The sequence below is a fragment of the Akebia trifoliata genome, chromosome 3, assembly GCF_017979445.1.
Source record: "Akebia trifoliata isolate Shusen 1 chromosome 3, ASM1797944v1, whole genome shotgun sequence".
Taxonomy (NCBI): Eukaryota; Viridiplantae; Streptophyta; class Magnoliopsida; order Ranunculales; family Lardizabalaceae; genus Akebia; species Akebia trifoliata.
Window position 1 is genome coordinate 1,597,089 of NC_141377.1, and position 130,503 is coordinate 1,727,591.

At 33.8% G+C, this 130,503-nt stretch overlaps 15 protein-coding genes, 1 long non-coding RNA gene, 2 other non-coding genes and 1 pseudogene across 23 annotated transcripts in view; 9 read left to right on the top strand and 10 right to left on the bottom strand.

The window, feature by feature from the left end:
- YSL6 (YELLOW STRIPE like 6) overlaps nucleotides 1-5,775 on the bottom strand; it is a 9,290-nt gene extending 3,515 nt beyond the window's left edge. Inside the window, exons 1-4 of the mRNA XM_086433156.1 lie at nucleotides 5,260-5,775; nucleotides 2,350-2,522; nucleotides 1,218-1,315; nucleotides 403-540 (exon numbers count right to left, since the gene is read on the bottom strand). Of these exons, the coding sequence (XP_086289282.1) occupies nucleotides 403-540; nucleotides 1,218-1,315; nucleotides 2,350-2,522; nucleotides 5,260-5,626 (776 nt within the window). The 5' untranslated portion in view covers nucleotides 5,627-5,775. The remainder of the gene's footprint in view (nucleotides 1-402; nucleotides 541-1,217; nucleotides 1,316-2,349; nucleotides 2,523-5,259) is intronic.
- Nucleotides 5,776-24,586: 18,811 nt separating this feature from the next.
- LOC147405408 (HVA22-like protein e) lies at nucleotides 24,587-26,566 on the bottom strand. Its single transcript, XM_086432699.1, has 5 exons — nucleotides 26,407-26,566; nucleotides 26,296-26,322; nucleotides 26,075-26,197; nucleotides 25,768-25,960; nucleotides 24,587-24,789 (listed from the first exon to the last, which is right to left on the bottom strand). Exons 1-5 carry the CDS (start codon nucleotides 26,451-26,453, stop codon nucleotides 24,772-24,774), a joined length of 408 nt encoding a protein of 135 aa, XP_086288825.1. The 5' UTR covers nucleotides 26,454-26,566; the 3' UTR covers nucleotides 24,587-24,771.
- A 2,055-nt stretch (nucleotides 26,567-28,621) lies between these two features.
- LOC147405409 (uncharacterized) lies at nucleotides 28,622-33,626 on the bottom strand. The gene is made up of 4 exons (XM_086433157.1): nucleotides 32,931-33,626; nucleotides 32,116-32,356; nucleotides 30,370-30,487; nucleotides 28,622-29,098 (listed from the first exon to the last, which is right to left on the bottom strand). Exons 1-4 carry the CDS (start codon nucleotides 33,500-33,502, stop codon nucleotides 29,007-29,009), a joined length of 1,023 nt encoding a protein of 340 aa, XP_086289283.1. The 5' UTR covers nucleotides 33,503-33,626; the 3' UTR covers nucleotides 28,622-29,006.
- Nucleotides 33,627-44,038: 10,412 nt separating this feature from the next.
- Nucleotides 44,039-46,394, top strand: LOC147405410 (protein LAZY 1-like). The gene is made up of 4 exons (XM_086432926.1): nucleotides 44,039-44,166; nucleotides 44,613-44,942; nucleotides 45,109-45,397; nucleotides 46,375-46,394. The coding sequence occupies exons 2-4, from the start codon at nucleotides 44,715-44,717 to the stop codon at nucleotides 46,392-46,394; spliced, it is 537 nt and encodes a 178-aa protein (XP_086289052.1). The 5' UTR covers nucleotides 44,039-44,166; nucleotides 44,613-44,714.
- Nucleotides 46,395-55,407: 9,013 nt separating this feature from the next.
- On the top strand, nucleotides 55,408-55,779 carry LOC147405411 (uncharacterized). The gene has a single exon (XM_086432927.1). The coding sequence runs from the start codon at nucleotides 55,408-55,410 to the stop codon at nucleotides 55,777-55,779; it is 372 nt and encodes a 123-aa protein (XP_086289053.1).
- Nucleotides 55,780-62,312: 6,533 nt separating this feature from the next.
- Nucleotides 62,313-65,487, bottom strand: LOC147405412 (uncharacterized). Of its 2 annotated transcripts, none has more exons than XM_086433158.1 (2): nucleotides 65,331-65,487; nucleotides 62,313-63,078 (listed from the first exon to the last, which is right to left on the bottom strand). In XM_086433158.1, exon 2 carries the CDS (start codon nucleotides 63,043-63,045, stop codon nucleotides 62,845-62,847), a length of 201 nt encoding a protein of 66 aa, XP_086289284.1. In that variant the 5' UTR covers nucleotides 63,046-63,078; nucleotides 65,331-65,487; the 3' UTR covers nucleotides 62,313-62,844. The 2 variants fall into 2 exon arrangements, with proteins under 2 accessions (XP_086289284.1, XP_086289285.1); XM_086433159.1 differs by having other exon boundaries at nucleotides 62,313-63,072; nucleotides 65,331-65,472.
- A 5,503-nt stretch (nucleotides 65,488-70,990) lies between these two features.
- LOC147405413 (uncharacterized) lies at nucleotides 70,991-71,319 on the bottom strand. Its single transcript, XM_086433160.1, has one exon. The coding sequence runs from the start codon at nucleotides 71,317-71,319 to the stop codon at nucleotides 71,110-71,112; it is 210 nt and encodes a 69-aa protein (XP_086289286.1). The 3' UTR covers nucleotides 70,991-71,109.
- A 50-nt stretch (nucleotides 71,320-71,369) lies between these two features.
- Nucleotides 71,370-73,388, top strand: LOC147405414 (DUF3339-domain containing protein). Of its 2 annotated transcripts, none has more exons than XM_086433161.1 (2): nucleotides 71,370-71,508; nucleotides 72,994-73,388. In XM_086433161.1, the coding sequence occupies exon 2, from the start codon at nucleotides 73,069-73,071 to the stop codon at nucleotides 73,273-73,275; it is 207 nt and encodes a 68-aa protein (XP_086289287.1). In that variant the 5' UTR covers nucleotides 71,370-71,508; nucleotides 72,994-73,068; the 3' UTR covers nucleotides 73,276-73,388. The 2 variants fall into 2 exon arrangements, with proteins under 2 accessions (XP_086289287.1, XP_086289288.1); XM_086433162.1 differs by having other exon boundaries at nucleotides 73,030-73,388.
- A 3,833-nt stretch (nucleotides 73,389-77,221) lies between these two features.
- On the top strand, nucleotides 77,222-80,212 carry LOC147405415 (uncharacterized). 2 transcript variants are annotated; one of them, XM_086433164.1, is made up of 3 exons: nucleotides 77,222-77,466; nucleotides 79,156-79,594; nucleotides 79,769-80,212. In XM_086433164.1, exons 1-2 carry the CDS (start codon nucleotides 77,305-77,307, stop codon nucleotides 79,567-79,569), a joined length of 576 nt encoding a protein of 191 aa, XP_086289290.1. In that variant the 5' UTR covers nucleotides 77,222-77,304; the 3' UTR covers nucleotides 79,570-79,594; nucleotides 79,769-80,212. The 2 variants fall into 2 exon arrangements, with proteins under 2 accessions (XP_086289290.1, XP_086289289.1); XM_086433163.1 differs by lacking the exon at nucleotides 79,769-80,212 and having other exon boundaries at nucleotides 79,156-79,729.
- Nucleotides 80,213-88,176: 7,964 nt separating this feature from the next.
- Nucleotides 88,177-90,733, top strand: LOC147405416 (non-specific phospholipase C6-like). The gene is made up of 3 exons (XM_086433165.1): nucleotides 88,177-89,499; nucleotides 89,954-90,130; nucleotides 90,220-90,733. The coding sequence occupies exons 1-3, from the start codon at nucleotides 88,404-88,406 to the stop codon at nucleotides 90,516-90,518; spliced, it is 1,572 nt and encodes a 523-aa protein (XP_086289291.1). The 5' UTR covers nucleotides 88,177-88,403; the 3' UTR covers nucleotides 90,519-90,733.
- A 1,587-nt stretch (nucleotides 90,734-92,320) lies between these two features.
- LOC147405417 (mediator of RNA polymerase II transcription subunit 30-like) lies at nucleotides 92,321-97,563 on the bottom strand. The gene is made up of 3 exons (XM_086433166.1): nucleotides 96,988-97,563; nucleotides 93,554-93,658; nucleotides 92,321-92,702 (listed from the first exon to the last, which is right to left on the bottom strand). Exons 1-3 carry the CDS (start codon nucleotides 97,288-97,290, stop codon nucleotides 92,604-92,606), a joined length of 507 nt encoding a protein of 168 aa, XP_086289292.1. The 5' UTR covers nucleotides 97,291-97,563; the 3' UTR covers nucleotides 92,321-92,603.
- A 24-nt stretch (nucleotides 97,564-97,587) lies between these two features.
- Nucleotides 97,588-97,669, bottom strand: TRNAS-UGA (transfer RNA serine (anticodon UGA)). The gene has a single exon. It is a non-coding gene; the product is annotated as a tRNA-Ser (tRNA).
- Nucleotides 97,670-97,738: 69 nt separating this feature from the next.
- TRNAS-UGA (transfer RNA serine (anticodon UGA)) lies at nucleotides 97,739-97,820 on the bottom strand. The gene has a single exon. It is a non-coding gene; the product is annotated as a tRNA-Ser (tRNA).
- Nucleotides 97,821-99,975: 2,155 nt separating this feature from the next.
- On the top strand, nucleotides 99,976-100,914 carry LOC147405420 (nuclear transcription factor Y subunit C-1 pseudogene; annotated as a pseudogene).
- A 5,695-nt stretch (nucleotides 100,915-106,609) lies between these two features.
- On the top strand, nucleotides 106,610-110,715 carry LOC147405421 (protein transport protein Sec61 subunit gamma). 3 transcript variants are annotated; one of them, XM_086433169.1, is made up of 4 exons: nucleotides 106,610-106,748; nucleotides 106,978-107,129; nucleotides 107,256-107,371; nucleotides 110,471-110,715. In XM_086433169.1, the coding sequence occupies exons 2-3, from the start codon at nucleotides 107,036-107,038 to the stop codon at nucleotides 107,369-107,371; spliced, it is 210 nt and encodes a 69-aa protein (XP_086289295.1). In that variant the 5' UTR covers nucleotides 106,610-106,748; nucleotides 106,978-107,035; the 3' UTR covers nucleotides 110,471-110,715. The 3 variants fall into 3 exon arrangements, with proteins under 3 accessions (XP_086289295.1, XP_086289293.1, XP_086289294.1); XM_086433167.1 differs by having other exon boundaries at nucleotides 110,504-110,715; XM_086433168.1 differs by having other exon boundaries at nucleotides 106,636-106,773; nucleotides 110,504-110,715.
- Nucleotides 110,716-113,106: 2,391 nt separating this feature from the next.
- On the top strand, nucleotides 113,107-115,101 carry RPL27 (ribosomal protein large subunit 27). Its single transcript, XM_086433170.1, has 4 exons — nucleotides 113,107-113,268; nucleotides 113,384-113,681; nucleotides 114,558-114,659; nucleotides 114,755-115,101. The coding sequence occupies exons 2-4, from the start codon at nucleotides 113,388-113,390 to the stop codon at nucleotides 114,932-114,934; spliced, it is 576 nt and encodes a 191-aa protein (XP_086289296.1). The 5' UTR covers nucleotides 113,107-113,268; nucleotides 113,384-113,387; the 3' UTR covers nucleotides 114,935-115,101.
- Nucleotides 115,102-116,178: 1,077 nt separating this feature from the next.
- LOC147405423 (non-specific lipid transfer protein GPI-anchored 1-like) lies at nucleotides 116,179-120,087 on the bottom strand. The gene is made up of 3 exons (XM_086433171.1): nucleotides 119,667-120,087; nucleotides 116,775-116,837; nucleotides 116,179-116,488 (listed from the first exon to the last, which is right to left on the bottom strand). Exons 1-3 carry the CDS (start codon nucleotides 120,004-120,006, stop codon nucleotides 116,316-116,318), a joined length of 576 nt encoding a protein of 191 aa, XP_086289297.1. The 5' UTR covers nucleotides 120,007-120,087; the 3' UTR covers nucleotides 116,179-116,315.
- A 2,976-nt stretch (nucleotides 120,088-123,063) lies between these two features.
- On the top strand, nucleotides 123,064-128,925 carry LOC147405424 (uncharacterized). Its single transcript, XR_015175950.1, has 5 exons — nucleotides 123,064-123,150; nucleotides 124,705-124,762; nucleotides 124,849-124,969; nucleotides 127,449-127,584; nucleotides 128,660-128,925. It is a non-coding gene; the product is annotated as an uncharacterized LOC147405424 (long non-coding RNA).
- A 530-nt stretch (nucleotides 128,926-129,455) lies between these two features.
- Nucleotides 129,456-130,198, bottom strand: LOC147405425 (uncharacterized). The gene has a single exon (XM_086433172.1). It carries the CDS (start codon nucleotides 130,064-130,066, stop codon nucleotides 129,593-129,595), a length of 474 nt encoding a protein of 157 aa, XP_086289298.1. The 5' UTR covers nucleotides 130,067-130,198; the 3' UTR covers nucleotides 129,456-129,592.
- Nucleotides 130,199-130,503: the final 305 nt, after the last annotated feature.

The window sequence follows — 130,503 nt, forward strand, 5'->3', positions numbered from 1 at the left end:
ATTTATTAAACAATATTGAGCAAGGGTGTGACCCCATGTACTTGGTGGTTTATCGTGTTAAGATACGCATCTTATCATAAGTAATGGCAAAACTTCCTAGATACCCGGATGATGATGCTATCACCCAAGCATTTGAGGCTACCATATGACATGAGAATCAAGGAACCTGCCTTGGTAGGATCAAGATATCCCCACCCCTTGGCCAATTTCTTGGATTTAATATGCACTCCCAAGGCTATAACTCCAAATTATATTAATGAGAAAGTGAGAAAAGATGGGTGAAATAGAATGTCACAACATGACATAACCTAGAATGCTTATGTTGATTTAGACCAGAACAAAATCAAGGTTTAGGACGCATGATTAATGAATTTTTTTTTAAATCAAGGCGTAAAACCTTACGTGTTCTTGAATGCTAGCAGGCCAAGCGAAGGGAAATTATCAAAGCCACAAGAATCCCCAACACCACTAAAAAACCACTTAAAACAACTCCAACAGAAGCTTATGCTCAGATATTTCCCAAGGCAGCGTACTTGTTTCCTGCAAAAATGATTAAAGTTAAGGTGATATCAGAAGGGTAAAAATCAAGAAGGATGACATGCTCAAGATACTTTTTTAAGGGTCTATAAAGCAGATGAAATCATTAACTTAATAAAAAAATTATTTTTGGGTGAATTACTATTTCGTGAGCTGAAAATGAGTTATTTACGATTCCGGCCACTTTTCATTTTAATTACCAAAACATGAACAATCACGCTTTCGTTAAAAAAAATTCAGAACGAAGTGACTATTTCGCAGGTTCAAAGTGAAATTGTCACTTTAAGCCTGCGAAATAGTCACTTTAAAAACCTCTGAATTCGTTATCATTCACGTTTTGGTAATTAATATGAACAGTGAGCCAGTCGTAAATTCATCAAAAGTTGATAACTTTTCGTAAATATCTCATTGTTTTTTTTTATTTTCAGTAGCAGATCAAAACTTTTCCATTGAATATTATTAAAGAGGTGTTCCTCCGTCCAATAATTTAGTCACATATATCTGGGACTGGATCAAGGAATCCTAGAAATTCAGAAGGTGATCATTGAAGTGTTCAACATGCAGAACCAACAAAAGCTTCTGGGAGCCCAAGAGTTGGTGGTCTCTGACAAGAAATCAAATGGACTTTGTATATTTAACTTAAGAATAAAGGCATAACTTCATAACAAGATCTAGCTTACCCTGCAAGCTCAGCTCCTGTACTTGTATGAAAGCTATTAATCAACATAGCTGTGGCCGTTCCACTGGGGTACGTAAGCTTGTAATCCATGACCATTACCTGTAAATGAAGACACAGGCAGACATACAAATCGTAGACCACCCTTCCATTAGAATATTTCTATATAAAAAGCATAAAATTTAATAAACATATCCAGTCTTCAATGTGCGACAACTCCTAATTTTTCAATCAGTAATCTCCGATGCCATAACTCATAATGCTGAGTAATAATTCCAAAAATCCTTTAGGCCGTGGATCAGGATTTTCACATGTGGGTGTCTACCATAGGACACATGCCTCATTTTTAATTTTTCATATAAATGGAAAAACATAATAAGATCCCCATTTTGTAAACCACATAATTGAATCTATAAACGGCATAACCAAACACATGATCTATATTCTATACATAATACATAAATCCACCATTTGGCACACAACACGCATGTTATAATATCATAACCATTTCTTTTAGATGTCAAACCATCCCAACAAATAAAAATTGATACATAAAATGGTAGGTCCAACTTCATAGCATGCATCAAGTAAAGCTATGGTATTTAACGCCACATAGCCTACAAGGGAGGGACCACAGATCATCCACAAAACTATTCTTCTACAATTTTAACAAAATCACTTTTGCAGATCCCAAACACAACGATTAATAGTGTGCTATGACCGCCACTGCAAGAGACCTAAAAGTGGATAGGAACCACTCTCAAAATAGTTGGACAAGGTTGTGCAGTGAGACATCATTTATGGAAAGTGTCTTTGTTTCTGTTAGGTGAGAATCCTAGTTCAAGCTCGGGCATTTTTCATAGTGATGGAGAAAATTCTTGGGTAGAAGCATTAGAAAATCAACCATAAAAACCTTATCTTGAGGTGAAACGTCACAGCTCCCATGGCTAATAAAGGCATTGAAGATTGATTTCCATAAGGAGCTTTGGAACTTAATTTCTTTTTCACTTATAATATCTAAATTATCTTTTTGTAGGACTCACCAATCAGTAGTAGCTGCCACAAACCAAAATGAATTTATCTACCATCAGATTTTAAACATCACAAGATAACATCTCATATAAATAGATAAATACCTTGCGAAGCGGAACAAGGCTAAACAACCCAAGGAAGCTGACAACCACCATAAACCCGATCATCCACCCCAAAGATGGGTTCTTAACATCTTCAGCCCGATTACCGGGGTAATCAACCCCAATGAGTTTGTATGTCTTCTCATCCATAGAAATCAGATAAGATCCAAATCCCCCTGTCACAAGATAATATTCAATTCATCACTAAAAACTCTTTAAAGGAATTCTATCAAAAAACAAACTGCATTTAGTACACACTATCAGTGTCTTCTCATCCATAGAAATCAGATAAGATCCAAATCCCCATCCAAGATAATATTCAATTCATCACTAAAAACTCTTTAAAGGAATTCTTTTAAAAAACAAACTGCATTTAGTACACACTATCAGTGTTTTAAAAGTTGCTGTGGGGGAACTTGCCCCCGCAAGAATTTTCGAAGTCTATAGATTAGTGAGCTATTGTGACAGATTTTAGCGGTAGATAAAAAATCTGCCACTATTGCCCCCACAATTTTTTTTTCCACTTTACTTGCCCCACAACTATATTTTGTCTTTTAGTTGTCCTCACAAAAAATTTTCTACTCTTGGTTGCCCCCACATGTGCAAAATCTTGGCTCTGCCCCTGGGCAGCTTAAGCCTCAACAAAGATCAGTGAGGCTTACACCTCAGAGGTGTGAGGCGTACGCCCAATTCCTCAATCCTCAATAATAACTTAGGCTTACTCCTCAATATGTTCAACAGCCACCAAAGTCATGGGTAAAAAAATGATTTTTTTTCTTGCTTTATTTTACACAAATACCCCCCCCCCCCCCCATGTCTTTTATTTACTAAAGTCTACTAAATAGAAGTGTTTTTTGAAACCCTCATAAGCATGGGTTATCAAGAGATCGCTCAAAATCACTCTTTGAAACCCTAATCTCCCTACACCAAGTTTCTTCCTAGAGGCCTCAATACTCATCCGATTTTGAATCTATCGGTTCTTACAACTATCTTATTCTTATGAAGATTGTGGTCAAATAGAACCAACAAATAAAAGATTTTCTAAGGTTTTGAGGTGTGTGATTTTTCTATGTACATTCTTGAACTTTTTAACTATTGTTTTTTCAAAATCTCATATTTCTCTCTTGTTTTTGTATTTGAATATTTTGTTTTTTCTTTTATTCTACCTATTTATGATGGAGGCTGATAGAAATGCCTAGAGTAAGTCAATTTTTAGTTGTTTTAATTCTTTTCTAGTTTATAATAGGGCTTAAAACTTCATTCCTAGACCTAGAGTAGTTGTTTATTAGATGACATTGTTATTTTGCTACTATATTACATTGCTATTTCCCTACATTTTTATTATTTAATGTATATTTGATGTTAAAGGTTGTTTATTTGTTTTATATTTTTTTTAATTCATTATAATTTTATATAGTTTTTAGGATTTTTTTTAAAACTAATTGAGGCTTACGCCTCGTCTCAAGAACCCAAAACACCTCAACTACGCCTTAGGTACTTTAAAAAACTGCACACTATTATAAACACTTCTAACTAGCACCCAAGAATTGAATTGAGAAACAAGATTGGTTCAGCTGACCTAAATTTTTGGGATAAGGGTTTGAACATCGTGATGATAATTTTAACTAAAATCTAGCAAGACTCAACAAATCAAAGCCAAATAACACCCAGATCCTACAAGTTGCTAAACATTAAAAAGGCAATAACAAAGAGAAATGCGACAAGTAGACAGGATTAAAATGTATACTGGTCAAAACCCATATAGTGGTATCATTAGGGCCTGTATGATTGCACGGAATTCGTTTTCAAGGGAATATGAATTCCTTTAGAAAAAAGATCATTGGAAAATGAAATTTCCGTATGATTGCACCTATAATTTCAAAAAGAGAGTTGGTTTTTAGTTTACAGGATTAGGTAAGTATGAGAGAATAACATTTGGAGAGGGAAAAATCATTTTCGAGGGTGGACTGGGAAACCATTTTCCGGCCGAAGGTGGAAAATCCCATTGGGAGGGAAAATGCACGGTCATACACCCGAGAATCCAATTTTACCAATTCTCCATGTTCAATCATACATACCCAAAATTTAAATTATATAAAACACTCAGAACATATATCCCACAAATTGCTCAAAAATACCAAAATTTACAAGGGGGAAAAGAATGACAAACAGGTTACAAACTATTTTGACTCATAGCATACCATGGTTTTAAAATTGTTCAAGACTGCTAGACTCATCTTGGTATCATTCGTGAATCATCCTTCACATATACTCATCCAAGATCTGATATGACTCAGTCCGCAAAGGGCGGATTTACTGTGGGGGCATTTGCCCCCACAAGAATTTTCAAAGTCTATGTATTAGTGAGCTATTGCAACATATTTTAGCGGCGGATAAAAAAATCTGCCACTATTGCCCCCACACAAAAAAATTCACTTTTAGTTTTTTTTTTTTTTTTTTTCACCCTTAATTGTCCCCACAAAAAAATTTCTACTCTTGGTTGCCCCCACATAGGCAAAATCCTGGCTCCGCCTGTCAGTCCAATACAATAAACTTCCTTGTTGTTCTTTGTGAGGCTTTCTCGGCCTCCTTGTTTTTGGTTTTCCTCTTTGCAATATATTATACTTAAAAAAAAAAAAATACAATAAACTCAACCAAGCCAATTCAGTTTTTGTATTTTTGATAAAAATCATTATTATTGTTTAATAATTTAAATATTTGTATTTTCTAAAAAGAAATATGATCTTGTGCATAATCCATCTTATTTATAAGACAGACATAATTAATAAATAATTACAAACCAAGTTAAATGAACTAAATGTACTATATTAAGCTCAGAACCAAAACATTCATAAACTTATTAAAAAGGTACAAAATTTCGACAGAAAAAAAATCAAAAGATGAGGAATTTACCACTAAAAGCGAGGCCATAACAAGCAACAACACAAGTCTGGATCACAGTGTTCTCCTGTCGAGTAAAAGGAACAGCAGAAAAACCTAATTTAGAGAGAAAACTCGTCCACGATTTGACGAGGAAGAAACCAAGCAATCCAGCAGCTACGTTGAGAGAAGGGATGATTCCAACAGTGAGATTAAGCTTATGTGTGATGATACAGAACAAAGCCCCCAATACAGCGCTCGCTAAAAGCCCTCTGATTGTTATCTGATCCTTCCATTCTGGGATTTCTTGCGAAATTTCGAATTTAACGTCTCTGATGTTTTGAGGTTCGAGAAGCAATGGCTCTGAGATCTCCAATCGTGCTGAGTTTTCGGTCCCCATGTTCGATTTCTCTAAGTTTTTGAGAGATCGAAAGAAGGTTTCTCTCTTCTAGAGTTTCAGATTTGCAGAAATTTTAGGGTTTCTGCATCGGTGAGGTTTCCTGCCAAAGCAAGAAAACCAACCGAAACAAAACAAAACAAAGCTGAATGATCATTGTTGAAGATTTCTCGTTTCTTTAAAGAAGCGGAAGGAAATGGTTGATTCGGTGTATCGCGAGATACAATAGAATGGTAGATCCAAGGTGTGACAAAATTTTGTAGGGTATTTTTCTATAAACACTCATCAAGGTGTGACATGTCCCCTTGAACATAGTCTTCTGTTGAAGACTACTCAAAATGACTTAGATACCCTCATTTATAATCAAATTCTTGATTCTTCTTTTTCAACTTTAGATTGTATCTAACTCAACCTTCAAATTTTAAGGTAAGACTTTTTTTTTTGAAAAAGATAGAAAATAATATTATTTTGGATAGAAAATTCAAGATTTTTTTTACAAAACATGAAAACGATATATTGAAGATAATGTTTAATGGATGAAAATAAATTTATCTTAAAAATTAAATAACTTGAAAAAGATGGATTTTTAGAGAAAAATCAAATATTTCCTGATTATATATATTCAAGATGAGGGTATTTTGGTTTTTAGTTATTTGTCTATGTTAAAAGAACGAGGTCAGCTTACATAATCATTAGTTTGATAACATACGTTTAGCTCAAATAATCACAAACCGTTAAAAGGAGTATGTCTAAATCAGCTTTATTAAAGCGAGTGATGACTGATGACGTCAATCCGCTTTGAGTGATTGTGAAGTATGCTCTATTTGTCTCATTGGAACCTTCATAGTTTTAGGGAAAATGATTAAAACTATAATGTATTAATCAATAATAATAATTATTATTATTATATATAGGAAAACAAGTAATAAATTGGTTCGATCATCGATTTTCAAAAATCAGCGGTTGGAAAACCAATTTTTAGTGTTAAATATAGAAATTGATCAAAATATCCTTTTGACCATGAAATCCGCTGATTTGCATACCAACTTGCTCCCTAACTCTCAATCACTTATTTTTAACGAAAATCGATGGTTGGAACGTCGGTTTTCGTTATATACAAAGTGGCCCCACGGTCCCCCCACTCACTCACTCTCATCTCAACAAAAAATCCTCATTCACTCACTCTCAATCACATTCATTTTGATAAAATTGGGTAAGAAATGTGTTAATTATTTTATTTTATTTTATTTTATTTTTAAAATTTTGTTAAAATTATTAATAATTTAATAATTATAAAATAATAATAATTATAAAATAATAATAATTATTGTAATAATTTTCCCCTATTTTTTAGGAAAATAATGAAAAGAAATAATATAATAATTATAATTATTAAATATAAGATTTTTATTATTATTTATAAGTATTAATTAAAAAAATTAATATAAGAGTTATAATTATTAAAAATAACAAATAATATTTATTTCAAGAGGTACAGATAATAAAATATAACAAATAATATATGTAATTATCAATAGTAGTTATTTTTCAATATTATTTTTAAATATTAATTATAATTTTTATAATATAATAGTTATAATTATTAAAAAAATTAATATAAGAGTTATAATTATTAAAAATAACAAATAATATTTATTTCAAGAGGTACAGATAATAAAATATAACAATAATATATGTAATTATCAATAGTAGTTATTTTTCAATATTATTTTTAAGAATTAATTATAATTTTTTTAATATAATAGTTATAATTATTAATATAATAATAATAATCAATAATAATAAAATATAACAAATTATATATGTAATTATCAATATTATTTGTAAGTATAATAGTTACAAATAATAACCAATACATAGCAAATAATATTGATAACATATATAATTATAAATATTATTTATTTTTTAATATTATTTATAAATACTAATTATAATTTTTGATATAATAAATGATAATTTGTATGTAAAGATGCGTGAAATTGGAGAAAATTTCTCTTAAAAAGAACAAAGTGAAAGGTGAAAAATACATCGTCTACACTTGATCAATCACTTCAACACATTGAAGAAGAGAATGTAAGAATGCTTCTACGCAACATACAACATGATAAACTAAGTGTCTATCATGATCTTATAAATGAAGAACGAGAACGTACTTTAGATGATTGTAATATGTGTTCACCATATCATATAGCAAATGAATGTGATATCAGTGATACGGATTAGGTATCCTAGTGTTGGTGGTTTTGCTATTGCTCTATCTTGTTTAATTGTTGTCTTCTCTTATTGTTAGTCGCATTTCTTCTTGGTAATGTTATTTTCTATTAATATAATTAATAATATATTTTTAATGTAATCTTTCTTTTGAATCAAGAGGGAAAAATACAAAAAGAGAATCAATAATTTTTTTGTTTAAGAGTTGCATGCATTGATTCAATTTCAGTTATTCTGTATCTAGTTGCAGAGATCAAATTGATTTTAAATCTACTTTTGCATTGCTTTTAAGTTTGATTTTTAATTTGTTTTGATCGTTTTTTCAAAGAGAGAGTGAGAGAAAGACCTATCTAAATGGGTTGTAGAGAGTCGATATGATGGAGAGATTAAGAATTCTAATCAATGGAGAAGACTCCTAACATCGCTAGTAACTTAGGGTAATGCCATATTTTAGTTTTTTCGAATATAAAAGTATTAATAGAAAAAAAGGTTGTTTAATTTTATTTTTTGTTGAAATATGCACACACAAAACATAATTGAAGTATTTGGAAGAATAATACTTTTATTAAAAAAAATAAAAAATTCGCAAATAAAACAATAGATTGCTAATAAGGCTCAAGACCTCTTCTTTTTTCGAAAGAGGCCTTGACCACTATGCCCAACACTCCTTGATTAAAAAAATAATTAGTGATCACTAATCTTGTTTGTCAAAATTTATATAAGAAAAAATGAGAGAAAGAAAATATTTACTTTCTGATATGGAGGGTATCTTGTAGTTTTTCGAGCAAACTTAACAATTAAATAAGTCATGCTAGAGTGACATCAAGATTGAATCTCATATCACACATCTTAACATGAAAGTGGATAGAAACAATAAATGCTTTTTCACTCGTATCTCAAGAAAAACATCTATGGCTCCCATACACTCTCACGTTAAGGTGTGTGATATGAGGTCCAATCTTAAAGTCAATTCAGCATTATTCTAACTAAATTTATGATAAGTCGTAGTTTATTATTATAGATAAAGAATCGTAATAATATGACTCGTCAAGTGGCATACTCATTCAACTCCCTAATGTGACAAATTCGAGAATCATAAATCAGTATACCATGAGATACACAATTGCACTTCCCCATAAAAATAGTGTATCCCAAGATATATAAATCTATGGTTCCCAATTTATCCGTGTTAGGGAGTCAATTAAATATGCCACCTGGTGAGTCATATTGTCAAGACTCTTAGATAAATTTAGAAACGAAGTCATATCATTTGAAATTTTGTGATGGATAATCCATGGTGGCATAAATCATGACCCGTCATTATTGGGATAGTCAAAATGGTCGTAACAAAGGAAAATTCTTACCATACACGTGATCATGTGTGTGTGAGCTTTACTTGTGGTCTACGGAATCTAACTATATATCTTGTGAAAATGATCATGCATTTGATTTTGGCTCTATGTGCACCTTCAAGTGAATACAGTATGCATCGAGATATAAATAAAAAGCATCTATGGTTCTATGTGCACCTTCAAATCAACACAGTATGCAACACTGAATTGCACAATCACTCCAACACCACTCTATAATATTGTATGGTCACATTTACTATTTACTTTTATCTTCTTATGAAGGGTATATAAAGGTAAAGTTAGAAAAGTTTACCAAAAAATAAAACATGGTATAGTAGAAGAATATTCTCAAGTGTTATTCTAACACTGCAAGTCTGCCAAAGTCAAGAGTTGGTGTATTACTTTCTTACAATAATCTTAGTAGTGGAAGTCTATCATCATCAAAGTCTTATCGTAAAGATTTGAGGTCAGTTGAATGAATCATGCTTTCTTATTCACCAATTCCGTCTCAAGTTATCCCTTATATTAGTAAAGTGTGTTTTAAATATATATTTATTGTGTCTCCATCTATATTCTTTTAGGTCTTCTTTCTGTTCATTTAAAATTTTTATTTTCAATATTCTTATCACTTGGGTTGCAATTGACCTTTGTTGAACATACCTCAATCAATTATATTTTAGTATCTTGTACGCTACATGAAAAATTGGGTAAATTACACATTACATTATCAGCATTTGCATATATTTTGCATCATAAATGTTTTACAATGCAAAATTTAATGTTGCTTGATGGAAACCAACAAATCTCTTGCAAAATCATTTATGATTGATTGATTTTTTTTCCAATGAAAAAAATATAATTTGCAACGATTTTTTATTAAAAAAAATGTGAGAATTGATTTTTTAACTTATTGGACTTCATCTTCAACCTCTTGCCATTCATTCCTTATTTCTAATATAAAAAATCTACCATCTTTTTATTTGTGCTATCTTGTTCTTAAGGTAAGAAAGATTAAATGAGGTTAAAGATGAAAGTAAAAATATCTACCCTAGTGTGATGATCAAGGGTTTGGAAAGAAAATCAAGGTTAATTTTTTTTTGGGCAAAAAGATAAAGATGAAAGCATTTAAATTTTTTTTTTTTTTAGTTTCCAAGATAATACTATGATATATCTTGATAGGGTCCCGTTCAGCACCCTAAGCTTTACCACACACTTTAACAAACGTGTTTTGTCCTACATGGGTTAGAAGTTTTGGAATGGGATGATTTTTGGTGAGGATGATCTCTATGGTGAGGAGATCATCCTCACTAAAAATCAGCTCATTCCAAAACTTCTAACCCCATCAAAAATGGTTTACAAAAAATGGACGGTCCACAATTTTTCAACTTGTAAACATGGGGCTAAACATTTCGGAATGGGTTGATTTTTGGGGAGGATGATCTTCTAATCATAGAGATCATCCTCACCAAAAATCAGCCCATTCTAAAACTTCTAACCCATGTAGGACAAAAAACGTTTGTTAAAGTGTGTGGTAAAACTTAGGGTGCTGAACATTTCCCATCTTGATATGTTTGGGAATCCAACTCAAAATCAATTTATGTTGAGTAGAGAAGCCAGCGAGGTTATAAGGAGAGCGACAAGGCAATGTGACCAAACACAACACGCCCCCCCATGTGTGGGCGGACTGGGTCAAAACATGTAGGAATATGAACTAGGTGACATAGGAGAGAAAGACCTACTCTGATACCATGATAAATTTGGGGGTTTACCACAAAATCAATTAGCAATGAGTTGAGAGGCCCAAGAACTTATAAGGAGAGAAATAAGGCAATAGGTGTTTGATGAGGGACTAAACTCAACATGTCTAAATCAACAAAAAAAATTGATGATTTTATAATTGAAAAATGATGAATGCACACAGTGTTGATTGCGATTGGGTACATGGCTAACGTGGCAAGGGCACAAAACTACACATCTTTTTCTTGTGTATCCCGATGAAAAAGATCTATGATTCTATGCCCTTGCCACATCAGTCGCGTACCCAATTGCTTACCAACACAGCGTGCATTCATCACGACTTTTTATAATTTAATATGGTCATATTATTATTATGATCATGATCATCATCATCATCAAAGAGTTGGTTTGATGATTCTTCATTGTATATATGAATGCACCACCTTGGCATTCAATCGTAGCCATCCATTTGTCATACATCAATTTGATCATGGACCACTGCCACGCCTATATGATGAACCTGAGACTAAGACCAACATATCAAATTAGCTTTCCACAATTTTTTAACTTGGTTATTCCTTTGACATATATGAATGCCTTCGATGCTAAGGAAAGAGAATCAACGGTCATACTTTCATTTTAACTATAAAAAAAGAAAAAGTACAGAAAAGTCTCTATATTTACTTTAACTTTTCGACTCCAATCTTCTTTTTTAGACTCTCGTGCACAACTTTAATTTCTGTTCTTCTTCAATCAGGTCCACACGATGGAGAAAATTGGCCAACATGATGAGAACAAATTTTTTATTTTTATAAAAAGGAGAAAACTTGATGTTGGCCCCTAATACTTTTCCCTTGTATCCATGAATATCTTTGGTGAATCTAACCTCAAAACTAAGCTTCATAGGTGATTCCTAGCTATTAGATTTGAGCTTTTTTCATAATGAGTTAGGTTAACAATCCGATAAGCGAACACCATTGGATCAAACCACATGATTGGTTGATGTAGCTTGTAAAGCTGAATATTTTGTTAATAATATTCAAACTAATATAACACTAGGCCTTGTTTGCAATAGGGCTGCAATGGATCGGGTCTGGATCGGATCATGGGTGATTTTTCATCGATCTATTAACAATCGGATCCGATCCAAACTGGCCCCAACCCGATTTTCATTTTATAAACAAAATCTAAATAAACTTCATACGTCCCAACAAATATAGAATATAATTTATATACCTTCTAACATATTATTGGATCGGATCCTTATCGGATCGAGGCATGGTTGATCCAGATCTAATCTAGTAAGATACCAGATTGAAACCTGATAGAATTGGAATCCAAAACATCGATCAAGACCTGAAGTTATCAGATCATAACAAATCAAAGTTTGGGTTTGATCCGATCAATTGACAACCCTAGTTTGCAAACATGATGCATTCATTGAATCACTTCTATGAAAATAATTATTGCAAAATTGATTGTGTTTAGAAAGTGCTTTTTGGGATCTAGAGAAGTCGTAGGGTGTTCGGTGTCCGATTAACTGAACAATATTTTGATAATTATGTTAATTTTTTTTTGAATATTTTGGCTTTAATACCTTAGACACATGGTAATGGGTATTTTGATTATTAACAAAGAATAAAATAAAAAATGATGGTCTTATCGTCCAACAAATTTAAGTTTGGTCAGATTCTTGCAAATGTTGAAAACTAAGAATGAGTCTTTAACAGTTATTGAACTGAAGGTGATTAAATTTAAAGCCACATGTGATTTTGGCATCTAGAAGCCATGGTTTCAAAACTTGTCCAAGACCGACATGTATCGCCCGAGTCATCTCGGTATTAGGCATGGACGAGATGGCCAAGTCAAATTTTTGGACGAGATATAGAACCGACGTACAATTTTCATTTTTTTTTAACAAGACGTATCAAGTGTATCGGAAAACTCATCCGAGACGACTCGGTATCTGGCATGGACGAGATGAGACGTGAAACCGAGTTTTAAAACCATGCTAGAAGCACGTAGGGTGCGACCCCAAAAACATTCCTAATTTTGAGTTATCATGGAATCATGCGTATCCCATCCAAAGCAAATGATCATACATGAATGCAACCATATTTTATGTACAAATGCATGAATTGAAGAAGATAATTTATTGGTCTTAGAATAGATAAACAAGAAACTGTTTTATTTCTTAATACCCCCCACCCAGAAAAAAAAAAGAAGAAGAAAGAAAGAAAAATAATAATAAGAAGAAGCTGGTTTTCTTACAGAAATATTGTTCTTCTATCTCAAGGCATCTCTATGTATTCTAATAACATAGAAGAATTTAGTTTATAAGATTTTGTTAAATCTACGATTGATCTAATAAAAAGCTTATTTTCTAAACCTAAAGTTTTATTTAATGGTATTTTTTTTTTCTCATTCACTACTACAAACTAGTAGTCTAGCTTCAAGCCTCCTTTGTGTGTTCATCCTTGTAATGAAATCTTCAACCCTTTTGTTTAGCTCCTCAGCAGGCAATCCAAGCTCTTCTTCTCCCTCTAAATCCTCTTGATTTTCCTTATATTCTTTTTCTTCCTTTTCTTCCTCTCCTTCTTCTTCTTCTTCTTCTTCTTCTTCTTCTTCCTTTACTTCTTCTCCTTCTTTCTCTTCTTCTTTTACTTCTTTTTCTTTTTCTTCTTTAGTTTCCAACTCTTCTTTGACTTCCATCTTCTTCTCACTCTCTTCAATCAAGCACAACTCCTCTTTCTTCTCTTCTACATTTTGGAGCCTCTGAAGGCTTCCACTACTCTTCACATATTCTTCGTAAATTTCGGTGGATGACGACTTTGAACCCGCGAGCTTAGACTCTGCGATGAGGAAGACGATGATGATGTTACACACTATGAACAAGCACTTGGGGTTGAGGAAGTGAGAGCCAATTTTAGGGAGAGAGACAAAGAAAAAGATTTTAATGGAAGAACATAGGGTAGGAACCCAATATGGGCTATAACAAAAGAGAATAAATGTTAGAACTGTGAAAGAATGGAGGATGAAGTTGTTAAGAAACTGATTCTTCTGGTACTTGTTCATGGCTTGATGCTTCTCTATGGTGATGGAATCCATTTTAAAGATGTATTTGAAGGATGGAGAAGTTTTTTGAGGGAATTAAGAGGGATAGAAAAGCTTAAGGAAGATTTCCATCTGACTGAACATAGAGCAATGCAAGAGATGAGTTAAATAGTGGAGGGAAAGAGTGGGAATAATGGAGGGATTCATCACATGCTAACTTCCTTTTTGAAAAGCAGTGGAAGGATTGATTGGTGTTGATTTGCTTACTCTTTGGCGTTTCTCTACTTTCCACTATCTAAGTTTGATGGTTTTGAATTTTAATTTACTCTCAAAAGAAAATTACCCTAGTAAAAAAATTTGACTTTTTACAAAAGTCCACCCCCTCTTCTGCCCCAACTTATTTCCTTGCAAATCCCTCCCTCACCTCCATCAAATAGTGCAATTGCATTGCAAAGTTCCTTATCCTCTTTTTTGAAGGGGGGGGGGGGGGGGGGGGGGGTTAATTCATATTCATGGGATATACTGAACTTTTGTATTTGAAAACTGTTTCAGAAGGGATCTCTGAAGTAGATGGCGATTGATAGAGTAATCCTTGATCATAATTTCCAGTATGAGTACTGCGTCCAACATTAAACTTGTGATTGGTAGTAAAACATCGATTCTCCTGTTGAGACCTAATTCTATCTTCATCGATTTCTCGAGATACCTTCTTACGAAGTTTGGTTATAGCATCTATAACTGCCTCAGATTTAGACAACCCGAAAACTTGCAATTTGGTTAAAGTTTGCAATTGTTGATGCTATGACTTGGGTTCAATACTAACCTCCGTCTACTGATTACTATAACTAATCTCAATTGCCAAACCCAAAATATTGTAAAACTTTTTTTTGATCATTTTCTAAGAAGAACTATGGGTTATTGAGTTATGATAATATATATAAGATACTAAATTGCATTCAATCATATTTACCAGCATATAATTCTTTTGATCTTTTAAAAATATTATAACTTCAAATATATAAATTTGATCATGATGAAAGTATAAAATAGGTTGGACTTGACTAATTAAAAATCTGGAGTGATCCAAAAATCGATTTGAGTGAGTTTGGATCCTTCGAGTAAAAGATTTTGCTAATAAAACATATCAAATATGGCTTAATGTATCCTTCAATTAAAATATTTTGCTAATAAAATGGATTGAATATGGTTTAATGTCCCTTAACCCTGACTCGGATCCATCCCTTATCCCTAAAAAATTTTCAGATTTGAATAATATATTACTTTGAAAACTATATAAATTTTTAAGTTTCTTGAAATATCCTTTTTTACAACATGGATTGGTACAAAATGAAAGGATTACAAGGATAAAATAGAATAATATTATAATTATTAGCTAGCAAAGAAGTAAAATGGGTAAATAATTCAAAATAACTTGACTCAATCTGATTAATTAGAATCAAGCAATTTGGGTCTGTACCGGTTTAGTGAACATGAAATGGTTCGGGTATAATCTTAGTTAGTAGGAATGCTAAGTTGAATATGGATCCGATTCCATATTAAAAAAAATATATCGAATATGAAATATGAATATATTTAGATCCACCAATAATGACATCTACTAGTAAATATTTTATTTGATGTAAGTAAATAAAAAAAATTATTAGTTAAATTTTATTTGTAAGATATTTTCCTGCCTAACCAATAAAGAAAACTGCCTATTACTGCTTAAAAAAGGATTATACATCTCTTTTGGGTGTTGCCTAGAAAAGGAGTTTTGTTAGAAACGGAATTGCCATGCTTTTGGCTTTAAGTTGGTTTGCTTTTAACCTCATAATGGATAGTCGGTGGCACGTGTATACAGTAGAGCAAAAGCTTATAAAAAGATACAAGACCCCTATAATATAGGGTATTTCAGTTTAGGAATGCCACGTGGCACACTCTTGTGGGTACACGGATACCAGATGAAATCTTAAAGATCATCAGGTAAAACCCACACGGTCAGTGGAGCGTCACGTAGCATAAAACGACAAATTAAGCACGCAACAGTGTTGGACTGCTCTTCGTCCGACGCTACCAGATGGAGTTATTTAGTAGAGTCGTGATAATCTGACTAAGCAACTCTCCTTACGTGGCAAATTTGGGAACGATAGATCTATATGCCTCGGAATGCACTTTTTTGTGTGAAAGTGCAGTTGTGTATCCCGAGACATACAGATCTATGATTCTTGAACTTATCAAATTAGGAGAGTCGATTGAGTATGTTACACGGGGTAGTTAGATTATCACAATTCTATTTACCAAGTAAATTATTGGGATCGACTAAGAGTAGTGATTTTCTGACTCCCTCGCATGGTATGTTCAAAATACTCTCTTGACATGGCATGTTTAGTATCATAAATCTTTATTCTTCGGGGTACACAACTTCACATATTTATGAAAATATGTAGATGTGTATGTCAAAATAAATGAAAATAATAAAAAGAGATCAAGAAGAAATAAAAGTAAGTTATAACTATTTGATAATTATCTAATAAGTATAAAGTAATTTAATAAGTTACTGTCAATTAATAATATTATTTAAAACCATACCAAACTAAAAAATAATTTAAAATTTTATTATAAAATAAAATAAAATAATAATAATTTTATTTGAATCAACACTATAAAAATATTTATTTATTTTTAACAATATATCCCAAACATAAAATACATGCCACCTCAGAAGAGTATTTTGAATATGCCATGTGGGGAGTCAGATTATCACGACTCTCTATTCAATATGAGTCGTGATAATCGAATTATCTCATGTGGAATACTCAATCAACACCTAACGTGACAAGTTCAGGAATTGTAAATCTGTGCTCTTCGAGATATACGATTCCCTCGAGATACACTTTCTATGAGGAAGTGCATCTGTACATCCCGTGGAGAGCACATTTACAATTCTCAAACTTGTCACGTCAGGTTAGTCGATTGAATTTGCCACTTGGATTAGTCGAATTATCACAATTCATTCAATATTGATGAGAGCTCCTCGCATTCGCCAATGTGCCCACATTTAATAGTGGTGTGAATTTAATGTATTCCTTAACAGAAACAATTTATGTAATCTAATGTAACGTCTTTAGGAATAAATTCATGTGATGATTTTTCATGTTCAATTCTAACATCTATACATCACCAATCCTATTATTCTTTTACGAAAAATGCTAAAGTGACTTCTTCCATCACTAAATTCAACACTGTTGACGTGGAGGTATGCACAAAATAATAAATGATTTCTTCGACATACAAGTGAAAGCATATATGGTTCCGCGCACACCACTCTAAAACACTATGTAGGATGTAAATATAGAAAGCTTAATGGTCGTCCATCTTCAAACCTTTGATCATTTGATTTTTTTATTTTTTATTATTATAAATTTAATCAAGGCCATGAATCCAAGAAGACTGAGCTTTATTATGAATAGAAGGTGGCATGTGCAAAGACATATGTATTAAAAGAGTTTATTTGTAATTCAAAATATAGATTAGAGGATTTTTGAAGATTGCGTAATAAAATGATATTTTTGTAGTTTTGAAAAGTAATAAATTTGGATTGCAATTTTTTTAGTTTTTGACCAAAATGATTATGATTATATTAAATTTAAATATAAAAGTGGGGGCATTTATGATCACTTAGATTTTGGTGTTGAACCATTTTTACTTCGCCTTCTCTCATTCTTAATGATTATTTTTTTTTACCAAGCAAAGAATGGATTAGTGGTTAATGGTGGTGAAGTTGAGTTCAAGGGAATTTGAACTTAAATCTTGAGATCAACTCTCCTCAAGGTTATGGATTGCAATTTTCTGATTTTTTAGTTAAAATAACCTGATTATATTAAATTTAAATATAAAAGTGGGGGTATTTATGATCATTCAAATTTTGGTATTGAACTACTTTACTCCACCTTCTCTTGTTATAATAGTAAAGATGAAACAACAAATTTGTATCCATTTGATGTGCCACTTTATAAGCTTTTTACAACTTCTTTTTTTTTTGTATGTGGAACTTACATTTAACTCATTTTATACCGCATTCACTGATATACTCAAAGTTAAAAAAAAAAAAAGAGTCGTGATAATTTGATTCTTCCATGTGGCATACTCAAAATACTGTCCTGACATGCCATGTGCTAGAATTATAGATTTTATGCTTCGGGATACACAACTGCACATCCTCATAAATCTATGCAATTGTGTATTCCCGATGAAAAAAAATCTATGGTTCTAACACATCCCACGTTAGGAAAGTATTTTAAGTAGCCACAAAGGGGTGTTAGATTATCCTTACTCAAAAAAAAAAATGGTCCTCGTTCTAGGCTTCTTGTGGATGCACTTTAATTATTTTTATTTAAATTGTCAATTGGTTTATTTAATCCATTCCTCATGTGTGTTGACTGTCGACATGCATCCACGTTTGACAACAATAAGAACAAACTGGACATCTCTCCGATCTGCATGTGTGGGCTGCACTCGGTTATGGAAAATTTATTTTCTAAAAAAGTCATTTTTTTTTTGAAAAGAAATTATTTTTCATCTCTTGATGCTATTTTCTCACTATTAAAAGGGATGAACCTTGTAAATCTCTGTATTTGTTTTTGTGTTTTTTTTCTTTATATTTTATATTATATGCTTATTTTCTTATGAAATTTTGCAATTATAAATATGAAAATTCAGCTTTTCAAATCTTAAAAAAAAAAAAAAAATCAATTTTTAATGACCCTTTTACAAGAGTGATGGTGAGATAATCAATATAGTCCATAGTGGTGGGTTTGTGTGGATGTGACTTTGTAGATTCCTTTGAATTCGAATGCTCTTCCTTTTTGCTTTCAAGTTTGAAACTTCTCTTCAACCTCCTATTACAACTTATGGTTAACCAGATTAAATGAACGGGCCATCTCTGCTTTTTTAAAAGAGATTTCCCTCTAGAGGAATCCTTAATAATTTTTTTTACAACAAGAGAGAGAGAGAGAGAGAGAGCGCATAGATGACATATATGAGTTAAAATATATTAAATTTATAATTTTTTAAGCGACCAACTAGTTGTGCACCACCCATTGCACTCCAAAAATAAAAATATTGCACTCCTTTTTTTTTGTCTTTTTCCCTTCTTCTTCTTAATCATCCTCAACCTTCCCAGATAATTATTCTTTGTTCAATAATTTTTTGTGTAGTCTAGTATGTTTACAAGCATCACAAATCCTTGAAAGCACCTCCAGATAGATAAACCAAGGGAGGAATCTTGTTAACGATTTTAAAGTGAGGTTCAAAAAACTTGTTGGAATTCATATCGACACTTCAAAGTGATCAGAGATCATGGAATTCTAAGATAAACTAGTATCCTCAATTGGCGCCAAAGAGAACATAAGCCGGTGGAAGATAAATAAACCTAAAGCTTAGAGTTACTTTAATGAAGTGCAATAAGTAGATTTAAGTCGATGTTATAAAAAAGATGGCATTTTTTAATTTGGTGTGCAACTAGTCAGGCCTTTTTTTAAAACAATTTTAATATTTTAAAATAACAAATCTTTATTGTTATCTCCATAAGAATGTCAATTATATAGTTGAATAAATCACTTGAGTTTCAAACTTGTCTCGATGCATTTTTGAGTTGACTAATCCAACTCCAAGCTGCCAAGTTGATTCCCAATTTGATTCCATCTGAGTTTTGGGGTTAAGTCCATTGAAATCCAATAGAGTCGAATTGACTCAGACGAGATTTGAATCGAACAAATTTTAAAACTTGGCCATGTTAGGAGTTGCTTTGTGTCTTGTTTTGGGGAGTAAGAAACTTCATGGAAGTTCTGGTTAAAAAGCTGATATGAACAAGGAAATATTTTAGTCCTATAAGCTCAAATTATTAGTGTGCATTAGTTAAATAATATGTGGGTTTAGGTGCTTTAACCATATCTTTATTATAAATAAACAAATCACTTAGTGGGTGGCATGTGCATGATTTTAAAAAATTATTTGTAGAAGGAAAAAATTTCTCCTTTATTTTATATAAGATTAAAGATAAAAATGGCTCGAAAAAACATGCGTGATTGACATGGAAGGACACAGAATCATAGATCTTTTTCCTTGTGTATCTCGAAGAAAAAGATCTATGGTTCTGTGCACTTGCCACGTCAATCGTGTATAGATCACGTATGTTTTTTCGAGTTAGATTATCCCAACTCTTTGTATAAGAATAAAGTTGTTAAAATAGAAATGTTTCATTTAGCTTTCTCAAAAGAAAGATTCTCAACTTGGGGCCATTCAAACTTTGAGGTGAAACAAAAAATTATTTGAAGGTAATTTGGACATATCCCTCCATGTTCTGAGTATTTGAGATACCCCTTGACCTCACTCTTCTTTGAGAGACTAACAGACAATGACTTAAATACCTTTATCTTCAATCTCTAGTGATATCTTTAAATTTCTCATTAATAAATTGTAATCTTGGGGAATTTGTTAATCCCTTCTTCAATCTTAAAAATTCTTTACCTTCTGTACATTTAAATCTCAAGAACAAGATAAGATTTAGATAAAAAATTCAATAATTTTATGTGGTTTGAGGATGTGATTGAATAGGTTATTTTTTTTTTTTTTTGAGGTTTAAAGCATGAAAATAATGATTTTCGAAGAAAAATCTGCTGTTTTTGACTTGAGGATGAAGATTAGGGCATTTAGGCCATTTTATTGTTAGTTAAGGGGTATGTTATCAACTTGGAAACAAAGGGCTTCTCAACATTCAACAAACAATGGAGGGGTTTGTCTAAATAATATTTTATTAATTAAGTATTATTAGATGAAAAAAAGTAAGACATGACACTTTGTTACAAATCTTCACAGCAAGTCTTCCGTACGTCAGTACGAGCATTCATGCACATAACCCACGTGATGAAAAAGTAAAAGAGCAGAATTATCGTGATAAAAATGGACATTGGCACGCCTAACACATGATGATTAGCCCACATAATGGAAGATCTACTCAACAATTAATAATGTTTTTAGTACCTTTAAGCAATTGAGTTAATGGTTTCAAAACTTGTCTGGGACCAAGATGTATCGCTTGAGTCGTCTCAATATCGTTCAATAATGAGATAGACAAATCAATATATGGGACGAGATTTAAAACCCACATTCATTTTTCTCATTGTTGAAGGAGATGTTTAAAATGTATCGAAAAATTTGTTCGAAATGACTCAATCTCGTTCACGGATGAGATGTGATTCAAAAAGAGTTTTAAAACCATGGTTGAGTTTAAGAACTTTTCATAATGGATAAGTCCATAACTAAAGGGATTGGGACCCATGCACTTATGAAAATAAAGTCATAAAGTGGAGAAAAAAAAATCTAGATCGATGGTCAAAATTTATCTGAGGGATACTTGATATATTTTTAAGATACGTGTTTTATCTCTGATTGTAGAGATTGCATATTTCATTGTTAGATTTAAAAAAAATAAAATAAAATGTTTTCTTACAAGTCAATGGGTTTTAACGTTATTTGAAATTTCAAATTCATGATGAAAAATGGTCAAATAAATGATTATCATATATCAGGCTGATATTTTGTTGGGTGGTGGGGGGGGGGGGGGTGTATCAGTTTAATATTTAGGGTATGTTTGATTGCATGGAAAGTGACTTTTCATGGAATTTAAAATCCATGAAAAAATAGTTGTGGAAAATAGGTAGGGTTGGAAAATCAAATTCCATTGTTTGATTTAACTTGGATTAAATCATGAAAAAATATATGAGAAAAAAGAAGAAGAGGAGAAGGAGGGGGAGAGGAAGAAGAAGATGAGTAGGAAGAGGGAGGGGGGAGGATGTGACGGCAGTGGCAGTGGCGACGACGAGGGTGGCGATGGCGAAGGCTAAGGTGGCGGTGGTGGTGGTGGAGATAAGTGAGGAAGAAGAATGGAGAACGTGGTGGTGATGGTGGCAACAGTGGCGGTGGCGGAAGTAAGTGAGAAAGAAGATGATGAGGAAGATAGAGGGAGAACGTGGTAGTGGTGTGGCAGAGGAGAGAGAGAGAGAGAGAGAGAGAGAGAGAGAGAGAGAGAGGTGGTTGGATACGACGACGACGGAAACGGATACGACGACGACGACAAGGAGATTAGTGTAATGGTAGTGGTGGTGGTAAGGAAGAAGAAGATATGAGTGGAAAAAAATTGGGAATGAAAAATATGGGTAAATTTCACTTTCCCACCCATATGAGTGGGAAAGTGAAATCCATGTTTTGGTGGGCTTTTTGATTGGTGGAAAATGAATTTCCATTTTCATGTGCAATCAAACATTTGAAAAATGTCATTTTTCTTGAAAATTGATTTTCCACCCTATTTTCCATGTGCAATCAAACATACCCTTAGTGCAAATTCATATATTATTTCTCTAGGCAGTCTTAGTAAGATTTGAAGATTTTATAAGAAATATGAATATGCGTTTTTGAGTCATGATACATTGCTTGCGTTGAACATTGCGATCAACATTGAACTGATGTGGCTAGGGACAACCAATAGAAGAAATTTTCTTATAGGGGGCAACCAATAGAGAAAAAAAATTGTGGGGGGCAATAACAACGGATTTTCTTATCCGTCGTTGTTATATGTCGCAATAACTCATGTATAGTTATAGACTTCAAAAATTCTTTTGAGGGCAAATGCCCTCACTACTCCAATGTAAATCCGTTCCTGGACATGGCAGTGCACAGATGATCATAGATTTCTTTCCTTGAAATACAAGTTAAAAAATAAATGATTTGAGAGTCTAACACAGTATCCAAGGCAAACAGTCCTTCATTTTCTTACATTTATACAAAACTTCTACTCAAAGCACATGCTAGTATTAATTTTTAACCCAATGGTTATTATTACGTGTTAGTCTATCACCAAGGAGTCATCTATTTAAAATCGATTTAAATAACCTTTTTTATAAATATATATTTATATAATTATTCTTCCTATTAAAATTAGAGAGTTGTTATTGGCATCCCAACTTTTACTTACTACACCCTAATTAAAAATAAAGAAATAAGTGAATGATTGAGAATAAGTAAAAGTTTGGGTGCAAATAGATTTTTTTCGCTAGATTTTTTCTTTTGAGGTTAAGGATTTTATATGAGCCCAATCATACTTGTAAACAACTACTAAAATTATTTGAATGAGTTGTCATAATGTTTTTATTGAGATTATAATTTGAGCCAAACTTGGCCATGTTTGAAGAGTGTGTTTTAATCTTTAATTGGGTTGTGATAAATTATGAGAGCTTCTATTGCCACATCAACTTTTACTTACGGCACCCCAAGTGTGTGCTAGTGGTATTAGTAAAAGTTAGTGTGGCAATAGAATCTCTCTAAGTTATTTAAGAAATTAGAGTGTAGTAAGTAAAAGTTGGGGTGCCAATAATGACTTTCTAAAACTAAATTTGATTAATAGATATTCGATTATAAAATTTTATTTCATATAAGTTACTAGTATTTAAAGTATTAAAAATTAATTATTTTTTCTAATGAAAAAACATCAAAACCTCTGGCATGGTTGAGATTCTCTAAATATTCTATGAGTCATCTCATATCCTGGTCTTGAACAAGTTTTAAAACCATGCAAGGAACTCGACTAACATCGTAAATACCTATCAACTATTTGATTGGAAGATGACTCCTTGTATTCTAATCTTGGATTAATGAACGACTTCTCTATTTTAAATTCAAACAGAGAATTTATAATTTAAAACCACAATTTTTTGAGAAGCAAACCAACTAATAAATCTTAAAATGGAGGTCATTTGTTTCAAATAGAGTTCAACTTTTTTTCTCATTCAATGGATGTGTATGATGATATTTGGTTATGAGCCCATTGGCCTCACTAAGATAGCAAGGAAAAAAAAGGCCTTACTAAACCTTACCCCAGTGAAAAAAGACTTGAGATTCGTAACATACATTGAGGTCTTGTTTTATGAATCTCGAAGTCTTTTCAACGGTGGATGAGTCTTAAGTAAAGCCCTTTTCCATGTTATCTTAGTAAGGAAAGGGTTAAAGACAAATTAATTCAGTCCATTTGAAAATCAAGGGGTATCTTTAATTTTCACTAAAATCTTAAGGGTACCCCAAAATTTTCCTTAACATTTGGTGGAATTTACCATTTTAGTGTAATGTGTACAGTTTGTAAAATTGGAGGCCAACTCTGAGGCGGTCAGACCACTTCAAAATTTTGAAGGAACCCTCCTCGTTACCCTACGCATGGCATTTTGAATTTATTTCTCGCCCTTACATTTCTGCAAAAGTTTAGAATATCTCATTGAAAATACCATGTGTAATCCAATGAAGAGGATTCCTTTAAAATTTTGAAGTGGTTTGTCTGTTTTAAAGTTTTTTTTCCGTTAAATTAATACACTCAACTTCATGTGATTGATTGATTGATCGATCGATTAGGAATTCAATGAAATCCCATTATTGACTTTCTTGTGAGAATTTTTCTTCGAGCTATGGTAAACCATTCCATCAAAATAATTTTGATCATCGTTCAAGTCGAACACATCAGAATAAGATTTAAGAACACACAATGTACCATTTCTATCCATCTTTCGTTAAAAATTTAAATATATACATGTTCGACATCCTGACCATCAACGTTTCTCTCTCCCACAGATCGACGGCCCAAAGATGTGAAATAGGGGAAATTACAAAAGAAAACGCTTACATAGGACACAATTTTAAACAAACTACAAGAAAGAAAAAAGAGGAGGATCTTCATGACGCCTCATGTTCCTGCAATACATTCAATAAAAATCTCTCAAAGTTAGTATATCTTTCATTATAAGCCTTTATTAATGTTGGATATTATGTATGCCACCTCTCTGAATTCAAAATAAACAGAAATACCCCTTGATTTAAATTAAAACTTTGACACTTTTAAATGACAAAATTTTAAAGAGATTGGTTTGGAATAAAAATGCAAAAGCATGGAAGAATGGTTCATTTTGTTGTCAAAAAATGTAGGAGGAAAATATAATATTACTGAAAATATCAATTGAGGGAAGTAAAAAAAAAAAAAAAAAAAAACTTTTAAGAAAATAATTCTTCAAAAAATTATTAAAATTAAATTCATTGAATGGGTCGGGATCTGTGGACTCATGAAAAATGATTAAGAACCACTGTGCAATCATAGAACCCATGCGTGGGTAAGGATCATTGTACGTATCTTTTGCATATAACGTAATTTAGAAAAAAAAAAAAAAAAAATGGATGAGCAGTTTTTTTTATAATAAAAGTTAATTTTTATTATTTAGTAGAAAGTTAAGATTGTAATAAGTAATTAAGAATTTTACTAACTATCTCAAACTTGTCTAAGATATTCGATCTGCCTCGAGTCAGATCTTTATCTATCCTTCTTCATTTTTTTTATTATATAAGAAAAAGAACTCATAACAAATTAAACTATTTTATGATGGAACATGAAACATGATCTAGATTCCAAGTTGGGTACAAGAATTTTTTGTATTAAAGTTTTTGATCCTATTGTACTTAATATAGTATTATGTCTTTTGGATTAAAAAAAAAACATGAAAATTCTTAAATAGTCGCGATGAATCTGGATCACCTCATTTCTTGATTATGACCTTATACTTTATAGTGAACAAGAACCTAATAGGGTCCCATAATAACGATTTGTCGATGTGAAAGATAATTTTTGAATCATATTAAAAGAAAAAAAAATAAAAATAAAAATAAAAAACACAAACTCACTTTCTTAGGGGATATGAACTCGACAAACTTGTTCCTCCCCTTAGGGTTGGGAGAGTGATCTTTCCCCACCTTCCCACCATATTGTCTCAATTTCTCCCTCACAAATCTCTCATATATAAAAGCAGCCCCTTTGAATTGGGGAAGCACAAGCCATGCCACAAATGCTAGCTTTATATCATACCATATCGGTATCCTTCACCAAAATGGACACACAATACATGTTAGAAAAACCATTTGTAACCAAATCAAACATATATAAATAAGATGGGTAGGTCACCCCATCAAACTTTTTTATTTTCTTTCTTACCAAGTTAAAATAGGTTCCAAGACCATTTCCATGAGTGTAAGAAATGAGTACAAGATCCAATATGCCAACCATTGTTCATCATCAACCTTAGAAGTGCTTTCAAGTGCCACAACAGATGCATATCTGATCAAAATTCAAACAAATCAAACAACCCAATCTTATAATTTTCAAATTTAATTAAAAAAAAATATACAAAAATATAAAAAATGGGATCTACTTACAATGGGTACATGAGCATCACCACAGGCCTGCATGGAAAGGAAAATCCAAGAAATTTAAAAAAAAAAAAAAAAAAGATGAAAATTTGAAGAGAAATGGGTTCAAGAGATTACCCTGCAAGGGAATGAATTTGGGTTAGAAAAGTCCAAAACTGACCCATTTTTGGAGTTTTAAGCCTAAAAAGAAGAGAAAATAACACAGATATAATCTGTTACAAGTGAACAAGAATCCGAAAAGAAATGGTTTGGAAGTTTGCAAACAATGCGAGTAGAGGGGAGATGTGAAGTGGGTCTTATATAGGGAAGATGGGGACACGTGTCAAGATCAGAACAAAAGTATCAGATTTTACTTTCAATTATGACGATCTAGATTTATGACCGACCAGAACAGTGATCTAGACGAAAGTTTTATGAAAATTGTATCTCACTTCGATGTATCCGTCCCTCTGTATACTTTTCTTCAAGCTCAAGGCACGTGTCTCAGTTTTTTTTTTTAATGTAATAGAATCGGTGACACGTGTCACACTGGGATCGAGATGTGTTTAATGGGCTGAGCTTTAGTACAAGTACACTATACACAAAGTGGATGGGCCATAGCCATGATATTGCACGTGGCTTAAGATCATAACAATACCTCAGACCTTTATTTGTTTTAGAGTGATTTAGATATGCACCCCTATGTTTTGCTAAGTATTAGAGATACCCCCTGTGTTTTGAAAGTTTCTACACAGACTAAGGGGAAAAGACTTGAACACCCTCATCACCTTTAATAAATAAAAAAAACACAGATTTTCTTCTAAAAATCAATTCTCTTCGACTTCATAGGATAAAATGTTAACCCTCATCAAGTATCTTAAGATTTTATCTACTTCAACTCTTCAACCTTTAAATCTCAAGACAAGATAGAAATTTTGAAGAAGTATAAAATGATCAAATTTTGGATTGAAAAATCTAGAATTTTTTTACAAAGAAGACAATGTAGAAAATGATGGATCAAAATAAGATTAAATAGATTAAGAGTCGTGATTTTTTGACACACAGTCTCATACATCCCTTGACGGTGGCATCAAGATACCCATAATTGTACATCCCCATAAATATGTGTTATTTTGTCAGAGGACGTATAGGGTGTGTGTCAGACACACAGTCAGAAAATCATTATCGATAGAAAAAAGTTATCTTGGAAGTTAAAGAAGAGCTTGTAAGTGATTTGTTTTAGGAAGAAAAAAAAAATACGTTTTTTAATACACTAGTCCATGACTATTACATGTAACCAACAATTAAATAACTAAAGCTAAAATAGAAAATATCTTGATTATGGATTCCTATTTTAGAAACAAGAACTGAAAAACAAAAACTAATGCAAAGACAACTTCTCAAATTCTAATCGCTGAAAAAAAAAAAAAATGGAATTCGCTTGAAAATCTTGGATACGTTAATACTTTAGAGAGATTTTAGTGCCACGCCAACTTTTCATGTGTAAATCACCAAAGAATTAACACACATCTTGGGATGCTGTTAGTAAAAGTTGGTGTGACAATAGAAACTCTCATATTTATCTCTGGTGTTGCTTTGATTGTCATTAGGTGAATTTTTTATTTTAATTAAAATATCATTCAACTTCAATTATTGGGACCCCATTCATGAAAACCTGTGCTTCTTAGTCGCCTTTTGGCCAAAATCCATTATCTAAATGCCTTACCTTTGAAGAATCCTCGAAAAAATAGAAGCTAATTTTTTAGAGAAAAAGTCACTAGTGCATGATTTAACACTAAATCCATGCCATTAGTGATAATTTATGCTTTTAGGGAAAAAAATAAAATTCTTTTTTTACATGTGTTAATTTAATACTCTGCTCAATCAATGAAATCTGTTTATTACTGATAAATGCATTTAAGTGGTTGTCCCAGGTCCTAACGAGTCTCTTTGATTTAACAATGACAAATCTTCTAAAGAGCATCTATTGGCACTCCAACTTTTACTTATTACACCCTAATTTCTTAAATTATTTCACCCCCAATTAAACATTAACTCACCCTTCAAACATTACCTGGGTTTGGCTCAAATTATAATGTCAACATTAAAACACTCGTTTAAACACCTAGTCATTGTTTACAATTATGATTAGGCTCGTATACAAAATCCTACACCCAAAAAAGAGCAATCTAGAGGGGAAAAAAGAAAAAGAAAAAGAAAAAAGTAAGAGCTTTTATTGACACCCCAATTTTTACTCATATTCTCAACCATTCTCACTTATTTTATTTATTTTTATTTAGGGTGTAATAAGTAAAAGCTGGGGTGCCAAGAGCAGCTCTCTTCTACAACCATCAAACAGAAATTTTCACTTCCAACAATTAAATAACTCACCTCTATCAATTGATAGAGCAAATCTGGCAAAAGTTACAACAAATGGGTAGCAATCCAGAATGCTTCGATGATAAAATATGACAAGAAGATGAGCCCAAAAACCCAAAAAACAACAACTCATGAAACTCAACAACAGAAGCCGGCAGAACCATTACAAATATACCACTACTACAATTGATGGGTGACACCACCAAAACTGGTTAAAAATGGAAGTTGTGCTACGAAAATCCTACACGCATCCTAAAAAGAATCCCTAGAACTAGATTTCTGGCCAAAACATAAAAGGAGAAAGAACCCTAATAATTCTAGTCAATTCTAAGCCACAAAACTGCAGGACTAATGGATCCTCAAAGAACAATGGCAGCCTTTTCATGGGAAAGAAGGGGAGCAGAGTGGGCTATCAAGGGTTCGTAGTGATCAGCTCCGGCGCCACACCAACCTGTATGATGAAAGAGATTTTAAACCTAACTCGAGAGATAATAATGGAATTTGTAGTAAAATAGTTGCAATTAACAAAAAAACTATGTAACACTAACAATATATTACATATATTACAATATATTACAATTAACAAAAAAACTATGTAACACTAACAAAACATTCATACAAATATATTACAATATAATATGACGGTTGTTTTGAAGGAGTAAACCGTGAAATAATGACACAAGATATGTGTAGGTGTCCCCAACATATTTACAACTTGCTTGGCACACCACTTTCAATTAAGCCTACATTTCCATGACAATGTAACCTTTCAGTTACATGACAAGAATCTTTGAGTATAAGCTGTCTGCCCTTAGATTGGACATCAAGAGACAGGCCTTGACCACTATGTACAATACTTGTTGGTTGATGAAAATAACTTGAAAAACATAAAAATATAACTTACAAAGTAATATATCATCCAGATCTAGACGGATATAAAATGGATCCATATCCGACTCGGGTCAAGGGGCATCAACCCATATCTGACCCATTTTTTAATTTGGATATACTTGAAGGAACCAAACCCCGCTAAATTCAGATTCGGATCACTCGGATTTTGGATAAAATCTGACACATTTTCAGCCCTAAGTTGAGATTAACTACACTGTAAAGTTGTATATAAAGGGTAATATAAGTAGATTTGTGAGAGGGAAGACTATCACAACTGTAGTTGAGATTAACTACATTGTAAAGTTGTATATAGAAGGGTCGATGACACCAACAAAAACCATCCATTCAAAATAACATTTATATAAAGGAAATCATTAATATTAAATATGATACATCTGTATGTATCAATTTGTTTAGGTGGAAAATTAAATTGAATTTATGACCACAGCCATATCAACAATTGGGAAAAATAATTATTTATCTACTTTTTTGTTGGTATGTGGAAAATCACAACATATGGACGATGGCTTATAACCACAAGAAAAATGCTTTACTGCCTGCGTTGGACACTGGGTCCAACACTAAGTTGACCTGGCAGCGCATAGAGAACCATTGATTTTCTAACTTGTATCTCAAGGAAATAAATCTATGGTTATCTGCGTACTGACAGGTCAACTCAGTGTTGGTCCCAATGTCCAATGCAGGCAGTGTAGCACAACTCTAACCACGAAGGCCTGATGCACAACCCCAAAAGCAATCATATTGGTAAACATATTAGCAAGAGTAGTCAAAAAACAGTGGATATTCATTTGATGATAAATTGTCATTTACCTGTTCCTTTCATGAAGAGAAAAAAGGGAGCATCACAAATTTGATCCCTTGGACGATGTGGGAGGAAAAAAACACAATTTTCTTCATCGACCATTGCATCTGACCCATGAGCTTGAACCTGACAATAAATGGGTGGATATGAGAAAAAAGGGCAATGGATAAATACTTCTCCAGTGAATTTGCTTGCAAATCTTCAAGAAGTTCATTATAGAATAATAAACTTCAAATTTTCAAGAAAAAAAAAATCAAGGTTTAAGATACTTGTTGCACTGATTTCAAATATCATATAATATGCAAAAATTACCAATAAATTTCCAAAAACAAGGTGAAACATTGGAAAAAAAATCATAATGTGCAATGCTAGTACAAATATAATGCTAAAATAGTGAGATCAATATCAAGGTTGCAAACTATATACATTATTAAATCAACATATACACTCTACTCAAAGAAGGTTTTCTGGTGCTACACTCAAGACCTGTCAAGTGGCAAGATATTGAAGAGGTAAGACAGAGGATTCACCACCTCAGTTACTACATCGTAAATGATAGCCTACCACTTCTGAGAAGTGTCCTATAGTGTAGCTTCAGAAACATGGCACCTAATGTTATCATATAGGCAAAATTACTTAATGAACCCTGATGGAAGGATTTCTTTCTAAATACCTCCTAATTTTCTGTGTATCATGACAATCCAATTGGTAAACATAGGATTCACCACCTCAGTTACTACATCGTAAATAATAGCCTACCACTTCTAAGAAGTGTCCTATAGTGTAGCTTCAGAAACATGGCCCGTACTGTTATCATATAGGCAAAATTACTTAATGAACCCTGATGGAAGAATTTCTTTCTAAATACCCCCCTAATTTTCAGTGGTATCATGATAGTCCAGCTGGCAAACTTTTTTTTTTCTTAATGCTCCCCTCACCCCAGTTCAATCTTGAGATTGATGGTTCAAATTGTCAGGATCAACAATTCACATTATTGAGATTAACCTTTGCTCCAATCATTAAGATTGACCTTTTACAACTGTTGAGATCAATGAATGTAAATCGTCAATATTGAAATTTCAACATGAATTGTTGAGATTCACAATTTGAATTGTTTATCTTGACAACTTGAACGGTTTGAGTTTTCCATTTTATCCATGAGGGGGTATTAAGAAAGAAAGAATTTAGTAACTGGACTGTTAAGATACAGCCCAAAAACTCAGGTTGCATTTAGAAACGCATCCCAACTGCAGGTCTATTAAGCAATTTTCTCTATTACAATCAGTTTGCATCATTTCCAGTTCACCACATATTCCTTCAACACAACTTCCATATCTCAATTTTCTCCACATAAATTCTTCATCGATTGATCACCATTTATGTTAAATAAAGTTGTTATAGCATGTCAATATATATACCATATTACCACCCATTATATAAGCATGGTTTTAAATCTCGTTCGAGACCGAGACGACTCGTCCGATTCATCTCAGTATCTTCCACCAACGAGACAAATGAACAAGTCATCTCAAACAGTGAAACCATGCTCAAAAGTTCTTCATTGTCTCATTGTTGAACGAGATGACTCGGTCTCCTTCAAGGACGAAACAAGACGTCAAGATGAGTTTTAAAATCATGCATACAAGTATACCCATTTCATAGAAACACATACAAGGCTCAAACACATCATACAAATATGAAACAGAATAAAACACTAGCAATAAATACATTTCTACAGGAATTAAACATCTCACCACATATATCTCCCTCTTAAACTCTGTAGCGAGACTCTCGATCGCTATATCATCTCCAAAGGCAGCTGCATGGCCTTCTCTGTTCTCATCTACACTTAATAAGCCCTCTTCGGTATACTGCAACGTGATGATATCGTATTCGTCTTCAGGAGAACCAGAGATAGACATGTATTTAGCCCAACTTGCCGCATCATCCACAGCAGTACATCTTTCTTTATATATAGATTCCGCTGCGATTTCTCTTCAATTATACATATAAATACAACCAATCAGCCAAACAAACAACTAAATAACCCTAAATGCTAAAAGCCTCAATCAGATCTATAAATCAAGAAATTTTCCGAAGAAACCCCAAAAAATAAATAAAGAAAAGATCAAATCAACAGTCCAATACCTCTGTAACCCTAGCCAAACAAACAAATATATAACCCTAAATGCTTAAAACCCTCAATCAGGTCTATAAGACAAGAAATTTTCAAAGAAACCTTAAAAAAGCACAAACAAAATATCAAATCAAGGGTGAGTCGATCACCTCTGTAAGCCTAGCAAAACAAACAAATAAATGAACCTAAATGCTTAAAACACTTAATCAGGTCTATACAACAAGAAATTTTCAAAAAAATCTAAAAAAGCACGAACAAAAGATCAAATCAAGGATCGAATACCTCTGTAACCCTAGCCAAAGAAATAAGCCAAACTAACAAATAAATAACCCTAAATGCTTAGAACCCTCAATCAGATCTATAAAACAAGAAATTTTCAAAAGAAACCGTAAAAATAATCACAAAGAAAAGATAAAATCAAGAGTCCAATACCTCTGTAACCCTAGATTGACAAGCTCATTGATGGCAACATCCAAACCCTCACGATCCTTCTTCTTCGCCAACAGTTTCACCTCCTGAACAACATGAATCCCCCAACCAACTTTTAAATCAGGAGAATAAAGATGCTTAATCGCCGCATCGATCGACTCCCTCTCCAAACCTCCATTCTCAGATCCAAGATCCTCTAATAACCTCCTCACAGTCCTCCCTCGTAGATCTCTCGCACTGATCTCCGCTCCCATGGCTTTCTGCGAAGCCGTGAAGAGGCAATTCCCATCTGCCTCGACATCTCCGCCATGAGAAAGTAAGAAAATCGTCGATTTTGTAGGGTTTGATACGCAGTCGGGATGCTTCCATAAAACCCCCTTTGTATGTAATCTCTGTAAATACCTCTTTTGCTGGTCTTCTAAACCGCTAACGGTTTCCCAGGTAGTTTTATCTTCGATATCGGCGGTTTTGACGGGATCGAAAGAAGGTGCGCTCGGATCTCTCCATGGAAGAGCTGGTGATGAAGCTTGGAAGGTCTCAGCAATGGCTGTCGAATCACATAGTAGTTTTCCCATTTTTTCTCAAAATTTCCAAAAAAATAAGATAAAATTAACAAATTCTCTTCTCTCCTCTTCGATCGAATCGAGCCGCAGAAGAGAGAGAAACAGAGACAGACAGAGAGAGAGAGAATTTTCCAATGTTAGGGTTACAGTTAGATCGACAACATGGGAGTGAAATCACACGTGGCGAAATAATACTCGTTCATGTTTTCTAAAGATTATCGTTGATCGTCCATGTGGCGCTAAGTAGGACCATTAAGGAGATTTGGTAACGTGCGCCGTGTGCCAGTTGTCATCTTCGCTTTGAATGCGACATTTTCCGTTTCCGCTATTTTTGTCTGAATGTGCTAACTTACGCGGAAGCGAAAATTCATAAAATGCGCACTTGACCGTTGAGCTTTTTCGGGAAACGTGTTACTCACCTACCAATCAGGTTGTCTCGATATGAGAGATGTACAATCCTAACTGTTCATCTTATTGTCGTTGTATCTGTTCTTTTATCAGACGTACTGTATTGGATCACTTGATAAAGTAATAATCGTCACCACCAACTTTTTCGAATTTTGTTCGTCTATCCAATTATCTCTCCGTACAGGACATTTTTTAAAAAAAGAAAATTTTGCTTTTGAAAATAGCGATTTTTTTCCACACGTGCGCAACTTACGTCAAAATTTTCATTATAATTTCTAAAACATGTTTTTTAATTCGTCACCACTCGTAATCAACAAATTCATTCATACATCACCAACGACATAGCTGATAAGGCAAAATCGTTGATATTTTATTAATGTATTTATAAAGTATAAAAATAACAAATTCACAAAAAAAAACATATTTTGAGAATTTAAATTATTGAGATCGATTAAACTCTCTACAATTGTCATCTCAACGCTTGAACATGGATCGCAGATATGGTAGACTCGATGATTTAAATTGTTGAGATCGAAGATTTGGATGATTGATCTCAATGATTTGAATATTCAATCTCAACAATTTGAGTTTAATATTTTACAAGAGATAGGCTTGTATAGAAAGAAAGATTTTACTAATTGGATTGTTAAGATATCGTCCAAAAGTCAAGTTGCATTTACAAAGGAATCCCATCTGCTCAATGCCTAAGTAATGTTTTATTTTAGATAAGAGTAGCATTAACAAATAAATTAGGTATTATTTGACTCGACTTGTCTTTTAAGAGAAGTGTTTCTATGTAATCAGAGGGATGAGAGTACTTCTTCAAATAGATTTGAGATTGTTGAAATTATATTTGGATCCTTAAAATGAAGGGATTTCATAACAAAAAATATGTGGACATAACTAAATGATTCAGGTATAAATTTGCCTTAATTTGATCAAACATAGGTCCACCATTTTATGCTGGGCTAATTTTGTAATTCGTCTTGATCAACACTAAGATTTACAAGGTTGTCAATAGATCAGACCAATATCATCGATGAAGTTCAGAGTCAAGACATTATTGATGTCTTGACTCGATAACCTATCTGATCAACCAATTTGGTAACTCATATTAAATGTGTTTTTGCAAGCGTTTATCACATCAAGTTAATTTTTTCAACAAAAAAAAAAAAAAAATCACATGTATTTCATTTCCAACATATAAATTTTTAGAAGCATACAATACTTTATTTTTCATCTAATTTTATGATAGTTTTATTTATAATTCATCTTTTTCTTCTGAGTATTATATGATTCATTTCTTTACTAAGAGTTCATACTCAATGAACATAATAAGAACAAGTTTAGTAAGTGATGAGATATTGGAGAAAAGCTAAAGTTTGGATATCATCATTGGATTGGAAAAAAGAGGTAGGTTGGCTAGTTACATGTAGCATACCATGTTGGTAAATTTTCAATTTTTGGTAAAATTTTGATAAAATATTATTATTATTATTGAGTGTGAATAAATATATGACTTCACTCAAGTTCTTTTAGGTCTTTACGATGAGATATTCATGAACCATAGTTGATGCATCGGATGGACACTAAGTTGTTGATATTATACCTTCAGAACTAGAACTTCTTATTTTTGAATCCATCATCAACCTGAGTAATTCCTGTTGGAATAATAAATGATAAATTAGAGTTTGGGTTTGTCTCAAAATTTGGATTCATAGCAAGAGTCACATGGGTAGTTACAAAACTTATTCATGATAGTCATGTGTAGAGAAATTGTTAAGAGCTACAATACATTTTCCAAGAATTATGTACATATTCCAAGAGATGTATTAAATGTACATTTTTCAAGAGTTATACAACTTTTTAAATAAGTGTATTAAATGTATGTTTTTCAAGAGTTATGTACATCTTCAAAGAAGTGTATTAAATGTTAATAATTACAAAACCTTTTCAAAAAGTTATCTACTTTTCTAACAATCATGTCCCTCCATTAATAGGTGTTTAACTATCTTATTTCTTCTATTTATAGTTCATCATTCATTTCATTTTTTATAAAAATTTTCTTGATCATTTTTCATACTAGTTTCATAAAACAAGAGAATGTGCAAATCATAGTTGTTTTGTTGTTCTTGTAATTTGAAGTGCTACTATTACAAGAAGAAGATCGGTATATCTTGGGAGACAATCGTCAAAGATCGTGAGCACCAGTGTGGGGCGAATATTGTCTTAAGGACATATAGTCAAACTCTAATCTCAGTCTCACTCATTTTTTATTTCTGTTTTTTCAGATACATCACTATAAGTGTTTTTGAATTTTATTTTAATTTAATTTTCATTGGGTATTGTTTACTTGTTTCTTCAAGAGGAGGGTATACTGTCATATTCAATCAGAATAATAATTCCAACATAGGCATATTGGTCAAGAGGGATGCATAAATAGTACTTTATGCTCAAAATATCTATCTCGAATTTTTTAAAGTGGGTTGGAGTTTGATATGAAGTTCTTATGAATCCTGATATTTTCAAAATAGATATTTAGTGGGTTGGAGTTGATATGAAGTTCGTATGAGCCCTGATATTTTCAAAATAGATATTTGGTCTGCAAAGGAATGGGCACCACTTCCATACATCTCCCATGTTGACACTCCTTTGTTATTTCAAAGAGAAAGAGCCAAAAATAAGAAGTAGCCTTATACATATAATTGAGTGTAATTTGAACTCCATTGAATCTCCAAAGATTTACTTGGGTGGCACACAAGTAATACACTTCCATATTTTTTTATTCTTATTCCTCGTGATAAAGTATTTTGGCCGCTTTATATAAAAATACAAACGCACGTTAATGCTTAGAAATAACAATTTGTTTGTAGCTTATCCCATAACCAATGCCTTGTTTCAAGCATGTTAAAAATCATTAAAACCATTATGTTTAGTTCAGAAACGAATTTTAAGTCTTGGGATCTTTTTCTCATCCTTTCTTTACTCCGTTTCGAAGAGTAATTAGAATCAATTTAATCACATTTTCACGTGTCAATTGAACATTTTCCAATTTTTTTGGTATATCTAATGGTGTCGAAGGTGTAATATATGCTAAGGATGCAAGATTTACAAGTGACCAAGGGCGGAGCCGAGAAAGGATGATGTACATGTGGGCTCCGTTGAACTTTATTAAAAAAAAAAAATTGGTGATATATATAGACCCCATGTTTTGGTTAATATTAGAGAGATCCTACAAAGCCCCCACTGAACCTTTTGAAAATATATATATACACGGTTATTTATCCCCTCGTATTTTGACGATATTAGAAATACCCCTTGTGTTTTTCAAATTGGCCGATATACTAATGGGTTCCATTGAACTTTACAAAAGAATTTAACCTCCTCCCCCCTAATATTAGAAAGACCCTTGTGCTTTTCAAATTGATGCCCTTGGCCTCGATCTTTTGAGGTTCATATCAATGGAAAATGACTTAAGAGGAGCGGATCCTCTATAGCTTGATTTTCCTACAGCTTTCTGTAGCACTTTTTGAAATGTGCATAAAACACCATATTGAAAAGAAAATAATCATTTAGTCCTCTTGGATTCATCGAAAAAGAACAATTTTTTGTGTGTCTAATCAAGTGTTTAGACTTTAGAATGGATGGTCACTAAGTTCCTAAATTTGAGAAAAAACCAATGTCGTTCTCCAAATAATGTGGATCGCTCTCAACCGTTGGTTGGTGCGACATGTAACAAACGCTACAGAGGATTTGCTCCCTGACATAAGGCCTTCAACCTCTATTCTATATTTTGAAAGAAAAAAGAAAGAAAGAAAAAAAAAAAAAAATTTAACCCTCATTTTGATCGATATTAGTGAACCCTTGCATTTGTATCCCTTATAGCAATCCCATTGAACTTTAAAAAAAGAGTTGGTGATTTAGGCCTCCATGTTCTGATCGATATTAGATCCATTAACCTCATTTCCTAGACTAATAAAAATGACTTAGGGCCCTCATCTTTAATCATTATTCATTGTTCATATTTGGCAATTATCCGAAGGAGATTCAATTCGGGTACATTTGAAAGAGTTTCGTGAAAATAATCAGGAAAATATTTAAAAAAAATGATGTTTTTGAAATTATTTGACATGTAACTAATAATTTTGGAACCCATCATCTTCATTCCCTAAAAATCCTTTCTTACTTTTGAGATTTTATTGTTGAAGAAAATAAAATTTTGAAATATTAAGTCTAAGCTAAGTTTATTTTTTATTTTTTATTGATAAATCCTACCAACTTTGATTTTAGTGGGAATCTTTTGTTACTCTTACGAAGATTATTAGTCAATCATTGTTTATTTATTATTACAATGAAATCGACACTTGCGTAGAAATCAACATTATTGATCGACTATTGATATCACTTAGCTCCCACTGACTAAAAGTCCTAGCTCCACTCCTGCAAGCGATGAAGGTGATACTTCCAAAATGAGTATCAAATGGAGGTTAGATATGCACCATTCAGTGGGAATGGTAGAGGTTTGACCTCTATTCGAGAGTCATTACTCTGATGTCGCCATTACACCAAACCCTAATTTTCATCTTATAGTTCCTTCGAACAATCTTCTCCAATAAACTCTTTCTCAACAAAAAATAAATAAATAAATTCCATTCAAAGTGTATCACCCTAAGGATATGTATGATCACAGAGAAAATATTTTTGACGGCAAATGAGTGTCTTGGAACATTGATCATTGTGCTTCATTACATCTAGGAAAAAGTCAAAAAAAAAAAAAAAAAGAGTTGATTTCTTTTTTTTTTATTATAATTTTTTCGGGTGGAAGTAATCGTAAGAGAATAAGATGACATATGAAAATGTCATCATGATTTTTCATAAAAATCAGCAATCATACATCTTCCAATCATATTTATTTTCAGGAAATCATTTTGTCTACGATTTTTTTTCTTTAGAATTCCTTACCCATCTAACGTGGCAATTTCCCCATCCAACATTATACAATAATGCTTAGACGAAAAAGATGATTCACCTTCACAACATGACAAGCACGTGTCTATTCACCTTGCAAGATTAGGTGGTCCACATGCCAACAGTTTTTCTAAAGATTTAGTAAATATCTAGTATTTCGAAGTGGTTCTTATCTTTATATTTTTGAATAGGACCGACCAGTTGCACACCACCCGTTACCAATTACATTCATCATTTAAAAACTCCCCTTTACACTACATTTGAATGATTACACTCCAAAAATAATATTATAAAAAAAAATGTTGCAACCATGTTTACAAAGTTACGTTCTCTTGAAATATATAGGTTCAGATTAAATTCTAAATAAACATTAGAAAATCAATGTCTTAATTAAGTTAGAGACAAAGAGAAGACAAACAAAATCAGTCACAAAATACATTCAAAGTAGAGTATGAGTAAATAATACAAAACTACAAGTTAAAATAAAACTTAAATCTTAAAAGGTTAGGTATTATAAAAGATCTTTTAAGGTTGGTGTGCAACCAACAGTTAGTAGTACGCAACTAGTTGGTCCCTTTTTGAATTTGAATTGTAATTCTCTTCTCGGAAAGTTTCCACTAAGTTAAGAAACAAATCCCTGTAACACGATTGTAACATCTCATAAAGACTTCTTTAAATGGAATACTCCAGGGCTCTCTCACAGCTCACCTTGATTTGGAAACATCAACCAAATCTATATTGATTTTCAATCGTCTTTATTCCCAACTCAGAAATAGATATTTAGTGTGAAGAGGAATGGGCACCGTTTACGTACCTTTACCATTAAAAGTGTCAAAGAACACAAACGTACCTTCTCCTCCTTCTTTCCTTACTTCCAAAAGAAATAGCCAAAAAAAAGAACATTTGATGGAAAGTGGGCCTAATCTATGTAATGGAGTGTGATTTGGACTCAATTGAATCACATAAAGCCACCCAAGTAAAACATTTTCATATTGTTGGGTTCTTGTCCCTCGGAGATTATTGGTACGATGGATCCTTATACATATAAGTGATAAAGCATTTACAAATGTACATTAATGCTTAAACACAACACTTGTCTAAGACATTAAAAATCAGTAACACTCGTCTAAGTTCATTGAATCTTTTTCTTGCTTTAAAATCTCCTCCTTTTACCTTGTCCCAAAGAATAACTAAGATCAATTCAATCACGTTTTCATGTTCAAACTAAGAGTGTTGGAGCCTAGCCTTGATAAGCTCCTTAGAAAGGGTGGGTAGGTCAAGTGTTCGAAAACCCTCACGAAGCTCTGAATTCCTTGGGGCCACCCTCCAGGGTCCAATTGACCCTTGACTCGACCAGTTGCATGTGGGATTTTTCGAGGGGGTGGTACGTGTGACCGTTGGATTAGTCTCACCTGAAGGGTGGGGATACCTACGATAAGCCAAAAAACAAAAACAAAAACAAAAAATAAAAATAAATAAGAGTGTCGGAATATTATTTATCATGCATGCAAAATTTACGAGTAACAAAGGTGATAACTCGAGAATGAGTATCAAATGAAGGTTAGATCCCCATTTAATGAGAGTGTCAGAGGTCTAACCTCCATTTGACAACTATTAATTAGATGTCAACTCTACACCAAACCCTAATTTTCATCTTGTAGTTCCATTAGACAATCTTTTCCAAATAGGCCCTTTCTCATAGCAAATTTCCATTCCAAGTGTATTGTACTTATGTATGATTGTAGAGAAAATGTTTTCGAGAGAAAGTGAATATACTGGAAAATTGCTCTCATTGTACTTGATTACACTTTCGATAAATGTCAAAAAGAGAGTTGATTTTTAGTTTGGGGGGTGGAAGTAATTGTAAGAGAATGACATGAAATATGACAAATTATTTTCTTGAAGAATATTTGGGTTGAAAAATATTTTTCGCCAAGGAAAAAATCATTATCCTAGAAAAAAAATGTTTTTTTCCCCACAAAAATGAGCAAGCATACATCTATATATAATCATATTTTTTTTTCAGGAAATTATTTTCCGTACGATTTTTTTCCTTGTACTTATTCATACCCTAAGAATTATTCCTTACTCGAGATCTATTCTTTTAACTTACCAATTTCTCCATTTCCCCATCCATACATTCTACATTAATGCTTAGACCCAAAAAGTTCTCTGTAGCCCATCCTATGACCATTGCCTTGTCTAAAGCAAGTTAAAATGGGTCCAACATTGTACATTAATACCCAAACATAGGAGGTTCTTTTAGCTCATCCTATCACCATTCCCTTGTCTAAAGCAGTTTAAGAATCAACATCAATGTGGCTATTATAATTATTATCATCCTTATCTACTATTAAAAAAAATTAAATAACAATCTTTATCACAAGTGCCAACTAGCTTAGTTTGTAAAGTCCCTGGGTGATGAAACCATAGACCTGGGTTCAATTCTTGCTAGCATCGAATTATTGATCTTGTTAAAATCATGTTTACCAATTAAAATTATAAAATAAAAAGAATCTTTGTAAGTTTTCCTCCATTCCACTCTATCTAAAACAAGTATCATTGAAAGTGTGTTTATATCTACTTTCACTATCTCTATCTACTTTCTTTTAGTTTTCTTTTCTTTTCCTAGAACTTTCAACTTGAATATTTATTCTTATTGGGACTATGGTCAATTGTCGTTGAACATGGGGATAGCTTAAAAACATCAGAATCTCATTAAAATCATGTTTACCGATTAAAAAAAAAAAATCTTTGTTGGTGTTCCTCCATTTCACTCTATCTAGAACAATTATCATTGAAAGTGTGTTTATATCTGCTTTCACTATTTCCATCTACATCCTTTTAGTATTCCTCTTTATGTCTAGAACTTTCAACTTGAATAATTATTCTTATGGGAACTATTGTCAACTGTCATTGAAATATCTTGTACGCGTCGGCCCACGAAAGGGCGGGCCAAAAATAATGCGTGGCACTTCTGGGTCATGACAGCATTGCCCTTCCATGAATTATTAAAACACGCACTGTAAAGATGTGGGATTAGTCTCACCTGAAGGGTGGGGATACCCATGATAAGCTAAAAAATAAAAACAAAAACAAAAATATAAAAATAAATAAGAGTGTCGGAATATTATTTATCATGCATGCAAAATTTACGAGTAACAAAGGTGATACCTCGAGAATGAGTATCAAATGAAGGTTAGATCCCCATGTAGTGGGAGTGTCAGAGGTCTGATCCCCATTTGATAACTATTAATTACATCTCACCTCTATACCAAACCCTAATTTTCATCTTGTAGTTCCATTAGAAAATCTTTTCCAAATAGGCTCTTTCTCATAGCAAATTTACATTCCAAGTGTATCGCCCTAATGTATGATTGCAAAGAAAATGTTTTCGAGGGAAAATGAATATCCTGGAAAATTGCTCTCATTGTGCTTGATTACACTTTCGATAAATGTCAAAAAGAGAGTTGGTTTTTAGTTTGGGGGTGGAAGTAAATGTAATGAAAAGTTATTTTCTTGAAGAATATTTGGGTTGGAAAATATTTTTCGCCAAGGAAAAAATCATTATCTTAGAAAAAAAAATGTTTTTTTCCACACAAAAATGAGCAATCATACATCTATATATAATCATATATATATTTTTTTTTGTACGATATTTTTCCTTGTACTTATTCATACCCTAAGAATTATTCCTTACTTGAGATCTATTCTTTTAACCTACCAATTTCTCCATTTCCCCATCCATACATTCTACATTAATGCTTAGACACAAAAAGTTCTCTGTAGCCCATCCTATGACCATTGCCTTGTCTAAAGCAAGTTAAAATGGGTCCAACATTGTACATTAATTCCCAAACATAAGAGGTTCTTTTAGCTCATCCTATCATCATTCCCTTGTCTAAAGCAGTTTAAGAATCAACATCAATATGGCTATTATAATTATTATCATCCTTATCTACTACTAAAAAAATTAAGTACCAATTTTATAACAAGTGCCAGTTAGCTTAATTTGTAAAGTCCCTGGGAGATGAAACCATATACCTGGGTTCAATTCCATGTCAACATCGAATTATTGATCTCATTAAAATCATGTTTACCGATCAAAATTATAAAATAAAGATAATCTTTGTAAGTTTTCCTCCATTCCACTTTATCTAAAATAATTATCATTGAAAGTGTGTTTATATCTGCTTTCACTATCTCTATCTACTTTTTTTTAGTTTTTCTCTCTTTTCCTAGAACTTTCAACTTGAATATTTATTCTTATTGGGACTATGGTCAACTGTCATTGAACATGGGGATAGGTTAAAAACATTAGGATCTCATTAAAATCATGTTTACCGATCTAAATCATTAAAAAAAAATTCTTTGATGGTGTTCCTCCATTCCACTCTATCTAGAACAATTATCACCGAAAGTGTGTTTATATTTGTTTGCACTATCTCCATCTACGTTATTTTAGTATTCCTCTTTATTTCTACAACTTCCAACTTGAATAATTATTCTTGTGGGAACTATTGTCAACTGTCATTGAACAATGGGATAGGTTAAAAACATTAGTGATTCAACCCTCAATGGAATATCGCAGAAATTTCTTGTACGCGTCCGCCCACGAAAGGGCGGCCCAAAAATAATGCGTGGCACTTCTGGGTCATGACAGCACTGCCCTTCCATGAATTATTAAAACACGCACTGTAAAGATGTGTTTTCACGTCAGGAATGATATCGTAGCCTTTGTCTCTAAGCTTATAGCAATTTTTGTACTTCTGATCACTTCCTTTCATTTATAAAAGTTACAAGCTGTTGTAGCAAGCTTGTTTCTCAAGACCCTAGCAAACCTGTTTCTCAAGGCCCACCATGAAAAATATCATAGATGAAGATCATGATCACACATCCGCCACGTATGATAAATAGTAATATTTGTATTAATATGCATGCCGACAAGGATAAGCAGTGATATATTGGTATTAATTAATACATCTAGCACTAATGCATCGAATTGTGTCCCATCGATGACCTATAAAAAGCGTAGGGTATTCGATCTATTGATATTGCATCACTACCAAGAAATCGTTTCGGTTCAATAAAACAGTTCTCCGTGTCCAACGCAGAGGTGCCACAGTCGTGTTCCTTGCAAAGCTAGCCATTTGCAACACTCATAAAACACATAGACACAAGACACACAAGCAACATACAAAGACTCAAAAGGCAACTACTACGAGGAAATTCTTTGAAGGCAACTTGTATCAAAGATATTAAATACAATTTACAGGGCAACGTTCAATCACTTATACAAGGTAATTATCCTCAATCGCTTGCTAGGAACACTCAATTACAAGGCTAATTTTCTTATTATATGACATTATAGCACAATATGAGTGGTGTTGTGCACTAGAACACCACCATTGGGCATCTCCCTTGAAATCTTATTAATTAGCGAGTTAAATGTATTGTGGGGGGCCATTTTTGAAAGAAAATTTTGGTGTCAACAACCCTCTACTCCACCCGTTCTCTCATTATAATAATAAGAGCCATCAAACCACATAAATCCAATTCGAGAAACCGAAAGTACTTATTAGTGCCTATGATTGTATTGCATCTGTTCGGCTGATAATCTGTACTTTACTGGCTAGATTGCATGCATTTAGCTTTTCCATCTGATTTTGGCACGTATGATAACTAATTTTACGTCTTTTTGTCCCAAGATCATTTTCACCCAAGTCAAAATCCTTTCCTCTTTCAGGTTTTCAGGACATTCTTGTGTCTTTCAAGGCATCCATCCCCCAACGAACAACAAAACTACCCAAAGCCAAGCTACAACTTAAGACCATCGAGGCAGCCCAAAATGACAACAGTGGCAAAGGTGCACCGAACATCGCTTGGTGAGTTGTTTCAAAGGAGTCAAGTTGATGATAGTTCTCATATATGTGAGAAGGAGAAGAAAGCAGAGAAGCTTGATGTAAACCTCATTAAGAATATGTTGAAGAGAAGGATACTCAATGTTTCTTCCTCTAAGAGCTCTGATTCTGCTACCACTACCGATTACGTTTCAGCCGACACAAAACTCCATAAGGTGAGTTGGGCTACTTGTTTCTACAAATATGTCTACTTAATATAATTTCTATACAAGTTCATTGTATCTTAAGAATATGTTTCTATTGATACATAACTCTTGAAATTCTTTTACCATACAAGTTCTCATTTGAGTTCCTAACTTATTTGATGTTTGGGTTGTGCAGATGCTACATATGTTTCATAGAAAAGTTCATCCTGAAAGCTCTACAATTACCGAAAAGTCCAACGAGTCCTCCAAATATGAGATCAATAACATCATACCTGACGATGAAATATACAACAATGATGTTCAGATGCTCCAAGATGAAGATATCATTATGATACTTCCCCAGACAGCAGCCCCGAAGGAGGACTACGGGCACTACACAAGCCACTCCAACTCGTCCCCTTACACACTCGGTGGCAGCGATTCGAATCAGAGAAGAGAATACTGGATTAAAACAGATGCAGAATGTAAGTATACACACTATAGATTGGTAAAATTTATATTGTCCATCATTCAAAAATTGCACCCATCGGAGGATGATCGTAACCATTTCTATCACAATCAACTGGAACTATCAAGAAAAGAAAAGAAAAAAAAAAAGGTGTTTGATGTAGTCAAATAAAAGTTCTGGTCAAATTACATAATTAAATACATTTTAAAACGTACCTAGATAAATTTTTTCCATCTGTAAAAACTTTTGCAATGAATTTTTCTTTATAGTCCTTCGATTTTTTGAAAAAAATTTATATAACTACATATATTAAGATCAAATGATACAAAGGTAAATTCACTATAAAACGTTTTACAAGGACAGTAAAATTTATTTAGGAATGTAAATATTTCAAAATCATAATTTAATCAAATGTTTACTACGTTCCGATGTTTTCATAAAATACTATCCATCTAATGGGTTTGATTTTGCCTAGATTTCTTGGTTGGGTGGCCCCCTTTCAATGGTGCCCCTGGTCAAATTGATGTGCACCATATATATTACAATGCTTAAAGAAGACCATACATACATATACATATGAGATGAGGTTATATGGACCGAAGGACAGTCTATCTCTATGGACCACACGTTTATGTGGCACCCGAATGTATCATCGGGTACCACATGGATATAGAGCATGAAATTTTATGAATTCTCAAAAAAAGATATTTTTTCACGGTTGGATGGATTCAAGTTTTAAAACTAGGAGTTCAACGGTCGTCCATTTTTAAACCTAAGATCTGGCACGAAAAATTATTTCTTTTAGGGGCGGGGATGAAATTTTTTTTTTCAAAACCCAATCTAGACCACAAACAAGAGGGGTGAGTTGACATTTGGATCAATGGGGTAGTCCACGTGGCCCGAATGTGGACCTCGGTCCATGCACCATTTTCCCTATATATATAGAGTTTAAATCCAATAATATCTCTGACAGTTTCTCTCATTGAAATGTAGATCTGGTGCTGGAGCTTTAGAGGCCTGAAGAATTTATAATTCTTCCTGTAAGAAGTATTAATGTTTTTTATAAGATCTTTATTGGAGATTTCAGCAAGTTGTATGTGATTGCTTATGGGAGAAATAGAGGAATAAAGAGGCATTAATGCCTCTTTAATGGTGTAACACAAATTCTTATCATCTATTATGCTCCTTAAATGGTTAATAAGATTTTAATTATTTGAAATTGAGGAATTATTATTGATCTCAACTTAACTATGAGGCACCTCTAGTCCATGCAAGTTCACCATCCTAGGAACAACGTTGTTGATGCAAATTTCCAAGATTAAATTGGTATAGAGCCCTCCCTTCAAATCCCACATATTTCGATCCTCGAAGATTGATCTTGTTACAACAAAACCGTGGATTGAAGTATAAAATCAATAAGAATAAAAGTAAACACGAAGAACAATTACACAATTCACAAGATATACGTGGTTCGATCAGAATTAACCTACATCCACGGGTGAAAGCGGCAGTTTCATATAAACCAAAGAAGAATCCGAGCTACAATCTCCAACAATGCGACTCCTTTATCTTTTTCTAGGGAAACCCTGTGTATGTCTGCAATATAGTTCGAAGTCACCAATCAGGAATAGAAGACATAACTCAACAAATTCAAAAGCAATGATTACTCTATAAAATGTGATCACCCCACCACCATAAACAAAATAAAAACCAAATGTATAATACTGGTCGTATAGATTTCTGTCACAATTCAAATGATTGATACACAAAATGGGATTTTTTTTCAAATTGGAATCCCAAAAGATTTGGGAATCTAGGGAAACTATTAATAAGATAAAAACATATGCATTGTTAACATACTCACTAATCATGCTTTATCACACATTCTTTCAACAAATGACACATATGGTATTCTGAGACTCCATTATGACTACAACCAATCACTCTTTTGAAAAATGATAAAAATCCAATTGGTAATCCCCTAATCTCTGTCAAATTCTTCTAAAAACAAAAAATCAAGCTAATTCCTACTTAAAGCAACTCCAAGAGGAAAATCCATTTTGATATTCCATAATGGAGGATGTGAGCATTATGGATCACCATTTTAGATGTTCAAGGTGTTTACACTCCAATATTATCTTCCAAAATGGTGATTTATAAATATTTTAATATTTTTTTTTATTCAATCGAATATCAAAACCCTAGTCAATTGTCTAAAAATTTGGAGGAAAAAAAAATGGAATAGCTCTACTTGTCTTCTATGTTAGAGTTTAAAAAGCTAAAATTCTAAAATATAAGAAGTTTTGGAAGACTCGCGTTGGAGACCCTTCTAGTGGATTTCGCACTCCAAAATGACAATTACGGGAAATGGAAGAGATTTTGGAAGATGTGTTGGAGTTGCTCTCAATGGTCATGAAGAATTTTGTGGTTTGATTGGTAGATATTAGTGATATTTACTTCGTAGACCTATCTATTACAATTTTATTACAAAAACTCTCTTACTTTATCAAGTTTGTTACAGAACAAACCTTACCTTATGAATCATGCTAACATGACTAATTTAGTTAGATGTCAAATCTTACTAATGATCATTGGGCCCTCATGGATTATCAAATTGGCAATTCAACATCACAATATTCTAAATTTCATAAAATAAATAAATTAATTAATTAATTAAAAAAACATTCTTTTTGAGCTTGATTAAATTTTATGACGTGGATCATTACTCCAAGGTTTGTTGGGTTCCCTTGGAGTTATCAAAAACTCCAAAGGAATTTTTGTAATAAAAGTGCAATAGTTAGGTCTGTCGAGTAAATCTCTCTAGATTTTATTATAAATAACGTTAAAGTGACATCAAGAAGGATCTCATTTCTACTTTTCAGACGTTTAAGTGAGTTAGAACCAAGGTTACCAAATTCACTATTGAAGATCTGAACCACAAATCGATACAAACCGAACCAGTTCGTGGTACGGTTCTGAACCACAAACCGGTATGAACCGAACCATTTCGTGGTACAGTTCTCTCATGGTTCATGAAAAGTGACGAACCAAGTGAATTTTAAGTAAGGTGTTGTTTGTTAAACTGAAAAAAATAAGTGCTGAATAGCATTAAGCGCTGAATTTAAGTGCTGAAAAAGTTGTTTGTTTAGATGCTGAATCATGTTTGTTACACATTGCTGAAACTGATAAATTGTCTTTGTTACCCTTGCAATCATATTATACATTGTTTGCATGTTTTAAATGCTTATTTTTTATCAAACACAAAAAAATATATTATTTCTTATAAAATTAAAATATAATTTATTTTTAAATAATAAATAATACTCAAATCTTCAATTTATAAATAATAATTTCTATTTATAAAAGCCTACAAATTTCAAATTAAAAATAATAATGTCATACAAGTCACCAAAATTTGAAATCAACTTTAAAAAGAACTTAATTTTGGATGAATAATTTTCGATGGAAATGAAGGATGTGTAATTATAAAAACACCTATGAATTAATAAGGGCAACCCACACTATAGCCATTTTTTGTTTTGTTTTATATGGATTAAAGTTTTTGGAATGAGCAAATTTTTAGTGAGGATGGTTTATATGGTCTAGAGATCATCCTCACCAAAAATCAACTCATTCCAAAACTTTTAACCCATATAAAACAAAATAATTTAGCTATGGTGTGGGTTTATTAATTTGTGGGGTGTTTATATACTTATCCATGGGATATAAGAGGTAATATCCTTTTAAGAATAAGGGCATACTTGTCCATGCTCAAAAAAATAAAGGGCATACTTGTCCGTATTGAAAAAAGCGAAGTGCTTACCACTTCAGCACTTTTTTTCAGCATCAAAATAGTGCTGAATTTTTTTCACTTATTTTCAGCAATAAGCACGAGTAAACAAACGCGCTATTTTGACAAAAGTGCTGAATTTAATTTTTTTCAGCAATAAGCACTGAAAAATAGCGCAAACAAACACCGCCTAAGTTTTAACATGTTATCATATATTTTTCACCCCCTCCACATATTAATAATATTTGAGACACCCCCCTAAATTTTCCAATTCATAGCAGACTCTTTGACCTTAGTCTATACTAATAGACTGATGAAAATTGACCAAATACCCTCATCTTCAAGGGTATAAATTAAAAAAATCAGATTTTTTTTCTTCCTAGGATTTATCATGTTCAAAATCATTTGTACCATACTCATTATTTCAACCTTTAAATGTTTGTCTACAATTCTTTTAGGGGCACACAAGTGTTTGGAGAACACAATATAATGTTACATTCCCGACAAAGACAACAATAATTTTGAATCTTATAAGGGAATAACAAAAAGTGAAAGATCACAAAAATAAATAGAAATAAGGATAATATTTATTCTCCACTAAAGTATTAAAGATAATTACATAACTCGATCAAGCTTTTTATCCAACTTGGTACAATTTCAAGCTAACTTGACCAATTAGCTAATTTGAGCCAAGTGAAGGAGGTGAGTTGATGATTTCCGAAGTTGACACAACAAGTGGGTTAAATCGAGTTTTATGGATCAGACCGTCAAATTTGCTTGTCAATTTTATTTTATTTTATAGCCTAAGGCCATTAAATTCTCTTTAGCATCTGTAAGACCGTCGAATTTCATAAAATTTGACTAACAAAGGCATCAAAATTTTCATTGTCAACTATTTTTTCAACGGACCAAAATTATCAAATTAATGGAGGATTGGAGAAATTTGATAGTTCTAAATCATCTAATTGGGGAACATAAAAATTTTTCATGATCATAGGCTGTTGAAATTCGATTTCTAAAATTTGTGGGCTTTGGGCCCATCAAATTTTCTTGTCAAAATTTTCAGTTTTTACATATTGAGAGTCACCTTAAAATTTAACTGTGGTAAGTTTTAAAACCATGGTCAAAACAATCTTTTTTTTTTTTTTTTTTTTTTGTTATAAATATTTTGAATACTTTCATGGTCTTGTAAGTGAAGGTATCTCAAGGTCAATGATCTCCCCCACCTCAATAAAAGTTAGGCGTACTATTACACCCACTTGCTACATACATCCATTGTACTTGTGGATGTACGAAGCAAAAACTTGTTAGCTAGTTCACCCACCTATATATTTTAAAATTTAATTGTAACCTACCAAAAGTTTTAATAATTTTCGATTGACACATACCGAACATTTTCGAAAAGGTTCAGTAATAACCTGCCAAACGTTTCTCACATGGGTTCTCGTGGATGGAACTGTTTGGTACGTAACTGTCAATCTAAAATGATAAATTTGGTAAAAACATACCGAAAAAATGTTGTTATACGAGAGGTTCGTACCGAATAGCTCTTTACATGAGAATCTCATGTAAAAAAATGTGGTCAATATGTACCTAACGAAATAATGTTGATTAGTTTGGTCTTAACTTATCGAATGTACTAGGTATTTGAAAAACAAAAATTGATGCAAATGATAAAGATAAAATCGATTTTTAATATAGTTCATTTGCAAAACAATTCAAAACAATTCCAAGAATAAAAGATGATGAAAATAAATGAGAAAAACTCATTTCCATGTATCAAAATATTTAATTATACCAAATAATTTAATGATCAGATTTTAATAAATAATATCCTCACCAATGGATCAAAACATGATATTTTGATGAATTACTAAAGGAAAATCGGTTGATTATGTAGATTTGATTGAAATTTAATAGGAATTTTCAATAGGGATATTTCACTATGGTTTGACATGCTTCGAATTGATAAAAGGGAAAAGTTGCATTTGTTATTGTGAGTGTTAGGTGGGTATATGCAATCAAATAGTGGGTATATATATAGCATGTCCCTAAAAGTAAATGTCAACAATACTGCACCCACCATTTATCTGTACTTACTGCACGCACTTAAGTGGGTGTGTTAAGTATAAATGATGGGTGCAAATAGTTTAGACCCATAAATAAATGTAAACAATACTATACCCATCATTTATTTATGCTTACTGCACCAACTTATGTGGATGTATTGAGCATAAATGATGGGTGCAAATAGTTTACACCCATAAATAAATGTAAATAATACTATACCCATCATTTATTTGTGTTTATTGCACGCACTTAAGTGGGTGTACTAAGCATAATGATGGGTGCAAATAGCTTAGACCCATAAACAAATGTTAAATACCTACTCTTCAAAGTGAAGGTTCTGACAATTAGGCCAACCACTTCCCCAACATATTTATTTTAGCCATGAAGGTGTTATCTATATATCCTTTGAGAATCCAATGTCAACACCACATGATTGGTCTTAAAAATCACTTTTAGGGCCTCTATTTACTCATTTACCCTCAAATTTAGGAGTGACAATCTATCAAAAAAAATCTATTTTTGTTTGAAAGGGTATTTTAAATGAGACTTTTCAAATGTGGTCAAGGGTATTTTTGTTGAATAATCAAACCTAATTGTTTTGACTATAATTTTAAAAAGGACTTTTATAATAGCGAACATGAATGATTGTCAGATTAAATAATAAAAAATATTTTGGGAGAAAGTTTTTCAACTTTGTATAGTTGTCTAAAATCATTAAGAAATTAAAGTAATTGCCTTACTTTGTATATATATTAATAGCCTCCAAGGTATAATAATTGAGGATTTTTATTGCCACACCCACTTTTGTCTATATATGTTGTGACACTTTTCTCTTAATCAAACATTGTTCTCGATCGAACCCTTAGCTAGAATAAGATTTTTCATGAACACAGATTAGGGTTTCTATTCATTTTGAATTCAATTAATGTAAGATTTCCGCTCGTTTTTATAGATGAAAGAGTGAAAGAGTGAAAGAGTAGGGTTTTTTTTAAGTTTTGGATGAAGAGAAAAGGATTTCAATTAAATTTCAAGTCATATATGATTCTGAAATAGATTTTAAAAACAAGATTATTAAGGTCATTACATCACATATATATTTAAGATAAATGGTATTTGAGATATTTCACTTTCTATGTTAATCAATTAATTTGTCAATTTTAACGATTGGTCTCTCGTTCACTCAAATTTTCAGAATTTCAAAAAAATTAGAAGAATCTTGTTGAAATCATCCAAATAGACTACTCAACAACCTAACAAATCTCACCAATAAAGACAAGCATAGCAATAAAGAGATAAACGTGGGTGATATGGATGTTGAATAATGCTGAAGTGACCTCAGGCTAGAATCTTGTATCGTACTTCTTGACGTGAAAATGTATGAGAATCATAGATACTTTCATCGAGATACGAGTGAAAAGCATACATAGTTCTCATCCACTTTCACGTCAAGAAGTGCGATATGAGGTTCCAACAGCTTGACGTGAAAGTGTATAGGAACCAGAGATGCTTTTTATCGAGATATGAGTGAAAAAGCATTCATGATTCCTAACCACTTTCACGTCAAGATGTGCAATATGAGGTTCCAAGTTGAAGTTACTTGAGAATGACTCCTATACATAAACATCCATGAGTTGTGCTGAAGTGACCTCAAGTTGGAATCTCATATCGCACTTCTTGACATGAAAGTGGATAGGAATCATAGACACTTTTTCACTCGTAAATATTTAAAATGCTCATGTTTTCAAATTGATGACATGCCCCCCTTGAACTTGATCAGGTATGGAAGACTAATAAAAGTTGGCTTAAATGCCCCTCACAAGATCGGTTTAGAGGTCAAAGATGAAGACATACATTTTAGTCATTTTATATGATCTCTCAGAGAAGACTAATCTCAAATAAACATACCTTAAATCTAAATCCCCTTAACTTTCTTTCGAGGATACTTCACATTCTCATAAAGAATAATGCTAAATTGACTTCAAAATTGACCTCATTTCACATTTTGCTGATGTGGAGGTGTGTATGAAACATATATGCTTTTCATTGAGTGAAAAGCATATATGATTATGTGCGCTCCTCCACGACAGAAAAGTGCTAAATGAGGTCACTCCAACACTACTCTTTGGTAAATGTGGTAGGTTTTTTGTGACATGAGATATTCTTTATGAATAAGTTGGAATCTCATATAACACTTCTTGACGTGTAAGTGTATGAGAATCATAGATGCTTTTCATCGAGATACGAGTGAAAAAGCATATATGATTCCTATCCACTTTCACCTCAAGAAGTAAAATATGAGGTTCTAGCTTGAGGTTGTTCCAGCACGATTCATTCTTTATATTTTTAAAATTGATGACATCACCATTTGACCTTTGACTTTTCTCATAAATTAAGTAAAAGTGACTTCAATGTCGTCATCAAATCATAATCTAATTTAAAACGTTGGAGCTGTTTGGTTTCGAGTCTTGCTAGCAATCTTTAGTTAATTCTCGAAATATTCACGAATTTTTCATTTTTTTTCAACAAAAGTATTATTCTCCGAATTATTATGAATAATTCACGTATCTTTAGTTTAAAAGGAATAAAACACGTTTGTTTTTTTTATTATGAATTTTTATAAATCTTGATCGAAAAAAAATATCACAACAACAATGTGTAATACAAGTTCAATGTTGAAGCTGTCATGCTTCAACATTTAAGAAGAATCCGCCTTTTTACGTGACAAATGCCTTGTATTCCTTTCATCATTTAAAAAGGGTGATTTAGGCAATCCCCTATATTTTTTTGAATACTAGAGATACCTCCCTGTGTTTTGATATGATATCATGCATCCCTTGACCTTAGTCCTTTAAATAGACTAAGGGAAACAAGACTCAAATACCCTCATCTTTAATCTCTAGCAAAAATATATAGAATTTTCTTCTCCAAAAATCAGTCATCTTCAACCTTTTTGGATAAAAAATTTGAACATCATCATCTATATTAAGATCGTATCTTCTTCAAATCTTCAACATTCAAATCACAAAATAATATACAATTTTTAAGGAAGTATACAATGATGAAATTCTTGATAGAAAAATTTAAGATGTTTTACAAAAAAGGAGATAAGATAGACAATGACGGATGAAAATAAAGTTGAATAGATTAAAATTATCTTGAAGGTTTAAGAGCTTGAAGATGATTGATTTTGGAGAAGAAAAATTTAAGTTTTTGACTATAGATTAAAGTTGAGGGCATTTGAGTCTTTCCCTCTTAGTCTATTTAGAAGACTAAGGTCAAGGGATGCATGTCATCAGTTTCAAAACATAGGGGGGGCATGTCTAAATCACCCTTTAAAAAATAATAAAATGTCTCTCTACATTTATCCCTTAGCTTTAGTCTACTTTTATAAACTAATGAAACAATAACCTCAATGCCCTCGTTAATTGTCATCACTACCATCGTTATTACCATCACCATTATATCATCATCATCACTATTAACATCCCTATCATAGCACCAAATTTTTTATTTTCGGATTTTGAAAATGAGATAGATGGATAATACACATATAAAGCATATGTTGCATATTTTCTGTTTATCGAATTTTAGACCGGATTTTTGTAGCCCAAAATCAAATGGAACTCGAATTTCTTACGAATCAAATTTTTTCCGTATTCTGAATTGCTAACTAGGTTTTTTTGGGAAGAAAAATCAATGGTTTTTAGGTCATTTTTCATGAGCTTATAAGAAAAGACTTAGGTCAAGGGACATCTCAGCACTTTTAAAATATAAAGAGTATCTCGAATATTTAAAAAGCCCAAGGGCTCTTTTCACTTTAAAGTTTAAATACGCCTAACATTGGAGAGTTTTATCTCTAAAGTTTTGTATCCACCTCATTCTAGCTGACACGCGTTCCAATTCAAACATGGAAAGTGTCGTTGTCGGTAGAATAAAACAAGTGGGCCACGTGTAACTAGATGAAACGATGGATATCGACATTGATCTACTCTTCATAAATCGAAGTTTTTCTCTTCATAATGATCATAAGCGCCGCCGTGTTTTATCTATATCTTCTTCTTCTGCTTCCGTAGAACGCAAACCAAAGAAAAATAAAACAAAGACTATATGAAATTCTTCAAAATCATTCTCTTTATCTGAAATTTCTAGGGTTAGGGTTTTGAAAGATGAGAGATCAAGAACAACAATCGAGGCTTTTTTATGAGTTCTGCGCTCTGGTTCTTAACATCCTTGGATGGACTCCTTCTCCTTCCTCTGTTTCTTCTACTTCTTCTTCAAGGCGAACAGAATCAACGACTCAGATATCTCCAGCTGCGTTCGCTTCGTTGCTTCTCGGGATTTCTATGGCTTTGATGCTATGTGGATCTGTGACTTTCTTTATAGGATTCATGTTGATGCCTTGGGTTCTTGGATTAGTGATGGTTTTGTATCTGTTTGGGATTGTTTCGACTCTTTCGGCTTTGGGTCGGGCGATTCTTTATCCTTCCATGCCTTCCCCGCCCCCGTCGCGGAAGGAGATGCCTGGTGAGGGATTTTGATTTTGTTTTTGTAGGATGATTTGATTTTATGATTTGGTCTATTTTGATTTATTTTTAGTAATCCTTCCTTATGTGTGCTCTGGGTTGGAATTATTTTCCTGTGTTGGAAAAGGAATTTAAATCATTTATCAATTATATGTCCTGCAATTCAATCAAGGCAAAAAAGAAAATTCATATGTTGTTCATCACAATCTTACGGTTTTTCTGTTGATATATTGGTGATCTGTGTTGTTATCGTGGCTTTGATGGTATGCAGTTTTGTTGGATCTATTTTTAAAGTAATTTAGAATCTGTTTGTGTTCTAGCGTTGAAATTCTGCAACCAATCATGTACTGAAAAAGAAGAGAAAAAAAAGAAAAAGAAAAAAAAAGAATATGCTCTGCATCACAATCTTAGGTTGGGGATCATAGGAAATTAGTGATGGTTATCTCTCTGTGGTTGGATGTGTATTTGGGTTCTGGGTTGCTTTGAAGTGATTTTCTGCAATTAATGTTATTAGGATTTATGTGGATTTAAAACTCCCTTTTTGTTGTTACTTGTTGCTTTGAAGTGATTTACCCACTACACCACGTGAGTGTGTTGTCTAAGGAAGTGAGTTTAGGATGACTCCAATTAATTCCATCTCCTTGAGATGTTTTTTATTTTTTCTAGGTTTAATGGTTCCGCCTGGTGGATGGTGACTTTATGCAATGTGGAAACTAAGAAGTGAAAGGGATGCATCAAGTGAAATTATTGTAACTAATCGTAGTTTTTATAATGTAATTTGTGGTCACCATTATCCTGTCTCCAGTCACTTCAAATCCCAATTTCTAGGATCGGCAACATGAATCCTATTTCACCAATTGAATTTATCTTGAACCTAATCATTTTTCTTCCTTCATATCATTTTTACTTCCTCTATCTATGTCATTTTCAGCCTTTCTGTATCCATTTACAAGACTTTGGTTTAGAGTTTTACACCAAAGCTCCTTCTCACTAATACTGTTCTTGGTCTTCTTTGAATATTCCCAAATAATCTCAATTGACTTTCCTCATTTCATCTCCAATTAAAGTTATTCTTAAACTTCCTTGAATATACTTTTTTTATTATTTTGGATTTCCTTGTCTTCCCACTAAACCATCTTAATATCGTCACCACTCCTCCTATGAACATTCTATTTCTTCATAGTGCAGACTCGTGCGACTTTGGATTTATTGATGTTTTCCCTCTAAACTCCAAATGATGTGTGTTGAAGTTTCCAATGAGCAAAACCTTTGGGTTTCAAAGGTGAGATTTATGATCTTGTGGAGAGCTAGTCAGTTCACATTATTTTTGGGAGAATTGTTTGGAAATAAAGATGCAAGGTTTTATATAGATTTTTTTTATATTGGTAAGTTGGACTTGAGCCCATGACCTCAAAGTTGTTTTGCAATGTGTCAAACAGAAATGAGCCAAGGGTCTAAGCCTAGGTTTTATATAGAGTTTGTGTAGTCAAATCATGAATGAAGTTGAAAATTAGATATTTAAAGACAAGTCAACGTTTATTCAAAACTAGCACCTTCTAAATTCATTTGTGGCATCCCTATGTATAATAATTGCACATGGCTTCCTAAATTTGTTGTAAGCTATGGAATCACAGTCTATCAAATACCTTTTCCTCCAAGGGTATGTTTGATTGCATGGAAAGTCACTTTCCATGGAATTTGAAATCCATGGAAAATTAGTTATGAAAAATAGGTAGGGTTGGAAAATCAAATTCCATTGTTTGATTTCACTTGGATAAAATCATGAAAAAAAATATGAGAAAAAAGAAGAAGAGGAGAATGAGGAAGAAGAAGAGAGGAGGGGGAGAGGAAGAAGAAGATGACGAGGAAGAGGGAGGGGGAAGGATGTGGCGATGGTGGCGAAGAAGGTGGTGGCGGTGACAACAACGGTAGCGACGGAGGCGGCGACGGCGACGGTGGAGGAGGCGACGGCGACGGTGGAGGAGGCAACGGCGACTGTGGAGGCGGCGACAATGGCGACGGCGGAGGTGACGACGATGGCGGCGATGGAGGTAAGTGAGGAAGATGGGGTGAGAACGTGGTGGTGGTGGTGGCGAAGGAGGTGAGGGATGGAGAAGGAGAAGAAGAAAAAGAAGAAGATAGAGAGAGAAGGTGGTCGGAGACGGAGCCGAGGGGGATGGTGATGGTGACGACGATGAAGGCGAGGTTAGTGTAATGGTGGTGATAGTGGTGGTGGTGGTGGTGGTAGGGAAGAATTGATGATGGAAAATATGGGTGGATTTCATTTTCCCACCCATATAGGTGGGAAAGTGAATGATTTAGTGGACTTTTTAAATGGGGTGGAAAATGAATTTCCATTTCCATGTGCAATCAAACACTTGAAAAATGTCATTTTCCATGGAAATTGATTTTCCACCCTATTTTCTATGTGCAATCAAACATACCCTAATAGACATTAGCATCGCTCCATCCATGCTATTTTCAACTTTCTTCTTGCCTTTCTTAGAGCCATCAACTTGCACCCCTGTTACTGACTTACTGGTCTTGTGTGTGCATTACCACACAATATCGAATGGGTATCCTTTATTTGCATGTCATTCCATAAATAACATCCCAATTTCTAGAACCATGGTGGAAAATACAACCTATTTTTCTAATAAGGCATACTTGCCACATTCGGCCAAAATTGACGAAGTCTTCATATTGAATTCTTTAATTTCCTCCTATTCTCAGTGCTCCATACACAGGCGTCATGAATGTATTCAATTGTAAACTACTAAGCAATTTTGTTCTCATTGTATTCTTACATGGGATACAAGTTGATAGTCAAGATCAGATAATGTGGCAAAGATGGAACAACTTTGAACTTTGCCTTTTTATGCTTTGTGATTGAACAAACTTTTGCTTCAATGTGGTCTTTCTGATTTGTGTTGTAGATCTTCTTCATAAGCTTGAAAATGTATATTTCTTGCTTTGATGCATCAATCACTTAGGTTTGATTCTGCAGTGATCTGGATGACTAACGTCGGTTGGCTAAAACTCAAAGAAAGATCTAACTAGGAAGAAAATTCTCCAACCCAAACTGAGAAACTTTATTCTTAAAATACCTCCATAATATTCATTTTTACATTCGGTAATGAGTATTCTTTATCCAAATTCTAACAAGCCCCCCCCCCCCCCCCCCCCCCCCCCATCATGAGAATGGGGGGGAGGGGGGTCTCATCTTGGTAGGCCAAAGCCAAACAACAAGACATGCTCTGAAGGGGCTGAAGCTTGTTGGGTAAACGTCATAGAGCTTATGTTGTGTGTGTGACCAAAATGTGCAGACCAAGAGCAGAAGCAAGTTGCCATAAGCTTTTTGAAAAATTTAAAAACAATACTTGCCCATGATAAAACCCTATACATCTTAAAAGTAATTTCAAAATTTATAATAATGGTAAAAGTAGGAATTTACTATAAATAGTAAATTAGGTAGGTTTTTTGGAGGCTTAATACTTCTCTTCTTTCTTCTCTTGTAAGCCCATCTTTTGTGATGAGAGGATTGTTTCAGTGTTTGTGCATTGAAACGTAGATGATCCTGCAAAGTCTCTTGGTCAGAATGGTCTTAAGTGTAATAACAACCGAGAAGTGTAATAACAACCGAGGGAAGTGAGGGGTAGGTATGATCATCAAAGAATATTTAAATATTACAAATCACATGGTTGTCATTCAAATGAACTCTTCTGTGTTGGGCTTTACGATTGGCTTGGTTGTCCCAGGCCCGAATAAATGAAGGCTAGCTGCAGTTTTGCAGCCAGCAGAAAACTTATGCTATTTCTCTTCTCATGATTTCTGATTCTTTGTTTCTTATTCATATTTTATTTTTATATACAACTTATAAACACCATAATATTTATCCATGTTTGTATGTTGATGTTTGTCTTATTTAATTAGTTTGTGTGGCAATTCAAGTATTCCACTAGTTTTCAGTTGCTGCATCTTCTCGTAAATGATATTGCTACTGCCAATAGTTTTGGTGCAGTCATGATAGCTCAGTTCTTTCACACTAAAGATCAAAGCAATAGTAGAGTGGTTGTTAACAATTAGGAGTGCTTCCCTTTTAGTGGTCTGATGTGAGAATCGGCATAACTGGAATCATACTGAAACAAAACATTTCCTTTATATCAAAGCAAGATACACCATGTTAACTTAAACAGAATTGATGGGCTTGTGATTTAAATGAGCTCATATTTAGCTGGTCTAACTATTACTACCACTAATGGGGGAAAAAAACATCTTACTTATCCTCTAAAGAGCGTCCAACAACAAGACTTATTTTGAGCCTTTTAATCATGTGCTAGGAGTAACTATGCTAATCATGCTTGTTTACAAATGAAACCATACTCAGATTGTCGTACATTTTTCAGGCCAACTTCTATCAAAGTTGCCAATTATCTAGTTTAAGGGCGTGGTGAGTGGTGATGATTGGCACTAGACCCCTTGGAGATTTTTGCTGGGGTCCTATTTTCTTTTCCAGGATAAACAGAGCAAACAGCTTCTTCTCTGATGGAATTTGATGATACGTGATAAATCTGGTTTTTCTTCGTACCCCCCTTGGTTACTCAATTCTACCACGTTATTATATCTTATCATGATAAGAATCTCATCGTTGTCAGTGCTATTGTGGTCATAATTGTGTAAATTTCTATTTTCTTACATCTGTATAATATGCCTGGTGGAAAAGATGATGTTTTTAATGCACCAAATTCTGCTTCCGTGGAGTGTTCAGCCTTGTCTTTGTTGCTTTACAATACCTATTTCTATGTCTTATTGTATGTTGTTTATGGCGTTATGATGGGGCGATGAAATAGAAGGGGAGTAAATTTAAAATTGAAACTGTTTTTAAGTGTGAAAAAAGTGATTGTATACAAAATCCAAGGCTTTAGAAGGGGATGAGAGGAAGGCAGAAAAGAATGGATATGGTGATATTTAGAAAATAAATGTGAACACAGACTGAATATATGTTTAAAAATTGAGTTAGAGTGGTACTTGAGATTCCTAGAGAATCCTAGCATTTGAGAATTGAGTTAAAGCTAGAGGAGGAGGATGATAAAGTAGTGAACCATTATTTAGAAACTAGTAAGAAACTATTTGGTATGATGTTAGTCCTTAATAAATATGGAGATATACATTTGAGATAATTTGGGAATCACCATATCACTTTTCAATGGCCAATAAAGTAATCAAAGTGTTTTGTCCTGTATGGGCTAAAAGTTTTGGATTGAATTTTGGGTGAATTACTATTTTGTGGTTATGATTTAGGTCACTTTTCATTTTAATTACCAAAACGTGAAAGTGAAAATTCATAATAAAATTGACTATTAAACATGTGAAATAGTCAACTTTAAAAACCTCTGAATTTGTGATGGTTCACGAATCCATCTTTCTTTTCTAACTTTAAAATATTAGGGATATATTTACAAAAAAAGTAATCAACTTTTGACTAATTTATGATTCTGGCTCACTGTTCATTTTAATTATCAAAACGTGAATGGTAATGGATTCAATAGTCATTTCAAACCTGCAAAACACATTTTGATAACTAAAATAAACAGTGAGCCGGAATCATAAATTCTTCAAATTCAACTCACGAAATGGTACTTCACCCAAAAATTTATAGTAAAAAAGTTGAATATTTGAGATAACCAATGAAAAACACTTTCCCTCGGTAGGGAAGATTTTCACTCTTCACAAAGGTCCTTGAACTCAAAAGGATTACCAAAATCCAACTGCACAACCCTCTAGTTTTCATAGAAATTCTGTCCTCCACAACCCTACGGCATCATAATGTGTTTGGATGCCACAAGGTGAGCTCAACAACTCGTAGTAAGAATTGATATTTTACTAAGTTAGGAAAGCTGGTCCAACTCTTTTTAAATTATTGGTAATTAATATGAATAATGAGCTGATATCGTAAATTCATCAAAAGTTGATCACATTTTCGTAAATCTCTTGAAATTTTTTTTATTCTTTTGTGAGGATGATCTCTAGTTCATTCTAAAACTTTTATCACCAATTTACCAGTTGAAGAATTGTGAACACCAATTTTTATCGTTAATTTGTCTATCACTTCTGATCCCCATTTCATTCCAAAGCTTTTAACAATATATGAAAAATACTTTAGCTACCGAATGCTATCCATTACTTGATATAATAAGGAAAAAATTGATTGCAACAATTTAGTTCAAGGCTTGGACAATGATGATGTGAATTAAGATCAATGGTAATTTCTGTGGTGATAAATTCTCAACGGTGGATCCTAAGTGGGGATTCGAACACAAGACAGACATCTGCTTCTAGAGGGCCATCTCATCTCACCAATCATTGATGTGAATTAGGATTTTTTTTTTTTAATGTGCAAAAGGGGGGTGTAGGGAGTGAATTAAACTGAACATCATTGTTTATTTGCTATCTATATAGATATTTGGTTGGGTCTTTCGACACATTCAGTCATGTGTTGATGATGGCATTACAAACATTTTATCTAATAGTTATAGAACAGCTTCCCATGACAAAATAAAGCAGTACCACGCACGAATAAAACTCTTATATAATCCCATAAAGTCCAAAACAACAAATACAACCCCACTTCACACATAAACAGTAAAGAAAACAACCCATAGCACAATCATATACATAAGGTGACATTCGAAAGTCCTAAAGAGAGTCAAACATTGTGTCAAACATTTTTTTTTTTAGTACGTATGAGTTAGAAGTTTCGGAATGAGCTGATTTTTTGTAAAAATGATTTCTAAGATGATGAGATCATCCTCACAAAAAAATCAATCCATTCTGAAATTTCTAAAACAATCAAAAATGATTTATAAAAATTGGATGATCCATGATTCTTCAACTGTTAAATTAAGGTTAGAAGTTTTAGAATGAGCTGAGTTTTGGTGAGATTGATCTTTTCACCATAAAGATCATCCTCACAAAAAAAATGAGCCCATTCCGAAACTTCTAATCTCTATTTTAAAAAATGTTTGACTCTCTTTACAACCGCCTCCGAACGCTTCCCATATATATATAAAAGATTATTTATTAGATGTGAACACCAATCACAATGACGAAGAGAGTGATGAGGCCAAAGTAGATGATGCTGTGTACTAGAATCGATATCCCACTTGTCTGCATGTTCCCGAACTCCACTATTCCTTTCTTCCCTGGCATCTGTATCAACAATCCTGGCGAAAGTAACACGAACAACACCAACGCTATCACCACTGGCCCCCAATCCTCCATTCTCTCTCTCTCTCTCTCTCTCTCCCTCTGTAACTAAGAAAAGAAAAAAGAGTTTTATTAGTGTGGTGTGGTGTGGTGTGGCAGACGACGACGACCACCAAATATATTTAGAACGAACAAACGCGCTGCGTTGACGAAGACTTACGTGGCAGCATCCAATAGCTTTTTTGGACGGTCAGATAATTTATTTAGAACAAACAAACACGCAAACATCAATCACAATGAGTTTGAAAAGATATGTGCTCACTAACCGAATCAACCAATGGCACGACGCCATGTGTATTGAAAAAGTTACACTTAACTACTCTCGAATTTTCATTTATTGACCGACCCATCACTTTTGCTCATTTAATAATACACCTGACGTCATGCCATTGGTACATCTGTTTAGCACATAACTTAGAAAACAGTTCTTCTCTACGTATTTTTAGTCAACGTGTCGCCCACTTCAAAATTTTGGTAGAATCATTACACGTGGCATATTTAAGGTGGTATTTGCAAATATTGATAAAAGATAAGGAAAAAAATAAAAATAAAAATTAACACGTGTTATATTTTTGAGTGGATCACACGTAAGATAAGAAAACGAGATTCCTATTAGAAGACGAAAGACCGACTAACTGATAGACGACCTCTCTCCTCTCTCCTCTCTCATAACTGAGGTAGGACAAAAGTCGCTGTCTCAGGAATCTTAATCTTTCTCTCTTAATCAATATTTTGAGATTTAAAAAAGAAAAATTTATAGGGCAGACCTATCAGTTGTATTTTATCAAGTTTGTTAATAAACAAATCTTACTTTTATAAATCAGATTAGCATGACTAACTTAATAAGATTTCAAATCTTACTAAGATTTGTTTAACTCACATGAATTATCAAATTGGCAATCTAACAAACAGACTTCTAGATTTTAAGAAAAAACTTAGATTCAAAATAATAATAATAAATTCTTTTTGAACTTAATAAAAGATTTTGAAAAAAGATGACTACCAAAGTACAAAAATTTAAAATTAAAATTTAATGGTGAATCCTAACTTTTTTTCTTTTTTTCAATGTTCTTTGAATTTGTCCTTTTATATAACTCTATAGCATCAAATTATTTTTTGGATACCACAAATTGATGTTTTTTTGGATCTACTTCAAGGTGTGTTAAGTAATAAATTAACGACATCAATTTGAATTTTATGATGTAGATCATCACTTTAAGATTTGTTGCGTTACAAACTTGATAAAGTAAGGTTTGGTGGGTAACAAACTTAGTAAGATTCCCTTAGAGTTAGAACTCCAAGGGAGTTTTCGTAGTAAAAATGCAACAGTTAGGTTTGCTGCCTAATCTCTCTTTAAAAAATCATTTTTCTCCAATGCTTCAAAGTTTCATTAATGGCTTCCCTCTTCTAATAATTTTTTTTTCTTGTGTGGAGTGATTTGGATAAATGGAGAATTAGTGAAATAGGAGTTAATGAGAATTAAAAGAGAATCAATTAAATAGAATTAGAGCTTTTTAAGTGAGAATTTAGCATAAACATTTAAATTATCTTTAGGGCAAAGGTTGTGGGTGTTTTGGCACGGCAAACATACTCAAAAACCCCATCCCCTCCCTCCCCTTAATGAAATAACCCATTTATTTCATTAAAGGAATCCATCCAACTAAAACAATTAAGAAAAAAATTTATGAGTTTCCTCTTGTGGGGTTATTTAAAAATAAAAGAAGAAGAAAACAAGGGGGGAAAAAAAAAAAGTAAGAATATAATTGTATTTTTAATTTTTTGTTAACTGATTGTCCGGGCCAATTTGCACGTACCACGACTAATCTCGGGGATGACTACCACAACAACCTATCGCCATGGTCTCCCAGTTAAATCATGAGAAAAATCCAAGAGGTAAATCAAACCCATGACGTGTGCCTAACCACACTTCTCGTGCTCGCCCTTACCACTTAGACAAGCCATGCGTGGGTAGAGTAAGAACATAATTATTTCAAAGAACAAATAGTCTTGATGAAGGTTTAGAATATTATATCAATTGAATGTTTTGGTTAATGAAAAAGCACATAACATATCGGCTGATATATTCGATCAATGTAATGTTTCGAATCGGTCTTGACCGATATCGTTACATATTGACTGATACATTCTAATATTTTAAACCATGGGCTTGATTGAGAATAAATTGAAAGATCTATTACATTCGGGTTCTTGAGAAGAAAAAAAAAAAAGAGCAAAAACAATCACTTGTTAATGAAAAAATAAATTTGGAAAGAAAAAAAAAAAGTTGCAGATAGACTTACAATTGTAGAATGGAGGAGCTACTTCTGTAATTTGGGAAAGAGGATGGTAAGAGTAGGTGAGATTAAAGGGAGAAGAAAGAAAATTGATGCTTATGTTGATGATGATGTGGTGGTTGTTTCTCTGTATATCTTTGTTTTTGAAAAAAATATATATATATTTATTTTAAAATATTCCTTATCTTGTTTTCTGGGGTCGGTAGACTTGTGCCACAAACTCAAGTTAAGTCTTTGGTAGAAAAAGACAAATGAAAAATTGTTGGACGACTTCAAAGATCAGTTGTTGAGCGACTTTTAAAACAAAATGATGATAAAATAATTATTACATGCAATTGCTTTTGTTTTAAGTTACAAAAACTCCTTTACTTTATCTAGTTAGTTGCTAACAAACCTTAGGGTGCATCCCATATCTTTAAAAAAAGATTAAATACATGTAATAATATTTTTTTTTCTTTAAATTAATATATGTTATATCTTCTTTCACCTCCCAACATTCATTCGCTCAAACGATAATAATATAGGTATTTAATCATTTAAAAAGATGTGATCTCACTCAAGAGTTTATTAAGTAAGAGAACACTTACCTTATTAAGTTAGTAAGAAAAGTTTTTTGACCATGTCATTTTATTATATCTAAAAACATGATCTGTTATCAGAGGGTTGTAGAGAATAAAATTTTAAAAACTTGAAGGAAAAAAATCATTGTTAAATTTTAATTTTAGATTTAGGAGTTCGGTAACTGTCCATTTTCAACACCTTAGATCAAACTAAAAATAGATTCTATTTTTTTTTTTTTTTAATTTTCCATGGATTGCCAATGTGATAAATCATTTGGTCCCAACGACTCTTAGTAAGATTTGAAATCTTACTAGGTAAATTTTATTGGCAGGTCAAGAAACTCTAAAGGCCCTCATAATTTTAGGGACGCTTATAAAAATTAAAAAATTGTTTTTAGGCACTCTATGTCAAAGGGCACCTCTGTTATAACTCTTGCACGCTCTTCATCCTCCAATAATTCCAACAACTCCATGGAAGAATAAAGGGTAAAGAGATATTAAAGGAGGAAGAAGAGAAAGAAAAAGAAGAAAAGGGGAGAGTGATTGAAAAAGAAGAAGACGAAACAAAGAGAGAAGAAGCAAAATAATCCATTGTGTCAAGAACTGCCATCAGACATACATAGAGTCATGTCGAGAGGTTTCATCTGACATATTTTGAGGCATACTGAGAGGGTACATCCAACATTCACAGAGCCACTTCGAGATGGTCCATCCAACACGAGTTATGCATAAAATACCCCAATGTGTTGAGATTAGACATTCGACATGCAAAGAGCTATGTCAATATTGTACTTCCAACATGGTCATTTTTTAAGTTCATAATTCATTATTTTGAAAAGCATTCATTAGGGATGAGAAGTATAATCTAAATCACATTTTAAAAAAATGGTTTAAAATTAATTTAGTTGGTTTCAAAGGTTTACTACTGAGGATTCCTTGACATTTTTCATATTTTTGAAAAATATAGAATTTTTCGATAAGATTATGGTTATTGGAGTTGTGCCTTGAACTTTCAACGCTTTGGTTCACCATAGAAAACAACGAAGTTGAAGATGAAAGAGAAATATAGAGAGGGGGTTAAGTTTGTAATGACCTAGACTCATAATAATATAATATTGTCCGTTTTGGATCAAAACCTATACGACTTTAAAATGCGTTGTACCAAGTAGGATATGATTTGTTTTTATAGTCCATGTTTTGAATGTTTTCCTCTTCAATGTGGGACTAACCACATTCTTCTCAACCATTCAACCTTGCAACGTGAGGACTCCACTTTGACCGTTCGATCTTTGTAGTCCTTTTTCACATCTAGCCAGGCTCATCAACGAGATTGCGAAAATATTCCCATCAAACAGGAAGAGTTATCATCGACTCTGATACCATTTGTAATGTCTCAGGTCCATAATAATATAATATTGTCCACTTTGGATTGAAGCTCATACGATTTTAAAATGTGTTGTACCATGTAGGGTCTGGTCTATCTTTATAACTTAGATTTTGAACGTTTACCTTTTCGATGTGGGACTAATTATACTCATTCCTATCATTCCACCCCGTAACTTGACAATTCCCCTTTGACTCTTCAATCTTTGCAACCTTTTTCCAAGTCCAGCCATTGGCGCATTGACGAGGTTGTGACAGTTCGTGGGGGTGCCTTTAACAATAAAATTTAAATTTTTTTAACTTGGACTTGCTTTTATATTTTTATTGGTGTGTCAATAAAAATTCCCATCTTACTAACTTAGTACGGCTAGCTTGGTTCATAAAGCAAGGTCGGTTGAGTAACAAACTTGAAAAGTAAGAGTATATTTGTACTAAAAATGCAACACATAGGTCTACTCGATAAATCTTTCTTTTATTTATAATTGTTTTGAGATTTTATTTATAATTCTTTTGGTGTTGAAATTTGACACTTTTAGTAGAACATGTCCTAAAAATTGAAAATTTTTTCTTAAATAATAGACTATTCATTTTAATTCCAAAATTGGTAAAATATTATTTTTGAAATTAAAACATCTGGAAAAATAAACCTGTGAGTGTTGGGCACAATGGCCCATCCCTCCAAAAGGGGAAAGGTCTTGAATTTAAGCCCCCTCGTTGGCCACTCACATGGATTTATCCCTACTTACTTGATATTTGTGGTTTGTGGGGTATTGCATGCACTCAAGGTGGGTGATTTGGGCGATATATGGTGCTCTAAGAGGCCAATTGCCACGTCCCTGCTAAGTTTGAAACCTGTCATATAAAAAAAATTTGTAGAAATTTTGTTTTGTCATATTTCAGATTGCTAACAAGGGTAAGGATCAATGTTACTGAAACAAAGTAGAAGCTAATCTGACTTGTAGTAATCAAAATATATAAGCAATTTTTATTACAGCCAAACATATCTTATAGTAATCCTTTGACTGGGTTTGAACTATTGGAATTTAATGACTGAGATCATAGTTTTATAATTCAACAAGTTGATTGGACTTTGAGGTGATTGCCGCAAAACTCGATGGAACCAACTTGTCGAACAAGTTAACTTTATAATGCATCGAGTTGGATCAGAAACTTGACCATCATGTATAATAATTTTGCGGAGAACAAAAATAATTTTTTTTAGTTATAACCAGGTATCCATGTAGACTATGAATCGCACCCATATATGTGCTTTGCTCAGTCCATAGATCATGGTCTTGTCTAAGGACTAGTCCCAGGGGATGTGCAATGCCCGCACATTACACGCAGCAGGTAAGTGAGGGTGCGCTCTCACGCGTGGTCTCTAAGAAATTAATGCTCATACTGGGTATCAAACTCACGATCTACAGGCATTAACCACTTATCGATCTGAAATTGCCATTGAGCCAACCCCTCGGGATTTGTTATTTTTATTTATTACCTAATTGCACTAGTGAGTTTTCTATTTGACACGATTCGGTGGACATTAGATAGTTTTAAACTATGGTATGGTAGGGATCATTTATATGAAAATATTGATGGAAAAAAAAGGAAAGAAAAATGATTTAGGGTATATAACTTCTCTTATCTTTTGTTTTTTTTGGGGGAAAAAAATCCCTATTTTTTTACCTAAAGCAATTTTTTTCTCCACCAAACTCTCTTGAAAATGATTTTTCTATCTCCCAATGTTATTCTATGATGCAATCAAACAAAGTTCGTGTCACCAAGGAATTCAGCCATTTCATCGAGAAATTCATTTTTCTAAGCAATATGACATTAAATCATTTACTAATACATTTATAGACCGTCTGATCGTTTTTATTTTTTATTTATCTATCCAAAGTCAATCATGACCTAATCAAAGTTCTTTTCATCAATCTATCTTAAAAATCTCATCTCTCCTGTGCTTCTTAAGTACCCACCACATTCACTTCCATAAAACAAAGCAAGATATGCTACCATTGTATAAAGTTTGCTTTTTTATTTTGATTGTGTAGGTATGTAATATGACCCACTTGACAATTGTGACTAATCTAGCTTATAATCATTATTTAAAATATCGTTTCGTTTTGATTTGTATTGGTTGAAACATTTTTGTTTTCCAATCTTTCGAGATGAAACACCACTGAAATTGAAACATTGATTTTTTTTGTGTTTGTTTAAACTTTGGATTTCTAGTGAATCTAAAAGAACCAAAAGAGAGTGATTGGGAGATACCAACTCGGAGAGATCTAGAAGAGAGAGAGAGAGGCGGAGCTGGTGGGGGCAATTACCCCCGCGCCCGAACTTTGAGACACCCCTTTTTTTTCAACTAATTACATGCCCCCACTCCCTCACCTCTCTACCCATTTGCCCCCACACCGTCACCTCCCTCCAATTTTTGTCCCCACAGAACTGACACTCCTATATTTTCAACTAATTACATGCCCCATTTGCCCTTACACCCTCACCTCCCTCCAATTTTTGCCCTCACAGAATTTTGAGACACCCCTATATTTTCCACTAATTACATGCCCCATTTGTCCCCATTCCCTCACCTCTTCTATTTTTGTTGATGACATTGCCTCTTGACCGTGACTTCTCAAATATTAATTGGAAATGACCTAAATATCATTTTCTTCAATTTCTAACTAAAAACCTCTTAATTTCTCCCTAAAACCATTCATCTTCACTAAACAACTAACCATAATTTGCTCCCATTATAGGAAAATCCTGGTTCCGCCCCTGGAGAGAGAGACATGATCGTCGGCACCGGTGTTGGAGTTTTGGAGTTTGGTCTCTCCTTCACCTTCATCTTCTTCTTTTTGTTTTTTTTTTTACTCAAAACAAAACCATGCTTTCAACTAAAATATGCCATTAACCACAGTCTCCTATCAAAGACTTAGGGATTTAGGGAAACTCCCTCCATTTTTAGGTAATAGTTCAAAACCCCCCTTTATTTTCAGACTAATAACATGTCCTCTGACTTGGGTCTCCTCTGAAAGACTACTTTTAATGCATCGTAAATTTCGAAAACATTTTAACAAAACGATATTTTAAATTATGTTTATAATATAATAAAAATACAATTATATAAGTAATTTTACTATTAAAATGAGAGAAGGCTGTGTAGAAGTGGTTTACTACCAAAATTTGGATCTGACAAATGCACCCACTTTTATATTTAAAAATATAAAAATATCGTTTTCACCATGTAATCTTTGAGAAAAAATAAAAGCTGCTATTGCCCTCCATCAAATTTTACTTATTATACCCAATTAAAAATAAAGAAATAAGTAAATGGTCCAGAATAAGTAAAAGTTGGTACCAATAGAAGCTTGTAACGTTTGAAAAAGTGTTAGATTTCTAATTTTTTGGGTTTATGATTTTATATGAGGCTAATTGTAACCGTAAACAACAGCTGAAATTGTTTGAATGAGTATTATAATGTTTTGTAACGTTGAGATTATAATTTTTGAGCCAAACCTTTCTAATGTTTGAAGTGTCTATTTTAATCTTTAATTGGAGTGTGATAAGTAAAAGTTGGGGTGCCGATAACAGCTCTCTTAAAAAATCCTTTTAACTAATATTTCAAATTATAAATAAGCCCTTCCAATACATGTGCGTTTGCACATACCACCTTCAAAGTAAATATGTATTATAAATATATTTAAAAAAAAAAAAAAATACCCCTCAAAACTGATGTTTGATTAAACACAACAAGCAAACACATATTTCTAGAGTTTATTTCACATATAAAAAACTCAAACCCTAACCCTAACAATTGTAGTGAGGGGGTTACCGGTTTAGCCGGTATAGATGTGAACACCAACGGCCAAGATGAGAATGGTGAAAGCAAGGAAGAAGATAAGGGTGTGAACGAAGATGGCTTTTCCATTGGTCTTGAAGCTGCCGAACTCCACGTGTCGGCTGTTTCCCGGTATCTGGAAGAGTACACCAGGTGAGAGGAGTACGAACAGAAGTACACCGATTAAAACGGGTGCCCAGTCCGCCATCTTTCCCGTATAAATGAGAGATCTCGACGGGAGTGGACAGAATACTCAAACTGGTTTGAGATCTGAGATTGTGAAAGTGAGGTAGGTGGCGTGTTACTTTAAGTGGACAGACAAAAAGACGCAACTGACCCTCTCTATGTTGACTATTACGAAAACACCACTGGGCTTTGAGAAATGGATCGGTATCAGGTCCAGTACCCCACTCATTTTATTTTTTTTATTATTTGATATTTTGTAGATACCATTGCACTTATGCTTTAATTTGAGATAATCCTGAATTTTCAAAATTTTGAGATGCACCCCACCTTGTTTTCTAATTGATGACTGCCCCTTTTGAGCTATTTTTCTTTTCGGGACTAACAGAAAGTGACCTAAATACCCTCATTTTCAATTTGTAACTAATTTTTTTCTTCCTAAAATTAACCATCTTCAAGTACTTCAACCTCAAAAATTAATTTTGATCTATTTAGATCAATCTCAAATGCATCATTTTGAACATTTTCTTAATCTATTTTATAAAATCTTAAAATTTTCATCATCTTTTACTTCAAAATCCTATCTTGTTCTTTAGATTTAAAGGTTAAAATAGGATAAAAATTTTGTCCAAGAAATTGATGTTAATTGATTTTGGGAATAGATTGAATTTGAAAGGTTTTTTTATTTTAGATTGAAGAGGGTAATGAAGTCAAATAAATTGTCTAATAGATAAGACTATGGTCAAGGGGGCATGTAATAGGGGTTTTGGTGGATGATTGAGAGAGTCAATGTCTTTTTAAGATGGCACTGCCCCTAAACTTAGGCCTCCTCTCATAAATTAATGAGAAATGACTTATATAACCACCCCCTCCCCCTCTTTTTTTTACCTCTAATTAAAAAAATACCTTTGAATTTTGAATTTCTCCCTAAAATCATCCATCTTTAGACTCTTCAACCTTCCCATTAACTATAGATTGCCCCCACCACTACAAGAAAATCCTAACTCTGCCCCTGACCATAGACCCCCAAAATGCCGTTATGATAAAACCCTTAAAAGTTTTTTTTTTCCCCCCAAAATTTGATTTTCAATCTCTACGAGGCTAATTTTTTTCAATAAAATTAAATAAATATAATATAATCTCTAAATAAATTTTTTAAAATAAATAAATAAAATAATGAAGTTAGTTTGGGCATGCTGAAACAAATGTCGTTTATGATCCAAATTAGAGGGAATATAAAAGTTGAAGATTTCAAAAAATCAAGATGAAAATCAAAAAGAACAAAATTATATGGAGGAATAAGATTCCATTGGCAGTGTATATGGTTGGATTGGTTGAATTTTTAAAAATATTAAGTGGAGTACAGCGGGTTGAGCTCACCACCCCCACTAAGTAGTGCATTAGTTTTAAAAATCACCCTCAATTTTGATAATGAGACACCTTAATACTTTAATCACAAAGTCATCATTAACCCTTGAAGCCATATATATACTAGTCAAGATGCCTATACATCAAAGATAAGATAAAAAAGCATAAAAAGGCAATAAAAGTGGATGGTTAATTGTTTTATTTTCTAACTTTATAGGATTCTTATTCTGAAAAATCATACATTATTTGGCATCCAATGCCTTCAATCACCATTCTTTTAATACTTGTTAGAAGCTTTTCTTCTCTTTTGTCTTTTTTACTTCTATTGTAGCTGAAGTGTCTCTCCTTAATTCCCTCTAATTTATAGACAAAAACAACACAAAGTTAGTGAATTTGTGGGGGTAGAATGAAAGATTGGGCTGCTCCAATTGTAGCTGTGGCCTTATTTGTGTTCCTATCACCAGGACTGATGTTTCAAATGCCAGGCAAACATCGGCCAGTTGATTTCGTGAACATGAAGACTAGTATGATCTCTGTATTGGTGCACGCTGTCCTCTACGGTTTGCTTCTTATGCTTTTCCTTGTTATTTTACGTGTTCATCTCTATGTTTAGAGAGATCGATGAAACTATGTATTTGAGAGATGAGAACATTTTGGGAGTTGTGTGTTCATTAGTTTTCAGCTTTTCAATCGAATTGAGCAACCGAAAGGGCAGAGTTTGAGTTCTTTTAAATCTATTAATTTGAGTAGAGTTTTTCATGCAACGAAACACTCCTTTGTGAAACAAATGAAATAAGAAAGTCACTTGAACTTGATCTATTTAAAAACCTTAGTTTATATCAATAATACACTCTTGTAAGCCTCATTTATGAAGTATGATAATCAAGTTTGGATTCAGCAATTATTCGGTGACGGTGCAATTTAGTTTAATTTGAGAAAGATTCAAAAATATGTATTTTTTATTCATCCATTAATTTGGAGAATCACTGATTAAACGAACAAGTAAATTTAAATCATGCAACCATGATGCACCAAATTTTTACATGGAATAGCCTTTGAAAAAAGAAAAAACCCAAACCCTGGGTCTTTGTCCAGAATGAACTAATATAAAATTATGAGTTTACAAAAATTATCTATGCACAAGACGACTGATAAACACGAATTCACGATCTATCATGTTCTTGCTTTCATGCAGTCTTTGCAACTCCATGATTTGATTCCATGAAACGCTTATTATAGATTCGATCTTTAGACGATTTGAATCCACGAACTGCAACACTTGATTCAAAGAATCCAACTCCATGGATCACAATAACACTCGATTCCAAGAGCAAATCCACAAATGACTTAGGGTATGATTGCTTGATTTGATCTCTCAAATTCTTATAAATAAGAACGAAATTTTAGGTTTCAGAAAGTTTGCTAGGGTTCAGAGCATCAATATTCAATGAATTTTGTTTCTATCTGATCTCTTAAGCTCCATGTGAACCCTATATATGAAAAATCCAATGTATAGGTAGAAATTCAGAGTTCTAATAAAATTGAAATTTTACTTACCGATGGATTGGACCAACTAGTTGATCAATCAATTTTTACACCTTATCGATCTAATGAAAAAATTAGTTGATCGATCGATATAGGTAAAATCTGATTTTTTTAATTTTTAAAATTAGAGCTAATTTTGAACTTTCATTTTCAAATCACTTATGGTATGCTGACCCCTAAATCACTAATCATCTTAATTTCATGGAATTGAATGATCTTGAAAATCTTCATGTATACGTCTTCAACCCTTTAGGTAGGGGCGGATTTACAGTGGGGGCACTTGCCCCCACAAGAATTTTCAATGTCTATGGATTAGTAAGCTATCATGACAGATTTTAGTGGCCGATAAAAAAACATGTTACTATTACTCCACAAAATATATATATATATATATATTTCCACTCTTTGTTGCCCCCACGACTATATTTTTTTCACTCTTGGTTATCCCCACAAAAAAAATTGCTACTCTTAATTACCCCCACATGGGCAAGATCCCCGCTTTGCCCCTGCCTTTAGGTGACTAAAAATGACTCAATGTTTTGAAAACAAAATATGCCAACAAATAATTTTCTAACAGCCACAATGTGTGAGCTCACGACCCTTACTAAGTTAGTCGGTCTAGAATGGCTCGTTCAAAAATCAAATTTTTTTTAATAAACAAATATGTCTATTTGAAGCACATTGCGTCAAGGAAAATGCTGGAATGACGACACAAAGGTGACAAAAATGATGTGGTGGCACGCACATAACCATTGATGCTTTTTACTCGTATCTCACGGAAAAGCATCTATGGTAATGTGCACCACACCACAAGTTTTTATCACCCCCAACACGACTCTTGCGGCAAAGACAAGGGGGATTGGTAACTTAAACAACAGGGAAAAATACTTGGAGGACCTTGACGAAGGGTTTTCTTTCTTAACAGTCCTTGAATTTTGGACGGTAGCTTGATAGTCTATTTAGTAAATTTTTTTTATTCTTAATGGTCCCTCGTTATTGTCGAGCTCACCACCTTTTTCTTATTGTCGAGGTCAATATTTTTATTGTTGAACTAACCACTTATTATTGTCAAGCTCGCCACTTTTTATTTATTGTCGAGCACACTGCTTTTTATTGTCGAACTCGACGTTGTAACAACCACCCATTTTTTTTTTTCGAGATTTTCGATTAAAATACATGAAAAGATCAATTAAAAACTTGACATAATGACTTATATAGATGATGTCAAACCAAAAGAATCATCTTTAATCGGTTTTCATCAAAAAAACGAAATCAAAAAAATTTTAAAAATCATAATTTTTTATATACGTCTTCAAAATACTTTTAAAAAAATCTCTTGAAAATGACTTTTTTTTTTTAGAGTAATCAGGGGTTTAGGGAAACCCCCTGACCAGAATATATAGACAAGAGAAAAAAAGTTACACTCTTGCATAAGCAATCCCAGAGGCATCCTCCCTTACAATAGAATTCATCTGAGACGAAAAATCAGAAGCGAAAATGATTCTAATGTCTTGAGTAGTTAACAATTGGGAGATTGAAGTCTAGTAGGTGTTTGGATAGGACTCCTTGGCTACTTCTGAATCTTGCGGGGAGTTAGAAGTCGTTTGGATGCGTTTGTATGAACTACTCCCTCGAAGAGTTACTCCGCGCAAGAGCAAGAAATTACTCTTTATGAAGAAGTCAAGAAAACCTATTTCTCAAAACTCTTCTTGCGGGGAGTCAAAATCTAACGGTTCATTTACCAAAATACCCCTAACTTTATTAATTTTCTATGAAAATATTTCTAATTCATTTTCCCTAAATCAACAAAAGAAACATTTATTAATATTAATTTTTTTTTTTTAATTTTGAGTATAATGGATTTAAACACATTATATTAATATTTATATTTAAAATATTATATTATATTTATTATATTATATTATATTTATAGTTAAACACATTATATTAATATTTAATATTTAAAATATTATATTATATTATATTATATTTATTATATTATATTATATTAATATTTATAGTTAAAATGTCAAAAATAATATAGTTTGAAGGCATATTATGACACTAAAAGACAGTCTGTCAATTTTTTTTAAAATTTTGAGTATAATGGATTTAAACACATTATATTAATATTTAATATTTAAAATATTATATTATATTATAATAATATTTATTATATTATATTATATTAATATTTATAGTTAAAATGTAAAAAACAATATAGTTTGAAGGCATATTATGACACTAAAAGACAGTCTGTCAATATTTTTTTTTAAATATTATGTCAAAAACAGTCAGTCAAATTTTTTTTTAAATTTAAGTATAATGGATTTAAACATATTATATTAATATTTAATATTTAAAATATTATATTATATTATATTAATATTTATTATATTATATTATATTAATATTTATAGTTAAAATGTCAAAAACAGTATAGTTTGAAGGCATATTATGCACAAAAAGATAAAAAACAGTAACTGGTATAATATAAGGGTATTCTGGTCTTTTTTCTAGAAGTCATGAGAAGTCAGTATGATTTCCAAATAGACTTCCAGCACAAAAGTACTTCTGCCAGTACTTCATAGAGTTGATTGCCAAACGCCATTTCTGCACAGAATTACTTTTCCAGCTCCTCCATAGAGTACTTCAGCTTCTGTTCTTTGGAAGAGTAGTTCTGCTCCTGGTATCCAAACAGGCCCCTAGTGTCTAGAAAATGATTCTAGTGTCTTCTTCCTTCTCAAATCATTTACGTTAGATTAAAGTCTCATAAAATCGATTGGGATGTTATAATTTAATTTTTTGAATGAAAATGATGAGTTTCAACGCTTAAGGAGCATTCGACGTATCAATTGTGAGAAAAAAAAAAGAAGAAGAAGTTTTAGTAAATGAAATATTAAGAAAAGCCCTAAAAGTTAGAGACTAATTAAAAAGAAATCCCTCCACCAGGGTCTTTCAAGTAATTTTCCCTAGACAATATGGTTGGGACTTGGGACCTAGAGAGAAGCCCATCCGTCTTTCCCAACTTGCAAAGTGTAGTTCCTTTCCTGGACACAGAGACAGAGAGAGAGAGAGAGTTCGTCTCCATTGATTGATGGCGAAGGATAACGTGCGCATGGAGGTGAAGGATAACGTGGAGCTCATCCAGAAACTCATAGAGGAGAAGATAAATGAGAAGAACAAAGCCTCAAGCGATGGCAGCTTCGTCACAGATGATCATGAAGACCAGCTTTTCCTCTCAACATTGCTTTCCCAGGTTTTAAAATGAAAATTATTATTTTTTATTAAAAAACCCCCCAAATTTCCAGTTTTAGGGTTTCTTAAAGTTGCCGAGATTTTAAATTAGAACTCAGTTTGTTTATAAATTGAGATCCTGTACGCCTGGTGTTGGGTAACTTACCCAACCCAACACCAGACGTACTTTACATGGAAGACCCTTGAAACGCACAACGTGCTTGAGAAAAACCCTCTCAAAGTAAATTGGGTTCAGACTTTAGTATCTCTGGGAAGAGATCTCTCGTGTGTGATCGGGTCGGATCGGGTTACCATCATTGGTTTTGTTGAGGTAACAGGTCTAATATACAGGTATTGTTGGTGGTTAACAATTGAAATCCCCTGAAAATTGAACAAAGATAACTTATGAGAGCTTTTATTACCACACCAACTTTTTACTAACAGCACACCAAGATTTGTGTTAATTCTTCGGTGCTATTGTTATACATATGAATTGGGGTACTGTTAGCAAAAGTTGGTGTGGAAATAGAATGTTTCTAACTTATACATGCTCACATGTAAGTGTATGGGTGGAGTGGGTGGGTTTGTATTCCATTTGATTCATAAAAGTTTTAAAAAGCACACCTTTGCCTCTCTCTGATTATGTCTGCCTACTAGAATTTGAAGCCGAAAGCATGGGATATGAATGCATTCATAAAAGAGTCGCAATCCAAAACAGTGTCCCCTTCCTATAGCAACATACAGTATCTACATGGCACGTTTTAATTGGAGATTAAACACATTGGGCTGTGTATAGTGTAGAAAATGGCTTGGTTAGGAGCCCAATGTGTTTGAAACTCCAACCAGAACATTCCATGTAGACGCCGTTCCTATTCTATAGGAATGGAATACCTTACTTGATCTTGATTCTTCATGAAAATATAAGAGTAGTCCTAATGGATTATAAGATAAGATAAAGTCAATTGAGATGGCTTTGATCATATGCAATGAGGTAGTGAGAGCGGATATGAATATATTTGAATTATATAAGACATGACCTTATAATAGAAGATATTTTATTCTATCAACCCCAAACTTTTGGGATAAGACTTAGATGGTGATGAACTTGTGGGCAAGACTAGGGTATTAACTTCGAACCCATCATGGCAATCTCTCTTATGGTGTACTTAAATATTTTTCAAATGGCCTAAGTTTGTAGCCTTTGAGATGATAACAAAGAATTGTTGAAGTTGGTCACAAATCTTGACTGTGTGTGTGTGTGTGCACATGTGCGTGTGTTTTTGAAATAGATAGCACTAGATGTGGTGTTACGTGCTACATATGTGGGTTGGAAATAGACAGCTGGATGTGTCTCTGCATGCACTTGTGTGTGTGTGTGTGTGTGGCTACACGTGCAAGTGTCTCTGCACGCACTTGTGGCAGGGGATGCAGGTATGGGTGCATGTCTGTGTGTGTGGCTACACGTCCACGTGTAAGTGGCTCTGCATGCACTTGTGGGCAGGGATGCGTGTGTGTGTGATAAGGAAACTTCTGTTAACAAATGCAGGGTTATTGCACCCCTGTATACCAAACAACTTTACTTCTCAGCTCTATGTTGATTTAACAGCTTAACACCTTCATTTGTTAACAACAAATCCTTACTCCTTACTCCTACATAAATCAATAGTTACTAAAACCTTTATTGCCAAACCTCTATTCACTCTTATAACAGTTGGAATCATTGAAGGAAGAAAATACTCCAAAGCTCCCAGAAACACCAACAGAAACAAAGGATGCACCTTCTTCTTCAGTTGTCAAAGTGGAGACTAAAGATGAGACTATTAGAGGATCAGATGGTGGAAGCAAAGAGATGGGAACCGACGAGATAGTAAAAGAGTTAAGAAATTTAAAGAGACAGAACACCATCACTCATTGGCTTCTTTCAATCATGATCATTCTCACTGCCACTTGGCAGTTATCCGAAGTCAAACTCATACTAAACGTGAAGAACAAATTGAGTGACCCTTTAAGATCGGTTCGAAGTATGTTCACAAAGGTTGTAAAGGATGGTGAACCCCCTCTTAAAATACCAGAGCTTCCTCATATGGATTTCCATGTCTTGGACTCGAATGGTGAGGACGTCTAAATTCTATCTTCCAAGCAAATCAAAAGTAAGTGAGAATATTTGTTGGTTTAACTCTATTTTCTCTTGTATGTAGTACAAGTATTTCCTTCTTTTTGTTGCATACTTTTAAAGATGTTGTAAATTGTTTTATGTGATTTAAATCAAAATCTTCATCTCTAAATTGGCATTGTGGTTAAGGAGATGCAGATGGTATTTACAGGTCTGTAATTCCAGACCTCTATGATATTACTGGCACCGAAGGTATGGAAATAAGTCCCTTTTTGATAGTCCTATAGAAGAACATTTAGTTGGAGTTGAGGTTGAGTTTTGTAGAGGAAATTGGCATTACTATAACTAGCGTTGTGATTTGTGGAGTTTAATAGTACTGGTCAACAAGGAGGTACTATAGATCCAATCACGCATTCATGCCAATCGAGCTTTTCCAAGGGTATTTTCCTAATTTCATTAATATTATGTAAAACCCTAGTCAGGTTTCCTAGGGTATTTTTGTTTCTCAGTTTTGGTGAAAGGTTGTAATCGCGAGTTTTCCCTTCATAGTAGAATCGGTGCGATCCGTGGTTTTACCTCAATCTTGAGGGAATTATGTAAAATCTTTGTGTTTCTTTGTGTGATTGCATCTTCTCTTATATTTGTTTTTCGGTTTGTTTTCTTGATTCGATTGCGCATGTTTTCTTTGTACATGGAGTTTTGGCCTTTCAAGCATCGATGGGTTTTTCTACCTCAAGTTGTGTCTAGCAAATTTGATCCTAGCTTTCATCATCATTATTGTCATCGAAGCCATATATCCGAAAGATTAAAGAAAAAAACTTATTATTCCCAATTATACCAAACATAATTATATCAATAGCGATGAAAGCGAAGGATTTTTTAAAAACTATATCTTTGATCTTGGATCATATTTATTTAAATATAGACGAAGTATTGTTTTACTTAATATAACTATTAATATATTAATTAAATTTGTTATTTTCCTTAAAAATTTAGAAAATTGAAATATATCTCTTCATTTGATATTGAAAACCCTAAATTAGATAAGGTGCAGATAGTGTTGGCTGATTTGTGGACATATGATCTTTGGTTCATTGGGTGTCCATGCGGGACCATCTCCAAAAAAACTCACACACATCTAATAGGACTCCTTCCATGGGGAATTAGAGTCCTAGAGGACTTAAGAGTCATTGTTGCACTAGGTTTTTCCAACAAACGAGCCACCCCATGTCTATAAAAGGGGTGGTAGACTCGTATGTAGAAAAACACAGAAAAAACTCTCTAGCTCTTTCTGTTTTTTTCTCCTCTTTAAGTTTGGCGGGAGATTTTGTATTTCTATCAAGGACCCTAAGGTTTAAGGAGTGGAAGTTCGTGACTACTCTAGTAGCGTCGATGTGACAGGTGTTTGGATTCCATTCTTTGACGACAAGCAAATGTGACACGATTCAAGATTGGATCTTCGTTGCGCTAACAGATAGGCTCCTAAAACTCTTACAGATGCACGACATAGGAACAACTTGAGTTGACCAACTCTGCAGCAGGGATGGTTGTCCAAGGGTTTAGTTATCTTCCCTTTTGACCCAAAGGCGTGTTTACGTATCCTTTCTTAGCTTTCCGCTTATAAATGTGGTACTTGCAAATGAATGAGCTTCCATTGAAGTAGGGTTTCCTTCCCCCACAATGGGACGTCCACCAAGTATTACTTTTATATCTTATTTGAGATTTTAACAACAATTCCCCTTGTTTGAATCGTGTTCAATCCATGAACATGTCTAGTCTCATCTCCAACTGAGATTATTCGACCATTCTCATCCATTTCCAAATTCATATAAAAGGGGATAAATCTACTTTCTAATAGATTCGTGAATGGAGCAACTCTAATAAAAATTTCTACTAAAAATAAACAAATTTGATGGGGTAAAGAGACCCCAAAATCACCCTTCCTTAGTTTTGTGAAGGATAAGCTCAAATGATAAAATAACACTAAATTTAAAGTATAAAAAAAATTGTGATTTAATCAAAAGGTACTCTAAAATAGTGATTTAATCGTGACTTCCTAAAAAACTATTGCAGATTTTTGTCACTATAGCCCTTGCTCGCTCCTTCGATGCAAAAATACCTCAAATCTTATTCAAAGATCTCTCTTATGTAAAGAGACTACTATGTCGAGTTTCATTTTCATTCTCATAACCATATTTTGGGTGAGGTTACAAATGTGCATTTTTATTATAGATTGTAATTTTATTTTTTTTCTTTCTACAATATAATTGGCCAAATCTTCAGTCGTGATAATATGACTACCCTATTTGGCAAACTCAATCAACTACCTTGAAGTGACAAGTTCAGGAGACATAGATCGTCATTCCTTGGGATACCCTATAAAAAGTGTATCTCGAGGGAATTGTGTATCCCAAGGAGCGAAGATCTACGATTTTTGAACTTGTCATGCCAGATAGTCAATTGAGTTTGCCACATGGGGTAGTCAGATTATCACGACTCATCTTCCTAACATCGCCTCACTCTCGAAAAAGAAAAATAAAAGTGCCATTATGATCTTCGGCCTAACTTCAACATGCCATTAATTAATTTGACCAACGTATTTGGTGGATCTTTGCATTAAACCAAATATAATTTGTTAAGTGATCCATTGTTGTTATATCTTAGTAACCTAAAAAATATATACCCAAATCCCATGGACAGAAATCACCCCTGAAAACACTTAAATCTAATGATCACGAATCAGTGATCGAGTTGATCTTTTTTATTTTTCTATATAAATTCTTGGAATAATAAAACTGAAAAAGTGTACCACATGACATTTTTGGAGGTAAGAAATGTTTTGAATAATGATTTTTTGATGCCCCCCCTTTGACCTACGCCCCTGATAATTTGCCTCACATTGAATCATAAATATTTTCTTATGTATCCCGAGGTCAATGATAGGGGCATATGTCAGAGGGGGCATCAGATTATCACAACTAATTTTTTTTTTGGTCCGCTCGATTAAGTGAGTTATGATTTGTCATTTTAGGGTTGAAATTGGTTTGGGACTTTGGGTCATTCGAAGTACCCCTCCACATTTTATTGAATATTTGAGATACCATCTAATATAGACTTGATCTTAGATCTTCTCTAAGAGACTAATATAAAATTACCTAAATGCCTTCTTTTCAAAACCCTTGATTTTTCTCCAAAGTCCGTTGTCTTCAAGTTCTTGAACTCTTAACAGAATCATTTTTTAACTCAATCAATTTTTACCTAAAAATGCATTGTCTTTTATTTCCCCCAAAGACTATCTTCTAGTTCTTGAGTTTTGTTTGTTGAAGGAGAAATGACCTTAAAGTTGAAAGTGAGGATGTAATGTTTATATGTAAAGGTTGAAGATGACTGATTTTGGAGAAAAAAATCTAGAGTTTTTTTATTATAAGAAGATGATCTCATCAGGGCATTTAGTTCATTTCATGTTAATCTCTTAAAGAAGACCAAAGTCAAGGGTTTGTCTCACAAAAATCAAGGGTATCTCTCATATTCAGCTTCTATTACCACACCAACTTTTACTAATGTCACACCTATTCCTATGTTAACTACCGGAGAATTGCACGCAGTTGATGCAGCGTTAGTAAAAGTTGGTGTGGCAATAGTAACTCTCTAAAAACACTTATCAGAGCTCAATGTACGAATTTGGCTATTACGTGTCCTCTAACGATAGGTGACTGATGATGTCTCTGAACACTGATGGGACTTGGGAGAATCATAGAAGAGAGATCTGTCAGATCCAAACAGACCAAATCAAACAATGACGAGAGAGAGAACAAGGTGTGTCCTCTATTCTACCTAACAGAGTTGCAAAACACAGCTGTGAATAGGTCCCACAAACCTCTCTTCTTTCTCTCTCAAATTAAAAATCACACTCATTGCACCCCCGCATTTTGTAAAAAAAACGCACCCCACTTTAAAAATAAAATAAACCCTAATGGATCCATTGAGTAATTTCTTATCCGTGGATTTGAATGGGTGTGGGCGTAGTGGCTAGGGTCTCTCTCCAGTGATAGGAGGAGATTGCAGGTGCCTTGAGGATTAATTGGATTCTAAGTGATCCGAATACTTTGATTTCAAAAATAAATAAATGATAGTTAATGAATTTCGTTCAATCAATGATTAGATTGAAATTTTATTTAATTGATTGGATTCTGGTAAGATTCTACTTCAATTTTGTCGATTAATGTGTATATACTTTTAAAAAAAAATTATGATTATTTTAATTAATCACATGAGCTAAATCCCAAGGGTTGATTAGATGGCCAAAGCCACATCTTACGAAGCGAAGGTCTTGAGTTGGAATCCACCATAAATTATAGGAAAATGCTGAAGTAACATTGAAATTGACATCATTTCAGACATTGCTGACGTGGATGTGTTTATAGAATCAAAGATATTTTTCATCAAGATACGAGTGATAAGCATTTATAGTTCTATACACACTAATATCCCAAACAATGTCAATTTCAATGTTACTCCAGCACGACTCTAAATTATAGGTGCTTACTCGTTGAATAGCATTGATTTTTCCATGAAAAAATCAAAGGACTTTAGGTTATAGGATTGAAGATGAGGGCATTTAGATTCCCTTAGTTTATCAAAGAAGAGGAAGACCAATACGTAAATATCTCATCTCTTAAGAAAACATAAGAAGTATTTCAAATATTCACCAAAACTTATAAGAGTATGTCTAAATCACCCAATAATTTTAATAATAGAAAGAATATTTAATAATTAAATCTTCGTAAGAAATTAAATATATTTAATATCATCTTTTAAATATATATATATATATGGTCCCGTTCGCCACCCTTAGTTTTACCACACACTTTAACAAACGCGTTTTGTCTTACATGGGTTAGAAGTTTCGGAATGAGCTGATTTTGGTGAGGATGATCTCTATGGTGAGGAGATCATCCTCACCAAAAATCAGCTCATTCCAAAACTTCTAACCCCATCAAAATTGATTTACAAAAAATGGACGGTCCACGATTTTTCATCGTGTAAACATGGGGCTAAACATTTCGGAATGGGCTGATTTTTGGGGAGGATGATCTTCTAATCATAGAGATCATCCTCACCAAAAATCAGCTCATTCCAAAACTTCTAACCCATGTAAGACAAAAAACGTTTGTTAAAGTGTGTGGTAAAACTGAGGGTGCTGAACATTTCCCTATATATATATATATATATATATATATATATACAACAATTTGGGAAACTAATCACTAATCTCGACGATGCGGTCAAATTGATGTTCAACATAAAAGTTTAAAAAATCAAATCTAGTGGCCTATTAAGAATTAATGGGTCAACAACTCAGAAAGATGCACCTCACCTGTTTAATTGCAAGAATCAAGTATATTCTTCGAATTTTATGATAAAATTGGCTTGGTTAATGATTGATTAATTTTTGTGAATGCTAATTCTCTTAAAAATAAAGAACTGTGATAGTCTTGACTTACCCACGTGGCATATTCAATCAACACCCATGACATGACATGTTCGAGAATCGTAGATTTGTACACCTCGGGATGCACAACTGCACTTCCCCATAAAAAGTATATCATGAGGGAATCGTGTATCCCAAGGAGTACAGATCTACGATTCCCAAACATGTCACGTCAAGGATGTCAATTGAGTATGCCACGCGGGTAAGTCAAATCATTACGACTCAAAAATAAATGAAGTAATTTAAGAAAGGAAATTTTAGTAATACCCTTTGCGAAATTAGATATATTAGGTTTATGGAAAATGCTGAAATAGCATTAAAATTGGCATCGCTTCTCACATTGTTGGTGTGAATGTATGTATATAAATGCTTTTCGTCGAGATACGAGTGAAAAACATCTTTGGTTATGTGTGCACCTCCACATTAACAATGTGAGAATCGATGTCAATTTTTAAGTTTCTCCAGCATTACTCTAGGTTTATTCCCCTATGAAATGCAAGATTAGGTTTATCCTCTTAACTGAAAGCCAAGATCCCTTAATATATTTTAGGTCTTCGAAAGATATTTTAAATAAAATTAAAATTTCACCCTTAATCTACCAACAAAAAGAAAAGTTGACTTTAAGAAGTTAAACTTAATTTTACATTTTGTAGGGAGATAAACTTAATACATTCAATTCGACAGGGGAAATAACTAAAATTCTCTTTCTTACAATACTTCATTTTTTTTTTTTTTATAGAGAACTAAATTGCATAAAAATCTATGATTCACTAACAAACAAATTGGTTACCCAATAACATCTTTATGAGCTGTTGACCCATCAATTCTTCGTTGACCACGTTTTTTAAACTTTCATGTTGACCATCAATTTAATCACATTGTTGAAATAATGATTTTTATAGAAAGGAGGTAATAAATATTTTAATTTCCTACTAATCAAGATTTGATTATCAAACAATGGGTGATTTAGACATGCCCCACTAAGTTTTGGTGAATATTTGAGATACCTCCTATGTTTTTAAAGTGATAAAATGTACTCATTAGCATTCATCTTCTTTGACAAACTAAGGAAGAATAACCTAAAGAGTTGGGATCGAGAACGATGTCATGTTCCTATAATAAAGATTAGGTGTCTATATGGCACGTTTTTGTTGGTGTTTAAAACACTCAGGGTTCTTAACCAAGTCATGCACGCAGTCCGATGTATTTGAACTTCAATAACAATTGGTCTCGTAGAAACCTAACATTGCTATAGAAATGGGACAACGTTCTGGATCGTGATTCTAACCTAAATACTTTTAACTTTAACACGTAACCAAAAAAGTTGGGTAAAACTTTTCACCATATTTTTAATCTTAAAATTCTATCTACATCATATCCCTCCACATAAAATGATTATATTTAATTGTTGTACACGTGCAGGGTAGTAAGTAGGTGCAACTCGTCAGAACAAATAATTTTTTTTTTATATCAACATCAACTTAAATAAAAGAAAATTGCCGTTCTCTTCAACCTTAAAATTCTACTAACACCTCAAATCTTACCCCAAATAATAGGGTATTAGTCTTAAATAAATACAAATTCTATGCAAGCAAATCTTATTCTCTTCATAATTCTTAAGAAAATATGATTTGATGTATCACAGTCTATTTTATTGTAATATTTCATATTCTAATACTTATAAACATATGAAAATTAATCCTTGAAAAACTCTAGTTTCATGTTTCATCCTATAGCCGAGGATCTCCATCAAATCGATAGTTGAGATGTTAGAGACTCTAAAGAAAATTCTCTCTCAAAATATTACACCAATCCCTAACAAAAAAAAGAATTGATTTCTAAAAATTTTTATTTTTATTTTATTGTCCTAACCATTTGTTTAATGGAGAACTTGTCTAGAGAAGTTTAGATTATTAAAAATATAGAGATGTTATTGCCACACCAAATTTTGCTAATGCCACACCAATTCCTATGTAAACCACCAAAGAAATGTCCATACTTGGTCTGGTGTGACAATAGTAGCTATCTAAAAATTTCTCCCCATATAAAATGGATGGTTCAGATTCTCCCAAGTAAGAGTTACATGTGGAAAACAAACTCTGGGTTAACAAGAATTCTGCAGTGACAACCCAGGCTACAGTTTTGCCTTAAAATCCGAGATTCCAATTTCCAAGCCGTTTCTAAAGGAAGAGAGTAACCGATCGCTCACTTACCAAAAGTGTCCTCAGTCCATTACTATCCCCTAATTAAAGCAGATTCAGAGATGTGAGAATAAAACCATATCTTTAATTAAAGCATACTCAGAGTTTCCAGAATAAAACAAAAATCATTAAATCCTTAATTAGAGTTTCCAGAATAAAACAAAAATCACTAAATCCTTAATTAAAACCATACTTACAGTTTTCAGAATAAAACCAAAATCCTTAAATCCTTAATTAAAGCATAGAGAGAGCATATCCAAAGATGCCAGAATAAAACTAGAGAGTTACTATTGCCACACCAACTTTTACTAACGCTACACCAATTATAAGCAATTCTTTTGATGATTTATATAAGAATTGGTGTAGCATTAGCAAAAGTTGGTGTGGCAATAGTAGCTCTCTAAAACTAAGAAGCTTCAGGTCTGACTCATCTCTTCTTCTACAATCTGTAATTATGGATTTTAATGCCAGATTATTTAACAAAAATGACTCAATCAGTTTATTTTATTTTATTTTATAATATTTACAAAAATAGTTATATGTCCAAATTCATAATTATTTATTTTTACCACAATGGTTAATATATAAGGCTTGCTATTTACTCATTTACCCTTCCTGTGGACATACTCTCTACTCAAAAGCATCAATTTGTTTATTAAAATAAAGCTGCTATTGCCACACCAACTTTTGCTAATGCCACCCCAAGATATGTGTTAATGTTTATTGATTTTACATATGAATTGGGGTGGCGTTAGCAATAGTTGGTGTGGCAATATAACCTCTCTTGTTAAAATTATAACTATTTTAATAATTCTTTTTTTTCTACATCTTAGGAATCATACCCTTCATCATCACCAGCTTCTCCTCATTATTATTTTGTTATTTTAGTCTTTTTTATACAAAACAGTCTACATTACAGTAGAACTCTCTCTCTCTCTCTCTCTCTCACAGTACAAGATAATAAATATAATTCTCCTACTGAAAGATTCAGTTATATTTCAGAAAGATTCAGTTATATCTCAGATACTGACTCTCCTCCATCACTATAAAACCCATTTCATTTCATTTCATTCTACAATCTGCACTTGTAGCTCTTCAAAGGTGGAAAAAACTGAGAGACCCTTTTGTTCTAAACCCATCTTCATCACCAAAACATGGAAGGATTCAAACCCAAACCACCATTTTCCTTCCATTTCATTCTCCTTTTCTTCATTTCTTCTTATTTTTTCCAATCCACCCATTTTGTTTCCTCAACCCAACAACCAATCAAAACCATTGTAGTTCTAATATTGGAGAATAGATCCTTTGATCACTTACTTGGATGGATGAAAAAATCCATCAACCCATCAATCAATGGTGTCACAGGAAAAGAATGCAATCCAATCTCAACCCAATCTCCAAATTCTTCCCAATCAATTTGCTTCACTGATGATGCTGAATTCGTCGATCCAGACCCAGGACACTCGTTCGAAGCTGTAGAACAACAAGTTTTTGGGTCTAGCCCCATTCCTTCAATGTCGGGATTTGTCGAACAAGCATCAACAATGTCTCCAAACTTGTCTCAAACAGTAATGAAAGGCTTTAGGCCTGAATCTGTACCTGTTTACGCCTCTTTGGTTAGTGAATTTGCAGTTTTTGATCGGTGGTTCTCTTCAATTCCAGGACCAACACAGCCCAATAGACTATTTGTCTACTCGGCGACTTCACACGGGTCGACGAGTCATGTTAAGAAACAGCTTACAAAAGGTTACCCACAAAAGACCATATTTGATTCTCTCCATGAGAATGGGTTCAATTTTGGAATTTACTTCCAAAACATCCCCACAACTCTGTTCTATAGAAATTTGAGGAAATTGAAGTATATATTTAAGTTCCATCAATTCGATTTGACGTTTAAGAAGCATGCAAGTGCAGGGAAACTGCCTAGCTTAACCGTGATCGAACCAAGATACTTTGATCTCAAGGTATCTCCCGCAAACGACGATCATCCTTCTCATGATGTCGCTAATGGGCAGAAACTTGTCAAGGAGGTTTACGAGGCTTTGAGGTCGAGCCCGCAATGGAATGAGACCCTTTTGATTATTACGTATGATGAACATGGTGGGTTCTTTGATCATGTTAGTACTCCTTATGTTAATGTACCCAACCCGGATGGGAACACAGGCCCTGCTCCGTACTTCTTCAAGTTTAATCGATTGGGTGTTCGTGTGCCAACAATCATGGTGTCTCCTTGGATCAAGAAAGGCACAGGTAGTCTATAATTCTTCTCTTATTAGTCTTCTTCGCTTAAAATTGATTTGACATCGTTTACTACTATTTAAGATTTTATTCTACCTTTTCAGGTTTAGCTTGCATTGGTTTAGTCACATTTAGACAGTTTTTTAATCATCCTTTTGAGATTGAATCATCATTAAGTTCTTGAAATTTTAGTTGAACCTACTTTCATGTTCTTCCCTTCTGCATGTGTGCCTTAGCTGGAAAATTGGTTGTTTGAGGGGATGGATAATGGATAAGGTTTTGCTAGAATTCGTGTTTGTTTTCGATATTTTCTCCAATTCTCTCTTTTCTTTGTTACCCATTCATCTATGGATTCCTTATATATGTTCTGCACTAGTATGTGTCTTGGATTTTTATATCTTGTCGAATTTTCTTTTTGCCCCGTTACGAATGCATCCATGAATTTGAATTGTCCTTTTTTTGACAGTGATCAGTGGTCCAAAGGGACCTACATCGAACTCTGAGTTCGAGCACTCTTCCATACCCGCAACCATAAAGAACATGTTCAACCTCTCTTCCAACTTTCTGACTTACAGAGATGCTTGGGCTGGAACATTTGAGCAAGTCGTGGGACAATTAACCTCGCCAAGAACCGATTGTCCAGGTATCTATCTCTCAATTGTTCCTCTAGTTTCCAATTGTGCTCTAACATGTAAGAGAAAATTCAATAATTGTGTAACGGATCCATTACAGAGGTTCTTCCAGATGTGACTCCACTACGAACCACAGAAGCGAAAGAAGACGCCGAGCTATCAGAGTTTCAAAGTGAAGTAGTCCATTTGGCTTCCGTTCTCATCGGTGATCATTTCTTGAGTAGCTTTCCAGATGAGATGAGCAAGAAAATGAGGGTCAAAGAGGCACATAGGTATGTGAAAGGGGCAGTGTCAAGATTCATAAGGGCAAGTAAAGAGGCCATAAGGTTGGGTGCACATGAGTCTGCCATTGTAGATATGAGGTCCTCTCTCACTACCAGATCCTCAGTCACCCCCTAATTCATCATTTGAGAGTTCATTTTCTTTCAATTAGTCTTTATGTCAATAAATTATTGTTGGTCTTGTGAAGGAAACCCAGAAGCTTTCAGTTTTTTTTTGGGTGGGGGAGGATGGTTTGATTGAAATTCAAACAAAAATGTATGTTTTTGTGAATAAATATCCCTCAAATCTGACCAGTCTGTTAATATGTTTGAGTGAGAATGATGGGTCATCAACATATTTGTCAAGTTCTTGATTGCATCATTGATAATTCCACCCATACGACGGAGAGGCGAACATAGTATTCTCGAAAAATTATCTCAAGTTGCTTAAGAGTATGACTGAGGATTGCCTTTTGATTAACTGTCAAGATTAGCAAAACCAAACTAAAAAAAAAAATTACTATTAGCTTTGTCTGTGATGAGTGGTATCAGAGCAAACTTCCTAAGTCCTGTAGTTCATTAGGAGCTAATCCGAAGTAGTCGAGTACTGTGGACCAACCAACCAACACCACCACCACCACCATCAGCATCATGGACTACAAGTTCAAATGGCCCATCTTGATGATGATGTGGCATAACTAAACTAGTACTTAGGCACTGAGGAAGCGATCACACGACACCCATTGCATTTCCCTTTTCGTTTTTTGTTTTTTCAGCGCCATATGTTGTTATATGTATAAAACAAGGTGGCTCTATTTGCACACACCAAATGTCTTATTGTGCCCACTTTCTTGCGATACCCATCAAAACGTAAAAATACCTAATTACACACATCTAATAAATATGTTTTGACATCTATTGTTCATTGCAGGCACCAAAAGGTACCGAATCCATTTCTTCTTCTTCCTCCTCTTCTCTCTCTTTCTTCATTTTTTTTTCTTTGCATCTAGAATTTTCAATGAGGATTTTAAACTTTGATCTTACTTCTTTTTCTTACCCTAACACCTCCAATCAAATCAAAGCCATTCACATGAGAAAGTTTTAGGCATTTTAATAGTTTTTTTTTCGTCTTCCTTGATAATTAAATGCTAGAAGAAATAAAAGAAATAAGACAACTTCAACACACAAAAAAAACCTTAAAACCTAATCTTCATTGATTCAACCTCTCACAAAACTCAAAAGGAGATAAATATGAGAGAGAGAGAAGAAGAAGAAGAAGTGGGTTTTTTGTTTAGTAGGTTGTGGTAAGTGTAATGAGTAAACATAGAAAGATCAAAATGTAAATATTATTTTTTTGTTTTTGCATAAAGTGGGTACAATTAGCCATTCAGTGTCTCCAAATAGAGCAACCCGTATAAAACATGAAGGTGGCCCAGCAAAGCCTGAACTAAACAATGATTAGATTAAAAAAAAAACTGTCATATTAGAGTAAAGGGGGACAATGACATGAAGAGTATGAAAGTGACAAAAGGAAAACCATTTCTGCATGTATTTTGACACATCTGACTTGGTAACAGACATTTTCTGAAGAGCTACAACCAAGTATGAGTAGAAGAGACTAAATGCAAGCATTTCGTACACATGCCACCCGTGTTGAATGGACTCTTCGAACGAAGTGATAAGTATGTCCATGCAATATTTCTGAAGGCTGTAATTTTCAGCTTGACATCTAATTCATACCCATGTCCGTGCAACATTTATGCCCACATTGTACAAACCATTTGTTCAGTCTGTAAGCAGAAATGGGCCCGAACTTTCTCAACTAGATCGAATGACACCAAGAGAACCTTTGGAGAAGAGCAATAAGTTTACATTGGATCAATGAACATTAAAAAAAAACTCTAGAAAGATGGAAAACAGAATTAGAAAGAAGTGCCAGACTGTAGAAAAACAACTCTATTTATACATAATGAGAATACAATTGTGGAAAGTATAGAATTCTGTAACAATTGCCAGACTTATAATCCAAATTTTCAAAGATCTCTAATAAATACCCACAAAGAGGCATCTTTACAAGCTATAGATTATATAGACAATTTTACATTCTTTGATAATTTTATAGAGTTTCAAAAGCAAAGTTCCATAAGCTTGAAAACTCCTTTCAACACCTTGAATCCTGAAGACTTGTAGCCTTTACCCATGTCAGAAATGTGTACTCTGGGCTTCATATAGAATAAGGACTCTGCCATGTGGATATGTCTGTGACTAGTTCTCGTAGCTGATCTATGAGAATCTTGAGATACCCGTTCTTGTCAGAAAGCTCCTACATCGAGGGAAGGAAATAAAAAAAAAACAGAAGATACAATCAACTAAACAGTAATACATGGAGACATTTCTGAAGATTTGAGAAAGAAGGCAATCCAACATTAATTTTTTAGGAAATCAAATGAACATTGCAAAGGATGGCAAAGATGGTCTTAACTGATAACACATCACATGATGGCACACACATTTCAACTGAAAGTTGTCAAGTGAGAGCTGCTATTGGCACTCCAACTTTTACTTATTACACTCCAATTAAAGATTAAAACACACTATTCAAACATTACAGAGATTTGGCTCATATTATAACAAAACATTATAACACTCGTTGAAACTTGAAATAATTTCATTAGTTATTTAAAATTATGATTAGGCTCATATGAAATCCTAAACCAAAAAAAAATAGAAATCTAGCCAAAACCTGTAAGTTGAATTTTAACTTTAAGTTCAGAGGTTCAGTAGTCCATTTTCAAAACCTTGGATCAAGCCCAAAATAAAATAAAAAAGTTGTTGTTTTTTTTTTCTCTTTTGGATATGAGTTTTTCCATGAAATCTAGAGGGAACTGTTTCTCTAATTTTTTTATGTGTATTGGCAGTGGGGGTTTTACATAATGTCTGTTTGAAAAACACGGGACTATTTCTAACATGGATTGAAGTCAATCCCTTCTTGGCTCCACCTGTCCATGACCAAATCATTTCAACCGACTCTCCCTTAGTTTTCACCTATCAGGACTACAGCATTTCTTCCAGGAAATGGGTTCTCTCACCACAAAAGGCATGCAATTCAATCTTAACACACTAATCAAAACACATTTAGTTTTTTAGTATAAAATTTCAGGGCATTATAAGCACCTCTCTTAACTCGGTGACTCGTTCTTCCAACTTCTCTATTTCAGATTGATATGCTTGGGATTCTGATCGTCCAACTGTGGAAGAACCCACCTCATAGGTTTTCACCTACATTAAGATAAAGTAACTGTTCAAGTTAGCCTGATCATCAAAAACTCTACCAAGGATCTTTCGTGATGAATCTATCTGGTTTCTTATCTAAGTGAACAAGTTGACAGCAGATAAGGAAGTCCAAATAAATTTGAATGACAGCGAGAGAAAAAAAAAACCATAAAAGAATCTGCCAGCATAAGTAACAGAAAAAGTTGTAAAAACAAGAGCTTGAATAACAGTTGCAAGTAATCCGCGAAACATGGCAGGTATCAGAATCACCAAAAGTACTAAAGAAACAAGAACAAAAACTACTAGATAGATCAGAAACCATTAATTGGAAGCTCATTAGAACTTTGTTTGGGGTCTCTGACTTAACTCCCTCACTGATGTGACATATTAGGCATGCCCACCCTCTATTAAACAATTAGAGTTGTCCCATGAAACTTTGACAAATTCAGACCATAAATGATCAGTTGACCCTGTAAAGCCAAAATTTTAAGATATGACATCATCATCAAAGCCTTATCCCAAAAATTTCGGGTCAGTTGAACAAATGTTGTTCCCACTGTCAGAAAATTCTGTGAGTTTTTTTTTCCAAAAATTAGGAAAAATTCTCTGAGTAAGGGCCTGGCCATATCTGGCTAGAAAGGTGTAGAAGACACTTCTAGAGTCAAGCCCTTCCTTGGGAGACAGTCTTCAATCTAATAGTTAGACATCAGCTTCAACCCAAACCAGAGCTTTCTTTGACTCTTGGACCTTAGAAGCCACTTTTTTCCACCACAAAAGTACTATTTGCAGGTGGACTCCCCCTCCCTTCCCTTTGGTGTAAATAAACACAGATTGGCTCCCTCAGGCACCCCATTGGAGGAGAAGGGGTCCTTTTAAGAGACTGGGAGAGCAAACCAATTAGTGTATTATGTGTGGGAAGCCAAGGAAAATCAGCCCTCTTTCATGAGCTCAACGCAATAAAATCAAGCCTAGGATTGGCTCTTAGGAGAGGCTTCTACAAGACTAGGGTGGTCTCAGATTCAAAGTTGTCTATTCAATGAGAATTTCCCCATACCATAGCGTGTTGAAACAATGGTGGATTCCATAACGCGTTTGGGGCAGTCCTTTATCTTAATTGAGTTCCTTCATGTCTACAGAGAAATCAACAAAGCAGCGGGCACGCTAGCCTCAACGGCCACAGTGGTGGACTTATGAGAGAGCTTGAACCTCAAGATTTCCATCAAAAGTTGAAGACTATTATTGAGGATTATGAGGGGTAGAATTTACGACAGAGGATAGTCAATCTTTGTAAGCCTTTGCAATCTTGTAAGTTTTGATTTCTAATATAGCAGCTCGGGGCCCGTTAAAGCCCCCCCGATTACCTTCCCAGAAAAAAAAAATCGCACATCAATGAATTAATCGGCAATCTGCCAAGTGACACCCCCTCATTGGAGGAGAAGGGGTCCTGTTAAGAGACTGGGAGAGTAAACCAATTAGTGTATTATGTATGGGAAGCCAAGGAAAATCAGTCCTCTTTCATGAGCTCAACGCAATAAAATCAAGCCTAGGATTGGCTCTTAGGAGAGGCTTCTACAAGACTAGGGTGGTCTCAGATTCAAAATTGTCTATTCAATGAGAATTTCCCCATACCATAGCGTGTTGAAACAATGGTGGATTCCATAACGCGTTTGGGGCAGTCCTTTATCTTAATTGAGTTCCTTTATGTCTACAGAGAAATCAACAAAGCAGCGGGCACGCTAGCCTCAACGGCCACAGTGGTGGACTTATGAGAGAGCTTGAACCTCAAGATTTCCATCAAAAGTTGAAGACTATTATTGAGGATTACGAGGGGTAGAATTTACCACAGAGGATAGTCCTTCTTTGTAAGCCTTTGCAATCTTGTAAGTTTTGATTTCTAATATAGCAGCTCGGGGCCCGTTAAAGCCCCCCCAATTACCTTCCCAGAAAAAAAAATCGCACATCAATGAATTAATTGGCAATCTGCCAAGTGACACCCCCTCATTGGAGGAGAAGGGGACCTGTTAAGAGACTGGGAGAGCAAACCAATTAGTGTATTATGTGTGGGAAGCCAAGGAAAATCAGTCCTCTTTCATGAGCTCAACGCAATAAAATCAAGCCTAGGATTGGCTCTTAGGAGAGGCTTCTACAAGACTAGGGTGGTCTCAGATTCAAAGTTGTCTATTCAATGAGAATTTCCCCATACCATAGCGTGTTGAAACAATGGTGGATTCCATAACGCGTTTGGGGCAGTCCTATATCTTAATTGAGTTGCTTAATGTCTACAGAGAAATCAACAAAGCAGCGGGCACGCTTGCCTCAACGACCACAGTGGTGGACTTATGAGAGAGCTTGAACCTCAAGATTTCCATCAAGAGTTGAAGACTATTATTGAGGATTATGAGGGGTAGAATTTACCACAGTGGATAGTCCTTCTTTGTAAGCCTTTGCAATCTTGTAAGTTTTGATTTCTAATATAGCAGCTCGGGGCCCGTTAAAGCCCCCCCGATTACCTTCCCAGAAAAAAAAAATCGCACAGCAATGAATTAATCGGCAATCTGCCAAGTGACACCCATCCCCCCCCCAACCTCCCGTCTTTTCAGCCTCAAGATTCTATCTCATCGAACCTTCAAATATCAAGAACAAGACTGGGTTTTTAGAGAGGTTGTAGTTGATGGGTCTTCGGGAAGAAACCCAAAAAATATCATTGTATAACTCAAAATTTTATTTTTCTCCAAACTTTCCTGAATTCTTCTGAATTAAACCAAACAGAACCCCACCAAATAATTGACAAATCCGAACACGGTAACTATTCTGCACCCCCATACAATTTTTTATTTTTTTTCAAAGCCATGTCTTTGTTAATTCTAGTGTGTACATATCCACTCTCACTACCTCAATCCATGTTACTTTTTATCTTCCTCTCACTTTTTTACAACATTCAACTTGCACATTCCTTCTGGTTAAATATTAGAATTTGAAATATAAAATACGATAGAGTAATGCTAGAGTGACTACATTTGACACAGAGGTGAAGTCGTGGTATGCACGGAACCATAGATGCTTTTCACTTGTATCTCAAGGAAAATCTATGGTTCTATGCACATCTCTACGTCATTGTCAAACGCAGTTTTGTAACAAGTCACTTGAGCATTTTCCAGTATGATATTAAATATTAATAACAAAAGCTGTGAGTTGCAAAGGTGGATGACTATTTTTTTTTATTTTTCAATACAGGGAGGCTTTTCTAATATACTACATTAATGAGGGGGGTAAAACTAAATAGTCATTAACAGAAGAAATCTGTGAAAATTGAATGTCAAGGTTTTTGGGTTCACCTTCTGAGAATTGGGAATGGCGATGAGAACAGATCGCAGAGAAGCAACAGCAGACTTGTAACGAAGTCGCGCTTGTTCGAGAGCTCCACCGCCCATTTCCAAGTGATGTGAGGAATCAGAAGCATCTCCATTGATTCCATTAGAGTGAGAAGCAGAAGCCGAAGTGGTTGTAGGCCACAAGGCGGGATTGCAGAGCTCATCGTTCATGGAGGAGAGAATCTGAAATGCTGATTCGATCGTATCTTTTAAATAATTTTGCCCATCCATCGAGAGTTCTTGTATAGTTTTCCCGCTCGACATCATCAACTACACTTATGAACCCTAATTTTCAGGGATGAGTTACAGACAAATCGAGATTTCTAAACAACAAAAATTTGCCTTTTTTTAACGATTTAAGACCCTAATTCGACATCATCAGCTCCAGTTACGAACCCTAATTGGCAGAGATGAATTACAGACAAATTGAGATATCTGAACACCAAAATTTGCCTCTTTTTCCTTTTCAAAACCCTAATTCCAAAGAAAGTCAAAGCCCTAAGGGCGTGTTTAAAGTGAAAGCAGATTTTTATAAAATAAATAAGTCTAAGAAAAATATTGAGACGTCGACAGCAGGGTTCGAACCTGCGCGGGCGAAGCCCAACAGATTTCAAGTCTGTCTCCTTAACCACTCGGACATATCGACGTTGTGACAAATTCTGTCGTTTATAAGATAAGAGTTATATAAAATAAAAAAGTAAGAAAAATATTGAGACGTCGACAGCAGGGTTCGAACCTGCGCGGGCGAAGCCCAACAGATTTCAAGTCTGTCTCCTTAACCACTCGGACATATCGACGTTATGGCTAAATCTGTCCTTTTATCTATATAATTTCTATATTAATGGTTTTTTGGGGATTCAATTTACGAAAATATAATTTAACTACACCAACAATTTTTTTTAAAAAAAACTTTTTAAGGATCGTAGTTGGCTCCAGCCCGCAAGGCTAAATGGCTTAGTGCTAATGGAGATTCAAATTTCTAGTTCAACTTCAACACTTGTAATTGGTCAAGTCAAGTTGGACAGGCCACATAAAAACTACATGCCTCCATGTTCACTCAACCCACAATAAACTTTTTTTTTTTTTTTCTAGTCAATCCAGACATCTTTTTACGAATCATTATTATATTATAATATAGAGCCACGACAAATTGGCGTAGTATGACGTAGTTGACGTGGCATGTACATAGAACCACAAATATTTTTCTTTTCAGAATACACAAGAAAAAAAGATTTGTCATTTTGTGCACATGTCACGTTAACCGCGTCATCACTGCATCAATTTTAGTGAATCAGCTTGTCATTAGCCTATAATAGAAGTTGTGGGGTGAGTTGACGATCCTAGCTCCTTAAACTAGTTATAGACATGTGTTGGTTCTTTGTTGGTATCATAAGAAAAGGGATGTAAGGGGTTGGTTCACAATAAAATGAGTTATAAGGGTTTGCTCTCTCTAGTCGTGTGTTCAGAATTGGATGGCCTCCCAACGTACCTTATTGCATGTAGGACTGGCAATGGATTATATCAGTATCGAATCAACACCAAACCGATACTGATCCAATTTTTTTATATTATATGTTAGAAATCTGATCCAATCTGATCAATAATTTGTTAAATCGAATCTGACATGACTACATCTTTAATCAATCTAAAATCAATCCAATCCAGATCAGATCAAGGTAGATGCATTTTTTATTAGCAAACTAGATTTGAACCCAAATGCTTTTACAATTTACAAAAATTGATAAGTTTGTCATCAAGTTATATCTCTAACATTCACCAAAATGGGGATGGATTCATATTTCCCACAAAAGTTGATTATCTCTAATATTGACCAAAACCAAAATGGGGGAGAATACAAGTTGCCTTTCTCCACAAACTCAATATGAACTCTAATGTTGGGCTTCATGTTTCTATTATCAAGCAAGAGGAACAAATCCGGTAACACAAGTTACAAACTTAGGCTGGGATGGTAGGAGATTTTCATTTCCGCTTATATCACATACGATTGATTCGTGAACTTCAAGAGATCGAGAAGGGGAGTTATCAAATCTTGTCAAGCACCACCTAGAGAGAAAGAAACCTGATCTCAGTATTTGTGCAAGGAATTTCAAATGGTGGTGGAAGCCATGGGTGGGTCATTTGCTTGAAGTAGACGACAAAGAAGCAAATAAAAAAAATCCTAAATGAGAAACAATGACTAATAAACTAGTATGATTTTTTTAAAATTTTAAGTAAATCTAAATCAATTTTTTATCGAATTGGGTTGAGGTTGATTTGAAAATATATTGGATCTGTATTTGTCAATCAAAATCCGATTCAAAAATTGGAAATTTAGATCTAAATCCTAATTTTTCGAATCAGATAGCGAATAAATTTCAGATCATTGCAACCCTAATTGTGTGTTGTGAAGCTTCCATGGCATTGGGCATTCTCAAATGTTTAAGGGGTTATAGAGAATGGTAAAATAGTCCCTTCTCAAAAGACTGGAGAGAAAATCATTTTATATATTAAAAAAAAAAAAAGAATAATGATTTTTTAACCTTCCTCACGTGGCTTACATCCCCATACTCTCCCCCACATGATTGTGCCTAGAACCATAAATTTTTCTTGGGGATACGCAACTGCACATCCCCAGAAAAATGTTTAGTTGTGTATCTCAAGGAAAAATCTATGTTTCTATGCACTGCCACGTGAGGAGAGTACGGGGGTGTATGTCAGAGGGTGGTGGGATCCGAAAATTACGACTTTAAAAAAATAAATAAATAAAATAAAATGCTCGAAAAAAATATTTGTGTGGCTAGAGAAGTCCAAGGTCAAGGGGGTATGTCATAAGTTTGAAAACATTGGAAGGGGTCCAAACATTCACCAAAACAAGAGTGACCACGTGTCATACACACAGAGTTCCTTCTTTTCTTTGAACAGGACTGGTGCGTAGGATAAGGGACAGTAACCCAAACCCCAAATTAAGTCCTTTTCCTTGAAACAAACCAATTTTCATTTTTCAGTCTCAAATCTCAGTCTCCATTTTGCCTTCTCTTTCTTTCTCTCACTAAAACCTTCAAAAACAAAAAATGGAGAACAACAAACAGCAACAACCACCATCTTCATCATACCCACCACCACCACCACAACCCACATTTCACCAACTCCTTCAACAACAACAGCAACAACTCCAAATGTTCTGGAATTTTCAACGCCAAGAGATCGAACAAGTCAACGATTTCAGAAATCATCAACTCCCTCTAGCCCGAATCAAGAAAATCATGAAAGCAGATGAAGACGTTCGCATGATCTCTGCAGAAGCCCCAATTCTCTTCTCCAAAGCATGCGAGCTTTTCATTCTCGAACTCACGATTCGATCGTGGCTTCATGCCGAAGAGAACAAGCGTCGAACACTTCAGAAGAATGATATTGCTGCGGCGATTACCCGTACTGATATCTTTGATTTCTTGGTTGATATTGTTCCTAGAGATGAAATTAAGGATGAAATTGGGTTGGGTCTTCCTTATTATGCTCGGCCAGCGTTGCCCCCCATGGTCGATCCGGGGGTTTATGTCCATCCGCCATCGCAGGCTTGGCAGTCGGTTTGGCAATCGGACGACGGATCGTATGGAGGCGGGAGCGGCGGACAGGGGAATTTGGATGGGCAAGAGTATGTGAGTCATCCTTCTTCTGATTCGTAGTCGAAAAAGAATTTAGGGTATGAATTGTTAGGGTTTTTAGTTTAATGGGTATGTATGACAATGTGAAGATTTTAAGTTTATATGATGTGGATCTGTTTTTTTTTTTTTTGTTAATTAAAAAAAAAAAAAAAAGAGGGAGAGAGAGAGAGCTGAATCTATATGGGTTTTTATGCATGAAATGCTTCTAGTAAGGTGTTTTAGCTTTGCATTTCTTTTTTGCAAATTATTGTTGTTGATGGATGTAGAAATGGTCCCATATGAATGTATGGAAGTGAGTGATGGGGAAAGATTGATAGGAGAAACAAAAATATGAGAACCAATTGGGCTTTATGTCAAGTAGATCAATCATTGAGGTAATCGTCCCAGTTAGAAAGATGGAGAAGTTCAAGGAAATGATGAAGAATCTTTACATGGTTTTTATTGAATTTGAGAAAACATATCACAAAGTATCCAGAATGATTGCAACTTTAGTTTCTGCGCAGAGTTGTTTGCTCTAGTTATTAGATGCAGTTATTGCTTATATTCAAGACTAGGTTTCATGGTGTATTTTATTTGCAAATGACTTAGTCTGAGTTTATTAGAGGAATGAGGGAGTTAATGCACAAAGCTAGAACTCTAGAGAGTTTCTTTGGAATTCTAAGGATTTAAAATAAATAGAATCAATATGGAATATAGGGTGTGCTTTTGGGCTTGGGGTACTGTGTGACATTCCCATCCCAAAGGAAAATAGTATTGGATGACAATACGATTGGTTATACTTTATGGAGCTGAATGTTTTGCAACTAAGAAACATTTGCATACATTGGACGTAGGTCTGAAGTAGAGATGAGGAGTCAAAATGGACTAGTAGAAAAACTATGAACCATAAAATTAGAAATGAAAACATTCAAGAAAATGTAAGAGTAGCCCCAATAGTTGATAAACTAAGGTAAAGTCAATTGAGATGCTTTGAAGGTGTGTGACGAAGGCCGATTACAGTAAAATCAACGTAAGGCATGCTTTAAACCAAATTGAATTGAGGCATTAATGATAATGATGGTAAACGTCCAAACTTTTAGTAGTTTTATTCAAGAGTAAATCGAAATAAATTTTCTTTATATGGATTAACTATCTTTTCAATCCAACTATGATTAATGGAGATGGAAGAAATTCCCAAAAAATAAAAAATTAAATGAGCAGCTACATTATTTTGGTAGAACGAGTCGAGAGAAGGAGAAATGAAAAAAACAGAGGAGCAAAATAGAAGACAAGACAAGAAAATAATGGAAGAGATTAATGCGCTTTAGAGAGAACTCCTAAGTTTTTGGTTAAGGTTTCAACAATGGTGATGAAAGTTCTCTCTGAGTTGATATAATTTTCTACCTGCGAAAAGAGTTCAAGCAAGTTCATCTCACTACAACTTTGCTCCAACCATTTAAAGTAGTGATATTGTCCCTTGGAGAAAGCTTGTACGCATTGACAGAAATGCTTTCCTGCATTCAAAGTCTTCCTGAAGAGATGAGAATTGAGAGCTCACCTTCAAAGGCCTATCTGGCGAAAACCTTGAAATAAATTTATTCTCATCGAGGATTACAAAGTTCAAGTAAAATCTAAAACTGCAACCAGTGCACATTCCCATCTTTCTACTTCTGTGCTGAGTTAAACCCCATGATGAATGATGCCATGAAGGTGGCTAAAAAGAACTTCAGTCCCTGGTGTTGACACTCAAGAATTGGCATAATTACATTTAGAATTGTGATATATCTGACTACCCCACGTGGCACACACAATCAACTCTCCTGACGTGACATGTTCTGGAGCCGCAGATCTGTACACTTGGAATAGATAAGTGCACTTTCCCATTTTAAAAAAGTGTATCCCGAGGCATACAGATCTGCGGCTCTCGAACGTGTCACATCAGGAGAGTCGATTGAGTGTGCCACGTGGGGTAGTCAGATTATCGCGACTCTTACATTTAATTATTGATCCTTAAGAAGCGAGCAAAGCAGAAGCTGCAGGTGCCAAGGCCATGGGAAAATGGTCATTTCCTTAAATGCTCCGTGACTAATCATTCCCAAAACTTGATGCCTCACATGCTTTCTCCTTAAAGAAAAATGATTCTCCATCCGATGTCCAATCTATTGCTGGCTCCACTTCTGTGTTGCCTTGCCAAAGCCATTAGTATACAGATTTTTTGGGGCCTTTCTTAGTCCCTTCCTGCACAAATAATGCCATTGTGCCCTGAGGATTAGGCTGGTGCTTTAAGAGGCCCAGATACCTCGGTACCGGAAAAAAAAAAATTGTCACCCAGTTGTCTGTCAAATAGTCGCAACACCTGAATGAGATCAAGGGCACTCGGTCGCTACTAATGAGATTAATTCACAGAACTTTTTGCCTTCAAAGCATGTATTTGAGGGGATTGATTGAGCTTGTTATATGCTTTACATAAGACATCATACAATCAAAAGAACCCCTCATCCCAGTGCACGACATGGAGAAAATGATCACAGTCCACCTGATGTACCAGGAATGCTTGATTGGTTGCTTCGATCAATCACGAAATTCCTTAAGAAAAAAGCATTCCTGGTTGCTTCGATCAATCACAAAATTCCTTAAGAGAGAAGAAAAATACACCCCACCCGAAATAGATATCTTCTACCCCAGCAATCCAATATCTTCTGCAACATCATCTTCTTGTGAAAACCAACCAAAGCTGTTTGCCATCCTCTGACGACAGCAAACTTGAATCACTTTCAACTTCTTCCGCAGCTTTGACAGATAAAAGGACTAAAGATCAAAGGTCTATAAATCTCACCCTGACCCATCATCGAAGAATTTTCTAATAACTAGACGGGGTTCAGACTCATCAAACTTCTTTAACTTTTACCTAAATTAACACTCATTTTATCTTGTTTAGGATCTCTTTGACAATGATGCTGCTGTTTGGGATTTGGTTATGTGATTTTAACTCGACTAGGTCGCCATTTTTTTTTTTTTTCAACATATGATATCCAACCGCAATTGATTGTCATGCATTATGCATTCTTGGCATGATACTGCTTTTCTTTCCAAATTGAGTACATTGAATTTGTTTGAAATCCAGCTATTTTTCTTCATTTGATGGACCTTCTGATGGGTATCTCTAGATTAGTGGCAATGTGTTTGCTTCTTTTTGTCTGATTCTGAAACTAGTTTTTGGGCGGCTTGGGATTCTGAACTTCTCTCAATATATGTGTTTTGATTTTTTTCTTTTTATGTGTGGTTCTGGACTTCTGGTAACAAGTGCAACTAAACTTCATGCCCAATTTGGTCGAAGCTTCTTGATGTTGGTATTTCATATTGAAAAACCGTCTAATTTGAAGAGATGTAAAAGCAATAAGAGTAAGGTTGAAGTGCAGAGTAGCAGGGATGGTGATCTCTATATTTGCAGGGTTAAAATGGTAACCTCGGGTTGCGCCACCTAAGTCAGAGCGGATCCTCTGTAGTGTTTTTTTTCCTATAGCAGTTTTGAATGATTGAGAGAGCACCACATCAACAAACTAACAAAATTCAATTGTTTAAATTTGAAAGTTCAATGGCCGTTGACTTTCAAAGCTCTTGATTTGACCTAAAAGAGGTCTTTAAAAAAAATCTAATCTAAAGCACGAACCCTAGAGTGTCGTCTTATTTTTTTCTCTCAATGTGGCGCTCTCTCAACCTTAGAAAAAGTGTTACGGAAAGATGCATGAAAAACATACTATAAAGGATCTGCTCCCACCCAAGGTGCATCCTATGAAGAACAAAAAAAAAAAACACTGAGGCTATGTTTGGAATGGGAGAAGTGGAGAGAAGAGAAACTCAATTTGTCTCCACCATGTTTGGATTGAGGAGAGAACTTGGGACAACTTTAGAATTTTAAAATATCTTAAAAGTGATTTAGGGGCAAAGTTAGAATTATAAAATATTTTAAAAGGATTTCTCTCCATTTCTCTTCTCTTCTCTTCTCTCCTCACTTAACAATTCAAACAAGAGAAACAGAGAGAAACTCATTTATTTTCTCTTCTCTACTCTTCACTTCTCTCAATCCAAGTACAACTTTAGAGTTTGATGGAAGCTTAAGGTGTTTTAGACATGAGTCATGATAATCTGACACTTCTTTTTTATATGTTTCCTTCACAGAACCGTACAAAAATATAAATATTTGTTCTTGTGTATCTCGAAGCAATGGATTTACTATTATGTGAAGGGAGCATTAGATTATCACTATTCTTTAAACATATCCCTGATTTTTGGGAAATATTTGAGATACCTCTTTTCAAATGTGATGACATACTCCTTGCCCTCATTTTCTCCCCCAAAATCAAGCATAAAAAAAAAATTACCTTCATCTTCAATTTCAAGATATGCCTTCTTTAATCTTCAAATCCTTGGGACACAATTGATCTGTGAGGAAATTGGAAGTGAAGGATTTTTTAATAAAATAAGTTAAGGTTTATTGATGATATAGTAACGACAAGACCCACAAGGTGAAGATGGATTTTTTGAACAAAAATTAACAACTTCTTCTAATGGCACACAATTGGGTGGCATTAGCAAAAGTTTGTGTGGCAATAGTAGTTCTCTTTTTCATCAGTAATGACCATGAGGACATTAGGTACTTTTAATGGGAAAATTACTTAAAAGACCCTCACGGAGGGATTTCTTTTTAAATAGTCCCTAAATTTTTTTACTCTTAACTTATCAGATTATTTAGTAAACTTTTCCTTTATAAATGGTCCTTGTAACTCATCTCACCTGTACAAGGTATTTGAAATAGGCAAACTATCTATTTCTTATCTTCTTTGCATAATTAGATTTTTCAACGGCAATTGCAACTATTTTCGACAATGTTTGATCATGAATGACAAATGGGGAATAATATTCTCTTAATTTTGAACATCTAAATATATTTTTTTCGATAATGAATAATGAAGTTGAAATTCAAATTTTTTGTTTATTTATGATTACATCCTAATTTTTTATTTGCAACAATAATTGATGCATTTTTAGGTACTTCAAAGAGATTAATCAAGTATCATAATTGAAAATATGAAAAAAGAAAAAAAAATCTGATTTGCATTATAGTGTCGAGTTCACCACTTTTTCTTTAATTACCGTCGAACTCAAAAGAAATTGAAATTTTGGAAAGTTAAATTCAAGAGAGATATTAGAGAAAATAAATTTAAAAAACAAGAATAAGAAAAAGAAAGTAAAGAAATCTCATCTTAACTATACTCTCTAATTCAACCAATTCAACCCTAAATATAATAAATTAAAAAAATATATTTAAAAAATAAATAAATTTAATTAATACAGATAATATCATTTTTATTTTTTTAATAAGTAATATCATTCTTTGTCAACTCCTTATTTTTCTTGATTAACAAAATACATAATAATAACATCGACAATATAAAATTTATAGTTTAAGATATGATTTATTTAATAATAATAAAAAATCATAATCCCCGATTCACTGATTTTATTTAATTTTTTGGGATTTCTATTTGTTTTTTAAATTAAAAAATTCATTTTTTTTAAATTGACGTACTTTTATTTTTTCCATATGAAAAAAACGTGGGACACAATTTTATTTGGAGTTAATTTCTATTTATTTTAAAATTAAAAAAAAAAACTACTTGGATCGTGACATTAATTTCTTCTTATATTTTAAATTAAAAATAATTTATGGAAAAGAATCTACTTTTAATTAATTTTTATTTTTTTAAATTAAAAAATTGATTTTAATTAATTTTTTAAAATATTTACATATAAAAAATGCTCTTACTTTTAAGAGAAAAAATATACGATATTACTATTTAATGTTTTATAAATGTATTTTTAAATTATTTCAACGTTGGAATCTCAAAATATATATATATTGTTTAAAAATTAATTAAAAAAAAAAAAGAAAAAACCGTATGAAAAATAACGTAGAGAACTCGGTCTCGGACTCCACGTTTTCGGTTTGTATTTATATAAGGACAACATACCTTCAATCGTATAGTTTGTTCTGCAGATTTCAACGCCGACGACCTAACCACGGTAATATCAAACGCTAATTCTAACTGTATTTCTGGTCGGATTTCGATTGAGTTTCTAATTCTGTTTTTTGTCGGATTTTGATTGAGTTTCTAATTCTCATGAAGATCGTTGTTTATTTGATCTTTTTTTCTATTTATTTTTATTTTTATTTAAAGTTTTAAGATCAGATCTGTTGAAACCTGTTATTGTTTTGTTCCTGATTGGATCTTGATCTTCTTCTTCTGTGCAGATCTTTCTTCTTTTTCTCTTCTTTGAAGATCTCTCTTCTTCTTTCTTTTTTGCACGAAATGGATGCCCTAGATAACGTGATTGATCCATTGAGAGATTTCGCCAAGGACAGCGTTCGCCTCGTCAAGAGGTGCCACAAGCCTGATCGAAAAGGTAATTCGATGATCGATCTCTGGCTCTCTTTTTTTTTTTTTTAATTTGATCTTCTTGTTTCAGATCTATGAATTATATTTCTCGTTCGGATCTGAAAAATAATGGAGATGTATGTTCTTGATGTAGAATTCACGAAGGTCGCACTACGTACGGCGATTGGATTCGTTGTGATGGGATTTGTAGGGTTTTTCGTAAAGCTGATCTTCATTCCTATCAACAATATCATTGTTGGATCTGGTTAGGTAAGTATCAAAACCTATTCCCTGATTTTTCTTGTATTTGTTTTAAGGTTTACATGTATGCCAGGAATTCTGATATTATTTCGTCAATTTCGTTACATTTTAGGTGGTATTTTCATTGATTTTATTAATAATTATGGTCTTATTTAAAATTATGAAAGACATAGAGTTAATGAAACTGAAAATTATGCAAATTGTAATTTGGTAGATAAATGAGACTGGACAACAAAAGGAAAAAAAAATGACTTAAAGTTTTCATCGCGGTAGTTGTGTTGATGTGTTGACATGCGAGTCAACCGTAGGTGTTCACCACATGGTTTCAAAACTCGTCTGAGACCGAGACGTATCACCCGAGTCGTCTCGGTATCAGACATGAATGAGACGGACGGACAAGTCAATTTTTTCGAACGAGATTTAATACCACATGTTCATTTTTCAAATTTTTTAACGAAACGTCTCAAACGTATCGAAAAACTCATCCAAGACGACTCGGTATTTGGCATGGACGAGACAAGAGGTGAAGCCGAGTTTTAAAACCATGGTTCACCATGGAGGCGTGGACCAAGGTTTTAAATCTTGTTCGAGACTAAGACGACTCGTCCGTTTTGTCTTGTTATCGTCCACCAACGAGACGGATAGGCAAGTCATCTCAAACCTGGTGTTTCTCAAAAGTCAGTCTATTTTGTCTCATTGTTGAAAGAGATGACTCGAACAGATCGGACGACATGGACGAGGCGAGACTTCAAAACGAGTTTTAAAACCATGCCGTGGACAAGTGCAGTCAAAATTGTTTAGGCTACGTCTAGGTCATAGGCGTTCCTCAAAGGAGTTGACGATTCGGTGAAGCTTTTTTTTTTTTTTGTTCAATTAACCATACTTTATTTAAAGAACAAAATCTATATATACACGTACATAGATGAAAGGCACTAGTGAGAAAGAGATTCACTAGGATCAATCCAACCTTACATCCTCAACCAATCTGATACAAACTCATGAGATAAAGAATCCCTGAATTTCCCCAAAATCAAGGTCCAAGTTTAAAGGAGAGCTTTTATTGTCAACATAAGATCCTCTATATTACCTTCCTTATCCTCAAAGATCATTTCATTCCTTTCCCTCCAAATAGTCAAGGAGCATACAAAATAAGCTGTCAAAAGAAAGTAACCTCTACTAGAACATGTCTTAGCATATCAACCTTCAAATAGGCCTTATATTCTTTTAGGAAATATTTACAATAACAGCAATAAAGCCTTGTCCCAAAGATTTGCTTTCTCTTAGGGAATATCTATTGCATACCAAAATTTTCCAAAGAGTGACTATACTTCTTTGGAAAAGAAATAACTGAGAAAAAATAGTCAATTGATTCCTCTGCCATTTTGTTTATAATACATCTATTTGGGATATTTGATAGGCATAGCTTAAGTGAAGCCTAGAAAATAACTTAAGTATCTATTTACTTATTTTATAAAATTAAAATAAAAGTAATATATATATATATATATATGTATATATATTGTTTGGTTCATTGATTTGGAAGCTGTACTACCCACATTTATCGACTTCATACACCTATTTGTATGACCAAATCTAATTGGATTTTTTTTGTTTATGCTTACAAAGTGATGGAATGTTTTTAAATTAAAATTTAGTCAAGCGTGAAGGCACTTAAATCATAATATTTGCATCTATTGTCATCACAACTCACAAGCATAGTACATCTAAGCACCTAACAACAACCAATATGATAATCTAACACCTTAACATGTTTCTAGGAAAAAAAATCGAAGATATGTACTTGCACAGTTAATGGGAGTGGAAATTATGTGGTTGGTAATTTGATATAGATAAATGCAACTAGAAAACAAAAGGAATAAATAATAACTTAAAATTTCTGTCTAGATAGTCGTGTTGGGCCTATTATTATTTTAGAGTAAATTATTCTCAGAGTTCAGAGGGATCTTTTTTGAAGATTTCATTTGTAAATGGGATTTTTTATGCTAGACTGATTGTTTAGCTTTGGTCTGCTTGCTTGTTCTTGTAACTATTGTGTTTCTGTTGAGTGGTTTCCTTGGCCACCTTCTTTTACATTTTAATATATTATTATTTCTGCTTTGCCTATCCAAAAAAAAAAAAAACAATAAGTACATCCTCCAGTCATCAAGATAGAAGCTCATGAAAGAGAGAGAATCCCTGAATTTCACCAAAATCAAGGTCCAAGATTAAAGAAGAGCTTTTATATTCAACATAAGATACTCTATATTCCCTTTTTTTATGGGTAAATTGGACTCGAACCCACGACCTCAACGTTGTTTTGCAATGTGTCAAACCTACCGATCTATGGGTCTAAGCCCTACTCTACATTCATTCCCTTCTCTACTAGTGGAATGCCTAAGCACACCATCCTTCAAATACGTCCCGTGTTCTTCTGGGCAATACCCAATGCCTATGAAAAAATTCAAAAGGAGCAACGATACTTCCTTGGAAAAGATGGTTGATCCCTCATCCATTTTGCTCATAACACATCTATGTGGGAAATCCTAGGCATAGCTTAAGTGAAACCTGGACAATACTCTATTCATCTATTTACTTATTTTATAAAAAATAAAACCATTGATCAATGGATTTGGAATGTGTAGAACCCATATGTGTTCACTTAGTAACCTATCTTGATTTGATAATATCTACAGAGTGGCAGAACTATTTTTAAATTAATGAGAGTGGGGGGAAACGGATACTGAATTTACATCGAGTAAGCAGAATTTTATACTTGATCTCATACCTTCATATAGAATTCTATTCAAGCAAGAAGGCACTTGAATCATAATATATGTCCCCACAAGCTTATTGTGTCCAAACGAACAACCACAATGAATATACTAATAAAATTAGTAGAAGAACATCAATTTTGCAGAACACATGACTTTATATAGAATTGAATGTGGAGGAACAAGTTCCCATTTTACTTTTTTCAATTTAGGAATTAGGAATGAGGTAGCATTCCGTGTGTACTTATAATGACTTGTTGTTGAATAAAGGTTTAGATAACAATGCCACAATTTATCCTCTTTGTTCTTCTGATTTCTTTTTTGTCTTGGATCGAAGTGTGGACTGACTAATTTTCATCTAAAACTGCAGACGACAATGAGTGGTGACAAGGTTGCAAGAGTAGTGGAAGTAATTGATTAGGCTCAACCCTTCTTGGGACCTTCCTTTTGTAAGATTAATTAGCTGTACTTTTATTAGTTGGAAGTAGCACTACTTTCCTTTTTAGACTTTACTGCACCCTTGTGAGAGCTTTTCATTTTACAGATTTTTTTTATTATTATAAGAAATTAAATGTTGATTTACTTATAGTACTTCAGTTGGGATTCTGATGGCTAGTTTGGGATTGAGTCCTACCAAAAACAGGAAAAGAATTAGATTTGATGAGATTGTAAAATTGGTATCACATCGGTAAATCCCAATGTGGTGTTCGATCTGCAAAATGTAAGGATTATTGACATTGAAGGAGCTTTGAACAGTTTTGAATTTTGCATCCTGTGGTGCACATTGGATGTAGTGGAACTCTGCCAATTAAGTAATTTAATTAGCCTGGTAAAGCTATTCTTTTAGAGACAAAAGATGAATCACTTGCTCCATATGTGTTTCCTTATAAGGTTGAACAGGTCTCTGACTCAAACAATATATCACTAGAAGTTTAGAGTATCTTTTTACTCTTTTTCAAAGAAATATAAATACACCAAGCGCGGTCAACTACTAAATGAAATCTTGTTCCTTCATTCCACCTTGTCCAAAGGAAATCTCTATTCTTTGATCAACACAGGATTACATGGTAGTTGTCCGATGTGTTTGATTTATCTTATATGTGGTTTTAATTTACTTGATATTCTAGAATGTCAAAACCTAACCATCGTTTGAAGCTTGTTGCATTGACTCGTGCTGGAGTGACCTCAAGCTGGAACCTCATATCGCACTTATTGACGTGAAAGTAGATTGGAACTATAGATGTTTTTCACTTGGGCATTATTCAAATAAAAGATACGTCAAAACATTTGGCAGTGAGTTAGATTTAAAGAACCTAAAAAATCTTCACTACTGCAACTCATAATCATAAGATTCAATGATCAAATCTCTAGTCTTCGAGGAATGTTGCTTCAAAATATGATTTCAAGATGAGTCATACTGGAGTGACCTCAGCCTGGAACTTCATATCTGAAAGTAGATAGCAACCAAAGACTTCAGCATTATTCTTTCAAGATATAAATATTTTTATTTTATAAGTAAGTCTTTTAAAGTTTACAAAATTTTGGTTCTTTAAAGATCTTAAATTTTTCTAATATATGAATAGCTCCTTCGAAGTTTAAAAAATTATGTGGGGGGGCAAAGTCTTTAAAGATCTTTAAAAAAATTATTTTTGAGTAGCTTCTCCGAGTTTTAAAAATTCTTGTCGGGGCGATTGCCCCCATTGTAAATCCGCTCCTAATTGGTCAAGTATGAGCAAATTTCACACATCTATATGATAAAAATAGGGTGGTTGTATCCCACTTTTTTGTCTTGATCTGTATCCTCCTCTTTAATTTCCAACTACATGTTCTTTTACCTCTTCTTCTTTTTTCAATAATATGCTTTTAATTTTATTATTTTTCCTCTTCTTCCCTTTCCAATAATACTCTCAAACTTTATTTTTGTTCATCTTCCATGCCTTTAAATCATAATGAGTATGGCACAGCAAGAGCAAACTTTAGTTATCAATTAAATGAGAACAAACAATTCTCCAAAATTTGAGTACTTATCGTCGTTAACACGAATGTGGTCCTAAAACTAATCCAAGACCAAGACAACTTGGATGAGACATCTCTGTCTTATAGGTAATTGAGTTAGAAAATCAAAGAGAATAATCTATCACATTGACTTGCTTAAGATCCGAGATGACTAGTTCCATATTTTGAAACACAAACACCTACTTAACAAATCTCAAGGTTTTGTTTTGACTGTGGATGAGTCTTACTAAGTTTTTTTTTTATTTTTTTTAAACTAAGTGGTGAGGTTTATCTTCTAAAAGGACCGAGTTGATTGATTTTTATATTTTTATAAAAATTAATTATTATTTAATAATTTAAATATTTATGATTTATATAAAAGAATATTTTATGTTAGACACTTATTAGTATTGATTATAAAATATATATATATATATATATATATATATATATTATATATATATATATATATATATATATATATATATATAAAATAATCACTCGAACATAAATATAAATATTTGAATAAATGAGTTAACTCGATCTCCATGAAGGTCGAAACGATAAACTAGGTGGGTTTCAAAACCATACTCCCACACATGATTTCAAAATTTGTCCAAGACTAAGACGTATCGCCCCTAGTTGTCTCTGTATCAGGCATGGACAAGATGGACGGTCAAGATTTTTTTATTTTACAAAATCTCGCAAGACGAACGATACACCTCGAACGAGATATAGAAAATCTCGTCCGAAATATCTGAAACGAACGAATTTTATCAATTTTTATTATTGAAATCCTATCATTTTCAACCTCAAATTAAGTTTTGCTTCTCCTCTCAACTAAGTGAATTAGAAAACAAAGAGTTTGAATCCAAATGCGGTGAAAAACTTCATCTTCGTCATCAGATTTTTTAAGTGGTTAAGAATCATTGTCTCAATGACGAAACGAGACGTATCGTCCGAGTCAACTCGGTATCCGGCATGGACGAGATGAGACGCGAAACCGAGTTTTAAAACCATGCTCATCACACGAGGGAGAAGAGCGAGATAAGGTTTTATCTCATTCTTGTAGTTGTTTGTTTGAGACCAGACAGAGAGACAGAGCCACAATCAGAGCTCGAAATTGAATTCGACATCTAAGTAAGCAGAGCAAACCCTAGACGAGAATTCCTGATTTTGATTGTATTTATTGTCGACTTGTTTGCAGGTTTAATCTAATTCTCTCTCTCTCTCTCTCTCTCTGATTGATTTGCAGAAGAATGGCTGCTGCAGCGATAAGCTTCAATTTAGTTGGAGCTTTCAAGGGAATCTCACTAACTCCGAGTTCTTCATCTTCTTTCCTTAAAGGAGATTTTGGATCGATTTGTGGTGTTAATAGGATCTCTGTCTCATTTCCTCTTAAATCTCCGCTAACGATCGAATCTGCGCACAAGAAAGGAGCTGGAAGCACGAAGAACGGTCGAGATTCCAAAGGACAGAGACTTGGAGTCAAGATTTACGGTGATCAGGTCGCGAAACCTGGAGCGATTATTATTCGGCAACGCGGAACTAAGGTTAGAACCCTAATTTCACTAATTTCGTGGTTGAAATGTGTTACAGATTTTATTAGCTTAAGATTTGAAGCTTGTTTCTATGTAAATTTGCTTCTTTTATCTTCAATTTTCGTTGTTTTTAGAGGCTATTAAAAAGTTAAGTGAAATCAGTGATTTATTGATTAATTTCTGCTGTAAATTGGACTGGATTTGTTAGTTTGTTCTTCTCCAGATTTGATTAGCGTAAGATTTGAAGCTTGATTTAGGTAAATTTGCTTCTTTTTTCTTCAATTTTTGTCAAAATTTATGATTGTTATAAGTTTTTGGCTGACAAACCAGTTCCCATATGGTTTGGTCTGGCTTGGTGCAATGCAGTAAACCACGTAAATTTTCCTAAATTATCCCCCCCAAAAAAATATGGTAAAATTCTCAGAATTAGGGACAACTGATTAAATCAGAGAATTGATGATTTTTTTTATTAATCATCGAATGTGGTAACATTTTTACTCGTAAACCTTCAAATCTCATGAACAAGATTGGGTTTTTAGGGAGGTTGAAGATAATGGGTTTTGGGAAGAAACCCAAAGAAAACATTTTGATAATTCCCCCAAAAAAATTATGAAACTTTCCCAAACTTATCCGAATTAACCGAACTGAACCCCCCACCGAATCATTTGTGAGTGTTGATTCCATGTCTTGGGTTCAAAACTTGCCTTAATCTACTAATTAATAATGATTGATTCATTTGCTTATCTATATATTATAGGAAGTGATTGAAGTGATTTCTATTGCATCATTGTGTTTCCCTTCTTGAACACACGTTTAATCACCCCTATAAAGTTTAACTTCTCTTCAATCCAAGTGACGTTTTCTTTTTTTCTCAATATGATGTTTCAGTTCCATCCTGGGAAGAATGTTGGACTGGGCAAGGACCACACCATCTTCTCCTTAATTGACGGATTAGTAAAATTTGAGAAATTTGGACCAGACAGGAAAAAGGTCATGTTAGAAATCTGGAAAATATACATTTTTGTTTTTTAGATACTAGATTAGTTCCTAGGCTGACAAAGTATTGGTTTATTATGATGCAACAGGTGAGTGTTTACCCACGTGAAATACAGCCTGAAAACCCCAACAGTTACAGAGCAAGGAAGAGGGAGAACTTTAGGTTGCAACGTGAGCGTCGTAAAGCCCGAAAGGAAGGATTTGTTCCTCAACCCCAATTGGTACTGGCTTCTGCAGTGGAAGGCTCTGAAGGCAGCCCGATTTGTTGACCCGTTGTTTATGAGTTTGTTTTTGTAAGGTGAAACTCTGTCCAAAATCTTGCCCGTCATGAAATGTAAGAACTAGGTATCATGTGTAACATTGATTTCCATTGTTAAATTGCTTCTTCTTTGCACGTTATTCAATCAAATCCTTGCTGAGGAGTTTAATTCTTAAACTCTTACATCAAATAATTGTAAATTTTCAGTTGGTTCTAAAAATCTAACCCTAATTTCCCCTATGTATAAGGATCATGATCCTGCATCCCTGAAGTGCATGAAGGTCAAGATTTTCATATAGAAACTGGTGATCGTATCATAGTTGTCATATGCAACTTTGGGTGTCGATTATGTGACTGTTAGGTCATTATGCCATCGCATAAAAAAATATGTGATTGTATATTCAATATGCAATCATAGGTTGCCCAATTAAATATTTGACCATTGGAGCAGAATTTTTTATTTATTTTTAAATTATTGTCTTTTCTAAATACCCCATTCCTACACTGTATACTTTTTCTTCCACTCTTCAACTGTTTTATGTTTTATGCTTAAAGCCATATTTTCACCATACTTTTGTACATTGGCATCTATAGGACTACAAGTCTACAACTATTCAAGCATGTATACATTATGTTATAAATCACATTTAAATTAATAAAAAAAATTATTTATTTTGTCAAAATTTTGAGTTTAGGCATTATTGCCTACTTGTACTTGAAAATATGATAAATTATAAGAAAATAAAAGTTTACAAAAAAGAAATCTAGATTTATTGTAGTAATTGTAGATTTTTCTAATTTTTATTTTTCTTTTCTATTTTTCTATTATTTATAAACTTTTTTTAATTTTTGGAACAATGCAACCATATATGCTATTGTGAGCGTATGGGCATTGCATATGTTGGTCTCACTACATTGCATATGTCATTTGACAACATTGAATCCTCTCTTAGATTGCATTATGCTTGAGAGTTGGTCGTCCAACAGTCTTAGTGTGCAACATGAACAACATCAGAGAACTTGAGCTATTCCAATCAACAAAAGGGGTATTGTATCCTGAAAATTTAGGTTTAAAAGTTCAATCTGTTTCACTTACCAGCTAATGCTACTTTGATCAACAATTTAAGAGCACATCTAGATCAGATGTTTGCAATCATCCAATTAGCTTACCTTTTGACCTAGCAAAATCTCCATAGTGGGACCCATCAAATGGTAAGTCATGGTCTTCATGAGGATTGAATTAGAAACAATACGGATGAAAATAAACTCTAGTATCCATAGGATTGTATTTTAAGCACACATGAAAGTTAGCACAACTTCACTAAACCTAGTAATTCCAACTTAGTACAGACATGGTAACATAAAGGGGTTTTTCTGTTCTTTGTGCACATTTATGCTCCTATAGGAAACATGGAGACAAACCCTGTTGGAAACACAGAGATGACGGTGGTGATGGCAATGGCAATCGTGGTGAGACCTGAAAGGTGAGGCCTTTGCACAAATCCGACAGAACTATCATCATCTTTTGAAGGCGGAGATATGCCACCCATTGAAGTGGGTGGTGCTGCATCAAACAGTAGGGACAAGTAAGGCAATAAAATAAACTCCTATAAAGTTTAGTTCAATCATTTACAAGCATGGTTTTAAATCTCATCCAAGTTGTCTCAGTATCATCCACCAACGAGTTGACAAGTCGTCTCAAAGACATGGTTTGTTCTAATTCTAAGGCATTTAAAAAAAAAAAATCTCGTCCAAGACAACTCGATCTTGTTCATGGACGAGATGAGACGAGACGTCAAAACAAGTTTTAAAATCATGTTTACAAGAAGTGAAGGAATGTTATGGTTAACCTGTTGATGTAATATTTGCGAAGATGGCATAGTCAGGGGAACTTGGAGATAACTTCAGGAGCTCTATCAAACAACAACAGCAAAGATAAAAAAAAAAAGGTTAGTAATCAACACAAGTATATGGAAACCATTACTTGATGGGAGGAAGTTATTTATGCCACAAATTGGGCTCACAATGGGTTATATTTTGAACCCATTTAGGCTCCAAAACTGATCCAATTACCAGCCTACTTGATCCAGACCCATTCTGGTAGCTTATTAGATCACAGCTCCTAAGGCTGGACCGATCCAATGGGCACAATACTTTGATCCAAACCCGATGTTATTGGAAAAGATCATATCAGATCATACCTATCAGACCCTAGTTTCAAACAAGGCTCCCTACTCATTCAGTAAGAGAACCTGGGGTGTTAGTTGATTCACATTTGACAATATATAGTATCCTTAGGTTAATCACCTCATAGGTACAAATCCTCATCTACCAATCAAAACAAAGTTTCAGATCCATGTAATCGCAGTTCGAGTTTAAATATAGTACATTATTAGATATTTTAGAAACTAATATTTTGAATTTGAATACTTGAAATTTCTATGATAAATAATTATTTTATATTTCTTATATAATTATAAACAAATATTATTTTTGAATATTTTCCTTTACATAATTATATATATATATATATATATATATATATATATATATATATATATAGGGAAATGTTCAGCAACAAACATTTTTCAAAATATGGGTTGGAGGTTTTGAAATGGGCTGATTTTTGGTGAGGATGATCTCTACGGTGAGAAGATCATCATCACCATCCTCACCAAAAATCAGCCCATTCCAAAACTTCTAACCCATCAAAAATGGTTGACAAAAAATGGACGGTCCACGATTTTTCAACTTGTAAACATGGGGTTAGAAGTTTTGGAATGGGCTGATTTTTTATGAGGATGATCTTCTCACCGTAGAGATCATCCTCACCAAAAATCAGCCCATTCCAAAACCTCTAACCCATGTTTTGAAAAATGTTTTGCCAAAATGTTTGTTGCTGAAAGGGACCCATATATATATATATATATATATATTAAAAAAACTATTTATGAATCAAATTAATTCAATGATTATCTTTGCATATTTTATTGTTTTGTATTCAAATTTAATTTTAATTTCTCTAATTATATTCTCGCTAGTAGCATTACAAAAATAAAATTAGGTAATTTCCCAAATAATTACTGAAGTTTTTAAAAATACTGAAAGTATAACATGTGTTGACACAACTATCACGCGATGTTGACAAAATATTATCAAATTGTCAGCATTATGTAATAATTTTGTCAACATTAGCGTCATTTCAGAAAGAAGAAAAGAAAAATTAAGAAGAAAAAGAGAGGAAGAAATATAGAATTTTAAAAAATAATAAAATTAACTTGAGGGCTACGTAACACTTCAACCAAAAGCCATGCCTCATAGTGAGAGGTATGCCTTTTGGTCTAGACTCAGGATCCAATATGGTGCCCCATTCCTATATAGTGTCTACGTGGCATGTTTTAGTTGGTGTTTAAACTTTGAAACACCTTGGCTTTTAAACAAGTCATTCATGCAGTCCAATGTATTTATTTCCTAATCAAATTGTGCCACATAGACACCGTTTGTATCTATAGAAATGGGACATAGTATGGGATCTCAACTCTTTGGTCTGAGGCATATGTATCTAGAGTCATGATTTTCTGATTCCCCTTTTGACATACACTCCCTCTACTCTCCTAACATGGCATGTGCATAGAACCATTGATTTTTTTTACTTAGGATACACAACTACACATATTTATGGGGATGTACAATTGTTTATCTAGAGGAAAAATCTATGATTCTGTGCACATGCCACGTCAAGAGAGTAGAGAGGGAGTCAGTTTATCATTATTCATATATTTGTTGTTTTCATATTGAGTCGTGATAATCTGTCTCACTTTTTTGTACGCTCCCTTCACAGAATCGTATAAAACAATAAAGATTTGTCCTTATCTATCCTGAAACAAAGTATTTACGGTTCTGTGAAGGGAGCATACAAAAAAGTGAGTAAACTTATCACAACTCTTTCATATTTCATACACATGCCTCAAGAAGTTTTTTATGAGCATCACACTGAGGTGTCCATAAGCCTCCAAAATCACCGCACGGCAACATGGATGTTTTTCATTGAGATACGAGTGAAGAGCATCCATGGTTCTGTGTGCACCTCCACATCAGCAAAGTGTAAATTGAGGTCAATCCAGCTGGAATCTATTTTCCTCACCTCGGTCATTTCCATTTCGGGTTATATGATGTGATAACATGTTTTTTGTCCTTACAGTCATGGCTCAACCCACCTATCTTATGTAGGACTCCGAAGTATAACTTTTCGTTGATAAGGTGAATATGTAATTTTTCGGTCTAGGGAGTAACAACAATGAATCAGTAATGTTAGCTGCTCTTGTCTCGTTCTACTATGTTTTGCATGGTTGTGTGCATAGTCTCAAAAAATCTGTGATGTTTTGAGAAAATCATGATTAAATCACGATTTTAATAATTACCAATTAAATCACATTTTTTCAACAACAACAACAAAAAAAACCACAAGTTTTTGAAAACCTCACTTGTTTTTCAGAAAATCACGATTATACGTGATTTAATCTACATTTTTAAAAATATAAACAATTATTTTTATTTTTAAGATTTTTCAAGTATTATTTTATCATTTAATATATAAAATACATATTTTTATATATATTTTTTTAAATATTTGTCACTATGGACTTGTGTGTGTATGGATGCATGTGTGTTTGTGCTTGCGCGCGTGTACATACATGTGCGTGTGGTGTATTTTGTGTTTGAGAGAGAATGTATTATTTTACTTGGGCATGCGTTGATGGGTGCATCAATCAACTTGCAAGCACTAGGGAGCTGAAGGAGCTTGGCCTCTTGTACACCCATTTGTTTTAGTGTCGACTGTCCCTTGTGTGTCTGTTGGATCACAAAACATAGACAAACCGGGTCACGGTCCTTGATACCCTTCACAGCAGTGCAGCACTCGTTCGAAGGCGAAACAGCCTTCCCTGTCGCATAATATAAGCATGTCATCATCTTAGAGAACTCACTATTGCATTGTTGTTCCAGTGAAGGTTCAACAGAGAAGATAGAACCAAATAGAAAACATGGGAGAATGATGGAGAAAAGAAGAGATTGGGTTCTCATTTTCTTCTATTTTTCTCTCTTTTTTTTGGGAGAGTAGTAAGATATGTCAAGGGAGAGAGAATATAAAATCTTCACTATACATCTCCTATAAAGAAGTGAGAGTTGAAATATTAATGGGGTTGTTGATTGCCAGGTTGTGGCAGAGGTGCCAGCTTTAATGACTTTCTAGCTGACTAAGTAGATTTCGTAGTAAAGTACCTATTTTGTTAGCTAGACTTAACTATTTTTACCTCCCCATTGTAAATGCCTTTTAAATGGTTGCCTTGACTCAACAGGGTGATTTTTTTTTGGCTCTAACAAGGAGCCCAATTTATTTTATATATATTTTTTTGACATTGAGATGTCCCTGCCTATAGGCCGATTAGCAAGGTTGAGGCAAGTGATCCCTTACCATATTTTACCCAAATCCCCCAAGTATCTGTAATACACCACAAACCACAAATACTAGATAAGTCGGGATAAATCCCTATTGGTAGTCATCTAGCATGAACTCATGACCTCTGCCATTTTGGAGAGAGGTCCTAATCACTCCACCCGACATTAGGATTAATCCCATTAAAACCAAAGAAAAATCACTACAAAGAGAGAAATACCAAAGAAAAATTTGAATATAAATTTTTTTTTTTTTTCTAGAATCTTGTTACTTGATTAGAATTTTAACTAATTTGATCATTGAAATATGATCTTAAAATCTACGAGATAGTAGATTGAGATCTAGAAAAAAGGATGAAGTACATATAATCAACCAGGTAAAGAGAAGCATGATGAAGCTAATTAAGGTACTTCATGCAAACTGATAATTCTATCTTGACTGTCCAATAGTGGTTTAAAGTCCACCTAGAGACATGAGTAGTCCTTCTCTTATTAGAGAGATGTACTAAGCAGATCCAACTGTTGCAATTTTGTTACAAAAACTCACTTACTGTATCTAGTTTGTTACACGAGGAAACCTTACTTTACGAATCAGACTTACTAAAGGTAGTTGTGCCCACATTGATTATCAAATTAACAATCCAACAATATAGCTTTCTGAATTTCATGGAAAAGCTCAAATTCATAATAAAATATTTATAAAAAATAAAATAAAAAATCATTCTTGAGCTTTGATCGTAAGTGTTGAAAATGACTAGTTACTAAACTCTCAAATTTAAAATTAAAAATCAATGGTGAGAATTAACTTTTTTTTCAAAATTCTTAAAAAAAATTTCTTTATAACACAATGCCATCAGATCATAATTTTGGATGCCACAAATTGATGTAGTTAGAATTCACACCAAGGTATGTTACAAATTAATCTTATAAATTTGAATTTTATGACATGGATACGGACTCGAAGGTTTACTGGTTAACAAACTTCATAAAGTGCAACGGTTGGGTCTGCCGAGTAATCTCTCCACTTATTAATGCCCCCATCGATACCGATTCTGTGGACTGTAATTAGGAGTTGTACGAAACAGTCCATAAAGAAATGTATTAATCAGTTGGATTTATGACGATCAGACTGTGGAACCAAACAAGGGACAGTACATCCAGAAAACATTCATTGTCCTGTGAAACCTTGGATGGATTATAATATCAAACAAAGGTTATAGGATGTAGTAGGCTGCATCGAATTCTAGGCACTCTACGACTTTGTACCCTACACGTGGCTGACAAGCTCATCCCATGAAAGCAATCTCATCAAATGATACAAACAAAAGCCTAACATGATCGGCTAAAACGTTGATCACAAGACATAAGTAAAAATATATGTAAAAATAATGATTTTTCAAAATATGGGTTAGAAGTTTTGGGTTGTGCTGATTTTTTGTGAAGATGGTCTCTATGACAAGATAATCATCCTCACAAAAAATCAGCTTAATCTGAAATTTTTAAATCCATCAAAAGTGGTTCACAAATTATAGGTAAAAAATCCACGATTCACATTTTAAATCATTTTTTATAGGGTTAGGAGTTTCAGATTAGACTGATTTTTTTTTTTTTTAAGGATTAATCTTCTCATCATGGGGATCATCCTCACAAAAAATCCATTCAATTCAAAATTTCTAACCCATATTTTGAAAAATAATTATTATTACATTGTTTTTACCTATGTCCCATGATATGCTCTCATATATATAGGGGAGCGTTCGGTTCACAATCTTAGGTTTACAAAAAATTTGTGTTATGTGACTTAAAAATTTTGTAATGGGTTGATTTTTTTGTGAGGATGATCTCCAGGTGAGGAGATCATCCTCGCCACAAATAAGCCTAATCTGAAATTTCTAAGTCCATAAAAAATGATGTACAAATTTTCAGTAAACAATCGACAGTTCACAATTCTAAACTCACTTTTGATGGACTTAAAAATTTTCAACTGATTTTTTTGTGATGACGATCTCCTCATCATACAGATCATCCTCACAAAAAATCAACCCAATCCAAAAAAATTTAAGCCACATAGGACAAACGTTTTGTGAGCCTAAGATTGTGAACTGAGCTGTTAAAATATGAAATTCAACAGTTAGGATTTAGCAATCACGATTAATATTTTGTCTTGATTTTTGCATTTTGCGTTTTAACGATCATAGTTGTGTATTTTTTTTATGGATCAATATTTATGGGTAGATGCTTAGCTCGACTCAACTATGCTATGCTAAGCAGAGCCAATGACCTCCTTAGGTGCCACACATCTCAATCTTACCTTATTTAGTCGTTAAACCATTTTCAAATTCATACATTTGTCGCATCAAGATCCAATTCATCTTTTACCCTATAAAGTGATAATCCATGCCTCAATGCTGACGTATGATCCCTCAATATTTTTGAATATTTGAGATACCCCTTATGTTTTAAGTTCTTGGATATGGTGGTGCTCGTGTGAGGGCAATGATGTCATTTTCATTAGTTCATCATCATGAGAGAAGACCAAAGTCAAAAGTGACATATCATCAATTCAGAAGAGAGAGAGAAAAAAAAAGGAGGTCTCTCAAATATTCCCAAAAAGTAGAGGGGTATGGATTATTTTTAAAACATAGAAGACACGTGTCACTAAAAAACAAGCGTTCCTCAAAATAAAAAAAATTTAAACTTTAAAGTCGGACTCCTCAACCTCACATCATTCAGATTTCAATTGTCTCGTTTCCTGCTTCGAAGATCATTCTGGTACGTTAGTTTTCCTCACAAATTTCAGGTTTCATATCTGTGAATTAAGGAATCAAGAACCCTAGAGTTGGATTTGAATTTAACAACCCTAGTTTCTATATCCACATCATTGTAATACGAAACCACATCGAATTTGGAGTAAAAATTTGCTATCTGTGTTGGATAGATTTGATTTGTCTCATGTTTTAGTATCTAAGAACTACTAAGAAATGATCTGCATCTCCCCTGATCGGTTACATATTACTCCAAACACAATTAAGTTGATCTTACCCACTTTTTTAAATTCTCAAACCCATTTCTTAATTTGTTGAATTACTGCACACCATGTTGTTGAAGTATCGATCCCATTTTAGCCACAAAACAATAAGTAAAAGGACATCCTTTAACGGCACCAATCATTCTACATCATAATTTTTTTTTACAAATGTGTATAATATTTGGGAAATTCAGTGTAAGTAGTATTATACAGATTTTCTTACAACATAGATCACTTCTAATTACGTACTATACTCGTGGGTTCAGCAAAGTGAATCAAGTTTATTATTGTGTGTCGAAATGACTGATCTTTGATGTATCTGATTAGAGAGTTGGCGAGCGTGGCTCGGTTTCTTGCTATCATTATGAAATGATATATTATATATGATATCTTATTATATTAATTGAAATATTATATTCTCAATTGCATATTGAACGAATGGGTCCTGTTGTATCCCCATTCATTTCAGTCTTTCACCGGTGAGTTGTTTCTGATTGAGACGTAACCAATACAATGAGTCAATCATTGGCCACACTCAATATTCCAGATGTGCCTTCGTAATTGGGGATTTTTAGGAGTAGAATATCCGTATAGAGCATGAAAGATACAGTGTTGCCGGCCACAACCATGTGGGGAGCACAAATATAGAACTCCCTCGCAGTCTCTGTACTGTCTCTTGGATTGGCTGCGGTGCCAAAATATAGAGCAACTGCATCATCCTAGCCATCCAATCAGTTGCCTACCTAGATTTAGGAAATTAAACAAATATGCATCAATGGTTGTTAGGAAAATTCCGCACGAATAGGTTAGGGTCTTTGAGTTGATAAGATTTTTGGGTAGATGATATCTCTGAGAAATGGGTTTAATGATTGAATGGTTGGCATCTGCAGTTCATGTTCACAGATTGTAGATAAGAATTTGTCTGGATGAACTTTGGGGTTTTAGCATTTATGTAGATGTTTTCAAACTTCTTCTAGTTTAAAAAAAAAAAAAAAAACAAGCCACTGAACGAGGGAGAGTTTAACAAGATCCACATAACAAGACCAGTAATACATAAGAGTTTAACAAGATCCACATAACATGAATTTTTTGTGAAGAAACAAAAAATAGAAGCTTCTAGGCATTTTTCGTATATGATGAAGCTATTGATTGTTGAAATATAGAAAATAATCATCCAGAAATTATGTGAAGGGTGAAGGTATTCTTTTTTTTTTTTTTTTTTTTTTTTCAGTAGTGAAGGTATTCTTTAGTCTATTAGTGACAATAACTTGAAATGATCTTTCTTTTTCCCATGTCAGGTGATATGCTTGGAGCTTGATGACGTGGAAGCTGATTGGAGTAAACCTACATTAAGTGGTAAGCATTTGATGTATAAGATTTTTTTGAATGTTTAAATTTCCATGTGTGTGTTTGGATGTACTCACCTCCTTTTTTTTAATCAGTTTGGGCTTAAAAGCTATTTTCATCTCAAAGGAAAATCTAGTGAGGATCAACCGATATCAATGTTTCTTTGCAATGGTGATATTGTACTTATGGATGGAAAAGCAAATGAATGCTTCCATGGTCAGTATAATTCCTCTGCTCTTTTATTATGTTCTGTGAAATTGCACATATGTGATCTCTGTTGTGAAATTCATTCATATTGTGAAGTTTACCTCTGAGGATTTTAAGGTTTCAATTTGGTAGATAGATCATTAGGTGTCTGTCACGCTGTCTTTGAGAAGCCAAAGACCCAAAATGTCTGCGCATATGCAGCTTGGTCCAGGATGGACTTTTGACCCATAATTGCAACGACCCAATTTCAAGAACAGAGCTCTACCACCTAAGCTATATCCCCCTAGAAGCTTCCAAGGTGAGTGGCAAGCGTGACAAGGCGGAGCAGATAACTATTTTACCTATATTTAACACAAGTTTTTTAAAAATAAAGATAAGAATATAAATATATCTAAAGTAAAAAAAAAAAAAAAACATTTACAAACACCATAACCTAATAAAAGTAGATTTCTAATATTAAACCATGGATGTGTTTACCGACTTGGTAAACTATCATTTGGAGGATGGGCAATAGATGACACCAACCCTCTTTCAGATGTCACTTTTTCTTCAGATCGGAAATTATTAAAAATAAGGGGTAGCATTACATTTCAAGTTAGGATGTGTGTCAGGTCTCATTGTGTGTCAAATACAGAGAAAATCATAAAACTAACATGTCATTGTTATATAGCCTTACGTGCTGAAAATTAACAACCTGCCTGAATGATCCTATTCATCTGCCCTATCATTTTGTTTTGATGGTCAGAAAGTTAGAAGAATGATCCAGGATTAAAAAAAAGGGTACGAGGCTCATTTAATTGGGTGGCCTTTTATTATAGGAGGTATGGTAGGATGGTGGATTCCACCATCTACATTTGGACCATGTTTAGCACCAGGTCAGTGGTGTCATCAATTTTCCTTTGTTATGGTTTGCATGATCATTATAGATAACCCAAACAAATTTAGTGTGAAACAGGGAATATTGAAGTTCCATGGTTGGATAAACCCTTCATGTGTGTGCATGCATTCATGTGTGTGTGTGTGTGTGTCAAATCTTCCATGTTAACTTGCTCATGCATAGTCCATTGTTTTCCTCCTGGAAACTTTTTGAGTGAGTGATTGCTTCTTATATACTTCATTGCATTTAAAAGTAAACACCTTGTCAATAGGTGTCGATCAAGGGTAGACAGTAGTTTGCCTAGATGTTCAACTGGCTTTTAAAGTGGGTACATTGTTGTCCAAGCACCTCTTTTTAGATTTTCAGCCGTATATGTGCATATATTGAAACATAGGTCAATATTAAGCTTGATTCCCTATGTGCAGGGTGTATGATTTAGCTTGACTTAAATTTACTATGACTAAATTAAACTATTAAGGTTGATTTAAATTAACTAATCAATTCTAAATGATACTAGATAGAACTTTTAAATTTCCATAACATATAGGTTGGCTTGTTTTCCAGGTGAGAGCTTAGTTGACCAACCATGTCCAACGACTGGGCTTCCTTAGTCCTTTTGACAACCTTGGTGGAGTCATATTTCCATCGTACCCAAATATTTATGATAAGAAAGTTGGCACTCATTTAATAACATCTAGATAATTACCTTCCACTTTCAAAAGCCTAATCAATTGCTCAAAAGATCTGGCCTTCCCAGATCTCTATAAGTACCACCATAATTGAGCACCTAGGATTTCCAGATAAATTACGATCAAAATGCTCCAGAAGCTATTTTCCAGTTCCTAATTGTAAAGTTGAACTATAAAAGAATTGCATTATGATCATTCTCTTGATGAATTTAATATATCTTTTTTTTTTCAAGAATTTTTTTTTATGGGTAAGTTGGACTTGAACCCACGACCTCAAAGTTGCGTTGCAATGTGTCAAACCAACTGAACTATGGATCTAAGCCCTCTTTTTTTCTCAAAATTATTACATTAAAATTTCCTACTTGTGTCTATTGCCTTGATACATCCAAATGGCATTGTCTCTAAGCTGTGGGGCAAGCTGATTGTGTGCCTTCACTTTGCATAAATGTCAAATATAGAGATATTGTATTATACAAGTTTATGCAACTTGGAAAAGGATGTGTTTGTTGGTGCAGAAAACCTCACACGTGGATACTTTTATCCAGATATTTGATATTTTGAGGGGATTTACAATTAGACAATGAGTATAAGTGTATGGTATATGAAAACATATCTGCATAAACGTAGATGTACATAAATCAAAGCCATGATTGAGTATATGTAAATAGTGCAAGAATGAAATTACTGTTTTTTAATAATGGCTATTGGGCATGTTTGTCCCACATGTTTATTCCATTGCAGCAACTTTATGATAGAATTATTGTCCTTGTTATAGCTCTGAATTTATCCAAGTCAAAAATGACAAACGAAGTACCTAGAATGCCATAATTTCATATATGTTGGCGCGTGTGCTTGTCCGTATTAGTGTGAAGTTGCAATCGCAATGAGATTAGGACATTGACAGTTAAAATTTCTGGATTAGTCACAGAACTGAAGAGAATTTCCATCCTCGACATCTGACACTCAGTAGAAATGAATGGACGTTAAACACCCTTATAGGTGTCTACTAGGGACAACTTCACCATTCATTGTGAGCAGCTTTTTGAGAAATTATATGGGTAAGTATCTAACACTGTAATTTTCTTTCATTTTTTTGAATATGTTAGACAGGGACAACTGTAGCCCATTTTTGTAACACATACAACAGCTAGATGTCATGCAATTAGGCCTGACACTTTACACTTGAAAGACTAAAATATCCTTTATTTTAATAAATCCTGCACGCACATACTATGAATCCTATCTTCTTTTGGTAGCACAAGGTATATTTTACCAGAAATTTGAGTGATACATCCAAGTCTCCTAAACCGGAACTGATATGTGCAGAAGTAGCAAATACGGAGTTTATATTTCTTTTTCCTTAAATATGTGTGAACATCACAATAATTAAGTACTTTTTTTTTGTAAGTATAAAATTTTTATAAATATCGAAGAGAGTACAAAGGAGGCTGAGATAGCCCCCCAAAGAAGAGAAACAAAACAAAAAAGCAGAAAAGCAAAACAAAAACAAAATAGCCACCAAACCAATCCTACTAGTTACAAAGACGATCCCATCTGAACACAAAATCCTCAAACGAAACCCCAAAGAACTCCTTGTTCAACTTTTCCCAAATATACGATGACCCTAAGATCTCCATAAAAACCGTATGGGAGTTGCTTTCCTTGCCTTGGAACACCCTATTGTTTCTCTCTTTCAAAAGACCCCAAGCAATTGCCGAAGGTAGAATAGTCCAGAAGTGCCTTTTTCTACGAGAGAAGATATTATAAGCCCACCCTTTTAACAACATAAAGAAGGTTTTAGGAAGAACCCAACGAAATAGGAAAAAAAATGAAGACCAAATACCACGTGAGAAATAATTAAGTACTTTTTTTCAACACAATTGAAAGTTACCCCTTTTTAGTCGGTTTCATTATCAGCATTTAGATTTTATCCTTTAATGGTAGAAATCTTGTATAACGGAATGAGGTTGATCTTGGTAAATCACGAAGGCAATAGTTTGTGACATGATCGAGACGTCGTTAGAAGATTCATGCAATTAAGTAATGAACTGCCAAGTAACTCTAATGCTTCACCATAGATGATTTTGTATGAATCTTATCAGGGAATCTAATTTGGTGCATTATTGATGCCAGCTTTGATAGATCTTTTTGTCTGAGTAACGTGTTGGGAAGTTGCTGACGAATCATGGGAAACCCCATTCTTGCGACATCTAGAAAGAAACACTGTTCATGGCTCCGCTTGATGCTTTTGATAGTCAGTCCATCCAAAAAAAGTTTCTTTTTGTGTCAAACCCAAGACATTTGTAGTGGGTGCTGTCCCTAATGAGCAAAAGTTGATAAGTTAAAAACAATGGGATAAAGGTATCTTATCTTGAAGTTGACAAATCCACTGTTTTATTTTTCAGGCTCATTTTCTTGTTCAATCCACATCTATTTTCTTGATCAAACTTTGATCTCATCAGGTTGACTCATTAAGTCCCAAGTCTTGACTCCTGAGTTCCAACAGTATAGAAAATAAAACAGTTGAGTTCCATCAGGTTGACACACATACTTTTTTACTTTTACCTTTTTTTTAACTTTATTTTAACTCAAGTAAAATTTGTGACTCATGTTCCCAATTTGCAAATCAACATCATTTCCACTACTCTTTTAAGTGTGCCTTTGGCTTCTTGTATTGCAGGGGTACCAAGGATCTTCAAAATTATTCGTGGGTGCAAGTCCGGCTTATCCCATCTCAACAAAAAAAGGGATCATCAAATTACACCAAGATGGTTTTTTTCATGAAATACATAAGAACATCAAGAATCAACATCGGTATCAGATAATTCTTCTAAGTGTAATTCTTTCTTATCCAAATCATGAATATTTAATTTTGAGTTACAATCACAAATCATAAAAAAGAACTCTTTTCTCTTCATTATTTCTCTCAGATTGCATTGGGACAGAGAATTATATAGTTGTCTTGCCAACTTATTGTGTATTTTCCCCATTTTATTTCCAATTTGAAGACATGTAGGATTCTTATACTCATTTTGCACTCTTAGGGGGAGACTCCGAGATTGGGCACTATGGTCGGAACCTTTGTTGGCAAGCCTGACAAGTAATCTCCATGCACGTAGAGTCTATCTGACGTGTCGCTCTTTCCTTCAATCTCTCAGCCTTCTCCACTTCGTCCCTTGCTCTCTCCCACATGAGCCTTGCACGTGCAAACTCCGATTGTGCCAACTCCATCTCCCGCCTCGTCATCTCCCTCACACGCTCTGCATAAGTCTTCTCAGCGGCAGCTAGTCGAATTTGCTCCGAAGCTTGCCACTTCAACGCCTCGACACAATTCAAGTCAATCTTTGTATCTCCATACTCGCAAAATGGCACTTTGAGTACACAATCCGACCGTGGACGCCGTGGTTGTAGGCTGATCGACAATTGGAGGTCGAGCGACGATGACCCATCGAAAGAATCGATTGCTTTTGATCTGGCAGGCAGACATGTTGAAGTTTTGGGTGTTGGGAGTAGTTGTAATTCTCTGTGATGTTCTTCCATTGGAGGGTCAGGAAGAAAGAAAGAGAATGATAGGACCTAAGTAAGGTTGTGAGAGAGATTCTGGGGTGGCAGAACTGCTATATGCACATATTTATATATAAACAAGTCTCTTCTGTGGTGAATTACTAGAACACCCATGCAACGTACATTTCATCAAATTTACAAAATTACCCTTTGTCTTGTTCAGTTAAAATTGATATTTTGTTAGGTAATTTCTTAATTGATAGGGGTATTTGTGTCCAAACAGCATGTCTATGTAATTTAATAGAGTTGGTTCCGTTAGGAGGACGAGGAGAACGGATCGAGTTATATGGGGATGCATGAATAGCTTCTTTTCTTTTTTATTTATTTATTTATTTTAATGTTATTGTGAGTTGGGTATTATTTTATATGATTGGGGGAATGTAGAGGAGAGTGGGTAGTGTAATAATTACATT

Bases quoted from the DNA above. Each gene is read 5' to 3' on its own strand.
- LOC147405408 (XM_086432699.1), bottom strand. From the start codon at position 26,453: ATGGGTCAGTTTTGGACTTTTCTAACCCAAATTCATTCCCTTGCAGG. The intron at 26,323-26,406 runs GTAATCTCTTGA...CTTTCCATGCAG, and splicing joins CAAATTCATTCCCTTGCAGG to GCCTGTGGTGATGCTCATGT. The intron at 26,198-26,295 runs GTAAGTAGATCC...AATTTTGATCAG, and splicing joins GTGATGCTCATGTACCCATT to ATATGCATCTGTTGTGGCAC.
- LOC147405409 (XM_086433157.1), bottom strand. From the start codon at position 33,502: ATGGGAAAACTACTATGTGATTCGACAGCCATTGCTGAGACCTTCCAA. The intron at 32,357-32,930 runs GTATTGGACTCT...GTATAATTGAAG, and splicing joins GTCAATCTAGGGTTACAGAG to AGAAATCGCAGCGGAATCTA. The intron at 29,099-30,369 runs GTAAATGACAAT...TTCATCATACAG, and splicing joins TCTCTTCATGAAAGGAACAG to GTTGGTGTGGCGCCGGAGCT.
- LOC147405410 (XM_086432926.1), top strand. From the start codon at position 44,715: ATGACAACAGTGGCAAAGGTGCACCGAACATCGCTTGGTGAGTTGTTT. The intron at 44,943-45,108 runs GTGAGTTGGGCT...TGGGTTGTGCAG, and splicing joins CCGACACAAAACTCCATAAG to ATGCTACATATGTTTCATAG. The intron at 45,398-46,374 runs GTAAGTATACAC...ATTGAAATGTAG, and splicing joins GATTAAAACAGATGCAGAAT to ATCTGGTGCTGGAGCTTTAG.
- LOC147405411 (XM_086432927.1), top strand. From the start codon at position 55,408: ATGAGAGATCAAGAACAACAATCGAGGCTTTTTTATGAGTTCTGCGCT.
- LOC147405412 (XM_086433158.1), bottom strand. From the start codon at position 63,045: ATGGAGGATTGGGGGCCAGTGGTGATAGCGTTGGTGTTGTTCGTGTTA.
- LOC147405413 (XM_086433160.1), bottom strand. From the start codon at position 71,319: ATGGCGGACTGGGCACCCGTTTTAATCGGTGTACTTCTGTTCGTACTC.
- LOC147405414 (XM_086433161.1), top strand. From the start codon at position 73,069: ATGAAAGATTGGGCTGCTCCAATTGTAGCTGTGGCCTTATTTGTGTTC.
- LOC147405415 (XM_086433164.1), top strand. From the start codon at position 77,305: ATGGCGAAGGATAACGTGCGCATGGAGGTGAAGGATAACGTGGAGCTC. The intron at 77,467-79,155 runs GTTTTAAAATGA...CTCTTATAACAG, and splicing joins TCTCAACATTGCTTTCCCAG to TTGGAATCATTGAAGGAAGA.
- LOC147405416 (XM_086433165.1), top strand. From the start codon at position 88,404: ATGGAAGGATTCAAACCCAAACCACCATTTTCCTTCCATTTCATTCTC. The intron at 89,500-89,953 runs GTAGTCTATAAT...TTTTTTTGACAG, and splicing joins TTGGATCAAGAAAGGCACAG to TGATCAGTGGTCCAAAGGGA. The intron at 90,131-90,219 runs GTATCTATCTCT...GATCCATTACAG, and splicing joins GCCAAGAACCGATTGTCCAG to AGGTTCTTCCAGATGTGACT.
- LOC147405417 (XM_086433166.1), bottom strand. From the start codon at position 97,290: ATGATGTCGAGCGGGAAAACTATACAAGAACTCTCGATGGATGGGCAA. The intron at 93,659-96,987 runs GTGAACCCAAAA...ATCTTAATGTAG, and splicing joins CCATTCCCAATTCTCAGAAG to GTGAAAACCTATGAGGTGGG. The intron at 92,703-93,553 runs GTGCTTATAATG...CCCTCGATGTAG, and splicing joins GAGTCACCGAGTTAAGAGAG to GAGCTTTCTGACAAGAACGG.
- LOC147405421 (XM_086433169.1), top strand. From the start codon at position 107,036: ATGGATGCCCTAGATAACGTGATTGATCCATTGAGAGATTTCGCCAAG. The intron at 107,130-107,255 runs GTAATTCGATGA...TTCTTGATGTAG, and splicing joins CCACAAGCCTGATCGAAAAG to AATTCACGAAGGTCGCACTA.
- RPL27 (XM_086433170.1), top strand. From the start codon at position 113,388: ATGGCTGCTGCAGCGATAAGCTTCAATTTAGTTGGAGCTTTCAAGGGA. The intron at 113,682-114,557 runs GTTAGAACCCTA...ATGATGTTTCAG, and splicing joins TTCGGCAACGCGGAACTAAG to TTCCATCCTGGGAAGAATGT. The intron at 114,660-114,754 runs GTCATGTTAGAA...ATGATGCAACAG, and splicing joins TTGGACCAGACAGGAAAAAG to GTGAGTGTTTACCCACGTGA.
- LOC147405423 (XM_086433171.1), bottom strand. From the start codon at position 120,006: ATGAGAACCCAATCTCTTCTTTTCTCCATCATTCTCCCATGTTTTCTA. The intron at 116,838-119,666 runs GTAAAATAATAC...GTTGTTTGATAG, and splicing joins ACCCATCAACGCATGCCCAA to AGCTCCTGAAGTTATCTCCA. The intron at 116,489-116,774 runs GTTAACCATAAC...TGTTTGATGCAG, and splicing joins CGCAAATATTACATCAACAG to CACCACCCACTTCAATGGGT.
- LOC147405425 (XM_086433172.1), bottom strand. From the start codon at position 130,066: ATGGAAGAACATCACAGAGAATTACAACTACTCCCAACACCCAAAACT.